The sequence below is a fragment of the Caenorhabditis briggsae genome, assembly GCF_000004555.2.
Source record: "Caenorhabditis briggsae complete genome, chrX, whole genome shotgun sequence".
Taxonomy (NCBI): Eukaryota; Metazoa; Nematoda; class Chromadorea; order Rhabditida; family Rhabditidae; genus Caenorhabditis; species Caenorhabditis briggsae.
Genome location: NC_013491.2, coordinates 5,179,181 through 5,280,616, shown reverse-complemented (window position 1 = coordinate 5,280,616; position 101,436 = coordinate 5,179,181). Strand labels below are relative to the sequence as shown.

Here is a 101,436-nt window from a genome sequence, read left to right as displayed (position 1 = left end):
AATGAGAGGAGTGGAAGGAGGGAAAACTGGAAAACAAGGAGGAAAATGAGGCAAAAACATTATAATTAGTATCATAAATACTTGAAAACAATTTATGATTATTAGATTGGAAGATTTTTGTTTTCAGTGTTTTCATATCAGAGAACATGTTTTTTTTGGGGAAACAGCGAAATGATTCGGGACGGTCAAGGGTACATAAACGATACTGTTTCTTTTTTTTGTCCCTTATGTTCTTTGTACTTTGGTATTTGTTTCTATCTAATGCGGAATAAAACGCGAGGAGAACATGGATAGATGATGATAGAAGTGCGAAGGACGGAGAACTGGCGGAGATGAAATATTTCGTATTTCTACTGGTCAGAAATGCGATTATGGGTCAAATATTGTGAAATATTAGCTTTTTTCAGAAATGGTCAGTGTAATATCATTCTCCGAATTTCGGTTGGGTCTTTTTCCAGGTATTTTAACATTCTAACAGGGAAATTCGGAGCGGAATTGGAAACTCCAGATTTTTTTCGGAATTAGAAAATTTAGGACTAAGGCATGTCAAAGGGACACGAAAAGTATGCAGCGGAGCTTGCAATTTATATATCTCAATTTTTTACCGACTCTTTGCGCGCTGGGTTTGCAATGTTTTGAAAATTGCAATGTTTTGAAAATCGGAGTGTTCCAAAGATACTAAATTTACGAAATTGTCCATATCGGAATCAAAAAAATATCATATTTTGAACATTTTCGTCCATAAAGCTCATAACAAAACAAAGTTTTCTGAAAAGAGTGGTAGAGAAATGAGTGGGCGGGTGGAGCTCCTAGCAGTATAATTTGTCATTTTGAAAATGCGCAAAGGTGTTATTAGAAGTTTCTTATCTTGTCAACATTTTTGTTTTTGATATGAAAATTTAGGCCTTTGTTTTGAAGGTTTCAAAGTTTTCTCTCAGAAATGGATTCTGAAACGGTGAATGTTGGTCAAAATATCACCGAAAAATTAAATTTTCACCGCATTCCTATCGCCAGTAGTCAGAAACCAAGATGAAACTTTTGGAAAAGTTTGATCTCTGAAGTTGTTGTACTATCAAATACATACAAATTCAAAAGGTTTTCAGATATTTTTCACTTTGAATGTAGAAACTTCTACATTTAGAAAGCATTCTGAAAAACATTTAATCAACTATTGGTAAATAGGAGAATTTGAGAGAACCCCATTGTTTAAAATATGATTTATGATGAGGAGACATGACGTTTTTTGCATTAGCATAGCTTAGTTGATAGCGATGCTAAACTTCCAAGGGTGGGCCTACAAGTTCAGCTCGTGGATATATTTTCTATGAACAAAGTTATGAGAAAAACGCCTTCACAAAGAAAATATCAAAATTACGAAAAAAAAAACTTCCTCCAATTTTAACCCAAATATTGACTCCAAAATGAGTCGAAAGAAAAGAGTTCAAAAAGAGTTCTTTCAGAATATTTTGTTTTTTCGAACAAAATTGTGACGTCAGACATTGTGAAACATTTTACTATACCTGTTTGCCCTGGATTAATGGAGTTGATGTGCTTTACCCTTTTACACATCTTCTTATGAAATGGAAAAAAGATTTCCAGTCTACCTTTGTTGGGTAGAATAGGCAAGGTTCTGAGAATAAAAAAATTTAAAGCGTCTGGTAAGTATTTCGTATCCCCAATAGATTTGTGCAGACAAAGATATTCAAAATTTCAGCTTGTTTTCAGTCATACTAAATACAAGCGTGCCATATTATCATTTTCTTCTTGGTCTTATTATATTTCAAGGAGCGTTTCAAAAAAAAAAACCAAAAAAAAAACATAGCTTAACAAGCGTCACTTTATTGTCAGATACAAATTTCGTAAATATCCACAGATGTATCGGATCCAGTTGAATTGACAGGCGACTCGGACAGAATGAAACAGTCATTGATGAACTTCTGAGCATTATCCTCAATAAAGCCGACAGCAGTACAAGTTTTCTGAAAAACATATGGATTGACTGGTGTCAGACATATCACTTTAAAGTCTTATTATTATGAGGAGTCTGCTTCAAAAAATCGAAAAACTAGTTACTATGAAAAAATACCTTCAGCGTTTTTTGAATTTGAAAAGGGTTCAAAAAACTTACAGTGAACTTTTTCTGAACACTTGTTGATACAAAAATCCCTAAAAACTTCCAAAAAAGTTTTCATTATAATAAAATAAAAAAAATATTTTCAAAATATCAAATTATTCTATCCTTCAAATAACAATTTCATCGCGAGAATCAGAAATCAAAGAGCTAAAATTCGCAGCGATATTTAGAACTACTAAGTTGTTGAGGAAATAACTTACAATGTTGGTATGACCTTTCTCTCAAAAAACATTGACAAATAACAATCACCGGCATTTTTACAGCTTGTAAGTTTGTGTTTTTTTTTCTTAGAAATGGAGCTACCGTATGCGCTTTAATATCCTACCTAATACATCTTCTTTGAGCTCAATTATTTTGGTTTCTATAAGATAGATCAGAAATTTGTCAACTAATAAAATATTGGTGATATTACGATAAATAATTTGTTGGTTGAATTTTTAAAGTTTTTTTTTAAGGAACCAAAATAATTGAACCTAATGTGCACGTATAAGATAGGGACTTTTATTACAGCAAATGATAATTAAGCTCAAGCTGCGAAAATAGGTTGACACTTGATTCACGATATCTTAGAAATTCCCAATATCCCTTTTAACCTACATCTCCTGATAGCACATTCCAACGGCACAGATTCCAACAGTTTACTGCAGTTGTAGCATGCGTTGCTCTGATTGTTTTCGAGTTTATAACTGCTTCTGAAGTAGCAATCCCAGCTTTCAGTGTCATCGTGTTGGCTGAAACTCCTTTTCTTTAACCTTATCTTTAACGATATTCTAACCAATTTTGAACCTTCCACAATCGCTATCTGTTGCTCTCAACATTTGGTATTTTATCATTGGCATTTGAGTGGTGGTACTGGTAATTGTTCCCTTCGTTGTTATTATTTCTTCCAGTTTCGGTGGATCGGTTGGGACCACATATGTTTTTAGACCGAACATGGCTTCCAACGAAACATCTCGTCTCTGCAGACAGTTGATTTTTTATGGAAGAGGTTAGGAATAAGTAAGTCGTAGTGGCTTGCAAGTTTTACAATGCAACAAAAAAGAAAATAGTAAACTTGGAGGAAAACAGTGAAACTTCCGCGTTGGCTAATCAAGCGATGTTTTGAAGAAAGGTACCGATCAGTAAATTGTACAAATACATTATTTTCTGTTGAATAACGGTTGTTTTGGCCATTTTCAGGAAACTGGAGCTCGGTTGTCAAGCTTCCGATCACTTTGAAATTTTTGGAAAGTGTGAAACATGCCTAGAATCAAGCATTGCATTCACAAACGTTTTTAAAAATCCTAGTTTTTCAGCTGTTCATCGATTTTCGTTAGACCTGTTTTTTCACGTTTTCAGTACAAAAACAAGAAAATAATTAGTGTTTTTCAAAATTCGGCAAATAGCTGAAAAATTAGGAATTTTCAAAGAGTTCTGTGAATGCAAAGTTTTCAATCTAGGTATGTTTTACACCCACCAACAATTGCAAAGTGATCGGAAACTTGACAGTCGAGCTCCAGACTCATGAAAATGATTAAAATGACAAAAAATGAACTTAAGAATACATTTTTGTTAATCTTACTGGAGCGTACTATACATAAAAGCGAAATCATAGCTATTGGGAACACCCATTACTGTACACCGTCACGTGAGAATTACCTGTCTTTCCTCCTTCAAAATTGAAAATAAAAAAATAACCAAAAATCGAGGAATTTTTTTTCTTACCACCATTCAAGTGTTTTCAAAACTCACTTCTCTCGACGGACTCTTGCAACATTGACAGTCAAACTCAAAATGAATGCTTCTTCGTTGCACACAACTACACTCGTTCGTCTTGAACCCCTTACAGCTCTTAGTATTTATTCCTGAAAAAGAAAACTATATTTTTTCAATTATTCCTCAATTTCCTTGTTTACCAGGATCGTCCACAGTCAAAGTGCAGTTTTCGCCTTGAACACAAAGCTTCTCCGCCTGAGATGCACCTGAAGAAAATAAAAAATTTCGTGTTGTGGTGCAGAGAATATTCGATTATAGTCTAGTAGATTGGCTTTGAAAGTAAACCCTGCGTGGGTGGAGAAGAGCTGATTGAAAATAAAAATGTTTTTTTTAAATTTCAACTAACTCACCGATAAGATAGAATAACACTATGAAAATTCTTATAGAAATATGCATGGTTCAAAAAATGAATGGAGTAGTGAATAACAGTTTGTTACTGCCTAGTTTTATCCACCCTCACATTCATCGAAGTAATCCCAACTTTGGCAGTTTTTCAACCTCTGGCCGACGGATGACAGTAGTTCCCTCTTTGTGTATGTTTTCTATGTTTTCCGCGTGGATGCCTAGCTAGATTGTGAATCCCATATATAATTATATCTATGTTTAGGTCCAGTGACTCTGTCATAAACATTCATTTTGCGATAAGTATAATTCTGGACCACTTGCAACATCTTTAGAGAGCTACGATCATTTGATTTTAAGAGGTCAGTTGTTTCAGATGACGTGGAATAAGTTTCAGTTCTCTTTGCCTGTGCCAGTGATCACAAAGCCATTCAATGAGGTCATTAACGATTGCTGACACTTTTGCTAGTCTTGCTATAGTATGTATGTGAGGAATACCATGCAAAGTTTTGTTCTCAAACTAAAAACCTTTGGAGTAGAACTCACATCATCGGGGGGGGGGGGTATTTTTAGATGAGCCCAGAGAGCAAAAAAGCTGAAATAGTTGTTTGACACATTGAGAAAGTAATTTGCTAAAGAGGGGGAGGTGTCAAAGTTGCTCTTTGCAATCTTCAAAGATGCAAAGGAGCAAAAATCCCATATTTTTCTGATTTCGGAGTTGAAGGAATTTAGTCTAGTTATGAGGTAATACGGAATGCAGAAAAATTATTGGAATATTTTTTCTCAGTAATTCAAACCACTAAAACACCAAAGCAAGGGTATTTAGTGCATTTTTTTCATATTTTATGCGCTTCGACTTTCAAAAATGTCCCCAGAACTTCTGTTTTATGGATTTTAAAAGTTGGAAAATTAGAAATTTTGAAAAAATATACATTTGAGAAAATGCTTGGAATATAAAAGTTTATTGAATTTTAGGTGTAATCCAACGAAAAACATGTTCTGAAACGTCCTAGGAACTTTGAATATTGTTGAAAATCGTTGTCTTTGCACTGAACACGCGCTTTTTGGTACGGAAATTGATATAACTGAAAAAATGAAACTGCAGAGAGGATCCTGAAAAATTTCATAATTGCATATCCCAAGCAAATTTTGAAATTTTTATCAAACGGGTTTAGGAGGTATTATGTTGTTAGCCTAGTTTTGAAAAGACCCGTTTCTTTCAAACAACTAAAAACCCAAACAAGGGAATTGAGTGCAACTTTTTTTTGTGCTCTGACCTCTAAAAATTTTCCCAGTACTTCTTTTTATTGCTTTCATAGAGCTGTTCTCTTGATAATTGTTTCTGTCTAGCTTAATTAAACAAAAACTCAAAGAGAGTCTATTAACCCTATTCAATCATTGATCACTCTTCATACATTGACGTGTTGATCACTTATCCTGCCCCAATGAATTTCGGAGATCAAAATATGACAATTTTTCCGACAAACTACACAACATGCTATGTTTTTGACATAGTACTCGTACTATGTTCAAGTGGCAAGTTGAGATATCCGAATTTGAGAACAACGCTGAGGAGTTGTGTTCACTGAGCAGCAAGTAGGGTTCATTTTTCCAAAGATGTTACAAAATTCGAACTTGTTTCTCTGAAAAGTTTATTTTTAGACTTTATTTTTAGACCGCTTCCTTTAACTTATTATTGTTCCTCAATATTTTCCCAAGAATTCGTATTGACGGAAGTCCTATGGTTCGAAAATTTTGAACCTTCCTCCCACCAAAAATTCCTCAATTCCTATTTCGAGTCTCTCGCCAAGGTCTTCACTTCTCGTTTCTCAAGTAAAGGGGAAACCCTTCAAAAGTAAAGTTTTTCCGAAATTCAACTATTTCAGTCAACACACACACACACACACACCAACACAAAACAACATCATTTTCTCCTTCAGCTCAAACCCCGCCCCGTTCTAATCCACGGTCACTAAAAGGGGCGGAGCCTGAGGTCCGAAGCGGGCGCTGTCGCTTGGGATACTCCCTCTGCGGAGAAAGCTATATATTCGCGCAGTTCTTTTCAATTCTTCACTTTCAATTGTATTGCTCTCGGCTGCTTCAAGCGTCGTGCAAACTTTAAGGATGCGTTTCTTGCTCGGTTAGTTTACAATGATTCTTTAAAATTTTTTTTTGATTTTCCTCTTGTTAAGGACTTCTGATAGCAATGTTCGCATTCGCTGCCAGCTCCCCAATCCATGGAATCTGGAACAACCTGCCAGCTCCACCGGTAAGTCAGCTCGTGGGAAAAAATTCCACCTACTCTTTGCCTCCCCCCACTGCACCCAGAAAGACAAAACAAAAATTCACGCATACATAAAGTAAACCTGACTTGGGGCGAATCAAAAATTCTGGAGCAAACTATATCAACCCTTTCTCTTTTTCTTGTCTCAAGTATCTGCTTTTTGATTCCCGTGATTTCCATCGAGTCACGTTTTTTGGCCAATTTTGGCAAGGAGGAATTTTTTCAAGAGCGTACTCCAACTTAATTTTTTTCAGCAAAAACGAGTCTACGGCTTCTACAACTACTTGCCAAAAGAGGAGGACGATCGTGACAAACGCAACACCATCATTCTCCTATCACCACCTGGCGAGGACTATTTGGAATAAAAAGGGCCCCACGGAGATGTGACGACAATGATAAATACCATAACCTGCTGATATGAATACACCCCACCATCATAATTATCATGATACAATGTTGATGAATCTGTGAAATGAAAAATTATATATATATATATATATATTTTCTCTTTTTTTCGGGTTGATTTGATTCTAGTCTCAAATGAGAGAAAAAAGTCAAAAGGGAGATTCTTATCAGTACGTTGAAAGAGCAGAACCTCACTGTGACATCGTGATAACATTCTTTTTTCTAGTTTCTGCTCGTGTTTATTGATTCCTTTAGCAAACTTTGAGTAAATAGGTTTACCCTCAGAAACTAAAATTTTAAATTTGTCACGGCTTCGAAGTTCCAGAATGTTTACACCGAGCGGAACGTCTATACCACATTCCTTCCCGGATCATATCATCCGGCCTATTCCCCAGTATTCCCCTGGTGTGGTTATCCAGACTATCCAGCAGATCCCAGAGAGTACTCCACAAGGGAATACTCCCCAAGGAATTATCCCCCAAGCAGATACTGTAGAAGAACGAGAAGATTGTAAAATCTGCTTTCAAATAGCAGATGGAGTTCACTTTGGTGTTGCGTCGTGCAGGTATCAAAAATCAAAGCATACTAGAAAATTTATGATTTATTTCCAGAGCGTGTGCCGCGTTTTTTCGGCGAACTGTCATCATGAAACTGAAGTATATGTGTAAGGACAAAGGAAATTGCACGGTTGAGAAATGTTGGTTTTTTTGGTTTAATATGGGACCTTTCAAGCCCAGATTTTGATGAAAAATCGAGAATAGATCAAGGATAGTCTATCTAGACACTTCTGAAAATTGTAAAACCCGCTCGTCAGTTTCAGCCGAGTTATATCAGTTTCAGTACTAAAAATCGAGTTTTGGTGGAAACAGCAATTTTCAAAACCAATTTTTCCATTTTTAGGACTTTCGGACCATAAAGTTTGTTGAGAAAATGTAAAAAAAATAAAAATCGACTTTCAGTAAATTCTAAGCACAACACAATAAATTTTGGCTCTTGTCGGTTATTTAGATCCTTAGGGATTTTTTGGTCCTTGTGATTTTTTCGGTCTTCAGATTTTTGTTTGCTCGTTCGAATTATTTTTGGTTCTCAGTAATTCATTCATATTTAAGTTGACTTTCAGCTATTAATATTACAAAATCGTCATCATAAGTGTCTTCTCAATTTTTCTCAGATTTTGGTGGCAAAATATAATTTTCAGATCGAAAATAACCGACGAGAACTCAAATTTCATGTTCTGAAACGTCTTAAAATTCGGCAAAATTGTCTTTGAGCTGTTTCGTAAAATGCGATTTCTGGTACAGAAACTCGTAAAACTCGGCTCAAGCTTTTAAGCGGACTCGAAAAGTTTCGAAAGTGGCCATTCTTATCCTCAATGACCGTGCCTCAAAAACCTTCATAGCCATCGAAATCTAGGTTTACAAGGTGTTAAGGTTCCCTTAGTGCACTTTTGATAACATAATCCATCTAAACACCGGAAGCATTTCTGAAGAAAGTGTAGGTGGTAGTAGGCCCAATCCAATTAGAGTAAAGTGCTTCTCAAAGTTCAATTCTCGATTTTTTGATGTGTCTGTTCTCATCATCTCCTTTTTTTCTCCGGAGTTAGAAATCGTTGAAACATTTCTATTTTCGTCCTTTTTAGCATTTTGCTACCACTCATAAACCAATCTTCCCCTACGTGCCAGGGTCCATCTAGAATCTTTAATGATGGATTAAAAAATACGGGAGAAAATTCGCGGGCCATCGTAAAATGAAATGACGTGAACTGACATTTGTCAATCAAATTTCAAAAATTCAGCGCTTCGAAATTTGTGCCGTAGCTGTAGATACACGCGATGCCTGAATGAGGGAATGAAAATAGAATGTAAGTCAACAAAACAAGGGTCCGTATCATTTTTTGATCTTTTTACAGTAGTACAGCTACAGAGAGATTCCATCGGAAAGAAGAAAAGTGTAGGGGTAAGCAATAAACGAAAATAATTTTTATCGAAATTTTAAAATCAAGGGAATTATTTTTAGAACACGTCAGTGGACTTATTGTTTACACCGAACGTCGCTTCCTCGTTGAGTGCTGTTTTCAAGAAAGACAAGGAAGAATCATTGACACCTGAATGCACTATTTTGTCTCAAATGAGCTGTGGTAGGACTTTTGGAATATTACGTTTTTGGCTCCGGGACATATCGCCTAATACAACCTAGAACAGGCATAATACAGGCCTAAAACAGGCTTATTGCCTGCTTAATGCATTTTTAATAGAGGCGAAGGAATAGGTTTCAGAGTACTGGAGAAAAATACAGGGATTACAAATATGTCTTTTCCCCAAGAACACCTTCAAAATATTCAGAAAGTTCCAAAATTTGGAATCCAAATTTCATTTTTTCGAAATATCCAAAAAACTTTTTGCTGATTTTTTGAATTTCAGGTTGTGCTCTATCTGAAAAAGCATATTAATAAAAAATTAAAAACAAACCACTGTATCTTTTGAGAATTTTTTCATGATTTTCTTCATTTTAATCAATTTTTTCTTATTTACATAGCAAAAAAACAAGGGGACTCGTCAAAAAATAAATAAATAATAGGGAAAAATTTTTCAAGTTATGCTCAAAAAATATGGTAATTTACTCTTATTTCCCAAAATTTTCGAGTTTTAGGTTGTCTCCCTTCTGAAAAATCATACTTGAAAACCTTAAAATTGCTTTCAAAGTCTAAGAGACCTATAAATTGGTCTGTATTATGACAGTGCCCAAATCTTTGGTGTCGAAACGCCTGAATTTTCTTTTTAATGATGAAATTTTCAGGCTACGATTTTTTCTTAAAATTTCGAAAGTCTACAAACACATTGGTTCAAAGTACAGTAATCACTCCCACATTTAGAATTCCAAAAATAGTAAGTTTGTTTTTCTAAATGTTGTCTGTATTAGCACTTCCAGGAATTGCACGCATCACGTTTTGACTCTGCAAAACAAGTAAGCAAAGTGGAGGCGCATTTAGTGACAGACATTGTGAATACGTATTTTTCTCCGTTTAATGTGCTCAAGTTTAAGGACAAAGTGAGTCATAATAATGAGAGTTAATGGGATTTTTGTTAAGGTTGCCCTGTTCAAAAATTTCTTTTGCTACTTTTCCCACACAGATCGTGCCTATCAATCTTATAAGCAGTTTGAGAACGATAATGGTTGGTTTTGCACTTTTTCTACTATTCCAACTTGAAAGATCAAAATTGATCTTACAATCCAGCTTAACCTTCTTATGTTGTCGTGTGTTTCAGTGAACGATAAGATTCTGATGCCTGACGGTGGATTTATCAAACGAACTGAGCTGGGAAGATTCTATGAAAATGCCGAAGGGGTGCACACGTCTGCAGAAGATGCTGCACAGTGAGAAAAATCAAAAAAAAAAGTGAATGTCTCTTTTTTCCTCCAGAATCTTCCAACCCGTATTCAATTACATCTTGGATGTTATTGTGGACTACATGCGACGAATTCATATAATCGAGATAGAATATTTGGCGATCCTGGGTTTTTGTTTATGGGATGACGGTGAGAAAATAGGGTATAACAATAAAGATACGAGCTCATATTTTGTTTAGCTAACTTTTTTGGTGCTATTGTTTTTCCAGCTGTACCCGGATTATCCAAAGAGGCGAAAAGTTTAGCCGTCCGAACTCAGTCGCAAATCCTTGCAGAGTTGCAAAGCTACTACGCTTCCAAAGTAAGAGATTAGTGTTTCTGAAGTTTCATTGAATATTTCCAGAGCAAAGATCCTACACAAATTGTACAGCGCGTAGGGGAGCTGCTACTTTTGGTTCCGAAACTAACGGTCTGTTGGGAACAACGTCACATAATTAAATGGTTGAATGCGGAAATCATTTTTGACATGTAAAATAATCTAGTTTACATACACGCGGACGTTAATGGAGTTTCTAATTAAGTTCTAGTCTGGCTCATTTGAGAGAAGTTATTTTCAGATAACTTATGAAGTAGCAATCGTAATTTGACATGTGACACTGAAAAATTTGATTATTTTGTATCGTATTTTTGATTAGGTTAGTGTCAAAATCAGAACTGACGAGACAAACATTACGCGTCCTTAGTTGTATATGATCACTTACATACATTTATGATCACTTACATACATTTGGGATCTGGAGCATGTTGCAAGTTAAAGAAGGGGAGACAGGAAAGTTTTGGGGTTTCTTCGGAGTTACGGTATGTAGCGGGATGCTATCGTGTCTCTTTTATACAATATCGGGCAACAAGGTAAACAAAACGTATTTTGGTCATTTTTACCATTTTCAGGAGACTGAAGCTCGGCTTTCAAGTTTCCAATCGCTTCGAAAATGTTGGGTGATATAAAACATACCTAGATTAAAAATGTTGACTTTACAGAGTTTTCTAAAAATGTCTAGTTTTTCAGCAATTGTAAGGTTTTGAATGACACCTGTTTTCCACGTTTTCAGTGCAAAAACAGGCTGTTGTCAGAAATCGTAGATAGCTGAAAAATTAGAAATTTTATGATCAATTCTGTGAACAAGAAGTTTTCAATCTAACAGAGGAACGTTTTTGAAAGGTCCTTTACAAGGGAACCTCAACACCTCACAAACCCGGATTTTGATGAAAATTTCAGGATAGTTTGAAAATCGCCTATCTAGACATCTCTGAAAATTTTAGTATCCGCCCGCCAGTTTCAGCCGAGTTGTATCAGTTTCAGTACCAAAAATCGCTTTTTCAGTGCAAAAGCAGCGTTTTCATAGACGAATTTCTTAAGCCCCAGGACGTTTCAAAGCATGAAATGGACAGCTAAGCTCAAAACTACTCAAAGTTTAATGAAATTTGATATTTCAAACTTTTGCTCAAAAATTTTTTTCAGTTTCGAAGAAATTTCGAAATTCGTGAAAAAATGCAAAAATAAAACATGTTTTTGTTCTTGAGAAAAAGTTTGAAATATCAAATTTCATTAAAGCTTAAGTATAACCCAACAAAGTTTTATGTTTTTAAACGTCCTACGACTTGAGAAAATCGTCTTTGAAAACGGTGCTTTTGCACTGAAAAGGTGATTTTTGGTACTGAAAATGATATAACTCGGCTGAAACTGGCGGGATGATTCTAAAATTTTCAGAGATATCTAGATAGGCGATTTGCAACCTGTCCTGAAATTTTCATCAAAATCTGGGTTGGTGAGGTGTTCAGGTTCCCTTGTAGAATATAATTCAATTGATTTTCGGCAATTCCGACAAATTTCCGGAGTTTGGAGCTTAGTTGTCCAATTTCAGATCATTTACAAAATTTTTAAGAGTAAAACAGATCTTGTTTAAATAACAGCTCTGTATATTCTAACATTCGGCTGCTTTAGTTCGCGCTACCGTAGCTCAGCTGGCACCTTCAGCTTTGGGGCCACAAGTTCACCTCTCGAGCGACGTTTGGGAACACAATTGTGAAAAAACTATCCAACATAATCAAACAACTCATCAAATCCCTAAAGTTTTCATTTCAGAAGTGTGTCATAATGCTGCGTGAGAACTCGGTGCTCGCCGAACTTTTTAACTACTACGAAGCAGATGTTTGCTGTAAAAATTTTAAGGAAGACGCGTCGGTGGATCTTGATTGCAAGGCAGAGTGTATTGTACATTCGAAGAATGAATGAAAGTTCATGTTTTTGCTTAATTTTCACGCTTTCTCATTAATTTTAATCTGATTTTCTTGAAAAACAATCTTTACTTCATCTCATCATGAAATCAAACCTTTTATTTATTACATTACAAAAAAGAAGGTGAATCATAAATCATCGTTTCAAATGGTCACAGAAACTCTCATCGTAACTTCTACCCTTCTTGATGTCGCAGACGAAAGTGTACCGACATTTGTAATCTGTGTAGCACTCGTTGTTGTAGTGGTTACGGTAGAAGAATCTGAAAACAACAAGAAATAACGGACTCCGGGCTACTGTAGGTCACTTCATGGCTACTACCACTCACTTCACATATTCTCTGAACATTGTGGTGTTCGTCCAAAGCTTATCACTTAAATCCGCCCAAGATTGTGGAGAGAAGTCTGGAAGTTGCCAGTGCTCTTTAGTGTCGTATTCAAGCACCCATTCTGGTTCCTTGTTCTTAAGATTGGCTTCCGTAACATTTGCAAAGTATGTTTGCGCGGATTTCACAGTCTGAAATTTCGTAAAATATTTTGGAAACGTTGCTATGCACTATGGCTTCCCGTACATATGTCGCGCCTTCGTAACCACCGTCGATTTCGTAAATCCGGTAGGCAGGGTTTAGGAAATCATACGTGGTGAGAGAGGGACTGATCCAGTTGAAATGGAAGGGTCTGCGGTTTGGATCATCCATATCGTAGTAAACCATGAATTGGTCATAATGGGTGTGTCCATAGAACATCTGAGCAATGGTGTTTTCGAAACGCTTCACAATCTCGAAGAAATTCCATGACCATCCTTTCAAGCAGTAGTTGTCGCCAGGAGGGATGTGAGAGATGATGTGGACCTTGAAACAAAATAACCTTTGGTCACTTTAGAACGTGGGAAAATGAGAAAAATGACAGAATTGACAAAACGACAGAATTTTCGAAGAAGAAGAAATAGTGAAATTTGAAACCATTGCTACTCACGAGTTCTCCTTTTTTCTCAGAATCGACCAATTCCTCAATTAACCACTCTAATGTTGCGTCGGGGTCCACCTCGTTCACATAAAGATAGCTGAAAAGAAACTGAGTTCCAGAAAGAATTCAATGCAATCACAAAACTAAAAACCTCTAATAGAAAAGCATCTAATTGTCAGTGTTATCAAATTCGTCTCGAATTTTTTACCGAAACAATATTAGTAACATTATAATTAGCTTTATTAATTTTTTTCTTTTTTTTTAACTATCTAAGAAATTGCGAGAAGTTACCTCTGACTTAACGGTTACCGTATTTCCTCTAATAGAAGCTGTTTCAACTTTGAGCTCAATTTTTTGTTGACTTTTTCAAGAGATTTTAAAATTTATGAACAAATAAAATATTGGTGATAATATGGTAAACAAATTATAGGTTGATGAATTTTTTGAATCTTTTACAGGAATCGAAATGATTGAGCTCAAAGTTGACGGTTTGGGTGAGCGTCTATCAGAGGTAATACTGTAGGATACGCAGATCTTACGGTTAATAAGCAACAATGTACAGTAATCCTCCTTAAAACAACTTACAAATTGAATTCTGAGCAATAAATCGTGTTGAGTGAAATCAACTTCAATCCTGGCTTAGGACGGACCACATAACTTGCGCGGCTGAAAACGTTTGAAAATTATCTTTCCAAAACTCCTCCATCCTACTATTGAACAGTGTCCAGAGCCTCTTGTGGAATCCAATGAGCCCACATATCCGACATAATTTTGTACAACCATTGTGGACCTCTCTTGTCATACTCCGGCATTGTGTGTGGAGCCATACTAAAATTTCCGCCTGTTCAAGTTCTGTTTTGTCTCGGAAAATGTTGACTCACGCATCTTGTGGTACACCTTCATGGTTACCGATTGAAACGTAAACGGGAACATTCGGAAAATACTCTAGGAACACGTTAGTCATATTGTTCATGTTTTCACGGGTCAAGTCCTCAGTGTAATCCCATGAATCATGCGCCTCAAAGTCTCCGGTGATAATGATGTAATCAAGCTAAATGCGTTGACTTTTGTGTTTTGTTTATTGTTAAAATCATAATAGATAATGCTTACGTCTTTGAATGTTTTGCTGATATGCTTCATAGCCGACTCAAATGTCTGATAAGGCAGATCGCACAAATAAGGCATTCCCCATGGACCGGCAGGTACGTAGATTGGTTCTGACAATAACAAGTTACTCGAAAAAAATCCAGGGGTCTATACGCTTACTATCTTTCATATTAGTCGGTCTTCCCATCGAGTCCTGACTATAGTCTCTACAACACATCGCATATGTGCCCAGTGCACTGTCCAACTGACAATAGGCTTCCGTACCAACCACGTATTGATGATCAATGTGAATGTCAGACAAGTGAAGCACTTTGAATGTTGGCTTGTTGTCTGGAATTTTAGGCCATGGTCGAATTGGTGGTTTTCCGCCTGGAATAGAAATATTCCACATATGAGTCAACGGTTTGTCCGAGTGTCCGCAGTTGGCAATGAATGCTCCACAAATCTCATCTGGAGTAAATACGGAACGCTCAAGAACAAAGACGACTTCATCTTTGAACGCGTAGATAATGTTTTTGCACACATGCGGTTGTTCGACGTCAAAAAGATCGCAGAGGTTCCTGTAATGATTTTATAAGTAGGGAAAACAGGACACGAAGTGCGGAAACTAGACTGTTTTGTTAAAAACTAGAGATAAGGTAGAGTTTCTGCTAAAGATCATCGGCATTGACTAGAAAAAAATTGTGATAGGCTAGAACTACTGGAAAATTTGCTGAATCAAATGATTACTTCAGTATCAGTAATCAGGAGTTATGGAAAATGATAATTTTGTAAAAAATTAAATGGGATGAGGAAATTGACATATTTAAAGATTTAAATTCTTTCAATTGGCAAACCTTTTAATGAAAAAGTTAAAGAATTTTGAATCTTTAAAAAAAGTTACAACTGGTTCGAAATATTTTTTTTCGTAAAACTTGTCATAGAAAGGCACCTAATTGTCAACTTTGAGCCAGTTTTTCTTGTGAAATAACTAAAAAAGTTGTCAACTAATAAAATGTATTTCATGACATCATAAATTTTTTGTTAGTTAACAAATGATTCTTATTTCGCATAAGAATTGACGTGATTGAGCTCAAACTCGACAGTATGGACCATCTTTCTAGGTTTTCACGAATTTTTGGGTATGTTAGTGTCCTGCGTTTTTGAAACTTACACCAAAAACGCTGCTACTTCATCATCTGTGGAATTCTGCGCAATTAATGCTTGTACACCATCCACGGCAAACGTACAGAAGAAACATGACATTTTTCGGTTCTCTGGCTCATTGATCACTTTTTTGGCATACCGGAGCATCTGAAACGGACTTATTTTTGTTATATAAGATTTTACATACCGTACCGGCCAGTAACATATTCATACGAAAACACAATTTTCAAATGAGTTTGTTCATTTTGGCTCTTTTTAGGATCCTCGAGCGTGGCTGTTACGTTTCCCATTGTTTCAAAAATTTGAGAGGGTGTAAAACGGATCCGGATTGAAAACATTCAACGAATTTTTTGAGAATTCCTAGTTTTTCAGCAACTTGCCGATTTCTAAAAGACAACTGTTTTTCTCGTTTTCAGTGCAAAAACGGCCCACAATTGATTTTTTTCAGAAATCGGCTAATTGCTGAAAAACTAAAAATTGTTCAAATCATCATGTGAATGCAAAAACTAGGTATGTTTTATTCTCACTGAGTTTTTCAAAATGATTGGGAACTTGCAGTCAAGCTCCAGATTCCTGAAAATATTCTAAATGACCGAAAATCAACTGAAAAATATGTTTTTGTATTGACCGTTATTGTTTATGACTCAAGCTATTACCTTGTATTTTGGTGGTGGTGGAGCATCTCCATTTCCTAAAACATTGGTCCATTTTTCAAATTCATGTTCTTCTCTCCGCAAAACTCCAGACTCCACTAATGCCAAAAAAGACAAAGCTACACCCAGTAGAATGAGAGGCTGTCGCATCTGAATATCAATTCTTTTTTCTGATTCGAAAAAAAAAATTGAAGAATAAGATCGAGAACGAAGCGGAGAGGGAAAAAACTTTTGAAGAAACATCACACAGTTCTGGTCGACCCTAATCACCATGTGAATTCACTTTTTCTTATCAAAATAATCACACTGCCGTCATTATCATTATATTCTCTGCACCGTGCTCTCCATCCGAATTTTTCGGGTTTTCCTGTACATTTCATTTTTATCGATGTTAAAGTTATTATTCTGAAAGTGAAGGAAAGAGACCGTTTGGAAGACAAATAGAAAAAAGAAGACAAAACAGAAGAAGGTTACATGGAAAGCATACAATAATGAGCGTAGGGTAAAATAAAGTGATTCATGACAGCGGCTCCTATCCAGGTCGAGTAGAACGTGTCGACGATGTCTTGGTACATTTTGAATTGTTTGTGACTTGACGACGCGACTTTGTCCCATTGGGAAATTTTGGATTCCAGGAGGTATTTCGTGTTCTGGAAATATTTATACAGTTTACTGTACCGGTTCATAAAATGTATAAAAATGTATTTTTAGTCAATTTTTGACCATTTTGAGTATTTTCAAGATTATGGAGCTCATCTGTCAAGTTTCTGATCAATTTGAAATCTTAGGAGGGTTGAAAATGTACCTAAATTGAAAACTTTGCATCAACAGAATTTTTATAGAACTCCTTGTTTTTTTTTTAATAATTGCCGATTGACAGCAAAGCTCTATACTCCTGAAAATGATCCGATTGGCCAAAAATACGTTTTGATTAATCTTGTTGAACGGAACGTTGGTGACTGTCGCCCAAAGCCCGGAATTAAAACTACCATAGCCTAGATATGAACCTGGACTATGAGTTTTTTATCTAGGGTATTTTTTGATTTCCATAGTATAACTGCCAGTAAATTTCACGGTTTTTGAAATCTTCAAGGTATGGTAACGTGGAAACTGTAGTCGACAAGCCACTATTTTAAAACTTTCAGTTAATTTATCTCGGTTCCTATCAACAATATAGAACAGTGGTCAACTGCAATATTGTTCATCATTATATAATAGCACTAGCATTTTGATATACAGTTGACATATGTATGATATCTCTCATAAAAAGCGAGATAATTGAGCTCGAAGCGCAAGTACAAAGTGGTCGTCTATTATCAGAGTGAATACTGGGCTTACCGTATTTCAAATTTCGTAATCATGCTTTCTCGCAGTTACTGTTATTCTCTAATTTTTGACTTTTTATTCTTATCAGTGTATTTCAATATTTGCAGAAGGATATCCCATAAGTGATCATTTATTGATCATCAAACCAAAACCGGTTTCAAACATACTGATTAGCCTCTACTGTTGTTTTGTTCACCTAGGTAGAAATCACAAAGCAAAAATCAGAATATTTTCTCTCCGTCAGATTTGTGTGTTCCACTTTGCAGATAACACTTACTTCAACTGACGTGATGTTACACGTAGATTGATCATCTCCGTCCGCCAAAAAGTAAAAACCAATCTGCCGCATCTTAAACAAAAATTGATTTAAAAAGTTATCGAGAAAAAAGTTGTTGACAACTAAAACTAAAACTGAAGAAACACCAACCTTGGCAAGTTTCCCGCCTAATTTTGTTTCCCCATCAAACTGTATGAATTTTGGGGGAACCCCTGTCAATGATCCCTGTAGCCACTGCCAATTGGTGATCATGCTAAAAAAGCAAAAATCATTAAATACGTGACAATTTTCAAATTTTTTTCCGCACTCAAAGGATAATCTGCCACACTTTGCCAACCCGGAAACCTCGCACATCGCTGTCATGTAGGCGTTATCAGGAGCATACCACCAGGAAATGTCTTTCGCTAGCTTAGCAAAATAGTTCTTGGAGTTAGATGTGGGTTTTGCGTGGTAGTATCCGCCTATTAAAGGAACATTGGATTAAACATTCTGATTCGATAAGCATTTACCTGCAACCAATGGTCCCTTATCAGAAGCTCGATCGAACACAATGTCCACTTCCTCATCATCAGCGCTCACATTCAACAAACTGTCATTCCAAAATGTGTCCTGCTGAATCATCCAGAATGATTTATTGTGGTGAAGAATAGCTCTTGCCAAATTGGCACGGAATAGATAGAACAATTGATAATAACCATCTCCATAGTTGAATGGATCCTAAGAAATTCCGAATTTTATGAAAGGATTTTGGGTGAATAAAAAGTTACTTTTAATCCAGGAACAACAATATTGATTTGTTTCACATTTGGCCATGTTTTCTTCAATGCAAAAGAAGATTCTTGGTCAAGTGTTACGATGTAGGCGTTTTCATGAACACCTAAATACTTTAAATGATTTGAGTGATACTGTATTTTTCAAAAAAAAGGGTGTGACTTTGTGAATTTTTCAGCAAACTTTCCTATTCTTTCAAAAAGCAGGGATGTTTTCCCAGAAATTCGACCAAAATATTTTTTCGGAAATATGTTTTTTGAACTACGGTAAGTCAGAGGCACAAGTAAAAATGTTTCCTTTTTCATCAATTTTTGCGCTTTTGTGATAAGAATGTGAGATTCCGAAAATCCAAAATTTTGAAAATAAGAATATTCCGAAATTCCGGAATTCTTGACATTTGGAAAATCTTCAAAAAGGTCATTCTAAATATCCTGGCTAAAAAATTCACAAACTTCAAATTCTCTACCTGGCATATTCTGAGTGTTGCACAACCAATTGAATGTCATATTGAGTGCATGTCTGTTGAGAATTAAAACAAGCCCAGATTTATTGAAAGGCATTTCTGAGACAGCGTTTTGTAGAGAAGGGTTTTTGATCTGAAATTTTGGTTTTAAAAATTTTTGTCTTCCTAAACCCCTACCAATCTCTCGAATCCAACATCTTCCCAGTTTTGCCACACAATGTACATTGCCATACATGCTACCACAATCTTTCTAACAATCAGCAACAGAAACCCCAAGCCAAATAATTTCATAAATGAGGGTCTTTTCATTTTTGAAAGGTGGCAAGAAATCAAAGTAAACCTTGAAAAAAGGTAGCTGACGAGAAACGGATATTTGACAAGTTTCTGAGTAGCCGAGAGGAGGCAGGCCGGCTTGTTGACGACGTCACGGAGAGAAAGTAGGCGGACACGAAGAAGACGGTATTGTTCGGTTTTCGTCAAATTGGGTTCTCTCTCCCTCATTTCGATAATTGCTCATCGGTCGCGATACTTTTAATTACATGTGTGTGTGTGTGTGTGTGTGTGTTGCCGCCAAAATCGGGTCACGTCGTCTTGAACTAGCGAGGTAAAAAAATTGAACTTCAGTCTTAGACATGATTAACAATCAAGCAACCACGTCATACACGTCCAAATGACTGTTTATCACTTTGTTTTTCATAGATCTCTTGGGAAATCTCTCTCCTACAGTTTTTCTGACCTTCCCATCTCATCGAGAAACTAATCATCGGCCGGTTACAACGTCGGAAGTGCCATTCGAGAAGGTCGTCTGATTTGGAGACGTTGTTGATAGCAAGAGAAATGTCAAACTAGAAACTTGTTGATCACACTGAGAATCTATGATGAGAACGGAATTTTCTTTTTTTTTCAGAAAAACAAAACCATCGGAAGTGGGGGTACATTGAACTAAAAAACTTTTTTTAAATGCAAAATCTTCAGAATCTTTGATTTTCAGAAAGTAAAACTGATTTTTTTGAATAATTTCTGAAAATGAAAAAGTATAACTGTTTCTGGTTGCTGCATAAAGAATATAAGCTGGAGACGCAGCTACTGTATTTAAAAAAAAGAAATAAATATGCGAATGGCAGGCACTTATGACGCCAAACAATCATTGCGAAGAGAAGAAGTAGAAGATCCTTTGAAGATGAATTGAAAATTGTTCGAAATGCCCGGGCACTCCAAATTTGAAAAAATTTCGAAAGACAGATAATTTTTTTTCCGAACCGGGCCTCAAAAATTCAGAAAAAGCCTGGCCCGGCTTATTGCAAGCATGATTTTTTGGAATCTGTGAAACGTAAAACCCTTAACCATAGAATCCCAGCCCTGCTGGTAAACATCTTATCTTTCTATCAAAATCCCAATAATTGGATTGTGTGGATCAATGCTTTCTAGCAATTTGACAGGTTATTAGGATTCTGGGAAAAAACATCATCCTTTCTTACTTCAGAAAACCTTGGTGAATACAAAAATTAAAACTTTTTTATTGGCCTTCGCACTTTCCCCTTTGATCTCCACTAATGACATCTTCATTTTGATATTAAGAAAAAATTGCACATTGTAAATTTTTGCGGATTTTTTGGAGTTATTGTGGAGTTACGGTGCATGATTGTGTACAATTTCATTTTTGACATCATTCGGCCGTGCACCTTGCGCTACAGTAGCTGAGCTGTTAAGGAAGCGGCCCATAAAATCAATTCCTTGTAAACATCATATGAACCGGAATTTTGAGATAATTGATGGTTCGTGTTCATCTATTACAGCAACCTAGATGACTTGTGGATGCTCCGGGACCTCTCCTTCTTATAATAAATAACTCTCCCATCGTTTACAAATTTTCTACCACACCAAATATTACCAACTGTCACCAATCCATCAACACCGTCTTACACTCTTTTTTCTGTGCTCTACCTCTGACTCGTCACACCATTCTCTATTTTTTTTCCTAATGGTACACATCTCGAAAAGGAGAGACACAGAAGAAGTGCCCCGAGGGCTATTCCTAGAAGCATCACCTCGACCTCTCGCCGTTTCGTTCGCATCATCCACGTCAGACGTATGTTTTTTTGTAGATGCGGCTATTTCAGTATTTGATAGTCTGTTTTTTCCTTATTGTTGCCATTTCTCTTTTTTCAGGAAATTCCGTTCTCTTTTTTTTTCAAAAAGTTCACACTCAAGGAGGCTCGAACAAAAGTTCCTCGTTTTCCCACACAGGCGGTGAAAAAATAGAGTTTCAAGTTTTTTTTTTGTTGCACCTTTGTTAGGAATTCGTGAATGGGGCAGGGTTATCTTCTTTGAGAATTCTAGTTTTTTTTTTTGTAGAGTTTTTGCTTTTTGCTGCTCTATTTTTTGTCGAAAAATTTGAATACAGTTATCCAATTTTTCCATAACTATGATTTTTCTTGTATTTTGATTTTTCCAAAATTGATTTTCTGAAATCCGAGTTTCAAAAGGAGTGGGACGAACATAATGAACTTTTTTTTTTGATTGCTCATCATTACCATCATCTTCACTTTCTTTAGAAACACCTGTTTTAGATACACTTCCCCGTTTTATGTATGATGATATCTGTTTTTCAATATCTATTACTCGCTTCCAAATTGGATCAGTGGGCCCCTGGCACACGTCCCGGTGTTGCTCTTTTTCTGCTCCGTACACACTTCCTCCCCATCTCTTCCCGCTTCTTCTGAATCCCAGTCACGTCGTCGTGTGTGCATCTACGGGAAGGCTCCTCTGCTTAATTGAAACATCAAACAGATTCGGCATTTGATTTGCGCCCCATACTAAAAGAAATGCGCACTAATCCAATTTTTTTGCGTGTCTATATATCGATGTCTTTCTTCGGAAGGGTTGCGTAAAGGAAGAGAAAAAGCCGGAAAAAATTCCGTGTGCTCTTCTCAACAACGCTACTATAAAAACAAGTGTGAAAGACTAAGGAGCCGTACGACAGTGTTGGACAAAAAAAACTAATATAGAGAGAGAAGGGTTTAAGGCACAAAAAAGGGGAAAGGATGAGACGAGGAGGAGAGGAGGAGAAGAACAATTATATGTCTTGACAGAAGATTTTTGTCTATTGACTGACTATTCGACAATATTCAACTCCTCCGGAGGATAATTGGCGGGTCTTTTTTCGATTTTTCTTCTGGGCATGAGAGCATTTTTCCTGTTGTTTTTTTTTTGTTGCTCCTGCAGAATTTTCCTTTTCTGCAAAGAAGGATCCATCCCATTAGGATTCACTTTCGCGGAATAGAGAGCCTTGAGCCCATTCATTCGTCTTCCAACCCCGCAATCGTCATTCCAATCGTACACCCCATCAAACTCGTGATTTCATCTTTTCTGCACTTCTTTCCACTTCATTTCAGAAAGAAAAAGAGCCACTTTTCATTTTGAGAAGCTCGTGAGATGTCAATCTTCTTTCTCCCTCATTGGCTACGCGGACGGTTTCTAAGCAATGTTGGCTCATAATTCATCGGGAGCGTCAGGCCTCCTCGAAAAATAAGATTTATTCTTCCCTTCTCATTCTTTCCCTTTTCTTTTTTTATATCCTTCCATTGTTTTACCCGAATGGTGACTGAAAAGTCAGCTCTCTTTTTTCTCTCTCTCTCTCTTCTGCAGGTTCTCTCTTTTCACTCTCTTCTTTATTCTAAGTTTTGCTCTAATTCTTATTTACAGTTCAGTATAAGTAACTGTCGTACTTGGTCATGGAGGGTTTTGAGAATTTAACTAAGGAGGAGATGGATCATCTCCAAAAGTAAGACTACACCGTGCATGTAAAGTGATCTTTACAAATACACGTTTTTCGATTAAGAATCTACGATGACACTATCAGCTTTGAAAGGAAGATTGGGATCATCATTCCGTCGATCTTCGCGCTGATTATCATGATTGGACTGATTGGAAATGCTCTGGTTGTCATTGTGGCGTTTGGAAGGCAGATGAGGAATTCTACCAACACTCTTATCATTGGTAGGTGGCATTTCGAATAGTTGCAATGTAGGATAGGTCATAAGAAAGAATTATTATTTTTTCAGAAATCCTGAAATTCGAAATCTTCCCATTGAAACTCTATAAAACCTGAAGTAAAATTCAACTATCCTCAAAGTGACCAAATGTTTCTCGGTTTCAAAAAAGTCTTCTGATAGAGACCTCCAAAGACCGTCAATGCTCTAATAGGAGCCCAATCTATGCGTACACCTTGAGCTCAGTTAGCTTGGTTCCTATGAGAGATATCGAAACTTTGTTAACCAATAAAATATTGATGATATTATGATAAATATATTATTAGTTGAAAATTTTTTACATCATTCAAAGGAACCAATATAATTTAGCTTAAAGTTAACAGTTTGGGGGGACTTTTCATTACAGGCTTTACGGTCGTTCTGATGGCATGCCTTCTTCAGATGACCTCATTCTGATAGAGATTTTAGAAAAACAGTAATTTCCAGGCCTAGCTATCTCTGATCTCATGTTCTTACTTCTCTGCGTCCCATTCACTGCCATCGACTATGCTGTACCAACGTGGATCTTCCCAGAATGGACCTGCTCGATGATCAACTTTTTCCAGGTCAGTTATTGGCTAGTGTTACATTTTCTTCTCCATATAAGTGCCTCCTATTTAGCATACGTCTGCGTACTGTAGCGTTTGGACATTGACGCTCATGGCTCTTGATCGCTTCTTGGCTGTCGTTTATCCAGTGGAATCAATCACAGTTCGAACACCAAGAAATACTATGATTGCGTTGTTCATCCTTTATACAATCATTGTTTGTTCGCAGGTTCGTAAATTGAAAGAAATTTAGAAAAAAAAGCACATTCGTTTCAGATCCCCGTCGGAAGAATGCACGGAATCTATGTTTACGACTTCATTCTGGAGAAACGCTCGACCTGCGCCATTCTGACCATTGCGACCGCCGAGGCCACACCAGCAGTAGCAAGAACATACTTCATGACGTTCAACTTATTCGGATACGTTCTCCTCTTGGAATCTCTGTGATTCTCTATGGATTGATGTTGAGAAAGTTGTGGGATATGCCTCGACCTGGAAATTCTCAAGTGGCTGGCAGAAATGTTAGTTTGTTAGGAGAGAAACGGAAAGGGAAACTATTATTAATTAAGGTCGCCAATCGCGATAGCTCGAGTATCAGAAGACGTCCAGAAGCAACTGCTGCAAAGAGAAAAGTAATATATCCTATACGAGCCTGATTACAGTGCCATTCAATCTGTATTTTACAGTTAATTTCGATCATTCTGACGAGTCTGAATCTCGAATTTAAAGTTTCCGATCCGTTTGAAAGTTTTTGAGGATACAAAACAGACCTAGATTGAGAATTTTGCATTCACAGATGCTTTTTATTGAAAAAAGTCTGTAAATACTAAGTTTTCAGTCTAGGACTGTTCCACGCTCTCCTAAATAAAATTTTCAAAATTATCGGAAACTTGACAGCCGAGCTCCAAACTGGCACATAATTCGTAGGGTACAACGGTGTGGGGGTACAAAGGTATACAAATTCATTCAGGGTACAGAATTCACCTGTTTTTTTGTTGTTGGTATATGTTCAAATTTGAATTTTCAGGTATTTTTTACCCCCACATTAAGAATTTCGTATCCTAAATTGATTCGAGCCCCAATTACCCTAAAATTTTTGTACCCTAAGAATTATTTGCCCTACAGACTCCGAATACAAATAAAGTAACGGAATTACTAAAAACGACGTTGTTGTATATTTTATTGACTGGTACTGTAATCAATTATTCTTGAAATCTCCATCTTCAGGTAACTCGCCTTGTCCTCTGCGTCCTCATCACCTGGGCTCTTTGCTGGCTTCCTCTGAACGTCTGCTTCTTCATGTCGGGACTCGCTTATCCAGAACCACTCGTCATCTCTCACGGAGTCATCATGGTCATCGTTCAAATCGCCAGCCAAGTGCTTGCCTACACCAACTCATGCCTGAATCCAATTCTTTATGCTTTGATGTCACACAGCTTCCGGGAAGGTTTGTGTTTCTAAAAGAAGCGAAAAATTTTTGCAATTTGTCATGTGTGACCTCTAAACGGAAACAAGAAAACTAAAACAAAACAAAATATCTTGCAGGATTCATTCGAATCATGAAAATGCTCATTAATAAGATGTCACGCGGAAAGTTCTGCACCAACTATCGACGAAGTGCTCTTCGAACAGAACTGACTCACTATAACCAAACTCCAGCTCACGCGACGAATACTGTAGTTCAAGTGACAAATGGAGAACGTTCGACACTTCTGAAAGATAGCTCTACGACAACTACCACTAGTGTTCAGCCACTCCGTACCTCAATCCAGGCCAAGAAGACCAAAGCTGTAAGTTTAATGTTTGGGGTTGTTTTAAAGCTTAAGTGCCGGTCAACAAGGTTCTAAAAACTGTATTTTTTAGTTAATTCTGATGATTTACACAATTTTCAAAAGTCTGGAGCTTGGTTGTAAAGTAAGGAGTGTGCCTAAAAGACCTAGATTGCCCTAATTCATGAAAGACGCTCTTTTGTTGCCCTTTTTGTACTGAAAACATGAGAAAAACTGTTTTTCAGAAGCCGGCGGTAAGGAGGAATTTTCAAAAAACTCTGTGAATGCGAAGTTCTTAGTCTGGACCTGTTTTACAACCTCCATTATTCTCAAAACATTTAGAAGTTTGAAAGTCAAGCTCTAGACTCTTGAAAATGATCAAACTAACCAGAAATCAACGGAATAATATGTTTTTCGCACATTTTGTTGACCGGTACTGTACTTCCGCTTATTCTAAAACTACTTGCAGATAGGACGAAGCAAATCCACGCGGAGCTACAATCTTTGAGCTACGGCAGCTAGTATAAAATTGGGATTAGGTCCGAATCTAGTCATTTAGTACGTTTTTTCATTGCTTTACAACTCGCAGAATCTGTGATAATAACGCTTACATGTGCTTCTTTTTTTTTAATTTATGGCCCCAAAAAAATGATGTGTTACATAATACATAACGATTGCAATATTTTTATTGATTGCTTTATTTAGCTTGGAGGTGAAATAAATAATAATTGCAAAAAAAAAGAAATGACTAGTTCTATTAGAGATCCTCATGAAATGACTAAAAATTTCAAAAAGTATATAATACGTAAAATATTGTGAAGGATAAATGGAAAATTTTATAGTGGCTGGTTAACTCGGGGGTCATCGCTCATAATTTTCCGGTTTTACCCTCGAGGTAATACGTCAGGCACTCTCCTTTTCCCTGAAAATTAATTGATTTCTTGAAATCAACAAAACCATAAATCTACTCACTTTCACTTCAATCTTCCCCCTTTCCACCATTTGGAATTGCGGGAAGAAGCAATGAAGAAGATTATACGCTCCTTCGGATATCTAAAAAGAAAGTGTGAAAAAAGCACTCTGAAAAAAGAGGGGAAGGCAAAACCTGAATTTTATTAGCTACTCCAGTGCTCTCCATCCGGGATGCTGTATTCACAGTATCTCCAAAAAGACAGTAACGGGGCGCAGCGAGGCCAACAACGCCAGCTGCCACAGGTCCACTATGGAAACCGATTCTGACCATCATTAGCTCCTCTGGCCGATGCGCTAGTTTGAAATTGCAAATGAATGCTCTCATTTTAAGAGCGACATCAGCAATATTCTGTGCATGATTGTTACCATTTTCCGTGGGGACACCAGACACAATCATATAAGCATCTCCAATAGTCTCCACTTTATAAGCATCGTGTTTTGCTATAATTGCATCGAAACCACTGAACATGTCGTTCAAGAATGTGACCACCTGAAAGACCAGGCTTCATAATAGGCTTAATAACTGGGCTAGTGGGGTCTAAGATCTTTAGGGGTGTCTAAATAAGATATTTCAAACCTATCCTGAAATTTTGATCAAAACCTGGATTTTCTAGCCGTTGAGGCCCCCTTGTCAGTTTTTTGGTTACCTGAAGAGGCGTAGATGTCGATGATATTCTTGTAAATCCACGGATATCCGAGAAAAGTACGGTAGCACAACTATACAACTGTGGTAGAACTGGCTTTCCCACTTTCAGATCTTCAGCGATGGATCTAAAAGTTTTTAAAGGTTTGATCATAATTTTTCAAGGGCCACAAACAGTCTTAACAATCACAAGGTGCAATATGGTCTGCTAAATCGCCGTATACAGTTGCAAAAGATTTGCACAGGCGCATCATGGCGTGTGAAAATCGATGCTTCTGTATACGGCAACCCGCATAGAGTGGAGGTGCTGAATAATAGAGAATAACAGTAGATGAATAGAAACTTGAAAGTTAAAAATTTTTCAAAGCCCACTTACTTGGGTAGCATGCTATTCAACAGACGATCTGCTTGTTTTTGCGCCTCCTCCAATAATGCTGTACGGTCACGGACCATGTTCTCTAGGTTGGCAGTGTACTCCTCCATCATTTTCATCATTTGATCTACCAGTGATCCTTTTCCACTGAATAAACCCTATGTGAAGCAACTATTATTTCGGACTTACGTGGATTTCAAATTTGCATTCACCATAGTCCTCACTTTTTTGATTGGTGGTCTCATCTCTGGAATCTCTAGCCAACAGGCCTCAATACAGGATAGTAACTAAAAGAAATTATACAGAAAATAGAAAATAATGATAGGTTACCTGCAAATTATACCCTTCTCCTGTATTGGATGACGGGAAAGTGGGACGAATCAACTGATCGTCGTCATTGGCCATAGCCAACATTTCCATTAGCTCTGGAAACCGGAAAATAGAATTTTGAAAAAGAAAAGCTGGCTTACTATTGATGCTCTTGTTTCTTTCATGGAATGGCTCGACTCGGAACAGAATTTGGTACAGGACCATGCCCAGAGCATAGATATCGGCAGCTTGACTCCCATCTGGTATCACTTTAGTTGTTACAATTTCCCTAATGATTTCAGGAGCTTGTTGGAGGTATTCTGAAGGTATACCGTGTTTCTAAATATTTAAGAATTTTTGAGAGACTCACTTTTCCTTGCAAAATCTTTGGTTGGGTCTGGAACGTCTTCTGCGGATTCACTATCTGCGTTGACAAATGGTCGAAGCTCGTTATGGTCTAGTTTTTCAAAAATGATCTGCTCTGTAGCAAAATTTGTCAGCTTGACGGTCCAGTTAGAGTCCACAAGGCAATTTTGAAGGCATAACATTCCATGGTGCAAAAGCGGTGAAGTATGCAAAAAGTTCAAGCCCTAAAATCCCATTATACAAGAAACAATAGTAGCTTCTGACACCTTGACAACATCCTTGGCAAACGAGACTTGGAAATTTCTGCCCAGTTTTAGTTCGTCGTTGAATAAAATATCCTCCAAACTACCACGAGAACAAAGCACCCACATGACAATAAACTCGTTTTGTTGGTTAAACGAGATGCCGTAGAACTTGTTCAAATTATCATTTTCCAATATCTTGAGCTCTTTCAAAAGTTTGAGCTCCGATTTGGGAAATGTGATGTTCCGAACTTGTTGGTAGCGCTAAACCAAGACTATAGAAATTTTTCTAAATGGGAAGAGTACCTTTATCGCAAGCTTAACACCATTGGAGACAGCCTGTTTTGCTGCTATCAGGCCATTTTGCTTAGAATTCATACTACCTGAGAAGGATCCAGAACTTTGCGATTTACTGGCTAGAGAGTGCTCGGATCTCTGAAAATCATACCGAAAACATAAGATGTATAGGTTAAAACCCACAGATTTTCCTTCTAGTAGTTTGATCGACTCTCTGGGAATTCTCCATGTCATATCATACAGTAGCCGTTCTTTCCTGAATTTCGTGATTTTCAAATGTATTTTTAATTTGAAAATGATTACTGTTTCAGGAAGATGAAATAGGAGAGTGGTCCAACAGTCAGAATAAACGCAATCAAACTGATTCCAATAAAATAGGGTCTATAATCACAGTCAGCTCCTGTGAATCCACATTTTGGAACTGCAGGTGGCAGTTTTCCACTGTCCGATGGCCAATAATACTGAATAGTTTCATGAGCAACCTGAAAGTGGAAGGGATTTCACAAAAATTGATTTTACTAGCTTTACATGCTCTGAGCACATGTCCTCGTTTTTCTCACAAGCACCACGGTCGTTGAGTTTGGCTCCTAGCTCCACTACAATCTATAAAAAAAATGTATCCAGTTTCATAGAAGCCCAGAAACTGTAGCAACCTTCAACGTTCCATTGATGGCATGATACGTGGCATAGGATGGAACTCTGATAGCCTTATTGTTCATCAAAACTTGACCGGTCATCCCAATAAATTGTCGATTCGTCATTCGCGACCATAATAAGGAACCATTCATGTGAACGTTATAGCCACCACCATCTTCAAACGCGTCTCGTAGAGCCAGCCATAAAGAAACAGAGCATCATATAATGACATATAGGATAATGTGGCATACTGAAACAATTGTATGATAGGGTACCGGTAAATAAGATACAAGAACGTATTTTTAAGTTGATTTTCGGTCATTTTAACCGTTTTCAGAAGTCTAGAGCTGAACTGTAGAGTCGGCAAATAGGTGAAATACCAGGAATTTTCAAAAACTTCTGTGAATGCAAAATTTTCAGTCTAGGTCTGTTTTAGACCCTTGACTTCTGTAACAAAATGTCCCAATGTTCAATTGACCAATGTTCTAGTTTTGGTCAGACTGCCAAAATCAAGCTGCCTGTTTTTTGGGCTTGTCTCGTTTGCACCTCTGCTCAAAGACAAGATACAGATTTTAAAATGGTATCATTTTGTAAAACTACACGAGTTTTATCATATCAGATTCAGTTGTTTACGAAATACAAATATCAATTCTGAAAGAGTTTATGGCAGAGGGGCTCTGATTAGGTCCGTTTTCAAGTATGATATTAAGAAGGTCCTAAACTTGTTGGGCTGTATCTTATTGACCAGTACTGTAACAAAAAAAGATGAAATTGAACTCACGTGATTGGCAAGCACTCCAGTAGCTGTACTGAATTTCAATTGGAACTCGTCAAAAAATTTCTTATCATAGCCATGTGCTGTTATTATAATGGTATTCTCAAAAGCGGATTTTACTTCCTGTTTATCCACATTAGTCGCTTCCCACGGATAATGATCGTTTTGCTGAAAAAATTCAGGATGGATTACGGTAGAGGAAATCTCTTACATGTGCCAACCATGGGATTACAAACACAAACTCCTCGCTTTTAATCTCAGCTCTGTGCACGGCCAACATGAAGTTTGTGACCGTGTGGATGTCCATACCAAGTTCTACGACAACGACTGAAGCAAATATTACACGGATAACGAAAATGAGGAGACCACTTACTTCTAGCCTGGTTGCGAAGAGTTGTGAGCTTGCCAGAAGCGATAATTTCTTCTGGCGAGCTGAATGGTTCGATGTCAATGAGGACATTAAGATTGATATCGCGTTTCTTGATTTGGTGCTGGAGCGAGTATACAGATAGCCTCTCATACCCAGTGCTCGGTCTCACTATTCCAATCTAAAATTGTATAATATATGCTATCTGTGGCGCTAATCGGTTTGCGGCGCTATCCGGGGAGGAGGGGTGTCTAAAAACAAGCCGCTCATCGACGACGACGACTAATAACAGATTAGTCTATAATCCTTCAAATCCGTTTTGAAGTCCTCTCCCCGTATTCGGCTATAGCTGGTTGATATTTGTGTATATCTATATATTTTTAATATATTTTCAATTTGGCCCAATGACTACATCCGGCGTGTTGAGTCACTGACGATGATTCTCAGACAGACGCGGACGGCACGTATCAAAAATAATCAAGTTAATGCAAGATTTTCGATTAGTAGTAGACGTGATACAGGGATCAAACGAGAAGAGACCGAAGATTTCAAATTTCTCACCTTCACAGAAAAGAAACACGAGTAAGAAGACAAGAAGAGCAAGCATAGTTATTTTTTTGGAGAAAAGGATAGTTTTTTACAAATGGAATTCTCTACGAGACCAGCTAAAGGGTATTTATAGTGGGACATAGTACACAGAAGTTATTGGATACGGATAAGATCAATTCTCTCTCAATTTTCTCTACCCCACAACAAATAAAACCTTCCTGTCGCCCAAGAAAACGCATAATTGCTCCGCCACTCACCTGATCCCAATTGTTCAAGTTAAGATAGGTTACGGTAGCCTTTGCCATTTCACTAGCCGACGTTAGCGCCACAGACCCAAGTGTTGGAAATTGAACCCGATCAGAAAGCGCGTCGTCTCCGGACATGTGAGCAATAATTGGAACGTTCCATCTAGGCGCTAGTCGGCCAATCACTAGCATTTCTGGAGAAAAAACATTTTATATTCAGTTCGATTTACAAAAACGTATTTTTCAATGTATTTTCTGTCATTCTGACCATTTTCAGGCCGCTGGAGCTCAACTGTGAAGTAACCGACCAGTTGGAAAATTCTGAAGTGCGTTAAACCAACCTAGATTAAAAATATTGAGTTTACATAATTTTTGAAATTTCCTAGTTTTCCAGCTATTTTCCGATTTCGGAAAGACACTTCTTTCACATTTTCAGTACAAAAACGGGATGTCTTCCAGAAATCGGTAAAGAGCACTAAAACTAGGAATTTTAGAAAAATTCTGTAAATGCAAAGTTTTCAATTTAGGTCTGTTTTACACCCTCCAAAGTTTTCTAGGTGATCGGAAACTCATGGAAAGGTTTAAAACCAATTGAAAAATACATTTTCTTGTATCTGATTGACTGGTACTGTAATACATTCCCTATAGTCTTCGAATCTTACCATTATTACACCCTGGTCCAAAATAAACAGAAGCATTTTTGATATAGTGCAGAAAAGCGGCATGCTCAACGCCAGAAAATTTGTTGCAGCTTTCCATTGTAAAAACGCTACAATAGGGACATGACTCATATTATTGAACTTTTTCTCTCACTTTAGACTATAGTTTTGAGGTAGAATATTTCTCTTTTTCAAATCATCAGCACACATCTTTAATACATCTGGCTCGTGGGCAATAATAGGATTCGCGGGATGAAGGTGTCCGATTCGGACAATCCCTTCGGCTGCAATAAAATAAATTGGCTCCCCCCTATCAATTTCTTATGTCTTACAGCTTAGAGTTGTTCTCACATGTTGATTGATTTCGTCATGACTGATTTTACTAATGGATCTTCTGGATTCGGCAAGAAAGAGGAGAGACAGTATATAGAAGGATAGCAACATATTGTCATCTCATACAGTTGACATAGGGAAAAAAATTGAATTGTAAAAAAGCAGGTATAGATGAAACGGATGTATACGATGGAGAAATTCGGAGAGTGAATGAGTTGATGAATCGGACGGAGGAGGTGTTGAAGTCTTATGTAGCCATTTGCTACTTATCACGCCGGAAGGACCCATCGGAAGTGTGTTGATGGCGTTTAATGGAGCAGCTTCTTCAGATATGGTTGTGTGTGTCACAACACAAGAATTTGCTCTACGTTTTTCGGATGTATACACACTTCAGGACGATGACTATATGTTGTCATGTTGATGAATACACACAGTCTGAATCAATTATCGAGCAGGAGGGTGATGAGGGACCTGGAACACACAGAGATGTTTTTCATTTCTGATACGTTAACCCTGATTTCTGGAATGGGGTGATTGTTGAGTCAGAGTATTCTAGGGTAAGAGGAAACAACTAGAAATCAAGAAACATCGAAAGAACGTTCAACCTGAAAAATTACGACACTTCACAGAACAAACAGTTTTTACTGATAAAAAATTGGCAATTTCTAATTATAACAGTACTGCTGGAAAGTCATATATTTATTTGACTGTCCGCAAACATTCTCTGTTTTTTTTTCGTTAATTTTGTAAACTTCAAACACAGTTCAACATCAGTTCTTGAAGTTGGCTTCACTGAAATATAAAAGTTATATTGCTTTTGACATGAGGCGATGCACCTTGCGCCGAAAATTTATCAAAGGACACATCGTCGTACCAGCAGCAGAAAATATTATTTTTATCCAAATAAATGCATGTGCCTATGATACAGTATCTCAAAATTGGTTTTTTAAAAACATATTTCTCACGATATACGCCTTTAAATAAATTTCCTTTGCCCCCAGACATGAGTTAAAGCAATTGAAAAACTCAAAAAAAAAATCTTTTAATGGAATACTTTGCGATTACTAACTTCAAACATTTCTATTATGCATCAAAAGTGTTCATTTTCGCTTGTATGAACCATTTCAGTTGCATTCTTGATCCAAAACTGGAAAACTGGAGGAGTTAAGTTTTTGGACCATAAAAAACTTCTGGAAATAGATGAAAAGTTTTGAAAAGGCTCTAAAAAGCTGTTTCAAAAAATTCATTTTATCAATCTCGTGGAAAAAGTCAAACTCCTGAACTCAAAAATACCAAGTTGTTGCATTCTATGCATACTTCAATTAGTTTCATATTTGATCTACCTTTTCATAATTGTGATCTACTTTTCTAGGATTATCTTTCGCAATCTCTTTTTCATTTGTTTCGTTGGTCCGAACCCCTTAAATTTCTGTTCTGTTCTAGGAAATTTTTTGAAATCCTGAAATTGTTTTAAATTTAACTTTTCAAAAGTTTTTATTTTTTTTCTTTCTGCCCACGAGACAATTTTCCAAAGTGGTTTTTTATCAAAACTAAGATAACACAACAGATAGAAATCCTCTCTTCCATTCTCGATCTCTCAATTTATCCTTCCCACTGTCTCGGTACCATTGATTGTCCTTTTTCCTCTCCTGCAAATTCGGCCTTTGCCCCGTCTCTACCTATTGGATACGCAGCGTGCGAAAGGTTGGTTACGTGTTTGCAGTCTTGACCTAACTGCCCTCTTCAACGCACACATTATTTCGTCTGTGCACATCTATTTGTGTTGGCGTGGGGGGAGGACGATTACTATCTATCGGTTTTTTTTTGTCTCGCACTATTCGCGGGGCATTAGTTTCTAGAAACATCGACGCAATTCTTTTTACCTTAATAGCTGATAGATGCCTATCGTTGCCCGACCTTGGCATACGCACAGTCGCAGAGTATCGCTACAGGTTGGCTACGTTAGGGCACGCCTCCATTTTTGCAATCCTCTCGTTCAGATCTTTTCCTTTCTCGTGGTTCACCTAACTTTTCAATTTCTAGCTCTTTTTATTTTTCAGATATGGCCTACAACAACCTCATCCGCGACTTGACCATCGGAGACAATGTCTACAAGTTCTTCGACTTAAACGGACTCGGAGACGCTCGCTACAGTAAGCTTTTCCCGGAAAATGTCATCCCCCAACCTCTATTTCTTTCAGACGAGCTTCCAATTTCCATCAAGTACTTGTTGGAAGCCGCCGTTCGTCACTGCGATGAGTTCCACGTCCTCAAGAAAGACGTTGAGACCATTCTCGACTGGAAGAACAGCCAACGCAAGCAAGCCGAGATTCCATTCAAGCCGGCTCGTGTTATCCTTCAGGATTTCACTGGAGTTCCAGCTGTGGTCGATTTGGCTGCTATGCGTGACGCCGTTCAGAACATGGGTGCCGATCCAGCCAAGATCAATCCAGTGTGCCCTGTGGATCTTGTCATTGATCACTCTGTTCAGGTTGACCACTACGGAAAGTACGTTTGTTTGAGAAACAGGCCCAGTATTCATAGATACATTGAAACAGGGTTCATCAGGTTTTGTGTACATATAAGAGGACAAAAAAACAAACCTATTCATGGCCCGACACCCCGAGACTTCATGTACAGTGCTGGCCATGAATATACGAAAAACGTGTTCTCAGTTGATTTTGAGCATTTTCAGGAGTTTGGAACACGGCTGTCAAGTGTCCGATCACTTTAAAATTGTTGGAGGGTGTAAGACAGACTTAGATTAAAAACTTTGCGTTCAGATAATTTTTTGAAAACTCCTAGTTTTTCAGTTATTTGCGAATTTCTGTGGGACACCCGTTTTTTCCGTTTTTGAACGAAAAAGGTAAAAAGCAGGTGTCTTTCGGGATTCGGCAAATACCTAAAAAACTAGAAATTTCCCAAAACTCTGTGAATGCAAAATTTCCATTCTAGGTCTGTTCTACACCCTGCAATTGTTTCAAAATGATGAGACACTTGATAGCCGAGCTCCAGACCTGAAAATGCTCCAAAACAACTGAAAAACACTTTTGTTCATATTCTTATGGCCAGCACTGTACCCTAGAAGTTTGATTCACCCTCTCTGTGCCCTTTTGCAATGTGTCTTTGGATCCTGAACTAAAGAAACTTCATTTTCATTTATTCATAAATTCTTTTTTCAGCCTCGACGCTCTTGCTAAGAACCAATCAATTGAGTTCGAGAGAAACAGAGAACGCTTCAACTTTTTGAAGGTGAGAATTTGAAGGTCACGTTGCATTCTCTCCCCATCATTATTGGAAAATCACGCTATTTGGTTCTTATCGCAACACATTGTTCAATGAACACACACATACGGGCATCGAACAAAAAAAAAATAAAAATTTTTCAGTGGGGATCAAAAGCCTTTGACAACTTGCTCATCGTTCCACCAGGCTCCGGAATCGTGCATCAAGTCAATCTTGAGTACCTCGCCAGAACTGTTTTCGTTGGAAAGGATGGCGTTCTCTACCCAGACTCGGTCGTCGGAACCGACTCGCACACTACCATGATCGATGGAAGTGGAGTTCTCGGATGGGGTGTCGGAGGAATCGAAGCCGAGGCTGTGATGCTTGGACAACCAATCTCCATGGTTATCCCAGAAGTCATCGGATACGAATTGATTGGCACTCTCAGCGACACTGTCACCAGTACCGACTTGGTTCTCACCATCACCAAGAACCTTCGTGATCTTGGAGTTGTCGGAAAGTTTGTGGAGTTCTATGGAACCGGAGTCGCCTCCCTCTCCATCGCCGATCGTGCCACTATTGCCAACATGTGCCCAGAGTATGGAGCCACTATTGGGTTCTTCCCAGTCGACAAACGTACAATTGACTACTTGACCCAAACCGGGCGTGATTCTGACTACACTCAACGTGTCGAGCAGTACCTGAAGTCTGTTGGCATGTTTGTCGATTTCACCAACGACTCCTACCGCCCAACCTACACCACCACTCTCAAGCTGGACCTTGGAAGCGTTGTTTCATCGGTTTCAGGACCAAAGCGCCCGCACGACAGAGTTGAGCTCGCCACTCTTGCTCAAGATTTCACCAAGGGTCTGACCGACAAGATTTCCTTCAAGGCTTTCGGACTCAAGCCAGAGGACGCCACCAAGACAGTCACTGTCACCAATAATGGAAGAACCGCTGAGCTCGGACATGGGTAAGATATAAGAAAAGTAGATTTATATAATATTTTTGAATTTTCAGATCCGTTGTCATTGCCGCCATCACATCTTGCACCAACACCAGTAACCCAAGTGTCATGCTTGCTGCTGGACTCGTCGCCAAGAAGGCTGTCGAACTTGGACTCAATGTTCAACCATACGTCAAGACCTCCCTCTCTCCAGGTTCTGGAGTTGTTACCAAGTATCTCGAGGCTTCTGGACTCCTTCCATACCTTGAGAAGATTGGATTCAACATTGCTGGATACGGATGTATGACTTGCATTGGAAACTCTGGGCCACTTGATGAGCCAGTCACCAAGGCTATTGAAGAGGTAATTTAATCCAAAAACTGACTTTTGGAAGACGTAATGTTTCAGAATAACCTTGTTGTTGCTGGAGTCCTCTCTGGAAACCGTAACTTTGAAGGACGCATCCACCCACACGTCCGTGCCAACTACTTGGCATCCCCACCATTGGCCGTTCTCTACTCGATCATTGGAAACGTCAACGTTGACATCAACGGAGTGCTTGCAGTGACTCCAGATGGCAAAGAAATCCGTCTCGCCGATATCTGGCCAACAAGATCGGAAGTTGCCAAGTTCGAGGAGGAATTCGTGAAGCCACAATTCTTCCGTGAAGTCTACGCCAACATTGAGCTCGGATCTAACGAATGGCAACAATTGGAGTGCCCAGCTGTCAAGCTCTACCCATGGGATGACAACTCGACCTACATCAAAAAGGTTCCATTCTTCGATGGAATGACCAACGAGCTCCCACCACAGTCTGACATCACCAACGCTCATGTTCTTTTGAACTTGGGTGATTCTGTCACTACTGACCACATTTCGCCAGCTGGATCCATCTCGAAAACGTCTCCAGCCGCCAGATTCCTTGCCAGCCGCGGAGTCGGTCAGAGAGATTTCAACACCTATGGAGCTCGTCGTGGAAATGATGAGGTGAGTTGACGACTTTTGAAAGAATCCGTAACATAACAGGCGCGATAACTGAATAAACTTTCAGATCATGGCTCGTGGAACCTTTGCCAACATCCGTTTGGTCAACAAGCTCGCTTCCAAGGTCGGACCAATCACTCTTCATGTTCCATCTGGAGAAGAGCTTGACATCTTTGACGCTGCCAAGAAATACATGGACGCCGGAATCCCAGCCATCATTCTTGCCGGAAAGGAATACGGTTGCGGATCGTCTCGCGATTGGGCTGCCAAGGGACCATTCCTTCAGGGAGTCAAGGCTGTTATTGCTGAAAGCTTCGAGAGAATCCATCGCTCGAACTTGATCGGTATGGGAATTATTCCATTCCAATTCCAAGCCGGACAGAATGCCGACAGTTTGGGACTCACCGGAAAGGAACAGTTCAGCATCGCGGTGCCAAGCGATTTGAAGCCAGGACAACTCGTCGATGTGAACGTCTCCAATGGTACGACATTCCAAGTCATCTGCAGATTTGATACCGAGGTTGAGCTCACCTACTACCGTAACGGAGGAATCCTTCAATACATGATCAGAAAGCTGATCCAGTAAATAATCAATAGTTTTGATTAGTGTTTTCTTTTTCGGCCTCGAATGCTTATTTTTGCGTTTTTAGCGAGTATTTTTTCGCCAACTTACTGTGATATGATTATAAGACAAGTACGATTTAAAATTTATTTTTATTTTTTTCGAATAAAATTGCTGGTCATTTTTAACATATGTAAAAAGTGCTGATGATAATTATAAGCCATCGTCATCCGCAGGAGGTTCCTAGGCCACGGCCTTTTTCTGTTTTCCGCCTAAATGTCTTTTTGAAATTTAAAAGGGGTTCGTTTGCTCTTTTATGAGTTGTGGGATCCTATATACAGATAGCTTTTATTTTATTTTTCCAATTTCAAAATTTTCGCCTTTTCAGAAAAAACTGAAAATCAGTTTTTCTCAAAAAGAATTAAAACATTAGAAATTGCTTATCCATTAATTGCAAGAATATGCTTTTCATCATAACTCGAAAAATGTAATTATTGAAAAAAAGAGGTTCCTAGGCCACGGTCTTTATTCTGTTTACCGTCCCTACGGCTTCAAAATATTTTTGAGCTTCATGAGCTATTTTATGAGTTTTTGTAATCATTTTAAAAGTTGGTTTCGATTTTTTCAATTTTTTAGATTTTTTGGAAAACCTGGAAATGTCAGAATTCCGCAGAAGAAACTGGAAAATTTGATATTGAAAAAAAGAAAATTTTAAAGTATAATGAATTGAATCTCGAAGTTTAAATTGCTAGAAAAATATTAGTTGAAATAATTTTTAGGAAGAGTTTTCATGCATTTTCAAGTTAGATTATATTTTTTTTTTCAAATGTTTTGTTGAATTTCAAGATTTTCACCTGGACTGGCTGGTTTTTAAAACCCTGCTGCTAGATTTCCACAGTATAAACCTGAATTTTCAAAAATTCACTTCCATGGGGTTTAAAAAAGTTTTTATCGCTTTTTCAAATCTCAAAACTTAAATTTTCAAAAAAAAGTTTCGAAAGTTCATTTTTCGAAATTTGGAAACCTCCTTCAATTTGTTAACTAATTTTTTCAACGAAGTTTTATCAAAGATCTTTTTCCCGCCAATCTCCGAACTTTTGTTTCTCTTTCTCTTCAACAACCCAAAGTACATCTATCGCGTGACACACAATTGAAGTCCTAGCCACCCCGAGTAACCCGAGACGAAGCTTTCTGGTTTCAATAGCGGGTTTTGTTTTCAAAATGCGATAGTAATGGTCGTTTTTCTAATCCCGAAACATCAATTTTCATCTTATAGCGAAGCGATGGCATGAAAACAGTAAAGAAGTGCTTAGCCGCTCTTTAAACACAACGAAGCGGAGAGAAGGGAGAGAGAAGTATAATCTTTTGTGAGTTAATGCCTTCAAACTGACACCTTTCTCATTAGTCGCTTTGGCTTTCGTTCTACTGGAACATTTTATTTTTGTTTGATCAATTCTTTTGAGGGAAATTGTAGACGGTGAGATTTTGATTCATTGAATCTTATGTCTGAAGGTGACAAAAAACGAGATTCACGGTCGTTTTTACGAGTTGAATGTGTATTTTTTGGTCAAGAAAAATGTTTTTTGTTTGATCTTTTGTTCGGCTTTTTTGTTCACTAGTAATGCAACTATAAATTCCATTTTTCTCTTGCATATGAAATTTGGTTCCAATGGTCTTTGGACGGCTTCTTTTATGCTCGTGGTCACTCATTTCCCCCGTCGTCCACTTTCCCCGCTTTCTAATCTAAAATATTCCTAAAACGCTTTCTACTCTCTATCGCTGTCTCCTTTTCCGTCCAAGTATGTCATAACACTCATTTTCTGTTAGTCCGACTAGTTGCAACTGTCACTTCGAATTAATTAATGAAGTCGTGTTTCATTGTCCACTTTTTCCCGGTGGATGTTATTTTTTATTTTTTTTATTTTCGTTCGTTTTTTGAAAAGTAATTTTAGTGGTAGAAAATTCAGAAAAAATTTGAATTTTCGATATTTTAGGACGATGAAAATTTTTTCAAAAGTCTCTAAATCTCATTTGAAACATTTTCAACTGACAAATTTATACTTTTTTTTTCAAAGTATATATTTTCAAAATGACCACGAGAAGTTGTAAAATTGGATTATATAAAGTTTTAAAAATAAATTGTGGGCTAGAAAATCGAAAGAAACATTTTTTCGGAATTTTTTCGTGGAAGATGAAAAAGCGCAAAATCCACTTAACAAAAATATTTGCTTCTCTCTAAAAATTGAGAAATTATATTTTTAAAATATTATTTTCAAATAATTGGACCAAAACGTATTTTTTTAAATTTTTCCGATACTTCTAACCTCGTTTTCCTAGTATAGTTTTATTTATAAACCCTTGTCCATTTTTCTTTATTTAAAAAAAAATGAGACAATTTTTTTTCGGTTTTTTTCAACTTGATTTAAATTCGGATTGAAAAACGTTCAACTGGAAAAAAACAGAAAGTTTAATTTATCTAATGTGATGTACTCCTTCTCTCTCTCTCACCCAAAACGACAGTTGTTGGCATTCTGAAAAATAAAAGAAAACGAAATTACAAAGAACACGAGCGAGCGTGGTTTCGTTTAGCGGGTCTCTCTGTGTGTCACGTTTTCACAAGTTTCTGTTTCCAATTTTTCCGTGCTGGTCATTATTCAAAGATTGAAATATTCCGGACGCAGGCATGTGTTTGTGGGAGAATGAACAAATGAATGAGGAAAAAGAAGTGAGAGGAAGAGGACGAAGAAATGGCACATACACACTCTTTTCAATACACACGGCACACTTTAGTACTCATTCCGGGGAGTGGCTAGAAGTTTCTTTTTTCTACCTCCCCTCCCCTTGTTTTTATTTTTTTTTCGCTGGGATGTTTTTTTCTGGAATACCCACCACTTTTTTCCCATCTATAACGTTTATATGATTTTTGGGAGCAATACTCTTTTTTATATCCCAAAATAATATAGTTATTTGTGCTTCGAGTGAGGTGTTTTTCCATTCATTCCTCCTTTCCCTTACCTTATCATTTTCTCTTTGACCCGGCGCCCCACAAACACCCTCCCCCCCCCCCTTTCACACACATTAGAAATATTTTTTTCTCATGTTTTAAATTCTTTGGTCAAAAGATAGGAACATTGATACCGATATTTCTTTTGGCGGCTGTACTATTTCATCGTGCTCGCCGCTTTTCTTTCTTTTCCTCACTCCGCTTTTCCGAGAACAAGTCAATTATGCCCGCCGCAGTTTTGGTGACTGCGGGGGGCCGTGACAAGTTCGGCTGCTGCCGCTAATCTTTAGCAACAACTTCAGCTCACTCCCTTTGTTTCCAATCATACTAGCGGCTCGGACGTTATCCATAATTATAGTGTTATCCATAATTCTAGCGTTATCCATAATTTTAGCTTCGTCCATAATTATAGCTTTTTCCATAATTTTGCTCTTTCCAAAATTTCACTTATATTTTGTCCTTCAATTCAACAAAGCTTTTTCTAAGAAGCGCAAAGAAATGAGTTCATTAAAATATTCTTGAAGTATAATCACTGTCTAAGAAGAATAGGTTCAGAACAGATATTTTGTTGAATATTTCTGAATGGCGCAAGAGCAAACTACAGTATCTTTTCAGCTTTTATTCTCTCTTGTATTCAGCAAATAATTCAGAAGGTACAACAATTTCGGGGTCATTGGGATACAAAGCATTTTGAACGTACAAAGTCCTCAAATCGGGAGTACAAAATATCTGAAAAATCCGAGTTTTGTAACCCGGAATCGTAGATGTTGTACCCCTAAATCACTTTGTACTATTTTCTCAATTTTCTCAATTTCACGACTATTTTTAGTTTCTTCAATGATTTTCATAATTGCAATCCATTGTTTCCCGATTTACATTTCTAGAAAAGATGAAAATTGTCTAAAATGACGGAAAAATAAGAAGAACTATCACAAATAGACTCCAAAGGTACGGTAGCTCCCTCTTGCGTCTTTAAGAGAAATTCAACGAGATATCCGCTCGCAAACATTCATTTCACCGATAATAGCTCAGCTGGTAGTTGTGTATCAACTTTTCGAGAGGCTCCTATAAACGAAATTTTGAGAAATCTTTTTTTTTTCGTTCTTTCTCCTTTCCTTAAATATGTTCTGTTTCTGGGAAAAACTGTGATTTTTCGGACCCAAACACTAAAATTCCAATGACCAATCATCATCACAAAACATCATAATCATGATAAACCAGTTGAACGTATATGTAATTCAAAACAGGAACATCTTTGTTTTTGTCAAATAATCCCCTCTTGATAACTCGCATTCGTAATTTCCCTCTAACTTCTTACAAAATGCACTTTGAATGGCTTTTCTCTTATCAATTGTGCACATTCTTTCGTTTCTCACTTTCTCTCTCACCGTCTCGTTTTTCAACGTATTTTGCCAACTTGATGTAAAGCAAAGAAAAATCGTTTAAAATTCAATTATTTTAATGGATTCTTGAGTTTTCTTGTGATTCAGAAGCTCATATGAATCACTTCACGTTGTATTCTACAAAAATAGTTTTACTCTTTGTCCCACATTTCTAAGCTCTCTGTTTTCCTCGGTTTCTGGTCCTTTTATTGTTTATTTTCGTTTTTCGCTTCCAGAATGGCCGACGAGGGTGATGAGGAGGCAATAATTGATGAGCCGGGAGAACCCGAGCCACTGGAAAGACAACAGAGTGGATTAGCGACACCAAAACTGGTGGAGGATTTAGAAGAAGAGTATCCAGAGAATTATGAGCAACGAGGTCCGACGAGTCGGTTTTTGGTCACACCACATCTTCCGATGCGGGTGATTTTTTGCTGTGGAGAATTTTAGCAATTTGAGATATTTCAGAGTGATACGGACCTCATCACAAATACCACCATTCATGCAGACACGCCACTGGAAAATCATCCATTGATATACTCGGAGCCCGAGTTTTCGACTGCCAAATTTTTAACACCACAAGTGAGCATGCAGACGGTGGATCCAGAAACGGCAAGTGTTGCGCCAAGTGAGACGTCAATAAATGCAGATAATTCCAGAAAGCCATCGTGAGTTTTTAAGAGTTTCCTAGGCAAGTTTGGGAGTCCAGTGTACGGTATTCCCCAGACCACCACTACCGTAGAAACTGTAAAAGAATGTCATCCAATTTGTCAACTTTGAGTCAATTTAGCTCAATTTCTGTGAAAGTTATTGAAAAGATTGATTATCAAAATACTCATGACATTACAAAAATTATTTCACCAGTTGACCACTTTTTTCATATATTTTACAGGAAATGAGATATGTCAGCTCAACGTAGACAATTTGGGTGGCTTTCTATAAGGAACAGAGTTTTGTTATCTTACATAGAAGCAAACATATGAAGATGAGAGATATTCTGAAACCACAAAACCCCCTAATTTTTCAGAAATGCTCGTTTAAAATCAGAAATGGAGATTCGAAATCAACATTATCAGAAACAAAAGCAATACGCTTCGCAGCAGGAACCAAAGGCGAAACGACTAACGGATATTGATTTTGAAGGTTTGCATTTTAGTGTACATACACAGCAATCCCTTGTTTTTTAGGTATCCTCCAACTGATCGGAGGATGCTCGTATTGGCAGATTATAATTTATCTTATCATATCAGTACAACAAGTGCCACATGCGATGTTCAATTTGTCTGTTGTTTACATGATGTATCAGCCTGATCATTGGTGCAAGGTATACTTTTTGATTTATGGGGAGGGAGGAGGTTTAGGTAATGGAAATTACCTGTTTTCTCTAGTAGAAGCCCAAGCTGACAAAGCATTTATATCTCACTTAGGAATCGAGAGATTTGAGCTCAAAGTATATCAGGTCGGCTCCTGTTAGGGAAAATACGGTAGCTTAACTTTTGTTCCTAATTTATACCTGAAAAATTGAAATCTTGATTTTTAGAGCCAACCGAGTCGAAGTTTTCAGATCCCCTTCTTCAACGACGAATCCTTCTCCGCCGAACTCGGCTACACCAACTACACCTGGGATCAAGTCCTTAATTCGACCATCGCATTCCCTAGAACTTTCAACAAGCAACGCAATGAACTACACCACGACCAGTGTCACTACTTTGCGCGCGATTATGTGCATATCAAATTGTCCCCGTGGTCACAGGTGAAAGACATGAATGGCACGGGCAGAATAATGCGATGTAAGGAGTGGGAGTACGATCGATCGGTAATTAGATACTTGGGGAATTAAAATTATGAATAATATTCCTAGGTGATGGATCGTACTGTAGTAACTGAATGGAATCGAGTGTGTGACAATAATTGGAGTCGAGCCCATGTTCACATGAGTTACTCATTGGGATATCTTGTTGGGTGTTTTGTGGGTGGATATTTTAGTGACAGGTAAATACAGTATTTCTCAAATTCAAGGATACATTACGGTTGGTCGAATAGTTTCGAGCTCTGTTAAGCTTCAGACCAGATTGAAAAATCTGGAGAGTGTAAAACAGACATAGATTGAAAACTTTGCATTCGCAGTTTTTTGAAAATTAGTACTTTTTTGGTTACTTTTGCGATTTCTGAAAGACACATGTTTGACCCTTTTTATACTGAAAACGTAAAAAAACAGGCGTCATTTAGAAATCGACTAATAGCTGAAAAATAGGAGTTTTTTAAAAAAAACTATGTGAATGTAAACTTTTCATTCTAGGCCTATTTTTTTTTTTTTTTTTTTTTCAACCTTCTGAAAATTGTCAAAATGGCCAACAAAACTAGAAAAGACGTTTTTGTATGTTTTATTGACCAGTACTGTATATCAAGAAAATAATCAAAGCTTCTGTTATAAATAACTTAAATGTCCCATTCTCAGATGCGGCCGAAAATCCGCCATCACATTGTTCGGAGTTCTCACCATGCTCTTTGGATTCCTGCTCACCTACTCCAAAGAGTTCGAAATCTTTCTCGTAGTTCGTTTCCTGCTCGCCGCCACCAATGAAGCAGCCGATCTTGCCGCCTACGTGCTATGCATGGAAGTCACAGGTACCAAGTACAGATCCATCGTCGGATCTCTCATCCAAGCTCCCTGGGCTTGTGGATACGCATTTCTTGCCCTAATCGCATACCTAACCAAGTCATGGACCACTATTCACGTGAGTTCCTTTCATTTTGTTTTGGAAAACAACTTATAAGCAAATACAGTACTGGCCATAAAGAATGCGACAACTTGTTTTTTGAAGATAACTTTTTGAAAACTCAACTTTTCAATCCGAATTTTTGGTAAGATTTTTTCAGCACTATCAAAAACTTTTAGGCTAAGTTGGTTTTAATATTCTGCTACAATTTTTTTGAAAATTAATTTTTTTCGAAAATTCATGAAAATGACATTTTTGGAGATCTATACAAAGAAGCTCAAGAAACACCGGAGGTCAAAAACAAAATAAAGGTAACAATAAAAAGTGATTTAATATTTCGTTGGGTATCCTTTCGCATCGATAACAGCCTTGCATCTACGTGGCATCGACTCCAGGAGCGTCTGAACCACCGTCATCGGGATACTCTTCCAAGCAGCTTCGAGTTGGGCAAACTTTTGATTGGCATTGGATGCTCTGACTCCTTTGAGGCGGCGTTCCAGCTCCTCCCACATATGCTCGATGGGATTCAAGTCTGGAGATTGACTTGGCCATTCTAGGAGGTTCACACGGTGACGTCTGAACCAATTGGCGACATGACCCGAAGTATGCTTCGGGTCATTATCCTGTTGGAACACCCACGATCGGCCCAAATTTGCTCTTGCCCATGGTCTCATTGTGTTCTCCAGGATGTCTTCGTACACATATCGATCCATGGTTCCAACGGTTCTCTTCAATGGTCCCATAGAAGTGTCGGAGAAGCATCCCCAAACCATCACAGATCCACCTCCATGTTTCACAGTTGGACATTGGTACTGTGGAGCATACCTGGAGCCAATGGGACGTCGAATCCACTGAATACCATCAGTTCCGAACATATTGAACTTCGATTCATCGCTCCAGATGTGATTTGCCCACTCACGGGGGCCCCAGGACAAGTGCTGTTTAGCCCATTCAACGCGAGCTTTTCGGTTTTTCAAACTGACGAGTGGTTTTTTGACTGGTCTTCGTCCGTGCAGTCCAGCAACTTGCAAACGTCTTCTAATAGTTCTTCTCGATGGTACCGGTTCATTTGGAGACGTCACAGAAAGTTGAATATCCGTAGATGTGCGTCTAGGATCTTCTCGGCATGCGCGCAAAATGTTCCGATCCATATTTCTGGAAGTGGTTCGGGGTCTTCCTGGAGATTGGCGATGAACAACGCCATTCTAAATTGTTAAATTTAGTTGAGAAAGCTGATTGAAACCTCACATCATCTCGATTTTTCTTCAGAATACGGTAAATTTGGCTGGAAGAACAACTAAACTGAGTTGCAAGTATCTTTGGATGCGCGCCGAGTTCATGACCACGCACAATGCTTTTTCGCTCGTCCACAGAGAAGGATTTTTTCCCGAATGGTCTAACCATATCTGAAAAACAATAAAACAATAACTAAAACTAATTCCAATTAGTTGTCTTTCAACTTTATTTAAAAAAACCAAAAATCATGAAAAATATGCAAAATGAAAAAAAAAAAGAAAACAATTGAAAAAAAATTTTGTTTGCAAGATGATGCAATTTCCAAGTACGCAAGTTTTCGTAACTTTCCAATGTGTCTACAGTAAAAAATTCGAGTTGAAAAGTTGAGTTTTCAAAAAGTTATCGTCAAAAAACAAGTTGTCGCATTCTTTATGGCCAGTACTGTATATAACTTTCAGCTCATATGTGTACTCCTTCATATCTGTAGCCTTTGCCTACTGTACTTCTTGCCCGAGTCCCCCCGCTGGTTAATTTTGAATAACAAGACTAAAAAAGCCGAAAAAATCATTCGTCAAGCTTGCCACTACAACAACAGCCGTCTACCAAGTGACCTGGGGCTGGTCCGACATGCAGAGAAGAAGAAATGGATGAAACATAATGAAAAACCATCTTACTTCCATCTTTTCCGGTCATCAGAGCTTAGATTCAGAAACGTGGTGTTGTTTATTGTTTGGGTGAGTTCAGATATCAATAATTTGTGAAAAAATCTAAAATTTTCTAGATTGCCACTGCTCTAGTATACTACGGAATGGTCATTGCTCTTTCGGATCAGTCCTCGCCAGGAAGGCGCGTTTTTGATGGTAATTTCTTCCTGAACAATGCGATGGCTGGGGCTATCGAGCTTCCAACGCTGGTTTTCTGTGTATTCTTGCTCAGGATGGGAAGGAAACGGTGAGTTTTTGATTCTGATTTTGAAAAAACTACAGTTTTAGTCAAAAAGAAATAAAACAAAGTACCGCATTTCCTCTAATAGAAGCTCACCTCTATTTGAAGCTCATCTCTAATAGAAGCCCACCCTACGAAGTGCTTCGAAAAATAGAAGCCCACCCTCTAATAAAAGCCCATGGGCGTCTATTAGAGGAAATAAGGTCATGAAAAATCTACATAATTCTTGAATTTTGAATTTAAAGTTTCTGGAATCTCAGAATTTCGTAAATTCGTAATTTTGTGGTTTTTTCAGAATGAAAACTTCGAATTAAAAAAAAAACACTAAAATTCAGAAATCTTAACTTCCGAAATGTCAAATTTCTAATTTTTTGAACAAAATTTTTTTTGAAAATTAATCATTGAAAAATAGAAGCCCACCCTCTAATTGAAGCCCACCCTGAGAAAGTGGTTGAAAAATAGAAGCCCTTCTATTACATGAAATACGGTATTTTCTTTTGATGTTCGGCCATTGATCATTTTGATCATTTTCAGAGGTCTACAGCTCGGCTTTTGAGTTTCCGATCACGTTAAATTTTTTGAAAAATGTGAAACAGACGTAGCTTGATAATTTTGCACTTGCAGAATTTTCAAAAATCCCTATTAGTCGATTTCTAAAGGACACTCATTTTGGCCGGTGTTCGCATAAGAAATGTGAAAAGAAACAGGTGTCCTTCTGAAATTGGCGAATAGCTGGAAACCAGGAATTCTCAGAACATTCTAAGACCGCAAAGTCTTTAATTTGGGACCGTTTCACACCCTCCACAATTTTCAAAGTTATCGCGAACTTGACAGCCGTGCTCCAGACTCCTGAAAATGGTTAAACTTGCCGAAAGTTAACTGAAAAAAATGTTTTCATCTATTGGCCTGTACTGTAGGCTGTTTTCGAAGAACTGCAAAGAAAGGTGTTGTTTTCAGTTCTCAAATGGCAGCCTTATTCGGGTCTGGAATCCTCCTGCTCATTTCTGTTTTTATGGTCTATAACAAGAAGTCCACTGTGAGTCATAATTCCGGCAAATTACTCGGAGGGTACAAATTTTTAAGGCCATGGTGGTACAAAGCAATTTATGGGTACAAAACCTTTAATTTGGAGTACAAAGCACTCGAAAAAAGTTTTTTTGTATGCTTTGGATGCTTTGTACCCCCTTGTACCCACGAATCGTTGACCCTCCGAATTAAGTGCCCATAAGCCCCCTTCCTATCCTGTATTTCAGCTCGCTCTAATTTTCATGCTGCTCAGTAAGGCTTGCATTCAAGGATCCTTCAATATCCTTTACATCTTTACATCTGAACTGAATCCAACGGTCGTGAGAAACAGTGCCGTCGGAATTTCATCAATGATTGCTAGGATGGGAGCCGGAGCATCGGGATACATCGCCATCTTATCGGACGTCACCATGCCTTTGGTCCCAATGACCATTTTTGCTTGTTTCTCTCTTCTGGCGGGTTGTTTGGTGCTTTTACTCCCCGAAACACAAGGATTACCACTTCCAGATACTATTTTGGTGGGAGAATCGTTCTCGTTATATGTAATTTAAGCTTTTTTTTTCAGGATTCTGTAAATATGGTCAAACGGAAACCCAAACCGTGTGGCACACTATCAGGAACTTTCTTAAATGCCGTTGACGATGATCCACAACCATATGGAGCAGAATTGTACAGAAAATCGACGACGGACGACGACGAGGAGTCAGACGAATCCATTCCACAGAAAACTGCGTAATTTATAACATGACGTGTTTTGAAGCTTGTATTTTGTTGCAATAATATGAATATCAAAGAATTGTATAAAGGGTTGAATGAATGTTTTTCTTCTTCAAAGTCCGCAATTGCGCTTAGACTTGGGTGTTTGCACAAAGGGCCCATAAGTCTAATTTCTAAGGCTAGGATCCCGACGTTTTCTTAAAGAATGTTTCTAGTGTATGGAGCTGTGCAAACGCTCACAAATCAATTGAGCTCGAAAATATCATTGTGAAAAACCCAAAAGCACAGCTGCATCAATATTTATTCTTCCGGAAACATGTTAAAAAGTTCATTTAAATCAAATGAATACAATCCAAAATTCGACCATTTTTGATTTCATGGTATAGGGGATTTACCACGATCTCCGTCAGCATTGGACTGTGAAGTATTCCATATACGGTAACGTTGAGTATCATCATATGATACCATTCATCACACCGGACGTCTTCGTATACCGCTACCAAGTTTACCTTCCGCGGAACAGCAGCAATTTTCTGGACGACTTCGTCTAAAAATCGTATTCTATTAAATAGAAATGCAAAATCATTTTACCTTTGCCGTAGGTATCGAGACATCCTGTGAACTTGAACTCTGGAACGAAACGCCACTCAAAGGCAGTTTCGTTCCGATCGAAGACGTCTTTGTTAAACATGGTTATTACGTTGGTTGCCATGACCTTCGAATCGCAGAAAACAATGTCAGGGCGTGGTCTGACTGTAGTAGTCGTAGTCAATTGGGAATTTTGGAAGTTGAGTTCCTGAGTCAGAACGATGGCAAAGACCATCCCAATGACGAGGAGAACCTTCGAAAAGAAGATCATTTTCGAAGAAGATAAAAATTTTTCTTCCAAGTCTCCCTTTTATAGACGACCCGTTATTCGATTAAGGATGAAAAAGGGGAGGAGCAAGGAAAAAAGGGGAGAGATGCATGAAATTTTTATTTTTATGGGCGTTTTCAGAAAAAGTATCGAAAGATCAGAGAATCGGAAAAAATGGGAGAAATGGGAGATGGAAACGTCATCAACAAAAAAAGGAAAAAAAAAAGGAAAAGTGGATCATTAATTTATCTTTTTTTTAGTGGTCCAGCAATATGGGTGATGATGAGATTTCAGATAAGTCGATGGATCCAAAAATGAAGTGATACGGTACTGGTTATTGACCGAGGATCTTGAAGATGATTTTCTTGGCTCAATCATTGCCGAACTTTCAGGTGTCTTTTTTGGGTTTTTTTTCTCTACGTCATCTGCCTAGGCAATTGATTATGTCACGGCACTAATTGCAACAGCTCTATATGTAATAAATGTATTTCTTACCCAGCCTGTCACATTTGAGCTCAATTATCTCGATCCCTGTGAATGCATTGAACAAATTGTTAATTGATAAAATATTGGTGACATAACGACAGATAACTTATCAGTTTACAAATTTTTAATATTTTTCTTAGGAACCCAGATGAATGAGATGAAAGCTGTTGGTTTGGTTGTGCTTCGAGAGAATACGGTATACTGAATGTCAGGCATCTGCAAGTCTAATCCCGGTTGAAAACACTATCAGTTCTAGACACAAACATTGGAAAATTATACTAGAAATCTCGAATAAAAACCACGTCATTTAGAACTACCGTAACCACTCTAAGAGCATGACCATCCCAACTTTTTTGAGTCAATTTTTCTTACTTTGTTGTTCCTGTGAAAGATATCAAAAAGTGGTGAACTGTGATAATATTTTAAATACTATGATAAGCTTTTTGTTAGTTGACCACGTCTTGATACCATTCCCATGAAATGAAATATAAGAGCTCAAAGCTGACGATTTCGGGGGCATTCTATTAGAGTTTATAAAAGGTATGGTTAACCAAATATCCAAACAAATCAAAATAATAATAATTGAGAACTACCAGTTACTGAAAAAATATCAGACAGGCTGATCATTGATTTTATTAAAATGATCAGTTCATCTAAAAATATAATGTTTATTTGTTTTTGTTATAAGTTCATAAAAACGGAAGATAAAACAAACAAAAACAAGTCTATGCTAAACATGAAATCAAAATTCATACGCCATTTTTTTCAATAGTGTGAAATTTTGGAAATGTTAATCCTTGAAATGAATTAGAGAAAATATCATTACATACAAAATCATGACAAAAATGTGTTCAAATTGTGATCTTATAAAAGGAAAAACAATAATACGATAATTCAATGATTTCTCATAAACTCCAATGTGCCCGATTTTGATGTATCTGTTTCAAACAAAGTTTGACTACAAAATAGAAGCTGTAGTTGTCCTCAAGTTGTGCTCAAACTTCCGATCAATTTGTTGCAAGAAGATCAGTGCCAATCGTATTTGATTGTTTGATTAAACTTCCCACTTTTAATTTTGTCACATCTTTCAGCTATTTGCTCTTAATATTTATAAAATTGTTTTAGTCATCATGTTTAAAGAGCGTCATTTGATGAGAAGATGCTCTTATCGAGGAGACACTTCTGATGACCACTGTACACATTTCGCTTTTTTCTTGATAGCTATATGCGAACCATCTTACCTCCTCGTTATCAAATGTATCTTGTAGTTGCTCGGAATAAAAAACGACGAAAAAATTTGGAATGGCTTTTTTGTTTCATAGTAATAGCTCGTCTGACATTCTGTGACTTACTACTAGGCACAAAAGTGTTTTTTGACGGTACCTTTTTACCTTTACCTTTTACCTAGTACCTTTTTTCTAACTAGGAATCTATGTAGTTCTAGAGCACAATGTATGCTGTAGTACGCACCAATAGAACAGCCTTTCAGCTACTGATAACGCGAAAAAAAACGATATTTAACTGAAAGAAGATACTTTTTCATTGGGAATGGTGTCAATGTGCCTCCGCGCCACTTTTTTCTCCCGTCAAAAACCGCTCACAAAATATAAATATGCAAATTCTTACCCTACTGAAACTCCGAGCCGTCACAATGTTGTATAAATAAAACTTTTCAATCATCATTCATTCTATCAAAAAGTTTTCCGGTGATGATTTCATTCATTTTCCGATTCTATTTTTTTTCTAAAACCCCATGTTCTCTCGGTTTTTGAGTCATTATTTGATCTAAAACTCATCATCATCAGTCAAAACAATTTTTCATTTATTTATTTCATTTTCACAAATGTCATAAAAATTGTATAAGGATGGTCGCCCCTTTTGTTTTTCCCGGTTTTTCTGGGAGCGAGCACTTCAATTAGAGTGGCTTTATAATACAGGTTTTTCTCATTTTTCAGAACACCATGAAGAAAACAAAGGTGAATCCAGAAGACGAACTAACTCTCGGCAAAATGACGCCCAAGCCCAGTGTGCACGATTCTTATCAGGGCAACTTTTTTGATGTGGTAGGTAGCAAATTCTTTTTCTTTTTGGGTTTCAATTTTTGATTAATTCCAGTTTCGAGACTCGGACTGGAGGGATTACGCACTAGTGGCAGGTGGTATAATATTGAGTGCAGTGAATGGAGCATTGGTACCATTTAACAGTCTTATTTTTGAAGGTAAACTCTTTGCTGTCATTTTTTCGGCAAAAAACAAACCTTAGAGGTCGATAAAATATACAAAAAGATACTTTTCAGTTGATTTTTGGCAATTTTTCTTTTTTTCTAATAGTCTGAAGCTCGGCTGTCAAGATTTCGATCACTTTGAACCTTTGGAAGATGTAAAACAGACCTAGATTGTGAAAATTGCATTCATTAATTGATTAATTAATTGAAATTAATTTAAAGAATTTTTTGAAAACTCTCAGCTTTCCAACTATGTTCCACTTACTGAAATATACCCACTTTTTACGCATTCAGCATCAAAACGGGCCAAAAAGGAATGTCTTTAGAAAATTGGCAACAAGTTGAAAAACTAGGATATTCGAAAAATTCTGTGAATGCAAAGTTTCAATGATCTGTTTTACATGTTCCAAAAATTTAAAAATGATCGAAAACTGAAAAATCTTTTTTTGCATATCTGATTGATCATATTTAATAGAAATTGTTAGGTATCGCCAACGCGCTTATGGAAGGAGAGGCTCAATATCAAAATGGCACATTGAATATGCCCTGGTTCAGTTCGGAGATCAAATTTTTTTGCCTTCGCTATTTCTATCTCGGATTGGCTCTATTTCTATGCTCATATTGTGCAGTGAGTCTGAAACACAGTATCTCCTTCAAGAGAAGCAAAACAAACTGTCCAATTTAAGCTCAAATGTCTGAATTTCTGTACAAGATGTCAAAATTTTGTCAACTGGTCGAATATTGGTGATATTCCGCCAAATTGTTTATCAGTTGACAAAATTTTGATATCTTTGATAGGAATCGAGATAAATGAGCTTAAAATTGGTAGCGTAGATGGGCTTATATTATAGAAAATACGGTGAGTACTGAAATTTTTAACTAAATTTTATTGTTTCAGAATGCCTGCTTATACACGCTTTGCGAACGACGCTTGCATTGTATTAGAAAGCACTACCTGAAATCTGTTCTTCGTCAAGATGCAAAATGGTTTGACCAGCATACCATCGGAGGGCTGACCCAGAAAATGAGCAGTGGAATTGAAAAGATCAAAGATGGAATTGGAGACAAGATTGGTGTGATTGTTGGTGGTGTAGCCACATTTATCAGTGGAGTTTCATTGGGATTCTATATGTGCTGGCAGTTGACTCTGGTGATGCTGATTACAGTACCTCTACAACTTGGATCCATGTACTTGTCGGCGAAGGTGAGACTTCACTAGTGGATCCTAGCCTTCAATATTCAAAATTTTCCACAAGAGTCTTTCAGAGCTTTTTGGATTCTTTAGATGCTGTTGGGCCTAGTTTGTATTCTACACTTTAGCTTCTTATCCTTCTGAATTTTACATTTCCAGCACCTCAATCGCGCCACAAAAAACGAAATGTCCGCTTACTCAAACGCTGGTGGAATGGCCAACGAAGTGATTGCTGGTATTCGAACTGTGATGGCTTTTAACGCTCAACCATTTGAAATTAATAGGTATTTTCAAAAATGTATAAAATTGATTTTTTTTTCCTCATTCCAGATATTCCCAACAACTAGAAGAAGCTCGGAAAATGGGTGTACGAAAAGCCATGATTCTTGCCATTTGTACTTCTTTCCCACTGATGCTCATGTTTACCTGTATGGCAGTTGCATTTTGGTTAGTTGTTCGTTTTCAAAAAAGTGGGAAAACTTTTCAACAGTTTGAAAGTATTAAAAATTTCCATAATCTCCTTCAAAAAGGGTATTTCACTGAAATGACATCATTTAGTAAACAAACCATCAACGTTGAGCCCATATATCTCATTTTCTGAAAAATATATCTAAAAGTAGTCAACTGATGAAATGTTCATCATAATATTAAAAATATTTTGTTAGTTAATTACATTTTGATATCTTTCACAGGGACAGAGATAAATTGGCTCAAAGTTGGAACTTGAGTGGAGGAAAGAAGGGGGGAGGGCATGCACTTCCATCACAGCGATTAATGAAAAACAAAATTTTTAGGTATGGAGCTACACTAGCCGCCGCGGGTGCAGTATCGTCTGGAGCAGTTTTCGCTGTCTTCTGGGCAGTTCTTATTGGTACAAGACGTATTGGAGAAGCCGCCCCACACTTGGGAGCAATTACCGGAGCACGGCTTGCCATTCATGACATTTTCAAAGTAATCGACCACGAACCAGAAATCAAATGCACATCTAGTGATGGGAAAATTCCCGATAAGATTCAAGGAAAACTATCGTTTGATGGAATCGAATTCACTTATCCCACTCGTCCAGATTTGAAAATTCTCAAGGGAGTCTCATTTGAAGTGAATCCAGGAGAGACTGTTGCATTGGTTGGGCATTCTGGATGTGGAAAGTCAACTAGCATTGGTTTGTTGATGAGATTTTACAACCAAGGAGCTGGAATGGTAGATTCTGTTCACAAGAGAATTAAAAATGTATTCCATATTTTTCAGATCAAACTAGATGGAGTGCCAATCCATGAGTATAACATCAGATGGCTGCGTAGCACAATTGGAATCGTTCAACAAGAACCAATAATTTTCGTGGCTACTGTCGCTGAAAACATCAGAATGGGAGATGATCTGATCACTGATGACGATATTGAGGAGGCTTGTAGAATGGCAAACGCTCATGAATTCATTTGCAAGCTTAGTGATGTGAGTTTCTTTTTCTTATTCTGTGAAAAAATCGAATTTTAGAAATACAATACAGTAATCGGAGCTGGAGCTGTACAACTATCGGGAGGTCAGAAGCAACGAGTAGCCATTGCCAGAGCTATTGTTAGAAGACCACAAATTCTGCTTCTTGATGAGGCCACTAGTGCATTGGATACTGAAAGCGAGAGAATGGTACAAGCTGCATTGGATAAGGCATCCAAGGGAAGAACCACATTATGCATTGCTCATCGGTTAAGTACTATTAAAAATGCTAGCAAGATTTTGGTGTTTGATCAAGGGTTGATTGCGGAGAGAGGTGAGAAATATCAATTTTCCATTGAAAACAGAAATTTTATAGGTACTCACGATGAGCTGATCTCCAAAGAAGACGGTATCTATGCTAGTATGGTAGCCGCGCAAGAGATCGAGCGAGCCAAGGAAGATACCACCCTTGATGGTTCGTGCTTCTGCAATTTTCCAGCAAATCGACTTCCTCTAGGCTAGTCCCAGCTGAGACTACTAACATTTGATACATACTAACATCCCATAGCAAAATTTTTGAATCTCAATGATTCTTGATTATATCATTTTTTTTTAATTTTATATCGGAACTCCCAAGATTTTATTCCAGATGAGGAAGACGAGAAGGATCACCGCATGTTCCACCGCGATTCGGTAACATCGGATGAGGAGCGCGAGCTGCAGCAGAGTCTGGCACGAGACTCGACTCGTCTCCGTCAGAGTATGATCAGTACGACGACACAGGTGCCGGAGTGGGAAATCGAGAGTGCGAGAGAGGAGATGATTGAGGAGGGAGCGATGGAGGCGTCGCTGGTGGATATTTTCAAATTCGCTTCACCGGTAAGTTCACTAGGAGAGGTAGCAGAGCAGTTTTGAGAACGAAATCGATCCTTCTTAGGCTATCGGCCGTCAGCCGCTTTTTCGACCACGTCAGGGGTGTTCCAAAGGGCCTTTTTGGATTTTTTCGGAGAATCGAAAATTCCGAAATTTAAAATTTTGGGATTTTGGGATTTCGGAATGTCCAAAAATTCTAATTCCACAAAAAAAGGCTTCGGAAATATTCGGTCAAACTTTTCGGACTTTTCGGAATTTCTAGTTTTGTCCTGAACATTATTGCCGACCGCATAGCTTCCGGTAACTCAGACTATAGATGAAATTTAAGGCTACAAGATTTGCATGCCTCCACCATCCAACTAAAACCTACTAAAAATTTCCAGGAAGGCCGAAACATCATCATTGCCCTCGTCTTCACTCTGATTCGTGGTTTGACCTGGCCCGCGTTTTCCATCGTTTACGGACAGCTCTTCCGAATTCTGTCAGCCGGAGGCGATGATGTTTCCATTAAAGCACTTCTCAACTCCCTCTGGTTCCTTCTCCTGGCTTTCACTTCCGGTATCAGCACTCTAGTTTCCGGTGGCTTACTGGGAAAAGCTGGAGAAACGATGTCGGGTCGATTAAGAATGGATGTTTTCAGAGTGAGGAAAAAGATCGGAATATCATACTTTATAGATAAAAACTTCAGAATATCATGCAACAGGATGCCAGCTATTTTGACGATCCAAAACACAACGTTGGAGCTTTGACATCCCGGTTGGCAACTGATGCTCCAAATGTGCAAGCTGCTATTGATCAACGTTTAGCCGAGGTTCTTACCGGCGTGGTTTCTCTATTCTGCGGTGTTAGCGTTGCATTTTTCTACGGATGGAACATGGCGCCGATTGGTCTTGCCACCGCGCTTCTCCTAGTTGTTGTACAGAGTGCTGTCGCCCAATATCTTAAATTCCGAGGTCAGCGAGATATGGATTCTGCCATTGAAGCCAGTAGGGTAAGTTTCTAATTTTGTTTTTTACAGATCTCCCCAAAATACCCTCAATTTTCAGCTAGTAACCGAGTCGATTTCCAACTGGAAAACTGTCCAATCTCTCACCAAACAAGAATACATGTACGACTCCTTTGTGGCTGCATCCAAATCTCCACATAGAAGAGCTATCGTTCGTGGACTCTGGCAATCATTGTCATTCGCACTAGCTGGAAGTTTTGTGATGTGGAATTTTGCAATCGCCTATATGTTTGGACTCTGGCTAATTTCAAATGGATGGAGCACGCCGTACACTGTTTTCCAGTAAGATAAACTCAAATTCGAGGAATTCCCGTACTCTAAAAATCGATTTTCCAGGGTTATTGAAGCATTGAACATGGCATCAATGAGTGTGATGTTAGCTGCTTCCTACTTCCCCGAATACGTCAGAGCCAGAATTTCTGCTGGAATAATGTTCACCATGATCCGTCAGAGGTCTGTGATTGACAACCGCGGTCTAACCGGAGACACGCCACCGATCAAAGGAGACATTTCGATGCGTGAAGTCTACTTTGCTTACCCTAACAGAAGACGTCAATTGGTTCTCGATAGCTTCAATATGACTGCGAAATTCGGTCAAACTGTTGCACTTGTTGGTCCATCGGGATGTGGAAAAAGTACAACTATTCAACTCATCGAGAGATACTATGATGCACTAAGTGGAAAGATCAAAGTGGATGGTTGTGATATCCGTGAAATCTCGGTAAAACACCTTCGTGATAATATTGCTCTTGTGGGGCAAGAGCCAACACTTTTCAATCTGACTATCAGAGAAAATATCACCTATGGATTGGAGAAGATTAGTCAGGAAGAAGTTGAAAAAGCCGCGACTCTGGCAAACATCCATACTTTTGTAATGGGACTTCCAGAAGGATATGATACCTCGGTTGGAGCATCTGGTGGACGACTTTCCGGTGGGCAAAAACAACGAGTTGCTATCGCCAGAGCAATTGTCAGGTGAATAGCATTTCTCTTTGAACCCATAGAGACAATAATCTTCAGAGACCCCAAGATCCTACTGCTGGACGAAGCAACATCCGCTTTGGATACAGAAAGTGAGAAAATCGTGCAAGAAGCTCTGGACAAAGCTCGCCTTGGAAGAACCTGTATTGTGATTGCTCATCGCTTATCGACTATTCAAAATGCGGACAAAATTATTGTTTGCCGAAATGGAAAAGCGATTGAGGAAGGAACGCATCAGACGTTACTGGCTAGACGTGGATTGTACTACAGACTAGTGGAAAAGCAATCGACGTGATTGAGAAAAGAAAAATAGTACGAATAATTTTCAGTGTACTTGCATAATTCGAGTAAAACTTTTTGTGAATAAAAGTTATATTTTTTTAGTATGGTTTTATCCGTTAAAGGAGACGTCGGATATGAAAATAAACAATTTCATGAAATTTTTTTCACTGTAAAAAAAGATGTTGTTCAGAAATTGGAAAATAGCTGAAAATCTAGGCATTTTAGAGAAATTCTGTGAGCGCAAATTTATCAGTATAATTCTGTTGTACATTTACAAAAATGTTCAAAGTGATCAGAAACTAGACATCCAAGCTTCAGTGTTCTGAAAAAGGTCTAAATAACCGAAATTCCACTGAAAAAGTGTATCTCAATGACTGGTACTCTATGAAAGCAGCACGATACCCACGTGATATGTGAACACTAACTAATCAAAATTTTAACAAAGACCCCAAGAAAACAACCAAATTGGAAAATTTCCTAAAATTCTGAAAAATCAAAAAACCTCAAATACCAAGTTTCCAGAAAATTCTAATTTTGAAACATTCTGAAAATTCCAAAAAAAAACAAAATGTTCGAAAAACCGTAAGAAATCTAAAAAACGAGAAGAATGAAAAAAAAAAGTCCAGAATATTTTTGAAAATCCAAAAAATCTCATGAGCCAGATTTTCCAAATTTTGAAAAAAATTCCAAAAATGGTAACCAACTTCCAAAAAAAAAGCTCCGAAAAGTCTCCCCTGCAACTTTATAAAAAATGTTTCCCAGGAGCATTTTTCTCAGGTTGTAAGGTAAAGACACATTAGATTTATGTGTTTCCCAGAATTCTGAACACAGCGAAACAAAACAAGAACAATGAACGCGTCTTCACATCAGATACACAGTTTTCCAGGTGGGTCGACAGTCCCTCTATAAAAGATTTTCATAGTTTTTTGTAACATACCGTGAGAAATGGTCGGTCCTATACCGACTTTACGACTAGACCATTGTTTAGGTCTTATAGACTCTCCCCCAAACAACCTATATGCCATTTTCTTTTATCATCTTACTCTCATTCTCAACTTCTCATTTTTCTTCTTGCTCAGCTCATTTACGGATTCGATTTTTCTTTTTTTCCATTTTTCGTTTTCGGCTTCCCTTTGATCTAGAATAGGGTTTCAACTCCATGATACCCCAACATTTCAATTATCTTTTTTCGAAAATCCCATTTCCGGACTTCTTGGCAGCCGAAGAGTTGGCTCCCACTTCCTACTTCTTATTCAAATCTTGGTGAAGATGCATTAGTCACACCCAATAAACCTTAAGATGCGCTTTCTTCTCCTTCTAGTAAATCGGGACGACAGCTGCTGCTGCATCATTGCTCGTTTTCCTTCTCCGTTGTGAGACGTTTTTCAAAAATCCCACACCACGACCCCGACCAATTTTTGTTTTCCCAACTGCGTCGCGCGCTTTTCATTGCGCTTTTCCATTGCTATTCATACTCTCTCTGACTCACAGTGTGTCCTGGGTCTGTCCTATGCTTCGTTGAGTTGTTGCCGCATCTTTACTTCCCGAGTTTTTTGCTATTATTATTACTACTGGTCGTTCTATGATGTCATCCTCGGCTTCAGATGTTCTTCTGGTGAGATTTGAAGAAGCTTTGATTTCTAAAATAAATTTTTTGATTTTTTTAGAAATTCAATCTATGGTATATATGTGGGTGCTACGTCTGAAACCCCAAAAAAAATCTTTTGTGCAATGGCTCGGTAACAAAATGTGAAAAACTTTCTTTTCTTACGATCTTCAAAAATCCTAGAATTGAACAGTATCCGAAAGAATGACTTTAACAGTTTCACCAAACAATTTAAAACTCTACAAAATCACTTGATTTTTCCGTATTGATCTAATAAGTTTGGCTATACAATCTGAAAAATTTTAACTTTTCAACACCAAATTTCAAATGACAAGGGAACCTCAACACCTCGCCAATTCAGATTTTGATGAAATCCATCTAGACACCTTTGAGAATTTTAGAATCCGCTCGCCGGTTTGAGCCGAGTTATGTCAGTTTCAGTACCAAAAATTTTCAGTGCAAAAATTGCGATTTTCAAAGTCGATTTTCTGCACTCCTAGGAGTTCCCAAAAAAATTACATACTTTTCATTATTCAATCATGGTCCGTATAGATCCGAAGACAACGTTTCAAAACTACTACATTCCAATGATTGATGACTTCAAAATTTTTTTAATTTTTCAAAAAAAAAACGTTTTTCTAAATGTTGGTTCTACTCTCTAGGATTGATGAAAACTTGAGAATCATGCCAGAAGGTCCAATAACGTCGCAAAATCAGGAAAAAAAAACTGTGTTCAGTCGCATTTCTAAACTGTGTTGGCTAATAGGTACTTTAAAGTAATTACTAGTTCCTGTTCCAGTACATAACCGCAATTTCAGTTAGTATCTTGTAGTCGTTGTACAGAACAAACCTAGAACATCGCGACAAGATGATGATAATACTTTTTTCTCGCGGGGTACCAAATTTCCCTATTTTGTCACTCCGAAAAAAATTGATATGCTAATTTTGACATAGACTACAGGTTTTTTTGTAGTATGTTTTCCCAGCCAAAGTTTTGTTTAAAAGGAAAATAGAATCGTATCGTTTTGTCATGGTTTTTTTCTCCGAAGTAGTAGATTTTCAACTACTTTCATATTTTCAGGAGCCTGTGGAAGACGGGATGAAGATCGCGACGGATCATGTGGAATTGGGTCATGACCCAAAGAGAAAGATCAAGAAATCAAAATCTTCAGGAGGAAACAGTTTGTCCAACTTGGTAAGTTCATTCTTCAAAATTTGCTATAAAGCGTTTTTTTTTCAGTTCCGTCACTCTGATTGCCTTGATTATCTTCTTCTTCTCGGAGGAATTGTGTTCAGTTCTGCCAGTGGAGCACTTCTCCCATTCAACAGTCTTATTTTCGAAGGAATCACCAATGTCTTGATGCAAGGACAATCCGAATGGCAGAACGGAACATTTGCTTATGACACATTCAGCACCGGAATCCGTCACTACTGTCTTCTCTATTTCTTGCTTGGAGTTTTCATGTTTCTCTGCACTTACATCTCGGTAATAGCTCCTCCTAAAACTTTGTTCCCAAAAATTCCAAATTTTTCAGAACGCTTGCCTCTACACCATGGCTGAGCGACGTCTCTACTGCATTAGAAAACACTTGCTAAGATCCGTCCTCCGTCAAGATGCACAATGGTTTGATGAGAATACGGTTGGAGGGTTGACCCAAAAAATGAGCAGTGGAATCGAGAAGATCAAAGATGGAATTGGAGATAAGATTGGAGTTTTGTTCTCGGGAGCTGCGACGTTTATTAGTGGAGTCTTGTTGGGATTCTATATGTGCTGGCAATTGACTCTGGTGATGTTAATTACGGTACCGCTGCAATTGGGACAAATGTACATGTCGGCCAAGGTGAGTAGAGGGTCTTTAAAAAAGGTTGAATATTGCGGGTACATTAAAATTGACAAAACTCAATTTTAGAACTTTCGAAAGCAAAACACCGTATTCTCTTTAATATATCGCAATTTCTGTAAGTGCTTTTGGAACTTGATTATCTCGGTTCCTGTGAGAGATAGCAAAACTCTGTAAACTGGTCAAATATTGATCATTGTGTGCTGAATAGTTTATTAGTTGATAACTATTTGATATCTCTCACGGGAACCGAGATAATTGAGTTCAAAGTACAAAAACAAGATGGTAAAATTAATGGGTTCCATTCCATTAGGATAGTAAGCTGTTATTGCGAAATCACTATTAGAAGGTTTCTTTTATTCTTTGTGGTATCTCTAGATACACTTCAATCAGATAACCTCCGGTTCTACGGTATTTTTGACCACCAACAGAATCTAAAATAATTTTTATGGTATCATGCGATTTTTTTAACAACGTTTATTTTATCTATTTCTGAATCTTTGAATCCTGTTGTGGTCTTCATTCTATAGACCCTAGTCTACACTGAACCATAGTCTTTTATCCTTAAAATTCCCCGTTTCCAGCATCTCAACCGCGCCACAAAGAACGAAATGTCCGCGTACTCCAGCGCTGGTGGAATGGCCAACGAAGTGATCGCTGGTATCCGAACTGTTATTGCTTTCAACGCTCAGCCATTTGAGATCTCCAGGTTTTTTTTCCATTTCCTTTTAATTTCCATACATCATTGTCTTCAGATACGCTGATAAATTAGCTGAAGCTCGACAAATGGGAATCCGGAAGTCGATCGTTCTTGCGTCTTGCAGTGCCGTCCCTCTTGTTTTGATGTTTGTGCTGATGGCTGGAGCCTTCTGGTTAGTTGTTGTTTACAGTACATGAATCCCCATTTCAATAGAAAATTTATTTGCATAATCCAAAAAACACTGTGTACCTCTTCATGTAGTTTATGTTTTGTAGGTACGGCGCGATTCTCACTTCCTTTGGAATCGCAACTTCAGGAACCACTTTCGGAGTGTTTTGGGCGGTTCTCTTGGGAACTAGACGTTTGGGAGAGGCTGCTCCTCACATGGGAGCCATCCTAGGAGCCAGACTTGCAATCAATGACATTTTCAAAGTTATTGATAACGAACCAGAGATCAATTGTACTAAGGAGACCGGAAGACGACCGGAAAAGATTAATGGAAAACTCAACTTTGATAATATTGAGTTTACCTACCCAACTAGACCAGATGTTAAGATTTTGAAAGGAGTCTCATTTGAAGTGAATCCAGGAGAGACTGTTGCATTGGTTGGGCACTCTGGATGTGGAAAGTCTACTAGCATCGGTCTCTTGATGAGGTTCTATAATCAGTGTGCGGGAACGGTAATATCTTATTATTGGAAATCAGATAATTAAACAGAAAATTTCAGATCAAACTTGATGGTGTCCCAATTGAGGACTACAACATTCAATGGCTTCGAAGCACGATTGGAATCGTCCAACAAGAACCAATCATCTTTTTGGCTACTGTATCAGAAAACATCAGAATGGGTGACAACTCTATTACCGATAAGGATATTGAGGATGCGTGTCGTCAAGCTAACGCTCATGACTTCATCGGACATCTTAGTGACGGCTACAACACTATAATCGGCGCAGGAGCAGTCCAGCTCTCTGGTGGTCAGAAGCAAAGAGTCGCTATTGCCAGAGCCATTGTCCGGAAACCCCAAATCCTTCTCCTTGATGAAGCAACCAGTGCATTAGATACCGAAAGCGAGAGAATGGTTCAAGCAGCTCTGGATAAGGCCTCGCAAGGAAGAACTACATTGTGCATTGCTCATCGATTGAGTACCATCAGAAACGCCAACAAGATTTTGGTATTTGATCAAGGACTGATTGTTGAGAAAGGAACTCATGATCAATTAATCCGTCAAAATGGAATCTATGCCAGTATGGTGAGAGCCCAGGAGATTGAGAGAGCAAAAGAGGATACAGTTGTAGAGGGTATTTATCATAGATTTGTGTTTAAAAAAAACATAATGATATTTTTAGATGACTCCCTTGAAGAAGAAACACAATCAATTTCCCGCCGGTTATCTACCTCTGAGGATGAGGTTCGCAAGAGCAAGAGTCTTCTTCGAGACTCGGCACGTCTCAGCCAAAGTATGCTCAGTGTCACTTCTCAAGTGCCAGATTGGGAAGTGGAGATTGCTCGTGAGGAGATGTTTGAGGAGGGAGCAATGGAGGCATCGATGATGGACATCTTCAGATTTGCCAAACCAGAGAAATGGAATGTTATAATTGCATTGATCGTTACGTTAATCCGTGGAATTACATGGCCAGCATTCTCTGTAGTTTATGGTCAACTTTTCAAAGTGTTCGCCGAAGGAGGTGAAGATTTACCAACCAACGCTTTTGTCAGCTCATTATGGTTTATTTTGCTTGCATTTACTTCTGGAATCACCACTTTTATTTCTGGGAGTCTTCTTGGAAAAACTGGAGAAACCATGTCGAGCCGTCTTAGATTGAATGTCTTCAAAAATATCATGCAACAGGATGCCAGTTATTTTGACGAGCCGAAGCATAACGTCGGAAACTTGACAGCTCGCCTGGCAACAGATTCACAAAATGTTCAAGCTGTAAGCTTACGAGAATACTATTCAAATAATTATAAATATTTTTTCAGGCTATTGATCATCGGCTCGCCGAAGTGCTCAATGGTGTGATCTCCTTGTTTGCCGGTATTGCGGTTGCGTTTTGGTTCGGATGGAGTATGGCACCAATTGGTCTTCTCACGGCTCTCCTTCTAGTCATTGCTCAAAGCTCTGTGGCTCAATATTTGAAGTATCGAGGACCAAAAGATATGGAATCAGCTATTGAAGCTAGTAGAGTAAGTTCCTATCCGGTTCTGATATTTATCACCATGATTTTCTTTTTTTTCAGATTGTCACCGAATCAATCTCTAACTGGAAAACCGTTCAAGCTCTCACCAAGCAAGAATACATGTATGGCGCTTTCACAACCGCATCCAAGAAGCCACGTCAACGAGCATTTGCCAAAGGCCTCTGGCAATCACTATCTTTCGCGTTGGCTGGAAGTTTCTTCCTCTGGAATTTCGCTATCGCTTATATGTTTGGTTTATGGCTCATCTCTAATAACTGGACAACTCCATTTGCCGTTTTTCAGTGAGTTGAATTTTGAATTCATTCAGAAGATTCAGTTCTTACAAACTTTTTTTCAGAGTTATTGAAGCATTAAACATGGCATCAATGAGTGTGATGATGGCAGCATCCTACTTCCCAGAATATGTCAGAGCTAGAATTTCAGCTGGTATCATGTTCACAATGATCCGGCAAAAATCGGCTATTGACAATCGTGGACTCACTGGAGAAACACCGGTAGGCAATCGTGTTTCAAGATTAAAAAAAAAATCAGAAAATCGTTTAAGCTCATCAAAGGAGATATCAGCATGCGTGGAGTCTACTTTGCCTATCCGAACCGAAAACGTCAACTGATCCTCAACAACTTCAATATGTCAGCCAACTTTGGTCAAACTGTGGCACTTGTGGGACCATCGGGATGTGGAAAGAGTACAACTATTCAACTCATCGAGAGATACTATGATGCCGTTTGTGGATCTGTGAGAATTGATGACACCGATGTCCGTGATATTTCTGTCAAACACCTTCGTGATAATATTGCTCTTGTGGGGCAAGAGCCAACTCTTTTCAACTTGTCCATCCGAGAAAATATTACTTATGGACTCGAGAACGTCTCCCAAGAACAAATCGAAGAAGCTGCCAAGCTTGCTAACATCCACAACTTTGTCATCAGCCTCCCGGAAGGATATGATACTTCCGTTGGTGCTTCTGGCGGACGATTATCTGGAGGTCAAAAGCAACGCATTGCAATTGCAAGAGCAATTGTCAGGTACGAATTGTAAAGTAATTTCCGACCCCGTTTTCATTGGTTTTTGTTTTCAGAGACCCCAAGATCCTCTTGCTAGACGAAGCAACGTCTGCCCTAGATTCAGAAAGCGAGAAAATTGTACAGGAAGCGCTGGATAAGGCTCGCCTCGGCAGAACGTGTGTGGTCATCGCTCATCGTCTTTCAACAATTCAAAATGCCGACAAGATTATTGTTTGTCGAAACGGAAAGGCGATTGAGGAAGGAACCCATCAAAGTCTGCTGGCTCGACGTGGATTATACTATCGTTTGGTCGAGAAACAATCCACATAATTGTTTTTGGTGAATGTGTGTATATCCGTTTTGTCTCCCCATAATTCGATTCCCCAAAATAACAAATGTATAATTCCCGTTTTCACTTTTTTTTCCCCGTTCTCTCTCTCCTACTTCACTTGTTTTTGGGTGAAAAACCCTTTTCCTGTTCCCTATATAAACGACTATTTATTATTCCCTTTGTGCTCTATATTATTATCAACAATAGCCAATTTTTGCGGTTTTCCCATGCCATTTTTCTGATAATACTACTTGCCGAAAATTGTCCAAGTTCTTATCAAAAATGCGCCTATTCTGACCCTTTGATGTGCTCTGAAAGAGTTATCGCCGCTTGTTCTCTATTAATGGGTTGGTCAGATTCCTTTAGATTCATGTTGCCCCCCACTATCACTCACTAGAAAAGTTAACATCGCCGACGACAAAGAAAAGGTCGCGTCGGTAGATTTATAGAGCAATTTGAAAATGTGAGAAATGGACAGAAACGAAGAGAAATAGGTGAGGATTGATGTCGGAATCGGATGACCCATTCGGTGTGTGATGATAGCAATAAAAACGTTCGAAAGGGGAGAGAAGAAAGGACATTGCTTTGAATTTTCCCCCTTCCACCCAACTTGATTGACGGTTTACCTAGAGTGAGAGGCGGTGTATTACAGGGCTGTATTTGTTTTTTGTTTCGTAACTTTCTATGTTCGACGCAGCTAGGAAGAATCATAACCTAGTCATAGTGTTTGTTGGTAGGTTTATTATGTAATTTGTTTGTTGGGGTAGGCGGTGTGTGAAAGGAACAGTCATGGTGGTTTGGGACTCTTTTACGTGATCTGTTCTTTTTGATCTAGATACAGTCTTTCTCAAAAAAAGTTAATAAATGCAAAAAAGGAACACCTTATTTTTTTAAGCAAAAGGAAATGATTTCCTTCACACTTTTCTCCCAAAATTGAATATTTGGAAAATCTTCAAAAGCTTCACATACGGTATCAGTCCATGAAATATACAAAAAATGATTTTTCAGTAGATTTTCGGTAATTTTGGCCATTTTCAGGAGTCTGGAGCTCGGCTATGAATTTTTCGATCACTTTCAAAACTTTGAAAGGTGTTAATAGATTTAGATCGATATATTTGCATTCTATAATTTTCAAAAATTCCTAATTTTTCAGCTTTTGTCAATTTCTGTAAGAAACCCTTTTTGGCCCATTTTTGTATTGAAACGTGAAAAAACAGGTATCTTTCAATAATCGGCAAACAGCTGAAAAACAAAAAGATTTCAAAAAGTTTTGTGAATGCAAAGTTTTCAATCTAGCTCTGTTTTCCACCTTCCAAAACTTCCAGAGCGATCGGAGACTGGTCACCCGAGCTCCAGACTCCTGAAAATGGTCAAAATGCCCAAAAATCAATTAAAAATTATGTTTTTGTGTTTTTATTGACTGTTACTGTAGCTAGAATCCCTCTGATTGACTTTTGTAATTGATGAAAGTTTAGTGGCGAAAATTGCTTTAAAAAAACTTTTTAACAATTTCCGCCAGTCCAAAACTTCGATTTTTGAGATTCACATGCTAAAAACAACACCATCTTATGAAATCTAAACTGTCCAGGTCATACCTTTTTATCGCTCTCGGATCTAAAGAGAACCGTATGACAAACTTTGATTCGATTCTTCTCGCGACTGTTTTAAATTTTACTGAAAGCCGATTTCCTGCGATTTCTTTTACCAATGGATTTACAGTCTTTGCTTTCTTTTATCTAAAACTTTTTCATTCCCATTTTACATTTTTGAAAAGACCAAGTTCTGGAAAAAAGCAAGTGTTGTGCTGATCATTTGTATCCAATTTTGCGTTCGGCAAATATAGTAGTGTCTCCCTGCTTAGAGTTTATTTGCATACTTTCTTCTTGCGTTTATCGGTCAAAAGAGCCGAAGAGTGAGAGTGATTCAAGGTATGGTGAGAGAGTGGTGGGAGAGGCGCGGGCACAGTCGATCGATATCACATACACCGGTCAAACGGTCGAGCGCGCAGAGACAACGGCACCACCACCCTCCCTCTGCTTGACCATATTTCTCCGTTTCGATCCATCGGTCGGTTGCGTAGGGCCCCGTCCGTTTTTCTTCTTCTTCGTCTTCTTGTATTGTCCTTTCGATTACCACCATTCGTTTCTTTTTCTCTCACTCTCTCACCTCCGTTTTAGCGCCGACTGTCGTCAAATGTGTTCTTTCTGAATACTTCTACCGCCAGTTTTTGCATATAACCTTCGCATACAATTTGTGTTCCGAGTTTTAGTGGTGGTACTTGGTGTTTGGCGGATCTTATCAAGGGCGATGTGATGAGATCTGTCAGGAATTGATGTATTACCATTGTTTAATGAAAGGTGTTGCGATTTTCATTATATGCAGATGATAGAGCTTAGAATTTTTGAAAATTTGGTCAGCTTTACCTTTTAAAGGGCTCCGGGACCTTTCGCCACATAATACAAGCAAATTAAGAGGTTTCAGAGTTCAAAATTTGTTTTAAAGATTTCAAATACGTCGTCTTCTTGTAGAACACAGCTTGATAGTCGTAAACTTTTTAAAAAACCAACAAAATAACAATTTAGAACTTTTCAAATTTCAGAACGATAATTCTAGTTTTACTCAAAGAAAAATGTTAGAAGAATAGTTTTTTCTCATAGAACGCAATTTAAAAATAGAAAATTAAGAAAACTGTTCATCAGGAAGAGCACATTAGAGAACTAAAAAATCATTTTTGTAGATTTTCACAATAAAGCAATTTTGGTGGTAAAATGTCTCCGAACTTCTAAAAATTGGATACCAGGTTCTCGAAATTTCGAATTTTGCAAATATCTTTTTTTCTGACTTACATTGTTTCTCTAGAAATCGGGAAACGTGTCTGAAAATATTCATATGTTTGGAAATTGACAATAATTTTAGAATGGGTCCCTAAAATTTTAAAGTGAAATTCATTTTTCTCCGTAGCTTTGACAGGTAGGTTTTTAGTTCAGGTGACAATTCCGACTCCTAGTTTTAAAAAAAATCTTATAAAAAATTAACTAAAGCGCTTTTCTGAAAATTTCGTTGCACAGGAAATACCTACTTGCACTAATATAGGTCCGCCTTATACGTGCAATTTGAGTTCAACTATCTTGGTTCCTCCAAAAGATATTGAAAAACGTTAACTGATTAATTATTCATCATAATATCATCAATATTTTATCAGTTGGCAGGTTTTTGGTATCTCTTACAGAAATCGAGATTATTGAGTTTAAAGAGCACGTGTAGAGTGTGCTTCGATAAGAGTAAATATGGCTAATTTGATTTTCAGTCCAAACAATTTTTATATTTCCTTTCGAATAAAAGTTTTTTGACCTACATCTGAGAGGGGGAAAAAAGAAAACTATTAAACTGCAAAAACTTGTTCAGATCATTTTTTGTTGACCACCTGTCTCGTTTTCGCCTCTGTCTTCCTTCATTTTGCCCAGTGTTTTCTTCCCCACATTCATTTCATGCGATTTCCCTTTTCCTCTTCTTCAAAACTACTTTACTTTTTATCTCTAGCCAACTAACTCTTTCTTATCAGTTTTCTGCCATCAAACAACATTTCTTCATACGGCTTTCTTCCTCATTTTTGAAAAAAAAAACATCCAGGATTTTTGAATTCCAAGTTGTTTTTCCCACTATATATCCTTGTTGTTGTGACAAGCTGCACATGCTGAGCTAGAATTTAAAAAATGAGACTAAACCTGGACAATAACAACAACACGAACACTTTTTTTATTCACACTTGCTGGCACATTTTGCGGTTGTGTATGCTTTTTTCTTTTTCCAAGAGCTCAGACCAAAAAACTCGCTCAAGGACCTCAATCCAATCTTCTACTTGTTCTCCAGATGTTCTCAAGAGGAACTTGAAATGGAAAAAAAAACTCATATTGCCTTTACTTCCTCTGAGGCCTTCTTTCCCAGCTCCCGAGTTCAAGTTCCCAAAAGAATATGCTCGTTATGAGGGGAAGGCTTGGCAACTCTGGTGGTCATTAGGCTTCCATAAAAGTTTCTGTGGTGGACTCCAGGAGGCTGTCCACTCCTTCCACACCCTCTCTGCTTCTTTCCCGCCTCCTCTTCATCCGTATTGTCTTCGTCGCGCACTACTAGCCTTCTTCTTCCCCGCCCCATTCTCTGCGTCGTTGTCGCCAAAACTTGAGCCGTCTAACTGACCAATTCTGACCAATTCATCTTCATCGTTTTCCATTCGTACTGTTTCCGTACTTTTTTATTATTTCATTCATAATTCCTTCCGTTTCTTCCCAATTAGGCTATTGCGTTGTTTGTCGTATAGTTTTTTTCCGTAGAACCAAATCGTCATTAAGCAATGTCACCCCTCCCCTTCACTTGTTAACCAAAATATTCTATTCTCAAGAGGGCACTTTTGTCCCATTTTATATGTCTTTTGTCTTTTTTCGTCCCGTTAGAAAACATTGTAGGTCATATAGGAAGCTGAGGTTTTTGCTTTCAAAAATAACGCAGACTATTTTGATGAAGGCTTTTTTTGGGAAAATAAGACGTCTCTAGGAAACATAGTCCATTAATTTCTCTGGGGGGAAGATGAGAATAGCTTATTCCTAGTCATATTAGCTATTCGGATAAAATTTTCCGTTTTGCTCATTTTCGAAAAACCCTGGAAACGATTTCCCAGCAGTTCCTACCGCTTGAAAATTAGTTTGAAAGCTAATTTAAAGTTTTTTAGAGATGTTTATCCAATCATCCATATCAAGTAATTTTGGGAACTTTTAAAATTCCAGAGAAGTCATTTTTTGCTGTTTGCTCATACAGCACCGATCAATAAGATATGCAAAAACCTATTTTTCAGTTGATTGAGACCATTTTGACCATTTTCAGGATTTTGGAGCAAGGCTGTCTAGTTTTCAAACTTTAAAAAAAATTTGGAGGGTGTCAGACGGACCCAGATTAAAAACTTTGCATTTACAGAATTTTTTGAAAATGTCTGAACAAACCCCCTTTTGTACTATTTTCGTACTGAAAACGTGAAAAAAATAGGTGTCTTTCAAAAACCGGCAAATAACTGGAAAACTAGAAGTTTCTAAAATGTTCTTTGAATGAAAAACTTTTAATCTTGGATTGTTTTATACCCTATAAAATTTTCAAAGTGATTGGAAGCTTGACAGCCGAGCTCCAGACTTCTGGAAATGACCAAAGCAACCAAATATCAACTGAAAAATAATTATTGAATGACTTCTCAGCCTTCTCCATTTTTTGTCCTCATTCATCTCTACTTTTTTTCCCCGTTTCTCCTAAATCCTTTACACTTCTTCTATTTACAGTGAGACTACTATGTTATAAAACCGAACCGAACATGACTTTTTCGTCGTTTTTGATCAATCTCTACTCACACGTGCCACGTCTAAACTTCAAGTTTCACTGGACCAAGGACATTTTCAATTTCGACTGGAGCAGTGAATACTTCCAGGTTTGTTGTCTTTTAAATGATCTTCTTTCTTCATTTCTCAAGCCAAATGTCAATTGAAATCGAATCATCATGGGAAAAGTGGGCGATTGGTGCATTGTGGTCCGTTTTACGTACACATACAACACTCTAACAAATACAACACAACATTTCTTACTCAATTAGATGTGTATCCAGTGTGTCGGGTTCAGAGGAGCCCCACACACACACACACACACACACACACACACATACACGAGACAACACTTAGACCCTCCCGACCGGAGGTCTGCTGCTGCCGTTGCTGCTGTTGGGGGGACGACCGAACCGGCTCGAGTAAACAAGAATGTCGTTTTGACATGAACCATCCATCTTACTCCCGGTGGATAGGGGGGACTGTGACCCTTGATAAATCCCGTGCATCATATTTATTATGCACAGACGCCAGCACTACCAGATTTTGTTTATAGATTAGACAATGTCTGCTGCTCGGAGGGACCAGCAGAAGGGTGCATCAGTCTCCAAAGGTCGGGAGACATCAAACAGAAGAAGGGCTCCATGTGTGCATCGTTTTCATTTATCGCTTTCTTGTAAACAAGCCTTCGGGTGTGTGAGAAAATGAGCAGGGACCCATCTTGCTGGTTTTTTTTTACCACACCGACATTTTGAAAATTTTTAATGGACTGGGTTTTTTAGTGCCCCAGAAAGAGCTCTAGAAACGAGAAAAGCACCGTTTCACGTTTTCCGCTCCGTGAGAAGTGGCTCTCGCGCCTCATTTCAGTTACTTTTTCTTCATTAAAGATGGAGCAGCTTTTTTCGAAAATGGCGAAGAAAGTAATGAAAAGTTTTTTTTTCTAGGAAAATAAAGGAGCGGAAAGTTTTGAAAAAGAGCAAAGCGGATGGAACAAGAAACAAGTCGAAGAGTTTTTCTGTAAATTAAATTTTGAGAGACAATCAAGAAAATTAGGGTGGAAAAGCTGGGTTCTTCTTGAAGAAGGGGTTAGTTCGAACATTTTGATTAGGGAGGACAAGAGATGGAAGAGCGGGGTGCATTAGAATGATTAGAAGTTTATGGGAACCTTTTCAGATCAAAATAAGACAAACTTGAAAGAAAGGAATTAAAATCTGGAAGTAAAAAAGACCTAAAAATGAGTATGATCTAGTCGAAATGAAAAAATTAAAATTTTCGATTTTTTGAAATTTCTAAATTTTCTTAATTTTTTAAATTTAAATTTTTGATCAGAAAAGATCATACAACACCGGTCAACAAAATATAAGAAACGTGTTTTTCAAGTTGGTTCTGATCTGCTCTCAGGAATCTGGAACCCGGCTGTCAAGGTTCCGATCACTTTGAAAATTCAGATATTTTCCGATTTCTGTGAAAAATTGCTTTTTTACGTTTTCATTACAAAGCGGGTAAAAAAGAAACGTCTTTGAAAAATCAGAAAAACAAGGATTTTTCAAAAAACCATTACTGTAGGTCAAAATACCCTAAAATCTGTATTAATAAATTATCTCGAATACGCGCTAGAATTTTTGACCCAAATTATGAAAAATAACTCGGAAAATGAAAAGACTCCTTTACTTCAAATTACAGACAATTTATTATTTTAAATTTTTTTCGAAATTTCACCTAATCGGTGATACACAGTTCCATCAAACCAATTCCTAATCCTTATATGGTCTCTCATAAGATTGACACATATCCATTCTGTCAGGTCATGGTCACTTTCGTATTATTATTATTATTCGGTCAATCTCGGCGGTGCCAATCATATTGAAGACTAAAGCATCTGTCATATTCATAATCCCATTAATTTCATTTTTTCAGGCGCTGGCACTTGTGGCATGCTTAGGAGCCGCCGTCAGTCTTCTCCTTCTGGTCACCATCATAATTGTATGGATATGTCAAGCGTGTCGTAAGAATGAGACGACCGGAAAAACGAGACGTCGTGTGCGTCGACTGTCGACAGTTCTCTTCATCATTTCCGTTCTTTGCTTGTGAGTATTTAGGAGGGACCGGATAGGGGATGGCCTCTGTTTTGAAACAAAGGTTTCATTAATTTATAATGGCAAATTCTTTTATTTACTTTTATGATCATCATTATGCATCCTACCCCCCATCCGCTAGGTTTTTCACACAATAGAAGCAACCAATATGTGTGTGCAGCTTGGTGGAAAATGAGGCAAAGTATCAATTCATGCGCCTGTTTGCTCGTTAGATGAGACACAAACAAATGAATTATTTTCCAGCTTCATGCTTGGAATATGCCTTTTCGCCAACGAGCATGTCAATCGGGGAATGTCAATTTCGATCAATTCGGTTATCAACTCAAAGAAGTCCTATCAAATTTCCATCGCACAAATCTCCCAATTCCAAGAGGCCGCCCTGAACACCACAGTCGACCTCAAAAATCTTGAAGACATTGTTCACCAGGAAAGCAAAAAGACCAAAAATGCGACGATCGTTCAGCAAATCGACCAAATCCTTACAAATATAACAGACGAGATCGACATTATTGCGAAGAATGGGAAATTGTTCCAAGCGAAACACGACGATGATATTGGGACGTTGGAGAATATTCGAAAGTTTTTGTCAATGTATGAGAGTGAGAGGTAATGTGATGATGATGGGTCCACGTGGGTGAAATGCACCACTTAGTGTGACAAGATATGATTAATTATGGATAATCGTTGATTGTGTGGGGTGAATTAAGCAACTGTTGTGGAATTTTCGACTGTGAAAAAAAATAAGAAATCGAAAACTTGAAAATGGTAGAAAGGGAGTTTGAAACATCGGAGTTGAGGATGTTAGGAACGGAATTGGGAATTTCGAAAATTCCGAAGGTTTCGATCAGGGGCCATATTTGGGAGAATTTTCCATGAACCTATCAGTGTGTGCTATCGCTACGGTTTCGGTTAAATTTACCGGTAAATTTACCGAAAACTACCGGTAATTTCTGGGATAATTTTCTGTTTTTTTTTTCAAAATTTGTAACCGTGGCGATTTAGAACCGCGACATTTTAGAACCGCGACGTTTTAGAACTGACCATTTCAAAACTGCTGCAAACTGTCAAAAAACTAGTGAAACAGCAGAAAAAAACATTCGTGTAGCCCTCGAGGAAAATAAAAATTTTACCGAAAATTTACCGGTAATTTACCGGTAATTTACCGGTAAAATACCGGTAAATTTTTGGTAGTTTTCAAATTTACCGGTATGTTACCGGTAAATTTTTACCGGTAAATTACCGGTAAAATTACCAAAAAAGCCTTTACCGGTAAGTGAAAATCGGAAGTCACACACTGTAGCCTATTCATGAATATGGCCTCAAAATTAGAGCTTTCCCGAATATTCCTTAATCTCCAAATCGGAATATTCTCAAAAATTCGAAATTTGGAAAATTTCAAAATCAGGGTATTCCGAAATGCAAAATTTTTGTAATCCGGAATTTTAGACATTCAGAAAAATTCATTAAAAATAATTTCGAATATTTCTGCATCAGAATAAATGAAAAAAGTTTCAAAATTTAAATTTTCAGATGGGCATTCTTGGTTATCCTCCTCTCCATCACCATGTGCGTTTTGTTCACTGGAGTGGTCGCATTTTGCAAACAGTCTAAAAAAGGAGCCGTCGTATTCAGCGCCATCGGATTTTTTATTTTCGTGGTTGTCTGGCTTTTGATCTCGGTTTCTCTGCCGGTCACTATTGTAAGTATTCCAAAAAACTCCAATTTCCAAACTGAAATTCACAATTCAGGCTCTTGCCGATTTCTGTCGTGACGGCGATCAAGTGACGCGAAAGAATCTCGGCAACCTGTACGAAACTGTCCAGTTCTACAACACGTGCGTTCCGGTGACCACCCACGACAATCTTCCGCGCCCGATCGCAAGCCACGTGGCACTGCTGAATAACATTCCGGCCAGCAAATCGCAACTGGATCGTTTGATGGAAGTTGCTTTTAATAGCAGTGCGGCGGTAATTTTTTTGGCATTAGACAATTATCGGGAACTATACAATACCGTTTTTCAGATCACTAATTCATCATCGGCGGTTGGGGAAGACATTACGAAATTGTTAAAATTGGCTGGAGCGGTTTCTTCGTCATCGTCGTGCTATGTGTTCCATGATGATGTTGCGAACTTTTACTACGGAACATGCAATCAATCTGTGTAAGTGGTCATGAAAAATCTAAAACTGTCAAAAATCTGGTAAAAAATGTTCTGAAAAATTCATAGACCGTTGAGAAACCCATACAGACAATACTGATCAAGAAGAGACATCTCTAAAAGACTTTCAAACGTTTTTTTTGAAACTTCTCAAAAATATAGAAAATTTGATACCGTAGCACCTACAATGACAGTCACTAATTTTCTTTTATCTTCAATTTACCGTAAGTTAATAAAACGACATACTAACTTTGAGCTCAATTATATCGATTCCTATAAGAAATATCAAAATTATGTCAGCTAGTAAAATGTCTGTCATAAAATCTCCAATATTTTCTTAGTTGGCAGGTTTCTCATATCGTTTAAGGGAACAGAGATAATTGGGCTTCAAGTGCCTACCGTGATTGCTCTAATAGAATCTTGCTGTACATACATGTGCCTGATTTTTGTAGTTAAAAATACTTCAAAACAAATTAACCAGACAAAAGGTTGTTTTCAAAAATCCATAATTTTCTTGAACTTTTACCAACTTACCGAACTCAGTTATGATATTTCGATCACAAAACCTTTTTCTCGTCAAACGTTTTTCAAATTATTCAATTTTCAGCGCTGGAATGAGTATCTACATGATGAGCATCCTACTCCTTGGTCTTCTCCTCTTCGTATTGCTTATTGTCGTCTCAAAAACTTGGAATCTATTCTCAAGACTGTAAGTTTTCACTCCCACGTCCTGCATCACCATGTAAACCTCACTAACGTCTTAACTCACTCCCGTATCCTCAAAAATATCACTGACACACACACACACACACCTCAACACACAATTTTCACCTCTATGTATCATCCCAAAACCCCCCAGATCCAAGACATCGTATCCGGTACGTGTCAGACCGTTCCGTTACGAGTCGGCCGCTTCTCATGATTGTGCGCTCCCGATCGGAAGAGCACAGTTGTCGCCGACGGTTGTGGTAAGAACCACTCAACCCGCAACTTCAGCTTTGTTGAATAAACGAGTCTCGTTTCGGTATGTAATGTTGTCGTGAGCCCAACCCAAATCAACCCTGCCATATATGGAAATGCGGAATTCCCTAGATCCTTCCTTTGATTTTCCTTTGTATTACCTAACGATTTTTGGTTTCGAGTTTCTGATTTTCAGTTCTTATTTTGCACGTTTTGTTCAGAACGGTTCACAGGAGATGAGCACGCAAGAATGCGTGTCTGCAGGATTATGATTTTTTATGAAAATTTTTGAGTTTCAACTAATCAAGCTTACTGTTTCAGACCAGAAGAATACATTGAAGTAGATGACGATGATCCGTTCTTCCCGCGTGGTGTAAACGACTCGACGATACCTGTAGACATCTACGGCACCCATGTGTACAACCCAAGAACGAGGTGAGGACTTTTTTGGTCTATATTGGGAACACCTCCTAGAATCCCCCCACCTTTTTCTTCAAACTATTTTTCTATCAGTTGCTTGAATCTCACATTTCTCTTTTATTTTCTCACACACACTCCACTATTATTCACAGAGATCGAACGGAACCCTCAACGAATACTACATCTGGAACAGCAGATGAGTCAAATGCTCCACTCTGGAGTCAAAATGTATCGACACCATTGGTCTCCAACAGGTAATCCATATACCGTAAAACCTCTAATAGAACGACACCCGGATCGTCCACTTTGAGCCTATATATCTCATTTCTTTTGAAAGATATCAAAAAGTGGTTAACTAGTAAAATGTTCATCAGGATATCAGCAACATTTTACTAGTTAGCTACTTTTTGATATCTTTCACAGAAAATGAGATATATAGGCNCAAAGTAGAGGATCCAGGGTGTCGTTCTATTAGAGGTTTTACGGTACTTCTTTTCTTCTCTCTCTGTAGTGCATGTTCTGTTCGCTTTTCCCTACGCAGTTTTTGTGAATTGTCAAAAATGAGTATATACCGTATTCAATCTAATAGAACGGCACCTCAATTCTTTCATTTTCATTACCGTGAGACCTGCAATTGTAGAAGGAACTGCATTTTTAAGTTTGAGTTATCTCGATTGCTGTGAAAAATATGAAAAGTTTGACAACTGATAAAATCTTGGTGATATCATGATAAATCATCTATCAGTTGACACACGCTTGATGTTTTACACAGAAATCAAGACAATTGAGCTCAAAATTGGAGATTCGGGTCAGCTTCTGATAGAGGAAGTACGGTATACTGTATTCCCTTTGATGGAACTCCACCTTTAGTTTTCTAGCTTTGTAGGGTGACCTTCGATTAAAGTTAATGCAGAAAATAGGAAAAAATGTTAAAACTTTGAAGTTTTTTCTCGAAAAAATTTTTAGTTGTTGCAAATTGTTAAAACTGAAATTTTGAAAAGTGTTTGAATAGAAATCGGAGAATCCATTTTTTGAGAGATAAATGTTTAACGCATTTCTTCAAGAACACCTATTAGTTCGGATTCTATTTCATAACTGTTTCTCATTTTTCTGAGAATTTAGAAAAGGCAAACTACTCTGAATACTCTAATAAAAGCCCTCTGAAACAGTAAACTTTGAGCTCACTTACCTCAGTTTCTTCGTAAGAAATCAGAAATATGCAATTGATATATGAATTATTGTAATATCACCAATAATTTATAAGTTGACTGGATTTTGATATATTTCTTAAAAACTGAGATAATTGAGTTCAAATTACACGTGTTGGGTGGGCTTCTATTAGAGTAAATACGTCATTTTTCTTCAGAATTCTTACTAAACCCGAATTCCCAAATTATCCATTGTAAAAATGCCGTTTGCTTTCAGCATGACCCGCCAACCGTTCATGTCCGACCATCCATACACTACCTACGAGGATCGCTATAACTGAAAACCCTCCTCCTTCTTTTGCCCCATTATTTTGTAGCTTATTTTCCAAAAACGCGGTTATCTTTGATTTTCCCATTTCCACATTTCCGACATTATTCATTTACATTTTATTCCTACTTGATTGTTCTCAAATTTTTCTGTTCTGTATGTAGAACCCAGAGCTTATCGCTTCCGTTCTCCTGCGCTACCCATGTCCAACTTTTTTCCACCCAAAAAAATTCCCCTGCCTCTTATCCCAGCTTGATTCGTTATTTTTTTGTCTATTACTTTCAATCAGTTGATGTATCAGAGGTGATTTGAATAAAACAATGTTTATAATGATTAATTTTAAAAAATGTATATTATATGAAAGCTTAGATGTGGAGCATATTAGCATCTCTTGGACTTGGAGTTAGAGGAGACACATTGTTCAAGGAGAACGCTGAAATTGCTGATGGGCGACGAGAAAAGACTTCTGATGGCCGCCGGGACATTGATTCCATTGGAAGGGTCCCATTCACAAAAACTGGGAGAGTTGTGATCTCTTTTTCGGGGTTTTTCTTGACGAAATCGATGGTGGACCAGGAAAACAAAAACGCGTTGAGGTAGCTCGCTACTGTTAGTATTCCTCGAAACACCTTTAAAAAAAACTCCAAAAATAGGACTAGCCACTCAAAATCAAAGTGCAAACCTCCTTTTTGTAGAATTCGTAATAAATCTGGCGGTCCGAATCCATTACGGATGATTTTATAGCCAATGCAACCCCCAACTCGAGCAGATGGAACATCAATGTGGCGAAAGCCTATAAATATCGATTGATTGATAAACCAACCCGAATTATTTAACGAAATTCACCTGACACGACAGCCAGATTTCAACTGGCGCATATTCGAAATGTCTTTGGCGGACATATCCTGGCTGTACAATTGGGCGACCATATGTTTGCGATAAATCCACCAGATCAGAAAACACACGACCGCCATTAAATGTTTCATATGGTCCTGGAAAAGATTTCCGGTTCTCGGAAAATGAGGGAGTGAAACTAACCGGTGAAATTAGGGAAACCAAGAATACAATAATTCCAATAGGAGCAAGGTAAATGTGAGCAAGACGGATGCTGCGAGGACTGGAAATTCCGAATTTCAAAATTTTCAGAGATTACGGTAGTGACTCACTTTTGGTTGGAAAACTGTGCAACCTGGATGATCAAAAATGCGCTGACCGTAAACCAATACATTGGCATCTGAGCAATCACAATTTTGTCACACACTGAGACCACGAAGTTGGGAACATAGGGGATTGAAGCGAATGTGGCGTATTCTATGGAATTGAGGACAAAGGAGAACTAAAAATATTTTTGGATGAAAATGAGGTGGTAAACTGAAAAACGAACTTTTTGAATAATAAGGGCAGATCCAAAGCTCAAAATTTGCACCATAAAAATTGCGTAGAATGTCAGCTCAGCGACGAAAAACGTCTTACCGTGAACAGCAAAAATGATAAAATAGAACGTGTAGAAGACACATCCTAAACGCCAAAGCTTAGATACAATTTTTCTGAAAATTCGCTTACCCAGAAACGCCGTGAGCAGTTCAAAGTAGTGCAATCCCCGATAGGATGGAATATCGAGATCTGGAAATTGTTTTCGCAGAAGCGAATTGGGGTCCAGCATCGCTTCATAGGATTCGAAGCAAACAGTTTCCATTTTGAAGTTCAAACTGACGAAGAGAATTAGTTCGAAGAATAAATGCCAGCGTACAACCTGCTAGCTTTTATATTCCATCTCCATCTGTGACGTCGGCGAGGGCGTTAGAGCCAAATCCAGGTGCTTTTTAGGCCGATCCGTGTGCCATTTAAAGCAGCTGAAAAATTCAGTTTGTGCTTATAGCCTCTAAATAGAAGCAAGCTTGGTTTACCCTGAAATGTTTAATTCCGGGTTCGTTGCAATAACTTGGTTTATTAGAATTGTAAAATTAGATTGTAACAGGGTAGAAACATAGGAAAAAAACATAAAGCATTGATGATTATGTAATTCAGAAAAATCAATAAGGCACTGCATGAAATTGCACGGGAGGTGAAATGTTTTTGATGAAGAATGGATACAGATAAAGTGCAGGAACAAAGAATGACAACACATTTTTTGGAGAGACAGGCGAGATGATCTATTACTCATCAGCCTCCTCATCTTCCTCCTCGGATGCCTCGGCTTCCTCTTCTTGCACTGGCTCGGCGACTGGCTCCGGGACGACTTCCTCCTTCTTCTCTTCCTTGTTCTTCTTCGACCATTCTGGCTTCTCGGATTTCTTCTGGAAAAGATGATTTTTAGGGTTTGGAAGTGGAGAGGAAATGAAATCTCTTCGAAAATTTTGGGGGATATGAAACAGTCCAAGATTGAAAACCCTGCATTAACAATATGTTTTTGAGATTTCTAGTTTTTCAGCTATTTTCCGATTTCTGAAAGGCGCCCATGTTGGCTAGTTTTCGTACAGAACTTGAAAAAATCAGTTTTTCCCGTTTTCAGTACATAAACAGGCTAAAATGGGCGTCAAATGGGCGTTTCAGAAATCGGCACATAGCAGAAAAACTAGGAATTTTCGAAAAATTATGTGAATGCGAAATTTTCAATCTAGGTTTATTTTACACCCTTCAAAATTTTCAAAACGATCGGGAACTTGACAGCCAAGCTCCAGACTCTTGAAAATGGTCAGAGTGGCTGAGAATCCCCCGAAGATACGTTTTTATATAATATTTTATTGATCGGTACTGAAGATGAAATCGGCACAATGTATGTACACCGTCGCGTCAAAATGCGTACCGTATCTTCAGAAAAAACTCCGAAAAATGTATTGTCCCCCCTCCTTTCAGGTTTTATCTGTCTGTTCTTGTCTGTACCTGGTTGGAAAGCTGAGTGAAGACGCTCTCCTTCTTCACAGTCTTCAAATTGTTTCTCAAGTTCTTGCTGTTATCATCCTTCTTAGCCTCGGCCATCTTCTTGAACTTGTTGTCGTACTTGGACACCTTCTTCAACGATGGCTTGACGCTGAAAATAAAATTTTCCTTCTCGACACGGAATAGGTCACAAGTTATCTGACAGGTGAAACTTTTTTCTTTTCATTTTTTCAAAAATTGTTTCGCACACTTCCCCGTCCACTCACAATTTTCCGCGGAGATCGTTGACCTCAATGTTGAGCTGGTTGATGGTGGTCTCGGTTTCGGTGGTAACGTAGTTGATGTCATATCTCTCCTCCTCCAAAGAGCACAGACGAGCGAACATGTCGTTGTAGATGGCCTCGAGCTTGGCTGAAAATACAGACACTTTAAAAAAGAAAACAATTAATTTAACTAAAGTACCCTTGTCCTCAATAGTATCAACATTTGGAAGAGCAATAGTTCTCTCGGCGAGAATCTTGACTCTTTCTTGCTCCTTGAGCAATTGTTGTCTCTTGAGATCCTCGGCAGCCTTGATCATGAGAAGTTTCTGGAAATATAAGGCTCGTATATTCTTCATCTCTTTTAAGATTTTAAAGTTGCTCACTCTAAGCTTCTTCTTTCTCTCTGGAGTCAAGAATCCCTTTTTCTGCTTTTTCTGTCCGGCCTCCTCGAGACGCTTGCGGACCTCGGCCTTCTTGGCCTCTCTCTCCTGGGCCTTGCGTTGAGCATCCTGAAAAAAATTCCAGATTTTTTATCAGCTAGCTCCAAACCTCTCCATCCTCATTGGCAGCTCCAGAGTAGCGGATATTTTCCTCGATGTGGCTCATTATCGCTTTTCTCGGTTCTCAACCTAAAGTTATGCACGTGTGAATAACAGTAAGCACATTATGCAGTGAAAAGGGGGTTACACGACTACAAGGGGTGTGTGTGCCAGGCAAATGTTGTTTTTGGTGAAAAGCGTTAGATTCTTGATGGTGTGAAAAAAAGAAGTTGAAGAGGTTGGAACAACAAGTGTGAGAGTGTGAAGAAAACTATAAAAGGGGGCATCTTTCCAGAAAACAAAAAACAAATTGATAGGAGAGAGCGTGGAAACGGAAAAGTAAGGTTTTTGAGAACACATTTGGCAGTAGAGGAGTCGCACACGGTGGTCATAAGGCGCCAATTTTGTTAATGAAGCGACCGGAAAATTAGTGCAACTGAGAGGGCTCAGTGAGAGTTGTTTTGGGAAAAAAGTGGAATGTTTGAGTAGAAACATGCTAGAAATTTCGCTGGGAGCACCGACAGTACCACTCAAAAACTTTCCTTTCTTATTTTGCCGTAAATGTTCTAATTTAATGACATCCTCACTTTGAGCTCAAGTGCAGTACCGGTCAATGAAGTTAAGAAAAACAGTTTTTCGTCGATTTACGGTCATTTCGAACATTTTGAGCAGTTTGGAGCTCGAGTGGCGAGTGTCCAATGACTTCGAAAACTTTATAGATTGTAAAACAGACCTAGTTTAAAAACTTTGAATTTTCAGAATTTTCTGAAAACTCCCAGTTTTTCAGCTATTTGTCGATTTTTCGAAGGCGCTTATTTTACCCGTTTTTGCACTGAAAACGTGCCACAGCTAGTATCCTTTAAAAATCGACAATTATCAGATCAACTAGGAATTTTCAGGATTCTGTGAATGCAGATGTGCAGTCTAAGACCTCAAACATTTTCAAAAACTTCCCAAATTTTCAAAATGATGGGAAACTTGACAACCGAGCTGCAGACTCCTGAAAATGGTCAAAACGGCCAAAAAATCTACCAAAAAATGTGCTATTGTATCGTTCATTAACCGGTACTGTATCTCGACTCTCATGAGATATATCAAGAATTTGTGAACTAATGAAATGCTTGTCCTATTAATGCCAAAATTTCTGTAGTAAATAGATTTGTGATATTTCTTTTGTGATATATAAGCTTCAGTGCATGGATTTCCCAATTTTAAATCCAAAACTAAATGAAAATCTTTGAGTGGCACCGTACCTTGTTACTCTAGTGACGTTACAATAAATTAAGATGAAAAAAGGTGATGAAAAATGAGAAGCAATACAACATAGTGTTCGTTACCTCGTATTCCGCTCACTGGAGAACATCCCGTAAAACCTGGTATTAGAAAAATGAGCTAAGCTTATGAGGGTACTAAAAACGCCAGAAAATTTTATATCAAACCTGATTACTGTAGTTTTTAAGACTTTAAAACCAATTAACTTGGTTAATCGGTGCGAGTGATTATGGTAGAATCAGAGAAACAGTTATGCATAACCTGTTGGTGCAAGTGCTGGCGGAAGGTGAACATAGGGGTTTTTTTTTTGGAAAAATGAGAAGTGACCGTAACATAGGTAAATGGTTAGAAGCATTTCGAAAATTGGTTAGTGTGCTAGGTAGAAGGGGATTGGTAAAGCGGTTTGGTTAGGGTCGAAACTTGGCGGAGAAGATGCTCGACGCGTACAAGTTTCAGTGCAAGTGAACGCTGAAATCGATCAGTGTGTTTTGGCGTGGTGAGGGTTAGTAGCGGTTAGTAGTAAGCGGTTTATGCAGACGGACAAGTGAGGAACACTCCGAAGTCACTTCGAAGACGAATAGTAGCGAGAGAGGAGCCCCGGAGAGATCTCTTTTTAGAAGGAGGCACCCCGAAACTGACAGCTTAGGCGGTAATTGTCGTGTAATGGCTTTCTTTGGGACGGGCGGCGGTGGCGAGAAGTTCTCCTTTTTCGAAACGTCGTTTTCGGCACATTTGCATCAAAGTATAGCGGGGCGGATTGGCACTTTTATTTTTAAATTATAGGTTTCGAGCTCATGTGCTTGTGCTCTTAGAGAGTGAAAATGAGTGAGAATGAGCCCTGAGAATCATATATGAGAATACACATATATGTGTCATTTTTCTTGATTGGTAATCTTGTTTCTTTTCTCCTTCCCTATACACTACACCATTAAAAAGTATTAGTGCGTGAAAAAACGAGCACACGCGGATATATATGAGACTGAATAGAAAATAGAGACTTCAAAAATGGGAAGTGAGCACAAATAAAAATTTAATGAAGGCCCGTAGGCTAGCCTTTGCTTCATTTAGTTTCCTTTTTCAAGAATTCAAAGTAAGAAGAAACGGAAAAATTTATTTTGTGTTGTGTAGATGGAATTTGCTTCCTAGTGAGGCTCAAAATTAAAATATTCCGGGTTGCGTTCAATTAGGAGGGGCAGAAATGGGAAATGAGACGGCGGTTGGATAAAAAATAGAAAAATGAAAAGCCACATTTTTGCGTGGGGGTGCCGAGATTTGATTTGCAAGTGCTGGGATGCGATCAGACAGCATGTATTGAAGAAGCATCGAAAAAAAGTGGAGGAGGCGACCGGAGCAGAAGAGCAGCAGACTTCGGGGGAAGAGAGAAAGTGTCAGTTGGTTGCGTAGTACAATACGGCGGCGTGGTAGGAGAAGCTGGACATTAGATACAGAGAGAGAGAGACATCAGAGCTCAGAAGAGGCTCTCCGGTTTGATGGGGATGGGATCTTCTCCTGGAATCACACTATCTCTCCACCCACTCTGATCATTTATTTCAAGAAAACGAGAGAAAAGAGAGCTCTCTGATCTGATGGGCTTGTGTTGTAATACGCAATTTCAATGTGTCGTCCTCCCGATTCCACCAACACCACCATCACAGAAATAAAAAGTGTCCTTGCCCACTCAGTTTGTATGTTGTTGCTATTCTTCCAATGTGTCAAAATGAGGAAAAAACGGATGTGTTAGAGGACCACACTTCTTTTTTTTTTCGCTCTGTCTCAAGAGGTTCCTGGATCAGAAACTTCTGGAGTACTAGAAAACGGGGTCCAAAAAAGAAAGTCTTAAAACTAAACAAAATTTATGGAGAATAGTGGAGAATAAGGAATGATTATATGACAAAGTTGAAAATTTTGTTTTTAGCTATTCCATGTTGTAATTACCTTTTTGAAAACATGAAACGCCCTCGATTTCTGAGCTATACATGCAAAACAACAAAAACTTGTGAAAGTTTCTAAGAAATATGAAATCAGCGACCTATACAAATGGCAAGCTTGAAAATTTGGGAGCAAAAAGAAAGCTGTTGGGTATGTTAGGTATCTCATTACCCGTGTAACGAATCCGTGGAGCAAACGAGAGGCATGTAATATTTGGTTAAGACAATGGGAAAACCCGATATAGACCCGAGAAAGGTTGGGACCAGGGACGTAGAATTTTGAAAGGAGGACTAGAAAGGGCCTTGAAAAATTTATATATTGATAAGTATTGGAAAAAAATAAGGAGAATATGTTGGGAAAATTGAAATCTACTCTGGAGTGAATGATAAAGGAAATATTTGATCGGCATAATTGTTGAAATTTTTGTCAGCTGTCTCAATCAAATGCGTTGATTGAAACGCGGCAAAAATGAGATCTTCAAAATTTTCCAAATAATTCGTTCGAAAACTTGGCTGGGAATTATGAGATAGTTTGTTGTTTCCAGAGTATTGTCTATTCTTTTGAGACTCCTTCATCTTCAAACGTCATCAAGTGACACTCGAAGGCAAAAAATAACTAGAAATGATTTATTACAGAATTTGCACTTTAGGTTATATTGACTCATTATAATAGTGTCAATTCGACGGGAATGAACAATTAGGGTTTTTTATTATGATTTTGCAAACCTGTCGGTGTTCTTTTCAGCTCCTTGGCAATAAAAATTGATAAATGATCTTAAGATAGTCATAAACCAATGATATCATACTTGTAGACAAAATAAAGTACGCTATGCTACCTAATTATAAACGAAGGTACATTGATCCAAAATAAAAATGATTTATGAAATTTATAGATTAAGAAATTATAATTCCTGGAATCCCAAAATTACAAAATTCCAAAATTCCAAAGTTCCAAAATTCCAAAATTCCAAAATTCCAAAATTCCAAAATTCCGAAATTCCAAAATTCCAGAAATCCAAAATTCAAAAATTCAAAAATTCCAAAATTCCGAAATTCTAAAATTCCAAAATTCCAAAATTCCAAAATTCCAAAATTCCAAAATTCCAAAATTCTAAAATTTTCAAATACTAAAATTCTAAGGTTTTGAAAATTAGCACGTTTGCGATTCTAAAATTTCAAAAGTCAGGAAAATTCAAAAATTTAAAAATTTCTAACTCTGATATTTCTAAAATTGTTATTGTTCTAAAATTCTGAAAATCAGAAATTCAGAGAATCTAAAATTATGAAAATGTCTCAAAATACAACAAAACTATGTCAATTTATTAATTCTCAACCAAATTCAAAAAATTATACCTTTTAAGAAGAATACAGTTCTGAGAAAATTCGTTGGTCAATATAACCACGAATCAATCATGCGAAATTCAAAAATCATTTTAACAACAAATCCGAAAACCAAAAATCTCCAAATGCTCCCGTTTGCTTGAGAGTTTTGTTTATACAATGGTGCTGATTTCAGGCTTCAAAGCGTAATTTATGACTGCAAGAGGAGAAAAACCACATGTTGTTCCCCTTCCCGTTCCAAGTTTTTTTGCTTCGGTTTCTCTGTTCTTTAATATTCTGAAAAATTAGAAAAAAAAACAGTTTTTCTATGTGAATTGACTCAAATTTGTTTCCTTACAATTCTTGAAAATATAAAACTTTGACATAAACGGGATAGTTTTCATAAATTAACTCAAATTTCTTGTTTTCCAATGGCATGATGTCTCCTCCATGATTCATCTTAAAGTAACACTGTGTGGGGAAAGTGCGACTAATCGGAAAGACAAAACTTGCTAATAGAAAATCCTGCGGAAAAGATGACATCGTCTGCCATTGATGGTAGTTGTCGCTACCAGAATCACGCTCAATTTCTATTCTTTTGAATTAGCCTCCATCATTTTCCGTATGTCGAATATGCCATTTATCTCTTTCTTTCTAATCTTCAAAGTCTTACAGTACTACTACAAGTGTTTTAGTTACTTGTTCCACCTTATTCAGCCATTCCTAAGTGAAATTAGGTCGTCTTTGTAATAGCTTTATGAGTTTCACGACACTTCAAAAGGCGAACAGATGGTGTGTTAATAGGTCTCGTGTTGCACGGTACCCCAGGGTTGATCAAACACGTTCTGCGCCGTCTGCTCTTTTTATTAATAACTATTACACTGTGTGGTCCCAGGGAGAGTACACATCACTACCTTTGTCTCATTGATTTTTATCTGTGTGTTCGCTTTCCCTTAATTTCTCCATTTTCCGGTTTTCAGCGGAAGTGATTAGGTTGAAAAACAAAATATACAAAATCTAATAAAACTACGGCGATGCTGTAAATGAAAAATTAAATTTTTTCATAAGGAAGTCAGCACCTTGAGATTTCTAAGAAAATTCAAGAGTTCATTTCAGAAAATTTCAGAATCCGCCAGCCAGTTTCAGCCGAATCATATCAATTTTAGTACCAAAAATCGCATTGTCAGTGGAAAAACAGCAGTTTTCCTAGACGATTTTTGCAATTTTTATTACGTTTCAGAACATGAATATTATTTTTTCACTTTTCGAATAATTCCAATTAGTGGAAAAAATTTGAAAATCAAAAAAAATTTTAATGAAAAATGCCAAAATATGAAATTTTATTGAATTCTAAGCATATCACAACAAATTTCACGGTCTGAAACATCCTAGAAATTGAGAAAATCGTTTTGGAAAGTCAAAATTTTGCTCTGAAAACTCGATTTTTAGTACTAAAGTTTATATAACTTTGCTGAAACTGGAGAGCAGACTAAAACATTTTCAGAGGCGCCAAAATAGGCTATTTGCGACCTACAATTTTCTTCAAAATTTGAGTTTACAAGGTGCCCAGGTTCCCTTGTAATGGTTTTTTTTTCAAAAATGAACAAAAAACCTGTTCTCCTGCACTTTCTTTCAAAACTTTTATAATTTTTTCCCCTGTTAGTCATTCTTTTATAAAAAAACCACTTTTTGTCAAAATGAAAACTTATTGAACAAACACATGCCCGGAAACATGCAATCCTTCCCAAATCAGTAATGACTTCTTCCTTGGCCTAAATCGTTACATTAAGATGAAATGGGTATCCGACGGCTTTGAGATACGGGGTTACCGATTACGTCATCCCCCACATACAAACGATTCCTTCTCATTTACAAGAAAAAAAACTTCAAGTCGAAAAGTCCAAATACGTAAAAAACATCAACACGTTTTCCTGGAAAAACTCCTTTTCTTTCTTCTTTTTTTTTTCTTTTTTCGTCCTTACCCAATTACAATTTTTCTCTTGTTTTCGTAATTAGGTTTTTTTTCCCTTTTTTTTTGCTAGTAAGGTTCAATAAGACACTAACTTCTTCTTTATGTCACCTCCAAAACCTGAAAAATAGGGAGAAAGGCAAATTTTATTTGTGTTCATTTTTTCTGTCACCCTCCCTCAAAAAACATAAAAATAGCCTCACACCCATTCGTTTGTCGTATTACTTTTATCCGTCTATACAACTGAAAAATGGAAATTCCTACGTTAAAAAATGGAATGATTATTGAACCGCTCGAAAAGAAGAACATCCTATTACGCCTACATAACGGGTTGAAGAGAGATATACTCTATTTTTCTTTTCCATAACTTTTCTTTTTCGAAGAAAATGTGACACGACTTGAGACGTTTTCGATTCGCTCTTTCAATTCTGATCCGGATGGAAAGAGGAAGATTAGGAGATTGAAAAAAAGTGAGACGGAAGGTGTATACCTCCTTACTAGTCGAGAAGTTCAGAAGAAATAAGATGTCATATTCAATTCTTTAGAAAATCGTTTCCTTTTATGTGTACTAATTTATACTAATTCCAAGTTGTACTAATTCCATAGAATTCAGATTTTATGAAAATGTAAGCTCAGTTCTGATTTTATAATTGTAACTTTTAGAGTCAGTAACTAGGCAGAAAATAAGAGTTTTATAGTGATAATAAGGTTGCTTTTGGCGTCCCAAAAAGTAGTTCAAAATTTCTCGCTTTGTCGAGAATTTCAGAGTGAATTGTGCAAAGATGGTGCTTTCATTTTGTAGTTGGCAACATTTTCTTATGAATTCATCCAATCGAGATGAGCGATTTCGAAATTTAGTAAGTTTTATTTTACCACCAATTTTTGCGTTCTTGACATTTTTTCTTGATAGAAACTCACTCCATCGTGAGCTTTGAACTCAATTATCTCGGTTCTTTTAAAAGATATCAAGAAGTTTTTAACTATCAAATTATTAATCATAATATCACTAATATGTTATCAATTGACAAAATTTTGATATCTCTCATAGGAACCGAGATAATCGATCTCAAAGCGCATGTACCGGATGAGGTTTTATCAGAAAAAAAACGTTAATTGATCATGTTCAAATTGAGCAAAGAAGTTGGAAGCTACCAAAATCTTTTACTATGTTTCAAACAATCTGTACTTTTTAAGACTCTGAAAATCTTCTGAAATACTTGTTCATAATTCTGAAAAATGCCATTTTTCGATGAAAAGGTCCAAGTGTGGAATTTCATGTATTTCTTTTGTAAACGTGACGCAAACCGTCTGCGTTAAGCCCAATTATTTCAATTCCTGTGACAGACATTAAAAATCTGTCAACTGATAAAATTATGGTGATATTATGATGAATAATTTATCAGTTAAAAAATTTTCGAAAAAACCGAGATAATCAAGCTCAAATTTGACGGTTTCGGTCAGTTTCTATTAGAGCATACACATCATTTTTGTCTAGTACTGTAGTTTGAGCCAAGAAATGGAATTATAAAAAGTCGGAATATAGCAACAAACATTAAGGATCTTACTTCTTGTTTTCAGAATATGTTCGTTCTTCCTTTATCAGATGATTTTGGGAATCATGGTTCCAAGGAATTTAGTACTGAACCTCTTCAAAATTTTGTTTGAAAAATGACTTAAAAACCCACAGAATATTTGGAATATTCATTTTTCACTTCATTTCATTCAATTGACAACATATTCACTCATTTTTGACCCTATCCATTTTATTTTTTGTATAGCTCATTTCTCTACCACTTCTCATTTTTCATCTCATAGAACCCGACACATTTCATCTCCCCATTGTTCACCAATTTCCTTAACAAGTCCATCCATCCTCTTTCCCAGCCTATTTTTTCGCTCTCCCCTACAAAGTGCATCTCTTTGGAGCAACAAGTCAGTTCTCTTTTTCTCTCTTTCCGCGCACTCCGTGTCCGCGAAGGTCGGGCCGCCCTCCCGCCCTCATCCGCTCGTTTCCCTACTGCCTCCTCCATTTTCTCGTCCGCGCGTCTTTCGCTCTTCTTCTTCTTCTTTTTCTCATTGGGGGAGGACTGTCTGCCTGTCTGACCATTCGTTCTGATTCTGAAGCTGCTAGAAAGGGCGAAAGTTCTTCTTTCTGTTGCTTCATACCTCATTGTTTCATATCAACACTTTCCTCTTTATGAATTTCTTCTTCTTCTTCTTTCTCTTCTTCTTTGCCTTTTCCTTATTACCCCCCGTGGATCATAAACGCATATTCTAGGGCATTTATGATCGAGAATTCAACATTCCAACTTCATCTGTCATGAATCCTTCTCTACTGATATATCTGGCAATATGTGCCGGCACCAGTTTGTCTGATTTGACCTTTTCACCATATAAATCTGCCGAACAATACAAATGTGGAAGTTTTATGGAGGATCGCAATGGTAGGAAAGCAGATGCTGTGCTAAGCTTCTTCTACAGTACCATTGACCAGTTCATCACACTCGTCTCATCACCATTCCCCCATCAAGGTTAGTTTTTTATTCTTTTTCCAATCTAGCTTGAGATGGATTTTGAAATTCCTCTTTTACGTCACGTTTTTACATTTTTCGCATTAGTACTGCGAACCAAGTCGAGAAGAAATGAATTGTGAAAGTGGATCACGCAGAAAAACTAGCCAGGGATTATATGTCCGGCGATGTTCCGCTTCAACTGTCCCATTCTTCGGGAGGTCTTCTGATACAGTAGTCCAAATTTTGCTTGTCCCGTGAGTCAGATTCATATGATTTATATGATTAACTCTTGCGTGGAGAGCCTTTTTTGAACGAAAGGTCTTTCTTTTTTCCAAAAATGTAATAAAACCCGGAGGGCGAGTTTTGAGAAGAAGCCTTCCCCACGATTTATGTACAAATGAGGTAATCCGCCGTCGTGTCTGCGTCGATTAGTATCTTCGCGAAATCAACTCAGCAAACACTTGAGACAAACCCCCCAAAAGCGCCTTGGCGCTCTCCCAGCGAACACGCAAAATATTCTCCACCCATACATACACCCAACATTCCAATGCCAAATCTCATGCAAATAGTATTTCAAATTTTCGGAAACAATGAAAAATCAGAAAAAAATCTGTTAACTAATTTGATACAATTTGTAATGACCACCAGTACATTTTTCTCGAGAAAAACTCTACCGACCTCTCGCCATATTCCGGTTTCCCACTGACATTGACACATTTTTCCTATTGCATCGACACTCTCAACCTAACAATTGGGCGAAATAAAAAAAAGAAGGAAAAGGAATTTTCAAGTGCGAGAGACACCAATTGGCAACGAGAACACAATTGTGTTATTATGACTAACGGGTTAATCGAGAAAATTGCGAGAATTTGAACAAAAATGTTGGAATAGGAAGATGTTAGATTGGAAATTACATTATGAAAAGGGGTCGGAATGAAAAAATTCTAAAAAATTCATAGATAATCAGAATTCAAAAATCTTTTGTTTTTGAAGATAATTCAATTTGAATACAAATTTTGAGAAATAAAAAAAATGAAAAGTAATGCTAAAAAGTTTGCTAAGGGCACCTAGAGTGTTTCAAGAGATTTTTTTTCCAATTTTAGTGTGCTCTAACAAAACGACATACTTACCTTGAGCTCATATATCTCAACTTCTATGAGAGATTTTGAAGGATGCTCAACTGATGAAATATTTATCACATCATATATTTTACCAGTTGACAGATTTTTGATACCTTTCATAGGAACCGAGATAATTGAGCTTAAATGGCTTACTGTATTTTCTCTTTTAGAAGCGAACCTTATCCGTGCGCTTTAAACTCAATTATCTCGATTCTTTCGAAAGATATCAAAGATTTTCAACTGGTACATTGTTCATTATAATATTACCATGTTTTATCAGTTGACCGGTTTTTGATATCTCTCATAAAAACCGATATAATTGAGCTTACCGCATTTTCCTTCTTAGAAGCACACCCTATGCTTGCACTTTGAGCTAGCTCGATTATCTTGGTTCCTTCTAATGATATCAAAAAGTTTTGAACTGATAAATTGTTTATCATAACGTCATCAATATTTCATAAATTGTCAGATTCTAGCTTTTATGTTTTCGCTATTTCCAAATTTTCCAGATCTCCTGAACGACCAAGCCCTTACTGGGGACCTCAACGAGCTCCAATCATCCGTAGAGAAGAAGTACTGGCAGGTAGGTGTGATTCGAGTGAAATATCTTTTCCTCTTCTTTCGTCTCCTATTGTTTTATTGGCTCGTGATGCTCCTATTTTGGTGCTCTTCCCTGCTACGCACATTCCTAAATCCTTCTGACCAACACGCTTAGCGTAAGTGACCCGTGGCCACTTCTCCTATACCCAAACTTGATTACGAACTCTAAAGAAATACGCGTCAAAAGTTTTGTATGCATATGATAATAGCATTTATGAGGGAGGGCGAACGTAAAACCGATGGCGGAAATTCCCCAATTTCTCCGAAAATGGAATTATGTTCAGTACATTTTACGAAGGCCAGGGGAGAGAGGAGAAACTTGATGAACGGCCGTATTCGTCTTGGTAGGTGGTGGTCGTAAAAAGCATAGGAAAAAGTGGATTTATGGGCATATCACCTTATTGGTGCCTTATGAACCGTTCGATACATAAAAATGAGTTTTCACTTTTTCTCAAAGGGTTTGATGACGCATAAAACGTTAGGTGAATAAGAAACATTAACGCAAAGTATGGGAATATAAACAAGCTAAAATGCATACTTGTCAATTTCCGGACCGATCCGGTGACCCGGCCCGGCCGGGCCAGCCGGGTCGAAAAAAATTCTTTCGGCCCGGCCCGGGTACCTGATTTTTTGAAATTTTTTGAGAGAAAATGATTGAATTTCACTTAAAAAAGAAAATCCCTGGGATAATCCACCCTTACAAAATTGTGAAACTTCGATATTTTTCCGAAAATTTAATGAAAACTTCGAAAAAGTTCCAAAATTTCAGAATTTGACATTTCAGAACCTGACCCGGAGAATTTTTAATTTCGACCCGGCCCGGCCCGGCCCAGCCAGTGACAAGTATGCTAAAATGAAAGTCGCAATAGAATATTTTCACAAACTTTGAATTTCTTTTTTTCTCAATACACGCTGTGCTTAGGAATGATCATTTAACCCAGACTCTCTCTCTCTCTCTCCTATTCCGGGAAGCTTGATGAATCATTTATAAATTTGGCTCGTCAATCATCACTTTCCAGTCCGGTGAATCACCTTCTTCCGCGTAAAACAGAAAAAATATACCGAGAAACTTTTCCTGTAAAAACATGTGGGGGCTCCGATTGTCGCAAATGCAAACAAAACAGCTCGCTCGGGACTGGAAACAGCGTGGTAGGCGGTCAGTATATAGCTTCTTTTCTCTCCATCATGCCGCTAAGCGTTCAACTGCTTTGGCTATTCAATCGCGGGGCCCCTCCGGACAAAAAGTATCAGATTACGCATGTTTCGGTTCTTCATGCGTGAGAGCGGCACTAAGAAGGGTGTAAATGCAGAAAGAGATGAATTGAATTGTTCTCTGGAGAAGCGTTAGCAGGATTCGAGAAACGTGCAAATTGGGGAAATTTGAATTTGCAAGGAGAAAAATAAGGAACTACAGTGCACCAAAGCATAGAAGAGCCAAGTTTATGAAAACATTTAGATATTCGTAAAGAGGTTTGAAAATGGAACTGTCATTTGAGGGACTACAAAAAATGCAAAAGAAAAAAGGTAAATCTGTAGGGCGTTTTTTAAAAGGTAGGGCGTTTTTTTGAAACTACATTATCAAAATTTCCATATGAGATATCTGAATTTTGTCAACTGATAACATGTTTGTTGTTACAACACCAGCATTTTCGTTGTTTACAGGTTTTGATGTTTCTCCCGAAAATTGAGGTAATAGAGCCTAAAATACCTTGAACACATATTTAAATAATTCCTATAATTTCAACTTTGAACTAATTTATTTTGGTTCCCGTGAAAGATGGCAAAAAGTGGTCAACTGATAAATTATTTATCATTTTATCACCAATATTTTATCAGTTGACCATTTTTTGATATCTTGTACGGAAAATGAAATATATGGGCTCAAAGGTGGCGGTTTAAAAGCATGCTATTAGAGTTTCACGGTACAAGTGTATAATGAGTGTATAATGATGAAATTAGTTTTGATTTGTACCGGACCGTATTAGAACCACATATCACTTTTTTTCGTTGATAAATTCGTAAAATAGATGTTTCCTACTAAAAACTAAATATCTTTCCTCCCACGACGTCCATTTCAACTTCCTTCCCATCGTTTCGACTTTATGATCTCTCCCAAAAAATTTTGGAAACATTCCGAACTTTTTTATGAGGTTTGGTCACCTAACCTTTTCCCCAAAACTGGTTAAAATCGCATGACATTGGTATGTCGTGTTCTTTCCCCCTAATCTTCATTTCAATCTTCCATCTGTAATGAAATTGAACAATGACAAAAAACGCTGTTTGTTAGAGATTGTATCTCTCTTTTCAGTTCACTTCTTTTTTTGTTTTATACCGTGGTGAAGGAGCATTACCGAAAAAGGGAAAATTGTTTGCATTTTACACAATGTGCGATCCCGAATTGATTTAGTTTTGGTTTAGGGTAGCCGGCGAGCACGAAAAGGGTAAAAGCAAAGCAACTATTTGACTACCTGTGAGAGTGCTTTTTTCAACAAAAGAGCCGAAAATGTCGAAATTTAAAAGGAAAAATGTTTGAAAAAAAACAAGAATTTTTCAGTGGATCGAATGGCAGAAAGGATGGCTCGGATTGACTGTCGGGCTGGTGGCACTCAGTGTGGTGTTTGTTGTGTTCTACGTTTTTTACAAGTTTTGCGTTTGCATTTGCTCTCGATCATCGAAAAAACAAAACACGGACGCCAGATATGACGGATGCAAGAGAAGCATGTGCAATTTGTTCCTATTTGCACTTGTTAGTGCGAATGCGTGAGTTTTTTTTCACTTTGAAGCAATGAGATTCAAATAATATGCAGTATCGGTCAATTAGAAATGCAACAACATACTTTTAAGTTGATTTTTAATTATTTTGGCAATTTCCAGAAGTCTGGAGCTCGGCTATCAAATTTTCGACCACTATGAATTTTTTCTTTTGGAAAGTGTAAAACATACCTAAATTGAAAACTTTGTATACATAGAATTTTGAAATTTCGTAGTTTCTCAGCTATTCGTCAATTTCTGAAAGACACGAATGTTCTGAGAACAGAAACGTGCATACAAGAGACAGCTTTCAGGAATCTATGAATAGTTTAGAAAAAACTTGCAATTTTTTGAAAATTCTGGTAATGCAAAGCCAAGCTCCGGACACTTTAAAATGGTCAAAACGGTCATAAATCAGCTGAAAAATCATTTTTTGTTTATGTTATTGACCTGTACTGTACATAATAAAAATACAAAATCCAATCATTCAGATTTGTTGCTTTCACATTGCTCATGACAAGTCAATATGCACAAATTGGATTGGATAAGCTTCCGAATAGAATGAATCAATGTATCGACGATCTTCAGTCTTATAAGAGAGATAGCGATATGGTAATTAGAAAAATATAGTATTTTTCAGATTATTTTCGGTCATTTTGACCATTTTCAGAAAACTGAAGCTTGACTGTGAAGCGTTAGATCAGTTTAAAACTGTTCGAGTTTAAATAGGCCTTGTTTGAAAACATTGCATTCACAGAGTTTTGAGTATTCCTAGTGTTTCAGCTATCTGCTGGTTCACGAAAAGCACATTTTTTCATGTTTTCAGTACAAAATTGGGCCGTAAAGGGGTGTATTTTCAAAATCGACAAATCTGAGAAATATTCATAAAATTCTGTGAATGCAAAACTTTTGATCTACGTCTGTTTTACACTCTTCAAAATTTTCAAATTGATTGGAACCTTGATAGTCAAGCTCCAGACTTCTGAAATTGTCAAAACACCGAAATAAACTGAAAATTACGTTTTTGTATATACTAGTACAGTATAATTGCTATTAGAAACGATTAATATTTTCAGAGAATCCGGAAACTGCTCATTGAAGATTATCAAGTGCTCAACACAACAATCACCCAACAACTCTCCACTGCCGGTCATAACGTGGTGGATCGTGTCAAAAAACTTACTGGCGCACATGTCATTGACGTTTTTATGAACGTTAGCAAAGGTAAAAGAGGGAATGCCAAAGTAAGTATCCTGTAAAAATTTTTTGCAGTTGCGCAGGAAATGCATGACGGGTTAGAGTCAGTTCATGGGAAGGTCAGATTTCTAAATGAGGAAGGAGCGCGATTTGAGGTTATATTCCACTTTTAATTGCCTCCAATTCATACCTTTTAGGCGGAATTCTCACGACTACGAAATACAGCTAATGAAGAGCTCGTCAAGTGTCTAGAGAATGAGCTCGAGCCCGTCAGAAGTATGTGTGCAAAAGCGGAACGACTTCTAGAAAGTGTAGCTGTCACTCAATTCAAAATTGACCAAGTGAGTAGCAAAAGGGGACCAAAAAGGGGAATGATAAGTATGCATCATATTCATGGGTATTCAGAAATTCCTTCCGGATGCCACCGAGAATGGTCTGTCGGAAATCGTCAACGCCAACATTACCCAGGTGCTCGCGGCGTCGAATGCTCAGTTTGGGCAGTTGGAGAATAGGATTCAACATGAGATTGATAGAGAAACGCATTGTAGGGATTGAAAATGGTTCGAAAATTGAATAAAAAAGGATTTTCAGCTGCTCAAAACATGCTAAAACAAATTGGTGATGACTTGTTCCTAGTGGCAGAAACGATATCCACTCAACTGCGCAAAGTGACATTCGAAGCACTTTACAGTTCAGTATCCTATGTGTCAGATCCAAAGAAGACGCCAACGTTGAAAATCATTCAGTATAGGTAATAGAAAATTAGAGATTACTCCTTAGAAGCCTATTTCAGTTGGTATGTATCTCTGGTTGTCACTAGTTTGTTCATTTTGCTGGCTCTTATTTTCCTATTCGGTGTCCTTTATGGAATTTGCGGACGGCGACCAACATACTATAACGATGATTGTTGTGTAAGGAGTACTGGTGGAAAATTCTATTCATTGTCAGTTGAAAATATATTTGATCTCCAAAACTTTGTTTTCCAGTGGAATATGGGCATTCCTCCTTATTTTCGTTATTTTGGCAGTTGGGACGGCTGGCCTAATGTTCTCCATTGGAAACTTCTCCAATCTAGTTTGCCAGCCGATGAGAAACCCCTTGGGTCACCCGGACTCTTTATCGGTTCGTCTTAATCTTTGCCCTTTGTCCGAAAATCTGAACTCTTGCTTTTTAGCTCGCCGAGAGATATATCAACCTTTGGAAAGCAAATCACACTCCAGAGAATGATATTGAAGTCACTCTGCAGTCAAAATCGCCGGCTGAAGTTATCAGGGCGTGTTCGAGAAATGAGACGATTTATAATTTCTATGACTTTGACAAGAAATATCACTTGAATAAGTTGCAAGACTTTGAGAAGGATGCATACAATCAGTTACAAATTTTCTTAAAGACCACAATGGAGAATATGCCGGAGATTCGCCCGCTAGACGCTTTTATCTCTAGAAGTGAACTTAAGGACCTCGAGAAGCTTGCAGCAGTGAATGTGTCAAAAGTTAGCCAACAAGGGCTCAACGCGGTTGGTCTCAAAAATTCACAAAAAAAAGTCAAAGTAGTTAAGATATTCATTTCAGATCAAACACGCAATGGATGAGTTGGATCTGGTATCCAAAACTCGGGAGTTTGAGGATTCGTTGGATGCAAATACTGGCAAACCAAAGGCTGTAACATTGGTTCTAGAACAGATTAGAGAGTTAGAAGCTCAGTTTGCAAAACCATTAAGGAGTCGATTGGAGGCCTTGTACACGAATATTACATCTTTGGATGAGAAGTGAGTTGTTTATCAAATTTATGATTTTCATTTTATCATGCAATTATCCCGGGAACTTACCGTAAACACTAGAACGCTACCCGAATTAACAACTTTGAGGTTAATTATCTGGATTTCTACGAAAGATATTTAAAATCTGTCAACTGATGAAACAATTGCCATATTGTCACCAACATTTCATTTGGAACATTCTTGAGGTAGTCTACTGATAAAAGTTTCATCATTAAATCACAAAATTTTTATCAGTTTACAAGTTTCCGATATCTTTCATAGTAACCAAGATAATTGAGCTCAAAGTTAGCGTTCAGAGTAAGCTTTTTAAAGCATTTATATTCTGAACTAGCTCCTCCAGATAACTGCACGAAATATTTTAAGGATTTCTTATGACATTCTGTTTCTTTCAGATTGGCTCAAATTCAAGTCCCAGTCTCCTCCCTCCTTGTCAAACTCCAACACGCTCAAGCTCTTCTAGCCGAGAACATGAAGGAACACTTTGGTCGTGCTGCCAAAGAAGAATTCCAACAGATGGTGAACAACATTGACCAATACATTCAACATGTCAAGAATCAGGCAAATCTTTTTTTCCCAAAAAATTCCCGTTTTTTTTCAAACGGTACTAATTGGTTGCGTCTCTTTCAGATGGAAACAGAGGTCACGTCGTGCCAACCGTTGACACAAATTGCCAAACAAACAACAGCAGCGATTTGCAATTATACCATCGACCCATATGTAAGAAACGTCTTTTTTTTGGATTTAAAAAAAATGGGGAATCAAGGGGACCTGAAATAAATTTGAATTTCCAGAATGGCACTTGGATGTGTATGCTGATATGTCTCGTGCTTTTGGTCCCAATCGTTATGATATCAAATTCGCTCATTGGCCTCTACTCAAAAATGCATGCCTTCCCGAAATAGTAATTTGAAGGGGTTTTTTTTGAAGAATTTAAGAGTATCAAGTTACAGTATCGTGGAGCCACCATCAGAAACACATCACATGTCTTCATTTATAACGGATACATATGATACAAGGCCCAAGCCGTAAGTTTTTTTAATGTCCATACCGTATTTCCTCTATTAGGCCAACCGAAACCTCTACTATCCGCTCAATTATCTCAATTCCTGTCAAAGATATCGAAAACATTTAAACTAATAAAATAGTTGTGATATTATGATGACGTTTTCATCAGTTAGCCAATTTTCGATATCAATCACAAAAATCGAGATAATTGAGCTCAAAATTGATGGTTTGGGTGCGCTTATATTAGAGAAAAAACGGCAACACCATTTATAAAATGGGGGGGGGGGGTTTTTTTTTTAATTTTAAACGTTTTTTTTTCAGGGGGTATGCCAACTACACCTACACAGACGATTACCAACAACGTAACTATCGGTGAAACCCCTCCTAAAGTGTATTATTATCTCTCTCACAAGACTACTTAATTCTAAAACACACATGTATTATATATATAATGTCGACAAAACACACCCACACATTGTTTCTCTAAAAAATTTTCAAATCGCTTGAACCATTGTACGAGTATTCCATTTTTCCCAACTTGATTTTTTCTTCCCAGTCCACCCTCTACTCAAATTTCTCGCTCAAATTCTCTACGCACACTTATTTTTTTCAGTGCCATCTTTTACAGTTTCTTCCAACACTTCAATTTCCTCGAAACCCTTGATCTTCAGTTGTTTGTCCCATTTTTTTTCAGTTTTCTTGATACAACTCTTGCTGATACGTGACTATCAGTTATATGTGATTTTTTCCAGTTTTTGCTTTGAATAAAAAACACTGAAACTTAGTTTGTTTGTTGCGTTTTTTTTCCGGATTAGGAATTGATAAGAACAGGTAATTGTAAATTTTGCGTGGAAATGAAAATAGAAATGATAAGACAACCCTTTGGTTTTGGATTTCTGCGAAAAAACGGATGCAATCTATTTTAACCCAACAATTTTGTTTTGAGCCCAAAGGATCTGGGAATATTCTAGGAGAACCGATTTTTAGGTTTTTAGAAATCTTTTAAAAACTCCTTTGAATCCCATTTTTGAAATATTCCGACTAATTTTCTCCACAAACTACTAGTAAAAGAGATAGAGGTCATTCTGGTCCGATCCCCTCTTCCTAACCACTATCTAATCACGATAAGACGCGCACTACAGCGTACCCGCATACACACGTACAACCTTCCCGGGCAATCAATGACTGTCTTCCCTATCAGTTTTATAGTCTAGTCGACCTGTTCTCATTTTTCAAATTTTGAAACAAAAAGTTTCCTATTTTCTGATTAGGATTGGTTGATTCTAGAGAATTCCCAGCTTTTCTACAGCCTAAAATTTGAATTTTTGCTATTTCAAAAATTAGTACAGTACTATTTTTAAAAAAAGAGTACAGTTCTATTTAATATACAGAAAAAACTAATTTTCAGTTGATTTTCGGTCATTGTGAAAATGTTTCAGCAGTCTGGAGTTGTCATGTTTCTAATGACAACTCCAGACCCCGTTTTTGTACAAAAGTCGTGAAAAACAAGTTTCTTTCAGAAATCGGCGAATAGCTTAAAACTAGAAATTTTCAAAAAATTCTGTGAATGCAAAATTTTCAATCTAGGTCTGTTTCACCTTCTCCAAAGTTTTCTAAGTGATCGAAAACTTGATAGCCGAGCTCCAGTCTTTTAGAAATGCTCTAAATGGCCGAAAATCAAC

The 101,436-nt window shown here is 37.8% G+C and overlaps 16 protein-coding genes across 16 annotated transcripts; 9 read left to right on the top strand and 7 right to left on the bottom strand.

Moving 5' to 3' along the window:
- Nucleotides 1–1,844: 1,844 nt before the first annotated feature.
- CBG17368 lies at nucleotides 1,845–4,285 on the bottom strand (the record flags this gene model as incomplete). The annotated part of the gene is made up of 6 exons (XM_045239152.1): nucleotides 1,845–1,979; nucleotides 2,732–2,865; nucleotides 2,910–3,093; nucleotides 3,866–3,978; nucleotides 4,030–4,095; nucleotides 4,240–4,285. The coding sequence occupies 6 exons, from the start codon at nucleotides 4,283–4,285 to the stop codon at nucleotides 1,845–1,847; spliced, it is 678 nt and encodes a 225-aa protein (XP_045096183.1).
- Nucleotides 4,286–6,355: 2,070 nt separating this feature from the next.
- CBG17367 lies at nucleotides 6,356–6,880 on the top strand (the record flags this gene model as incomplete). The annotated part of the gene is made up of 3 exons (XM_002643941.1): nucleotides 6,356–6,371; nucleotides 6,424–6,500; nucleotides 6,770–6,880. The coding sequence occupies 3 exons, from the start codon at nucleotides 6,356–6,358 to the stop codon at nucleotides 6,878–6,880; spliced, it is 204 nt and encodes a 67-aa protein (XP_002643987.1).
- Nucleotides 6,881–7,246: 366 nt separating this feature from the next.
- Cbr-nhr-33 lies at nucleotides 7,247–12,561 on the top strand (the record flags this gene model as incomplete). Its single annotated transcript, XM_045239151.1, has 11 exons — nucleotides 7,247–7,485; nucleotides 7,532–7,617; nucleotides 8,716–8,876; nucleotides 8,937–9,057; nucleotides 9,717–9,805; nucleotides 9,849–9,968; nucleotides 10,009–10,093; nucleotides 10,187–10,295; nucleotides 10,342–10,457; nucleotides 10,538–10,629; nucleotides 12,412–12,561. The coding sequence occupies 11 exons, from the start codon at nucleotides 7,247–7,249 to the stop codon at nucleotides 12,559–12,561; spliced, it is 1,368 nt and encodes a 455-aa protein (XP_045096182.1).
- A 138-nt stretch (nucleotides 12,562–12,699) lies between these two features.
- On the bottom strand, nucleotides 12,700–16,585 carry Cbr-asm-2 (the record flags this gene model as incomplete). Its single annotated transcript, XM_045239150.1, has 11 exons — nucleotides 12,700–12,826; nucleotides 12,893–13,080; nucleotides 13,109–13,414; nucleotides 13,539–13,626; nucleotides 14,115–14,195; nucleotides 14,241–14,357; nucleotides 14,411–14,580; nucleotides 14,640–14,746; nucleotides 14,796–15,196; nucleotides 15,790–15,929; nucleotides 16,433–16,585. The coding sequence occupies 11 exons, from the start codon at nucleotides 16,583–16,585 to the stop codon at nucleotides 12,700–12,702; spliced, it is 1,878 nt and encodes a 625-aa protein (XP_045096181.1).
- Nucleotides 16,586–16,905: 320 nt separating this feature from the next.
- On the bottom strand, nucleotides 16,906–19,581 carry CBG17364 (the record flags this gene model as incomplete). Its single annotated transcript, XM_045239149.1, has 8 exons — nucleotides 16,906–17,085; nucleotides 18,039–18,110; nucleotides 18,189–18,291; nucleotides 18,346–18,499; nucleotides 18,542–18,755; nucleotides 18,806–18,915; nucleotides 19,276–19,405; nucleotides 19,450–19,581. 8 exons carry the CDS (start codon nucleotides 19,579–19,581, stop codon nucleotides 16,906–16,908), a joined length of 1,095 nt encoding a protein of 364 aa, XP_045096180.1.
- Nucleotides 19,582–23,186: 3,605 nt separating this feature from the next.
- Cbr-npr-9 lies at nucleotides 23,187–26,128 on the top strand (the record flags this gene model as incomplete). Its single annotated transcript, XM_045239148.1, has 8 exons — nucleotides 23,187–23,271; nucleotides 23,751–23,884; nucleotides 23,925–24,080; nucleotides 24,128–24,294; nucleotides 24,378–24,483; nucleotides 25,079–25,298; nucleotides 25,397–25,641; nucleotides 26,090–26,128. 8 exons carry the CDS (start codon nucleotides 23,187–23,189, stop codon nucleotides 26,126–26,128), a joined length of 1,152 nt encoding a protein of 383 aa, XP_045096179.1.
- A 395-nt stretch (nucleotides 26,129–26,523) lies between these two features.
- Nucleotides 26,524–32,674, bottom strand: Cbr-gcy-9 (the record flags this gene model as incomplete). The annotated part of the gene is given in 21 exon segments (XM_045239147.1): nucleotides 26,524–26,673; nucleotides 26,726–27,082; nucleotides 27,240–27,363; nucleotides 27,612–27,755; nucleotides 27,798–27,895; nucleotides 27,912–28,237; nucleotides 28,288–28,507; nucleotides 28,550–28,789; nucleotides 28,832–29,078; nucleotides 29,126–29,304; nucleotides 29,351–29,425; nucleotides 29,473–29,633; nucleotides 29,656–29,708; nucleotides 30,181–30,194; nucleotides 30,240–30,437; nucleotides 30,451–30,560; nucleotides 30,607–30,781; nucleotides 31,407–31,588; nucleotides 32,057–32,163; nucleotides 32,208–32,356; nucleotides 32,513–32,674. 21 exon segments carry the CDS (start codon nucleotides 32,672–32,674, stop codon nucleotides 26,524–26,526), a joined length of 3,471 nt encoding a protein of 1,156 aa, XP_045096178.1.
- Nucleotides 32,675–34,448: 1,774 nt separating this feature from the next.
- Cbr-aco-1 lies at nucleotides 34,449–38,127 on the top strand (the record flags this gene model as incomplete). Its single annotated transcript, XM_045239146.1, has 7 exons — nucleotides 34,449–34,902; nucleotides 35,062–35,071; nucleotides 35,569–35,638; nucleotides 35,776–36,584; nucleotides 36,632–36,920; nucleotides 36,966–37,544; nucleotides 37,609–38,127. 7 exons carry the CDS (start codon nucleotides 34,449–34,451, stop codon nucleotides 38,125–38,127), a joined length of 2,730 nt encoding a protein of 909 aa, XP_045096177.1.
- A 4,599-nt stretch (nucleotides 38,128–42,726) lies between these two features.
- Cbr-oct-2 lies at nucleotides 42,727–49,152 on the top strand (the record flags this gene model as incomplete). Its single annotated transcript, XM_045239145.1, has 12 exons — nucleotides 42,727–42,912; nucleotides 42,958–43,157; nucleotides 43,517–43,644; nucleotides 43,677–43,813; nucleotides 44,030–44,305; nucleotides 44,351–44,481; nucleotides 44,948–45,227; nucleotides 46,904–47,179; nucleotides 47,227–47,396; nucleotides 48,348–48,426; nucleotides 48,644–48,934; nucleotides 48,982–49,152. The coding sequence occupies 12 exons, from the start codon at nucleotides 42,727–42,729 to the stop codon at nucleotides 49,150–49,152; spliced, it is 2,325 nt and encodes a 774-aa protein (XP_045096176.1).
- Nucleotides 49,153–49,465: 313 nt separating this feature from the next.
- Nucleotides 49,466–49,992, bottom strand: CBG27529 (the record flags this gene model as incomplete). Its single annotated transcript, XM_045239144.1, has 2 exons — nucleotides 49,466–49,680; nucleotides 49,725–49,992. The coding sequence occupies 2 exons, from the start codon at nucleotides 49,990–49,992 to the stop codon at nucleotides 49,466–49,468; spliced, it is 483 nt and encodes a 160-aa protein (XP_045099979.1).
- Nucleotides 49,993–52,436: 2,444 nt separating this feature from the next.
- Cbr-pgp-3 lies at nucleotides 52,437–58,480 on the top strand (the record flags this gene model as incomplete). The annotated part of the gene is made up of 14 exons (XM_045239143.1): nucleotides 52,437–52,538; nucleotides 52,591–52,693; nucleotides 53,185–53,327; nucleotides 53,598–53,903; nucleotides 54,051–54,175; nucleotides 54,222–54,338; nucleotides 54,686–55,343; nucleotides 55,386–55,800; nucleotides 55,975–56,204; nucleotides 56,582–56,839; nucleotides 56,887–57,189; nucleotides 57,245–57,486; nucleotides 57,541–58,179; nucleotides 58,225–58,480. 14 exons carry the CDS (start codon nucleotides 52,437–52,439, stop codon nucleotides 58,478–58,480), a joined length of 3,897 nt encoding a protein of 1,298 aa, XP_045096175.1.
- A 90-nt stretch (nucleotides 58,481–58,570) lies between these two features.
- On the top strand, nucleotides 58,571–70,345 carry Cbr-pgp-4 (the record flags this gene model as incomplete). Its single annotated transcript, XM_045239142.1, has 14 exons — nucleotides 58,571–58,594; nucleotides 61,155–61,529; nucleotides 61,567–61,914; nucleotides 62,499–62,623; nucleotides 62,670–62,786; nucleotides 62,890–63,295; nucleotides 63,343–64,551; nucleotides 64,599–64,802; nucleotides 64,856–65,097; nucleotides 65,154–65,310; nucleotides 65,361–65,842; nucleotides 65,896–66,130; nucleotides 67,010–67,046; nucleotides 70,098–70,345. The coding sequence occupies 14 exons, from the start codon at nucleotides 58,571–58,573 to the stop codon at nucleotides 70,343–70,345; spliced, it is 4,209 nt and encodes a 1,402-aa protein (XP_045096174.1).
- A 1,157-nt stretch (nucleotides 70,346–71,502) lies between these two features.
- CBG17353 lies at nucleotides 71,503–78,629 on the top strand (the record flags this gene model as incomplete). Its single annotated transcript, XM_002643931.1, has 10 exons — nucleotides 71,503–71,616; nucleotides 73,424–73,593; nucleotides 73,846–74,208; nucleotides 75,133–75,301; nucleotides 75,351–75,569; nucleotides 75,624–75,763; nucleotides 76,368–76,469; nucleotides 77,042–77,155; nucleotides 77,293–77,394; nucleotides 78,566–78,629. The coding sequence occupies 10 exons, from the start codon at nucleotides 71,503–71,505 to the stop codon at nucleotides 78,627–78,629; spliced, it is 1,557 nt and encodes a 518-aa protein (XP_002643977.1).
- A 352-nt stretch (nucleotides 78,630–78,981) lies between these two features.
- On the bottom strand, nucleotides 78,982–80,312 carry CBG17352 (the record flags this gene model as incomplete). The annotated part of the gene is made up of 6 exons (XM_002643930.2): nucleotides 78,982–79,245; nucleotides 79,299–79,409; nucleotides 79,463–79,733; nucleotides 79,783–79,952; nucleotides 80,001–80,134; nucleotides 80,180–80,312. 6 exons carry the CDS (start codon nucleotides 80,310–80,312, stop codon nucleotides 78,982–78,984), a joined length of 1,083 nt encoding a protein of 360 aa, XP_002643976.2.
- A 460-nt stretch (nucleotides 80,313–80,772) lies between these two features.
- On the bottom strand, nucleotides 80,773–82,365 carry Cbr-tni-1 (the record flags this gene model as incomplete). The annotated part of the gene is made up of 6 exons (XM_002643929.1): nucleotides 80,773–80,913; nucleotides 81,500–81,647; nucleotides 81,763–81,907; nucleotides 81,959–82,085; nucleotides 82,143–82,268; nucleotides 82,309–82,365. 6 exons carry the CDS (start codon nucleotides 82,363–82,365, stop codon nucleotides 80,773–80,775), a joined length of 744 nt encoding a protein of 247 aa, XP_002643975.1.
- An 8,742-nt stretch (nucleotides 82,366–91,107) lies between these two features.
- CBG17350 lies at nucleotides 91,108–100,130 on the top strand (the record flags this gene model as incomplete). The annotated part of the gene is made up of 18 exons (XM_002643928.1): nucleotides 91,108–91,318; nucleotides 92,931–93,004; nucleotides 95,576–95,781; nucleotides 96,264–96,384; nucleotides 96,849–96,996; nucleotides 97,045–97,124; nucleotides 97,167–97,310; nucleotides 97,375–97,513; nucleotides 97,561–97,720; nucleotides 97,763–97,912; nucleotides 97,956–98,091; nucleotides 98,144–98,485; nucleotides 98,541–98,737; nucleotides 99,142–99,307; nucleotides 99,377–99,466; nucleotides 99,541–99,650; nucleotides 99,700–99,774; nucleotides 100,076–100,130. 18 exons carry the CDS (start codon nucleotides 91,108–91,110, stop codon nucleotides 100,128–100,130), a joined length of 2,604 nt encoding a protein of 867 aa, XP_002643974.1.
- Between the last annotated feature and the right edge of the window lie 1,306 nt (nucleotides 100,131–101,436).